At 40.1% G+C, this 105,689-nt stretch overlaps 4 protein-coding genes, 1 non-coding gene and 1 pseudogene across 10 annotated transcripts; 4 read left to right on the top strand and 2 right to left on the bottom strand.

Moving 5' to 3' along the window:
- Positions 1 to 9,335: 9,335 nt before the first annotated feature.
- On the bottom strand, positions 9,336 to 33,806 carry ZBTB25 (zinc finger and BTB domain containing 25). Of its 5 annotated transcripts, none has more exons than XM_060096034.1 (4): positions 33,084 to 33,359; positions 18,367 to 18,546; positions 14,504 to 15,447; positions 9,336 to 9,644 (listed from the first exon to the last, which is right to left on the bottom strand). In XM_060096034.1, the coding sequence occupies exons 1-4, from the start codon at positions 33,227 to 33,229 to the stop codon at positions 9,586 to 9,588; spliced, it is 1,329 nt and encodes a 442-aa protein (XP_059952017.1). In that variant the 5' UTR covers positions 33,230 to 33,359; the 3' UTR covers positions 9,336 to 9,585. The 5 variants fall into 5 exon arrangements, with proteins under 5 accessions (XP_059952017.1, XP_059952014.1, XP_059952013.1 ...); XM_060096031.1 differs by lacking the exons at positions 9,336 to 9,644; positions 33,084 to 33,359 and adding exons at positions 32,139 to 32,299; positions 33,399 to 33,806 and having other exon boundaries at positions 10,150 to 15,447; XM_060096030.1 differs by lacking the exon at positions 9,336 to 9,644 and adding an exon at positions 32,139 to 32,299 and having other exon boundaries at positions 10,150 to 15,447; positions 33,084 to 33,170.
- Positions 33,807 to 33,985: 179 nt separating this feature from the next.
- On the top strand, positions 33,986 to 58,895 carry ZBTB1 (zinc finger and BTB domain containing 1). 2 transcript variants are annotated; one of them, XM_060096028.1, is made up of 3 exons: positions 33,986 to 34,695; positions 48,434 to 50,349; positions 57,573 to 58,895. In XM_060096028.1, the coding sequence occupies exons 2-3, from the start codon at positions 48,452 to 48,454 to the stop codon at positions 57,607 to 57,609; spliced, it is 1,935 nt and encodes a 644-aa protein (XP_059952011.1). In that variant the 5' UTR covers positions 33,986 to 34,695; positions 48,434 to 48,451; the 3' UTR covers positions 57,610 to 58,895. The 2 variants fall into 2 exon arrangements, with proteins under 2 accessions (XP_059952011.1, XP_059952010.1); XM_060096027.1 differs by lacking the exon at positions 57,573 to 58,895 and having other exon boundaries at positions 48,434 to 50,773.
- Positions 58,896 to 60,350: 1,455 nt separating this feature from the next.
- On the bottom strand, positions 60,351 to 60,419 carry LOC132489704 (small nucleolar RNA SNORD2). The gene has a single exon (XR_009532091.1). It is a non-coding gene; the product is annotated as a small nucleolar RNA SNORD2 (small nucleolar RNA).
- A 4,856-nt stretch (positions 60,420 to 65,275) lies between these two features.
- On the top strand, positions 65,276 to 68,007 carry HSPA2 (heat shock protein family A (Hsp70) member 2). The gene has a single exon (XM_060096010.1). The coding sequence runs from the start codon at positions 65,616 to 65,618 to the stop codon at positions 67,530 to 67,532; it is 1,917 nt and encodes a 638-aa protein (XP_059951993.1). The 5' UTR covers positions 65,276 to 65,615; the 3' UTR covers positions 67,533 to 68,007.
- A 4,710-nt stretch (positions 68,008 to 72,717) lies between these two features.
- Positions 72,718 to 72,876, top strand: LOC132489754 (U2 spliceosomal RNA; annotated as a pseudogene).
- Positions 72,877 to 73,012: 136 nt separating this feature from the next.
- On the top strand, positions 73,013 to 105,092 carry PPP1R36 (protein phosphatase 1 regulatory subunit 36). The gene is given in 15 exon segments (XM_060096047.1): positions 73,013 to 73,093; positions 73,141 to 73,208; positions 74,041 to 74,121; positions 75,619 to 75,666; positions 83,224 to 83,310; positions 83,822 to 83,919; positions 84,019 to 84,085; positions 86,280 to 86,371; positions 90,506 to 90,512; positions 91,131 to 91,265; positions 103,481 to 103,523; positions 103,841 to 104,019; positions 104,102 to 104,293; positions 104,856 to 104,918; positions 104,972 to 105,092. Coding segments are annotated over 15 exon segments (1,362 nt in total).
- The last annotated feature ends 597 nt before the right edge of the window (positions 105,093 to 105,689 follow it).

Here is a 105,689-nt window from a genome sequence, read left to right as displayed (position 1 = left end):
AACAAGGCTTCCCTGGTGGCGCAGTGGTTAAGAATCCGCCTGCCAATGCAGGGGACATGGGTTCGAGTCCTGGTCCAGGTAAGATCCCTCGTGCCACAGAGCAACTAAGCCAGTGTACCACAACTACTGAGCCTGTGCTCTAGAGCCCATGAGCCACAAGTACCGAGCCCGCGTGCCACAACTACTGAAGCCTGCGTGGCTAGAGCCCGTGTTCCACAACAAGAGAAGCCACCGCAATGAGAAGCCCGTGCACTGCAACAAAGAGTAGCCCTTGCTCGCCGCAACTAGAGAAACCCCACACGCAGCAACAAAGACCCAACTCAACCAAAAAATAAAGAATTTTTAAAAATTAAAACAACAAAAAGTGGATTATTTTCCATCCAGGAGAAGACAAACTTCCCAAGTAATAAATTATCACATATAACACACGATTCATCTTGCAAGATTAAATCTCTGGAGACTGTATTCATCAATCTCTCCTCAAAGGGGAGAGTGGACTCAAAGCAAACCTGGCAGTAAAAGTCATAGGAATAATAATTTAGTGAAAATATTCATGCTTGGCTAAGAATGAGCCAAATACATCTTTCATTGTGCCTGTGTTGAGAGACACCAGTAAAAATTTTACACGGATATTGAAAATAAACTTTTTCATCAGTACTTTTAGTCCAGCTAGTCCCTTACAAAAGAAAAAAAAATGAACTTAATATAACAATAAGGGCTTGTTTGCGTTTTATTCGGTTATTTAAATCATCGATCTCAATGATTGTCATATTTTTTTAAAACATAAGTAATTGTTTCAACCTTTCCTTGCGTGAAATGGCCCTAATACTGCAACACACTTCCCTACCTCACAGGTCAGGATTCCTATTGTACAGTCCTCCACTGTCTAAACTGAGTGACAGTGTCACTCTGAAAGTAGATGAAGAGCTTTTGCTTGAGTTGTAAGGTATTTATACACTCTTGGAGAAAAGAATGTACATTAGATGATTTCAAATGATCTGGTGATTTCCTGCATTATTTATGGATTGCATACAGAAAGTATGTGCTAATTTGTCCCATAGAATCTTTGTTTCTTCCTGTAAGTACATACTGAGACCTCTGGCAGAAGAACCTAATCTGACTTTGGAACTGAACCAGATAATGGATATTATTAGCAAGATTATTTGCTGAAGTGTAAATGTATTCCCTGTATTCCCCCAGATTTTCCTACCTTCATGCTTATAACCTGGGGTGGGGGGGAGGAAGAGGGAAACTACCAAAATCCTTGTTTCACAAGATGAAAAGTGAATCTTTCAAAACATGACCCAAGAAATCAATTTCATTTCGTTGTATAATTTTTAAACATTTTTTAAAAAAAGACTGCTAAGTCATCCTCCCTAAAAACTCTTTTTAATTCACTATATGTGGTGCTAATGGACTTGGACAGCTACCAGCAACTACATATTTAAAAGTGAGCAATTTAAAAAGACTGGTTAAAGTTGGTGCGTTTAACAGTGTTTCGAAGAATCCTGCCTTCATTTACTGCAAGGATGGCTCAAGCCATATACTTTCATTGTAAATTTTTAGTAACTTCTCATGAATGAGCAAAAAGTATAGCATTTACCAGTTATTGAAAATATTCTGAAATGTGTAGGTATATTTATTTGGGAGTTTTAAAAACATGTGAGGTAAATATGTGTAATGAAATTCTTCTAAGAAAGTAACATTTTATCTAAGTAGTCCTAGGTTTCCATTTTTTTTCCACTGTGGTGGTACATATTTGGTTAGAATGTATTATAATTGATTGTTTTTGTGATGAAATGTGTACTCTATTTGCATTCATTCTTAAGTGGTTTCTCCTTAGTCTTTTCTATTGAGAATATCTGGTGAATTAAATAAGTAGGATCCAGTTTGAAAAAGGATTCCAGAAATTAATTGGTCTCAATCTGATTATATCTGCTACAATGGCCAAATCCTACTACTATGAATTGTAAGGTGGTCTAAATTGTTTTGTTGTTATAGAAATAATTAGGAATCAGATGACTTAGAAGTTTCTCATAAAATATTTTTTTTATTTTAATGGTATTTATTTTAAGCAATTTGACCTTATATGCAAGACATTAAATGAATATAAATAGGTTCTTATTCAATTCACATCCATTTGACAATATTAAAATATCACTTAAAAGGCAATTTAATAACACCACATTAACTTTCCTTTAAATTTGCTGTGGTATAAATGCTGCTTTTAGTGAACATTTATTAAGTGGCTGGGATTCAGTTTCTCTTTGAACTCATAATTTTACAAGGCTGGTTGGTTTATTGGATAACTTCTTCAGCACATTATCTTCCCCCTTTTAAGATTCAAGTATTACTCAGTTTGCTTTACAACAAGCGAGTACAAAAATCCTCCTCTATTTTGTGTAGCGCTATTCACTTAACATTTTCTCAAAGTACTTTATAGGATATAAAAATAGTCCCTGGTCATATTTAAGTAAAGGTAGCAGAAAACAGAAGAACATTCAAAGAGGAATCATGTTCCCTGCCACCTCCTCCACCTCAAGGAACAATAAGCATTTGGCACAAATGGAGTTCTTCAGAAAAGCTGTCAACATAATTTTCTTTGAAGGTAATCCATTTGACAGCACGAAGTTTGTGATCTTAACTGGTCTACTATTTAATGAAGTCTTAAAAACTCCGATTTATTTCTGAGAGATTACGTTATTTCACCAATATGTGTGAATAGCCTTCCAGCTAAAGGCTTTTAGAAATAATGGATCATGAGAGGGCACCAGTCGAATCTGGCTTCTGCAAAAAATCCAGAGTTAACTCCATCCATAAGTTTCTAACTCCAAGTTGCCTTATTTTTTATAGTTAATAATTAATTTGGGGGGAGTTACAGCAGAATTAACATAATTAGGCTTTAGAATCCCATGGTTTGAAAATACCCCTTTAATGTCAACTTTATTCAAATGTGTGAAGTCTGCTTTCTAATTTCACCTGATACTCAGTACATTAGGGGTGGACTTTTCTGCCTGCCCTTTATGCATTTTTAAACATCCTCATTTAAGGTCTAGCGTTTCTTAGTTTCAAATTCCTATGATGTTTTATTGCTTCACAAACATGAAGTTTCTCATTATACAGAATTCAAAATTTCAATATATAGTACATTTTATGGCACATTTTTGAAAAGTTTTTTTTTGTAATCCTTACTTAGTTACAAAAATTTAACAGAAAGAAACTACTTAAGTTTAGATTAAATTCAATTTATTCAACATGTGTTGGGTATGACACGTGCCAAACACTGATAAAGGGGACAGGCTCCCTGCCCTCGAAGAGGTCAACCTAGGGAGCCGCAGCAACTGAAACTTGGACAGGGGTTAAGGCAAAGAACCACAGTAATGCAGCATCGTGAGTGCATGGAGACTAAAGAGAAAGATTCATTTTGTCTGGTATGGGGAGATGGTCATATAAATACAGGGGCAGTTTGATAGCATTCGGTTGCTAAATAGCTTAAAAGTATATTCCTTCTGATTTGTGAACAGGTGCAGAAAAAAGCCTGCATAATGTTACATATTTATAGTAGTTCTTTGTAAAAATGTTAAGTGGATGAGCTATTATGAAAGCAGAAGTTCCAATTTGTATTTCTCATTAAAATTAGTACTATATTATTGTGGATCAGATGCAAATATTAAATAGTACTCTGTAGAAAAAAGGTTTCAACCTGAATTAATATATGTACTGTTAATACAAAATAAATGTTATATTGGCTCATGTTTATTTATCCAAATCTTTTAAGAGAAACGTGGTATAGTACATTAATTTCCTAAAACCATAAAGATCACACTGATTGAAACTACTGAGTTAGCACCACCAGCAGTTCTGTTCTCCTGAGTGTTGGTCAGACTTTACGAGACATGCCTAGAAGAGCCCATCTCCAGCAAAGAGAAACACAAACATCTCGAACTTGAATTCAATTTCACTGAGATAATTCCATCTAAAGGGCAATTCTGAGTTTGATGCCATCTATGAACTTGACAGAAGTGTACTTGTTTTCATCGTCTCTTGCTATTGTCACTAGTTGTCTTTTCTGTATTAACCTATAAATTGTTAATAATCTGTATGGTTTTCCAAATTACTAAGTGATCTTTATGTGGAAATGCTTGTGCAGATGGTGCCTGCTAAAGCTGGGTGTTTCAAAAGTTCTGTGTTTATTAAGACACTGATTTTCTTCCCTTAACATCAGCAACCCTGTTCTTTTCTTAAGCACAGCCTAATGACAGTAAATAGCACTATGAAAGAACGTGCTTTCCAAATCTTGGGACCAATTTAAACTTGATAGCGTCTTAAAAGTCCTAAAACTAAAGTTTGTTCCAAAATAAAACGTCTTGTTAAGGTACACTGTACAAAGGGTATTTAATATTTCACACTTTGCAGAATTTAAAAAGTTTATTAAATCACATCTTTCTAATTTAAGAGAAAAGTACACAACCTTCTGCAACACTTGTCCTGACAGGCAATTCTGCCCTTAACCCTGAATTCTGGAGTTCCCAATCCCTTGGAGAAGTACATACCTTTCTTTTTTTCCCTGAAGCTTGAGCTCACTGGAGGCTAAGTTCCTGAACTTAGGGAAAAAAGCAAGTATATGTATATATGTACATGAGCACACTATACATTCACAGAAAATCCTCAGCAAAGCTGGGCACAGACACCACGAACAATTAAGGAAAACCTACGTGAGGGGAGGATGGTGGCTCCTAGGTTGGGAAACTCCCAAACTTAAAATTGTCTCTGTAAATTCCAAACTATCGTAATAGCAACGGTAGTGGTGTCCAGCAGTTTCTGCATGTTAGCAAGACGAGACGCACTTTCCTCACAATTTCTTTCGTGGCTAGACTCAAATAGGACTTCTGGCCTTATCTTGATATTTATGACAGTGCAATTATGGGGCAGAGATTAAGCCTTTCCTACACTTTTCACAGCTATACTTGTTGCCATAAAAAACAGGCCTTCCAATTCCATACTCCTGGGAGATAGGGAACACAGGGTGACACAAAAGCAGATGCAGTCATTTGTACACTTGTACTCAAACCTTTTATTCCCAAATCCCTACTCTGACATCTGTACCTTCAGATCACAGGAAGGTCCAGTCAGTATAGCTACAAGTGGGTCTCTGGACCACATCTGTGATCAGTCACAGGTAAGAGTAATGCAGCTAAGGCATGCATGCTCAAACCAATAAAATATCCTTATATATAAATTACAATGCAGAGGTTCCGTGTGGAATAGCCATTTGTGGTATAAAAACTTAACTAGAGGGCTTCCCTGGTGGCGCAGTGGTTGAGAATCCGCCTGCCGATGCAGGGGACATGGGTTCGTGCCCCGGTCTGGGAAGATCCCACATGCCGCGGAGCGGCTAGGCCCGTGAGCCATGGCCGCTGAGCCTGCGCGTCCAGAGCCTGTGCTCCGCAACGGGAGAGGCCACAACAGTGAGAGGCCCGCGTACCGCAAAAAAAAAAAAAAAAAAAAAAAAAAAACAAACAAAAAACTTAACTAGAGGACTTCCCTGGGTGGCACAGTGGTTAAGAATCTGCTTGCCAATGCAGGGGACATGGGTGCGATCCCTGGTCCAGGAAGATCCCACATGCCACAGAGCAACTAAGCCCGTGTGCCACAACTGCTAAGCCTGCGCTCTAGAACCCGCGAGCCACAACTACTGAGCCCTCGTGCCACAACTACTGAAGCCCTTGTGCCACAACTACTGAAGCCTGCACACCTAGAGCCGGTGCTCCACAAGAGAAGCCACCGCAATGAGAAGCACGTGCACTGCAACGAGTAGCCCTCGCTGCAACTAGAGAAAGCCCCCGTGCAGCAACGAAGACCCAACGCTGCCAAAAATAAATAAAATTAATTTATTTTAAAAAACCCAAAACTTAACTAGAGTATTTCTATCCCCCTGATCAAAATAACTAGTTGGAACTCTTCTTGTACTCTGTGAAGGCTAACATGCACAGAATGCCAAAATAATTGGTCACTCACTATTCAATTCAGGTGAAAAAAAGTCAACCTTTCAGATCTTTTATCCAGATGTGCCACAAACAGCCTTATCAGTAATTTGGCTTATTTCAGAGTGAATTTCAGAATTACCTTTTTAGTTTCATGGGTTTTCTTCTCTATACTCAATATCTGGCTGGTGTTTTTTTTCTGACCTATGGAAGGAAATAGTGAATGATAATCATCATGGCTCATTAAGCTCCAAGACTCTATATTTATCTGGGTGGTCTTAACCTTTTTTTCATTAAGGTACAATTTACATACAGTAAAATACACCCTTTGTAGTGCACAGTCCTACACATTTTGACAAACACACAGTTGTGTCACCTATAGGGAGTATTCATTTTTTCTTATTTTGATTTCATTGTTCTTTATACCACCTGTGTATTTTAATATAATTTCCTGGCTGCATCAGTGAAAACTGTTACTTGCTGCAGAAATTCAAAATAAGGGCTTCTTAGACTCAACATTTAAACCAGGATAAGGAAAGGCGGGGCTGCCTTGCACAGCTATTCAAACCATACAGCCCAACTCCAGAAGCACGCATTTGGTGAGTGGCGCCCCCTAGCGTTTATTGTGCATAATTTGCATGGCTCTACGTGGTGGGTCTGAACATAACCACCAGTTTGAGAGATCTGCAAAACCGGTGATGTTAACAGTGAAACAGGAAATGTTTAAAATTTTAAAAAGGAGCCTTCCATTTATATGCCTCTCCTCCCACACTTTAAAATGTTGTGATAGAGAGGACAGGTACCACCGAGCTCACAGAACAGACTATGCACATATGTGAAAGAAGGGCAATGTTGGGAAATGAGAACTGGTCCAGTAAAAAAAATCCTTTGAGATTCACTCCACTGGAATCTTTGGTCTGCATTTTAAAACCTTTTCCCTTATCTTTGCAAATGTTGTATCCTTTTCCTATAGAACCACCATAGGCTTTTTAGATTTTCCTCCCTACAAGGCACTTAGTACAAATGCCAGAAACCAAAAAAAGGATTTTTTTTTAAAATTAGGTACTTTCCTACATATGGTTTGGACTAAGTACCATATGGCTTCCACTACAGAAGAATGTGGCAGAGCTAAATTCACAAGATCTCATTCCTCAAAGGCCTGTTTGGTCCACAAAAATCTAACATGAACCTTCCTGAAATTCAGTAATAGCATAGATCAGACAATGGGTAACAACTGCAGCTGATGAAGGCCTCCTTCCCAGGCCTCCTTCCTGCACAAGCCTCTCCCCCAGCTCCCAAGAGAGCAAGGACCAGTTCAGTTGTGCAGAGAAGCTCTCCCAGAGCACTGCTATTCCTTCAGGTTTCTGACATAAAAGGACACCAAGGTTTTCTAATAGCTTAAGGGAAGATCCTTTATTTCCATTATTTTGATACAATATCACCAAGTTGTTTCAATGAAGAAAGTTTCAACATTATATAAATACTGGAAGAGAATTTATCTGGGAGGAAGCAGGTTCATTCTCCCAAGTTGGCTAATCAGTTGTAAAATAAATTTAAGAGAAGCATTTGGTGATGAGGTACAAAGTCCTAGGATAATATTAATAGTAAATTGCAAGCAGAAATTATGGGGAGGAAAGGGTAGCCTGTATTCACTCAGTATTGGAAGGTACAAGAACTCTATTAGAAAATGTCTCAACCATCTCGGAGAATGAAACTGGTGGAAGGAAGTGAGGGAAAAAAGGGATAAAGAACAGCAGCTTAGAAAGCCAGTTGTTGAATCACAGTTGAAAGAGAAAGTAAATTTCAGAAAATAATATACAGGCCAAACTCACAGGTTGTGGCTATGAAGAAAAGAAGCAAGAGGTAAGAAACTAGGGAGTATTTACTCAAATGTCCCTGGATTTATCTCTTGACCAGGCAGAACACTAAAAACTGAGTTTGCTGTCTGATTATAAGAACAAATGTGATTGAGACTAAAATTCAGAAGCCTTAATGTTAAAGACTTAAAAGAATCCTCAGAAATGCTTGATATAACAAGCACACTAAATGTGATATTTTAAAAAGTTATCTGCTGCTATACAGGTAAATTGAAGCATCTTGATCAAAGAGGAATGTCAATATATTTCAGTACCTAATATATTATGGGATTCAAGGAAGATTCTCATTAGTCATGACTCTATAAAGTGAAGCAAGATCCAGGAATAGCTAAGTATTAAATAAATATGAATTAAGCAAACAGTGATGCCAAATTTGAGCATAATGTAAAATAGACTTTTAAAAGGTACACTGGTGCCACCTTTTGGCCAGATTAAATATTTACACAAATTACAAACTGATCACATTTTAATTTCAGAGAGACCTTATTAGAGACACAATTGTTTAGTTCAAAGGTTCTATGAACAGACTTAAAACTGTCTTGTTGCTTAATACATCTATGATTTTTAATAATCACATTTTGTACCTTTGAAAAGATGGCATAAAAGTGAATACAAATAGAAATTTAATTCTGAACAAACACATCTCATACTCCATAAGAACTGTATTAACTTCAAAGGTGACTGGGACAAAAATCGCTAAATTTAAGTTTTGTATCCTTTAGCTCTTGACAATCCTCACAAAACTTACTTCGCCCTTTTAGACCAGGAGTAGCCTATCTCGGCACTAGTGACATTTTGGGCTGGAAAACTCTTTGTTGTGGGGCCTATACTCTACACTGTGAGATGTTTAGAGCAACCCTGGTCCCTCTACCCACTAGAGGCCAGCAGCAACCTTCCCCTACCCCCACCCAGTTGTGACAACCCAAAACACCTCCACATTGCCAAATTTCACCATGGTGCAAGGGGACCACCCCGTGTGATAGTTAAATTTATGTGTCTAACTTGACTGGGCCATGGGATACCCAGATATTTGGTCAAACATTATTCTGGATGTGTCTGTGTTTCTGGATGAGATTAACATTTGAATCAGTAGACTGAGTAAAGACGACTACCCTCTCTAATGTGAGTGGCCCTTGTCCAACCAGTTGAATGCCTGAATAGAAAAAGCTGACCCTCCTGAGAGTAAGGGTAACTTCTGCCTATTAAGTTGGGACATTGGTCTTTTCCTGCCTTTGTGATTCTCAAACTGCAAAGTTTGGACTGGAACTACACCATCGGCTTCCTTGGGTTTCCAGCTTACCAACTGTAGATCTTGGGACTTGGCCTCCATATCTGCATGAGCCAATTCTTTATAATCAATCAATCAATCAATCTTTCTCTCTCTCTCTCTCTCTCTCTCTCTCTCTCTCTCTCTCTCACACACACACACACACACACACACACACACACACGCAGTGTGGTTCTGTTTCTCTGGAGAACCTGACTAATATGTCCTGGCTAAGAACCACTGTTGCAGATTATGCTACTGGAGGAGATAGAGAGAAAATAGGGAAGAAAGGAAGGGGCAAAGCAAGAAACTTCTGGGAAATGACTACATACTACCTTTCTTTCCAGAGATGGCAGTTGGAAAGCACTTGATTAGGACACCACTATTCTATTAACACAGATTATGGTTGGTAAGAATTGGACTCACTGATGCATTTCTGCATCACACATCCAAAATGTTACCTGGTACAGAGACTACTTACATCAACACTAGGAAGACAACATTTGGCAGACACTGCTGTAAAATAAGAACACATTCTATAAGCTGAGCTAATAGAAGGTTTTGTTTAGGATCAAGTCACATTAATTTGTCATGATAAAATACATGAAGTTCACAGTTTTCATTCCAAATGGAGAATACGAAACTTTCTGAAATAATGTTTCTGAAGCAAACTCACAATACATTAGGTGGAAGAGTTTAACCATACAATATATTATTGATTTCAGTCTCCTGTATTATGTGTTACTATTACTAGTACTTTGAAGATTTCTTCAGGGGCCCTTTTTCATTGTACAAGTTTTTTCTTGTTTTTCTTTTTTTTTTTTTTTGGCCGTGCTGTGCAGCTTGTGGGATCTTAACTCCCCAACCAGGGATCAAACCCAGGCCTTCGGCAGTGAAAGTGTGGACTCCTAACCACTGTACCACCAGGGAATTCCCTTCTGCCTTCTTTTTTTGCTACAGGTTTTTGAAATCCAAGTTTCTTTGAAAGTATTTAAAGTTGATATTTTATTTAATCTGATTAAATGACTTTATTTGGCACAAAATAGAAGAGTTGATGACAGTTAACATCAGTTGCATCGGAGCAATATCTACTAATTAATCAAGTGTGGCACAGATATACACTGAAGCACAAAGGATTCTTCCAGGTCTTGAAGACAAAAATCACAGTTTGTAATTCCTTATATTTAAGACAACCAGGCATAGGATTGTATAATCTTACCAGTTTTCAAAAAAGTCCAACCATACAAACACGGAAGTACAGCAAAGAATAAAAATGTACAGATTTCATTCTTAGGAATTCAAAAATTAATTGTAATAAAATACCACAGAGCTACATTTAGTTTAAAACATACAAAGATACAAATTACATTATAAAAATTCTTCACATGGCCTATTTTTACCTCAATTACTACAAAAAAATGGATACTTCTCAAGGATCTCAGTTACAACATCAAGAATTTGCCTGTGCAAATAAACATCAGTGGAATTATACATTTTCCAGACTATCTTCTTCCATGATTAATATGTATTTCCTTCAGTTTTAAGTGAAGCCTTACTATTTTGACAAAACATAATGAATTACTCGGTTATTTGCCCTGCTCCATTTCTGGTCTCCATCTACTTTTTAGATGACCTACATCAGAGAAATGAAAATGGTATTCTCTCCATTGCTTTTTTGTTCCTTTTCCTATATGTAAACAATATGTTTGGGGGAACTTTAAATAAAGTTGAACTTGGCAAGGTTTCATTCCCAATAACACCAAAGAATTAATATCCTCCTTGTTAAAGGCTGAAGAGAAATACTGATGGTTAAACTATGGTAGGTAGAATAGGAATTCTAGCAACACTGCTATTTCTAGAGTATTTGTAAAAAAAAAAAAGAATTCTGCCAATTAATTATTGAGTATTAAGTCGTACATGACTGCTTTTAAGACATTCTAGAATTTATGAGTTGGAATACTAAAGTTAATAGGTTTAGCTGCAGAAAACATGTAGAATGTAGTTTTCTTTATATGGTTGGTTTTTACCAATAATACTGATAGAACCTAACACAGTTTTAATACAAATCCTCACAACACCCCTGTGAGGTAGGGATTGCTTACAGATACTTTACAGATGGGAAGTCAGAAAATCAGAGAAAGAGAGAATAATCTCAGGAGATAAATCAAGAAATTTTGGTTTTCTTATAAGGCAGACTGCACTTATCAGATACTGAGTTCTGACAATAGGCTAATAAGGACAAATACTGAAACAATCTGTTTTCCTCCAGAGAACAATTTTATGTGGGATCTAGAAAGAAGGGAAAATTCTAAGCTGATCCAAAGGGAAAATGTCTGTCTAGTACTTGCCCAATACATTAAGGTGTACACAGCATTTCCAGTTTTAAGAGTTTGGTAATCATCATGCAAACGATACTATATCGCTAAGATAATAGCTCCATTTTACAAATGATGTAGTCAAAACTAAAGGGTTTTGCTGGAAGGACTTTTTTTATACAAAGCAGATTTTTCTTAGTGAGGAATCATGTCTTAAAAAAATACACTCAGGGCACAGTGTTAGTCATAAAATAGCTATTTTTAAAATATTCCTGTTGAATGAATGAAAACGATAAAACTGGGGTCATTCCCCACACCACTATTCACTGGCTCTCTGGAACCCAGGTTTTGGGATTTTTTCCTATAACATGGAGTAATCATTTTCCCACTTCCTAATACAGACAGAATACTGTGAAGATGAAGGAAAGAACATTTGTTTTGAATTCCTAATATTAAAAGGAACTTTATGAATAAGAATAAAAATACAGTTAAGCACTCTTTTCTTAACAACCAACAAAAGTAGATATATCTCTGCTTTAAGTTAATGTTGTCTATCATGGACAGTCAGCCAAAAGCAAACTTTTGCCACATCCAGACTCTGCCCTGAACTGCTGCCCTACACCACAATTCATATGCACACTTACTTCCACCCTTTAGCTATACACACTTTTTTGTGTCAACGACTAATGACTGAGCAAGTAGGAAAGAAAACAGAAGAGAAAAATCAGGAAAATTTTTATCTAAATGAGAAAAATAAAACTTTACTTGGAAAAGGCTAGGGAATATATCTAGAATAGCCTAAGATACATGAAATCAATGTTAATATTTGTGTTCATCCTATGAGATGAAGTCTTTGAGGACAGTATGAGTTGGAATAATTACTTAAATGGTTTACGTATAAGATTAGATGCAGTTCTGACACTAAAGAGCAATACATTTGTTTTAACTACTCCCAATACAACTGACTCGGTATCAACAGCTACTTAGATTTTGCTCTTAACACATATCAACCCGGGCCCCACAAGGCTTCCCATCCATGTCTAGGACAGAAACTCAACCACCTTAGACAGTGTCCACTGGTTTTCTTCATTCACTCCTTAAGAAAAACTTATCAGTTCATAATTCACCTAAACTCACTGATAACCCAGAGAAAACCTTTGTGCCCTTAGAATGAGCTGGATTTCTCTTTGAGCCACCTCCTGACTGAACTCGGATACTGTTGAGGAACTCTGATGTCAGGAAATAACTGCAGAAGTGAGCCGTCAGGAAGGAGATCAAACAGTTTCTGTATGTAGTTTAATTCTAATCTTCACAAACCAAATTTATTAAATTTACTAAAATACCTGTGAGGTTTAGAATTTAGCAGGGCAGCATACAAAAAAAGATAAGGCTGTTCTGAAGCCTTTCTCTTTTGTTATCCTTGACTATCTAGTATTTTAAATTTAAACATCTCAGAAACAATTTACGTCTATCCTCTGTGCTGAAGTTTAACCAGCTATTTCCCAGCTACACAGAGCAGGAGAATCTATCATTCAGTCCACCAATTTTAATTTTTCTGGAATTTTAGCTTTGTAAGTTTCACCAATATAAAAGGGAGTTAAGTTGATTCACAGAGGGAAGGCTGTCATGCATTTTAAACATAGTTCTAGGACACTGACTGTATCTACTCTACTGGTTTTATGGACCAGAAAAAAGTTAAAATTGTGCCACCGAAAAATTACCTTTTCAGGTGATTATTAGAAAATTAATGTCAACCCAGGTAGCCTAGAAAATCTTCTGATACTGTGGGTAGAAAGATAATTTGTATTTTATCATTTACCTCATAAGCTCATGTAAACCTCTGGTCATAAAAATCTCAAACTCCCTTAAGGTCTTTAAGAAAACACTCTAGATTAAGATAACAACACTAGGGTGTCAGTCAACACAGATCTATCTGAATTTCTGTCTCTAACACCAGGGGCTTCTATGCTTATCTATGTGTATGTATCTTACTGTTTCTTTAAGTTTTTGTGTGTGTTTCTGACTCTTCTCCCCTTCTCTCTCTTCAATATTTTTTATTGAAAATGAGGTATGCTCAGTGTTAAAAAAAATAAATAAAGCCACATAAGATGTTGCAGAGCTAGTAAGTAAAAAGTAATTTAAAACTACTCATGATTTGGTATAGCTATGCCTTAAAACAAATGTTTTATACATTATAACATATAGTTATGCACTAAAAACTATTAATTCCCTATATGGCAGAAAATATTTTAAAATAATCCTCATAAGGGCTTAATTCATGTGGAACATTAACCAAAAGTGATAGTCTAGAATATTCTTCAAAAAAGATTTCACTTATTTCATATTCAATTTGATTTTACAGATTCTACAACCTGGAAAAACTTCCATACTTCTTTATTGATTTCTGATTTCTAAATTGTGATTTAATTTATGAAAAGTTCACAGCCCTAATTGAAGGTTACATTTTAGTAGCTATGTATCAATATATCTTACAATAAGATCTATCTAATACATACAACCTTAAAACTATGGATAAATGGTAAAGAAAAAGTCAATAGAACTTGAGGAGAAAAATAATTTATGAATTAAAAAATGCATGTGAGGGCTTCCCTGGTGGCGCAGTGGTTGAGAGTGCGCCTGCCGATGCAGAGGACACGGGTTCGTGCCCCGGTCTGGCAGGATTCCCACATGCCGTGGAACAGCTAGGCCCGTGAGCCGTGGCCGCTGAGCCTGCGCGTCCGGAGCCTGTGCTCTGCAATGGGAGAGGCCACAACAGTGAGAGGCCCGCGTACCGCAAAAAGAAAAAAAAAAAAAATGCATGTGAGTTTTCTTTTTCAGAACTGATACAAAAATCCTGAAGGAGAAACTGCTACTCAACCAGGATAGTATCCACATTTTCTTGTGTGAGTTCTGACTCTAAGGCACAAGATGAGTCTAACTGTTCTTGCGACAAGCGAGAACTTTTCAAGGGGACGTCAGACCAGCTGTCACAATATGGCTGAAATCTCTGGGCTAATGTATTACCAAACCTTTGGCATCGGTTATATCTGTAAGATTTACCTTTGTGTGTATACATGTGCTCCAGTAATTGGCTCTTTCGGAGAAATTTATGACCACAGATAGTACAGCTGATTTTTCTTTTCCTTGAAAAAGAAAAATTACAGTTTAATTCTACTGGCTCAGTGTCTTTGGAGATCAAAGACACTTGACTGATCTGCAAAGGCTCTGTGGTACTCCGGTGTGAGTGGTCAGGCTGCTGCTCATTATCCTTGACAATGAAGGAGCTAAGCCTGCGGCATTCAAGAGCCTCGCTATTTTCATTAAGTGGATGCACTTCACCAAGGTCGTTACTTTCCAGAATGGAAGCAGGGACACCAAATGGGAGGGATCCAGACACGTGGGTATGGAGATGTTGTCTTAGATTACTACGGGAATCAAAACGTTCCCCACAGTAATGGCATAGGTGTATTTTGATACCGCTTTCAGTGGAAGTAGGGCCTGTCACCTCTGAAGAGGGTGAGGGATGGCTCTGGGAAATCACAGATTCGGGGTCACATCTCTCCTGCTTGATGGACACGGGGGGCTTCTGGTGCTCCTCCAAGGCCTGGGCAGCAGGATGGGCCCTCTGCTGGTCTGCAGTGCCATCATCCAGCCCAATAGCAAGAGAGAGCTGCAACTGGGGGTGGTCACCCTGGACAGCAGCTCTATTTCCATTGTTATTGGAAGGAGCTTCCTTGACCTCCAGCCCTTGTTTGACAGCTGTTTTTTGGGTCGTTGAGATCTGAATGCCATATAAATTTGAGGACTGCACAGTCTCTGGTGAGAACACTTGATTCATTTCAGTCGCAATGTGAGAAAGGTAGTCGGCGTGAAGAAATCGAATCCCTTCCTCCAAACGACTATGATCCACAATCTGTTTTGGCCCTTTCCCCGTGTACATAATGTGCAACAAATAGCTGAATATGTCAGGTTGGATGTCAGTTGGTTGTATTTTTATGCATTCACTGTTAAAAACAAAAAAACAGACCCACACAGAATGAAACAACCCGGTTGGCCTTTTAGTTAACAGTACACAGTCTTAGGCTAAAGCAGTTTCTTCCTAAGAAGTTCTAACTTAGCAATCTGCCTTGATGAAACTCAGCAACAAAAGCTTAAATTTTCATTGTATACCAGTTTTATGGCGCAGCAACAAGTCTTCATGTATTCAATCTACTGCCTAAAGTTAAGAAACACAGATATTCTGATTAGTTCAACATTTAATTAGTGACTCCTAAGTGATATGCATTTAAACTGCATGCCAGGGAGTAGAAAAATGATGAATAAAATAGGTACCCTGCTCTTAAGGAACTTAACAGTCTATTGGGTATATAACCAAAAGAACTGAAATCGGGAACTCAAATAGATACCTATAGACCAATGTTCATTACAGCATTATTCACATTAGCCAAAAGCTAGAAACAACCCAAGTGTCCATCAGCAGATGAATGGATAAACAAAATGCAGTATATACATACAATGGAATGTTATTCAGCCATAAAAAGGAATGAAGTTCTGATATACGTTACAAAATGGATGAACCCTGAAAACATGCTGAGTGAAATAAGTCAGACACAACGGGACAAATTTTATATGATGCCACTTATAAGAAACATCTAGATTAGGAAAATTCATAGACACAGAAAATAGATTAGAGGTTACCAGGAGCTTGCAGGTGGAGAGAATGGGGAGTTATTATTTAATGGTTACAGTTTCTTTCTGGGGTGATAAAAAGTTTTAGAAATAGATACTGGTGATGGTTGCACAACACTGTGAATGTGATTAATGCCCCTGAACTGTACAAACAGAAATGGTTAAAATGGCAAATTTTATGTTTACATATATTGTACCATAATAAAAAATAATTAAAATTTTAAAAGGGTCTATTGGAATTGGTACTATTTAGAATTTTAAATCACACTAACCTTATTTTGGCTTCCAAACTGTATTAATATATCTACTCTTTAAATCGCAAATGAATACAAGTGTAACTTTGAAAAGGTTTAAATTAATCTCAAGCCCAATTTTCACATATGAATCTAGAATTCAGAAAATAGATGGAAATAACTGTGTAACAAGAAATCAGGAAACACCCTGCAAAATTAGGATAAAAACAACCTGAGGGAAATGCTGGATGACAAGGAACAGTGGAATCAGTTGATGGACTTACCTTCCCTGAAGCAAAAGTTTGTGCCAATACATCAGAAAGCAAGTGTCAGTACGCCGGCAATCCATTTCTTTAGTCCTGACATTTTAGGATTCCCTCTTGGGTTTCACTCTTACCTGTGACTCTTACCTCACTGCCATGGTCTGTGGCAGGGGTTTTTGATATCAGCACGGAGCTCTTTTAACTGAGGATTTTTAGTTGCTCAACAGAGATACCACAAAATAGGCCTGCTACCTCTGTATCCCCTGCGTTTAGTTTAGCATGGTGCCTGGTACACAACAGGTGCTTTAAGAGCTGAACCAACTCATTGGTCTCAGATGAGGCTTATGGGAAGGTAGCGTTTCTAATCTAGTTTCTACACTGACACTTAAGTCGGAGAGAAAACTCTTTTGCGTGGCAGAAAAGACTACCCATGACCTGTCCCCGACTCTAACCTCCTCTCCCCTTTGTGTCATATATTCCAATCATTCTGATCTACTCCATTTTCTGAATGTGCTAGCCTGGTTCATATCTGCATATGTTTTCATGCACTTTCCCCCTTTGCCTGCAACTGTAACTTTTTGCGTTTCTCTACAACATCTGAAAAACTCCTCCTGATCCTACAACATTCAGAGCCTCTGTAAAACCTGTTCCAACCTTCTCAAAATAAGGCTGCTGACACTCCGCTCTACCTTGTGCAGCACTTCTATTATAGACATCACAGTAACTATTAATAGCAGCAGCTAACAGTGCAAAGCTCTGTTCTAAGCATTTTAATATTATTAATCCATTTAATCTTCTCAATACCATGGGGTGGGTATATTATTCTAGTGTTTTACAGAGAAGGAAACTGAGGCGCAAAGAGATCAATTACACTGCAATTATTTTCTTTACATGCATTATCTCTCTCTTAGACTATAAACTTTTTTTTTTTTTTTTTTTTTTTTTGGCTGCACCACCTGGCATGTGATCTTAGTTTCCGACCAGGGATTGAACCCACGGCCCCTGTACTGGAAGCAAAGAGTCTCTTTTTTTTTTTTTTTTTTTTTTTAAGCAAAGAGTCTTGACCACTGGACCGCCAGAGAAGTCCCACCATGTAAGGTCTTTTAAAAAATCATACAGTGTTGCATCACTTTTTACCTAGGAGGTATTAAAGCTATTTTTTTCCAAGAGCTCGGAATCTGGATACCACTTTATAGCCCCCTCCTTAATACCCCATGCTGGGGCAATCTAAATTAAAAAAAATTTTTTTGAAAAAATATTTGAAACAAACGACATTTGAACTGTAATACGGAATATAAAGTGGGCAGAGTTATGACATTGAAACCTTGCTATGAAAGTGTTATGGAAGAGAAATTAATGGCTTAGTGATTAAGAGCACTGATTTGCACTTGAGTTTAATATATTAGCTGTATAATCCTAGATGGACAAGTTACTTAACAACTCAGTTACAGTTTCTTTTTCTCTAACAAAGTATGGATAACAGAATTTACATTAGATAAATGCTTAGTGCTTGTTTATGGTATAAGCCTTCAATAGATTTTAGCCATTATTGTTTTCATTCTTATCTTCTACCATGGACCCTACACAGAGTTTAATGACAGATGTGTAAAAAAATTATAAATTTTTATTATTTCCTAAGGTGATCCCGTAACAAAGAATCCCCAAAATGAGATTATAATAAGGCTTGGCTCTAACACAGTATCAAAAATTCTTCTGATTTACAAAAGCACATCCTTACCTTGTTTGGTGAATAAATATCATCTTGAAATAGTTAGAAAAAGCAGCAAGCACTGCTCTGTGGGCTTTGAAGTAGACATCTCCAATAGCAACTGTGCAATCACACAGAAAACCAAATTCTCGCTGCATGTTCAGCTGCTGCAGAAGGACAAGGCTATGGCTAGCTGTGTCCATTGTGGCCCTGAGAAAAAGGATAATATAGATTTCTTTTTTTACAAGGTTGGCTATAGATCACACAAACCTAGAGAATACAAGGAGACCTAAATTTAAATGAAACTATTCAACAGTTTTCAATACTGTTAATTTTACACCAAACTTAGCTAACATTAAATACCCCATTATGACAATTGATTTCAACCCTGCTGAAATGATAAAATGTGGCCTTTTTAAAATCTGGTAAGAAGGTGGCTTGGTGTGGTGACAAAGACGTGAAAGGAAATCTGTCCCTTTTTATCTATGCAACCACCGTTTCCAGTCCTCAGTTTCCTCACTGGCAAAAATGGGAATGAGGTACTGATCCTTGCCTCAGGGCCAAATGAGATAAGTTATGTGAAAAGCACCTTGTAATGGAAACTACTATTCAAATGTTGACTATAAATGTTAATAACTTTACAGTGTGTCCAGCCTGGGCTAGAGCTGTCACTGCTCCTTAGGGATCCTCTGTTATGCTCAGGGGACACTGGCCTCCTAACTATCATATAATGTTTGGGTAACTTATCAGTCACAGGAGCCCTTAAAATAGATGTCAAGCCACATCCCCAGATTCACACGGGGCCTGAAGCCCGATGGGAAAGAACCTAAGCCCGACCTTAACTGGACTCAGACACATACAAGCATGGAGGTTCCCGATGAAGTAGAATGAAGGATGGGACCACTGGTCTCAGGGGAAAAAATCACGCATGAGGAAGAACATGCAAAAGAATTCTGGCGGAGAAGTCTAGTGTAAGCAGAGCAGCAAGAACATTCATGAGGGCCCTGGGAGGTGGGAGGCTGTACCACCTTCTCCTTCCTCCACCCTCTCCACCTCAGCTGTGCAGAGAGAAGGCAGCTGTGGTATAAAGGGCATCCCTGGGGTGCTGGGAGAACCTCCTCTAAAAAAGCAGGTCCTAAAAAAAGAAATGAAGTTTTCCTACTAACCAGAGAGACCAAAGTCTTAAGGAGGTCAGTGATGAGAGTGTGGGTTTAGCTGTCTGGAGACTAGCAGGAGCTTGGGCAGCAAAATGCTGAGTGGTGGATAATATAATAAAAATAGTCAACAGTTTATACTGTTTCCTGTATGTCAGGCATTTTTCACTCATTTAATTTTCAGTTCAACTCTATGAGAAAGGAAATACTCAATGCATCTTACAGATGAAGAAACAATCAGCACAGAGAGTTAACTGACCCAAGATCACACTGCTCGTATGTTGCAAAGCAGGGGATTCAAACCCAGGCACTGGACTCGAGAGCCCCAAGGTCCTCCCTCTCCACCTCCCACAAAAAAACATGACTCATCAACTGAAGGAACCTAGGGAACAGTCTACACATCAAGCACCCTGGGAAGCCTGCAAAGAATCAGGGAGAAACCCAGATTTCCTACTGCTTAAGCAAATGTGACACAGCAAAACAAACATTTATACTTATTAGTGGATAAAGTCTAGATTATAACTGGTAAAGATAAAGGCAATTATTATTGATAAAAGGTTAAATCTTTTTTTTTTTTTTTTCTTTGCGGTACGCGGGCCTCTCACTGTTGTGGCCTCTCCCGCTGCAGATCACAGGCTCCGGACACGCAGGCTCAGCGGCCATGGCTCATGGGCCCAGCCGTTCCGCAGCATGTGGGATCTTCCCAGACCGGGGCACGAACCCGTGTCCCCTGCATTGGCAGGCGGACTCTCAACCACTGCGCCACCAGGGAAGCCCGGTTAAATCTATTTTTATTAAAACTACATATATAATGTACTAATATGGAATAATCTCCAAGACATAGTAAGTAAAAAAAGCAAAATGTAAAACTGTGTAGAGAAGACTACTATTTATGTAAAAGTGGTAGTGGTTATTTTATTTTTAAAGGTGGGGGAATTTACACATAAATATATTTTTGTTTATATACACATGTCTGGAAAGGTTCAAAGAAACCAATTTTGCTTCTGGGAGGGAAACTAGGGAGCAGAGAGTTAAGGGTGGGGGGAACTATACTGTTTGAAAATGTTGAAATATTTCAGACAGACAGTAGGTAAAGAGAACAAGGTAACAAGCACCCACCCCTGGGCACAAAAAGTAAACATTATAAACAGGGTAGAGACACCCTGGCATCTCTCTCACACTCTACCCCCCCACCCACCTTGCCTACAAAGCTAACCACCATCTTGATTTTGGTGTTTATGACTCTCCTGTACATTATCACATTCTTACTGAATGTGTTCAGATTCCTTAAGAACGTCTGGTATTGTTTTGCATGTTTTAAAATTTTATACAAATAATATTATACTTTAGGAATCCTGCAACTTGCTTCTTTCAACTCTACATTCATACATTATGATACTGAGCAGGGCCCTGTGGGGCTCCTGGGCACAAAGGCTTTCTGTGTCCCCCATTTCTTTGATTACAAGACATAGGTTTCATTCAGCCTCCATGACCTTCCCTGAATTCCAACAGGCAGATTAAAGCAGTTATTAATTCGGGAAATGAGGGGATGCTAGACCAGAGAGAAATAAACAGTCATAGAAACAATAGTGCAGCCTTTGTGCAACGTCTTGGTTCCCCATCAAGGGATACACACAACAATATCTTTGAGCTGTTTTGGAGATACTGAAACCCCCTCCAGGTGGGAGAAGTTAAGATTAACGATGGTATGCTGCCCACAAGCATGCAGACCCCAGACCAGCTGGAACCTGAAGGTTGATGTTGCTGACTCCTACTTACCTCACCACCAACCCATCAGAAGAATGTCCATGAGCTGATCATGCTCTCTTGGAACCATTACTATAAAACTTCTCAGTATCCTCTCCAAGTTGGGACACATAGTTTTTAGAGGCAGGAGCCCACTGTGTCCCCCTTTGCCTGGCAAAGTAATAAAGTTATCCTTTTCTACTTCACCCAAAACTCTTGTCTCCAAGATTCAATTCTGCACCAGTGTACAGAGAAACTGAGCTTTCGGCATCATTACTTTTAAAAATCCTACTAATTCAAACGTAGTAGTTTCCCTTACTCCTCCCCCCAAGTAAAAATACAAAACAAAACAAAACTCTCCCATACCATCTCATTTTAAAAGCTTTTAAGCAGCAATGAAATAAGAAATAAGATAACAGAACGTACAAAGACCTGAGTCTATTTTCTAAGAATATAAACGAAAATCCAGGTTGTGGGTATTGTTCCAAAAGGCCATTTAACCAAAAGTCAATATTTATTGTATTTACCACATTTTCCTGATTCTAAAATACCACCAATTTATAAGGAGATTAAAAAACCAAAATAAAATTCCATATTGGAGATTTCAATATGTGAAAACATGTCTTAGATTCAATAAAATGGTTCAAATTGAAGTGCCTTAAACCAGTCTTACAAACTGTCCCAAAAAACCCCCCTCAGATCATAAATGTTCTCAACAGTTCCATATATACATATATATTTATACATATAGTGCATTAGTATAGTGAACTGTTGAACCATGTGGAAATGAAAATAGCACACTAAAAAGCCACATATACAAAAATCGGTGGTTAATGTTCTATGAGTAACAGTTAAATTCATTTATCGAACAAGTATTTTGTGAAGAGAAATTTAACAAAGAGAAAATATTCGAAAGCATGCCTTGTACAAGGCATGGGGACAGAAAAAAATTACAATGATGTTGCAATCAAGATTATAGGCTAACAGGGGAGACAAATCATAAAACACAGTAACTATGACATGAAGTAAAAGTGGTAAGGGCCAATAACAGCAGTTGGAGAACACACTATGAAGGGGAGATAAATGACAGGAAACCCAATGAAAAATAATCCATTTGAACTGGATTTCGATGAACAGGCAGAAGGTGAACATAGCATTCTAGGCAGAAAAAAATAGAATGAGTAGGGCTTCCCTCATGGCGCAGTGGTTGAGAGTCCACCTGCCAATGCAGGGGATGTGGGTTCGTGCCCCGGTCCGGGAAGATCCCACATACCGTGGAGTGGCTGGGCCCGTGAGCCATGGCCGCTGAGCCTGTGCGTCCGGAGCCTGTGCTCCGCAACGGGAGAGGCCACAACAGTGAAAGGCCCGCGTACCGCAAAAAAAAAAAAAATAGAATGAGTAAAATCACCATCATTAGGCCTGGGAATCAAAACTGCTCTAGTAGCAACATACACAAAAGATTAGCAAGGGAAAGGCACGGAGAAATAAAGACCAGCAAAGTAGCCTTCTGCAATATCCAAACAACAGCAGTGGGAATGAAGAAAGGAATACAGGAAGATATACCAGATGGAGACTGACATGACTTGGCAGAGGACTGGATGTGGTCAGCCACAGAGAAGAGCAAGTCAAAAGTGAGGCTCAGAATTCCAGGTTGGGTAACTGGAAGAATTCATTCATTGCTTTGGGTCCTATTTGCAGAGTAACTGCCATGTGCTAGGTTGATACAAAGGTAGCATAGCAGAACGCCAGAGGAGAGGCACAGAAACTGGCTTGGTAAGAGAGAAGTTTCATTTTGGACACAGTGAGTTTGATGTGTCCACTCTAGGACATCTGAGTAGAAATGTTTAGTTACCAGTGGAGACAACAGGCAGCACTGGAAAGAAGATTCTCTGCAATAACAAGGCTCAAGTCACCAGGATTAGATGGGACTACTGAGTGAAATAAGACGGGAAAAAAGCTAAGAATGAATCCTTGAAAGACAAGAATAGTACAACTAGACAGAAGAAGAGAAATAAGAAAATATATTGTCATTGAGAGAGATAAAGAAAAGGCAAGAACCTTGGTGGGAGGAGGTGGCAATGGTATAAAATGCTGCAGAGAAACACAGGATGAGGCCTATTACAAACACCCCCAAGTGTGCTGACCAAGAGGTTTCTGGTGACCTCTGACAACAGTCTGGGAAAGCAGCAAGAGCAAACTATCTGACTGCAGGGGAATGTCAGAAAGCAGAGGTCATAAAGGGTAGGTACAGACAGAACAGGAGGACATTGAGGGAACTGCAGATCAAAGACTTTCAGGCTGAAGAGGGGTGTAATCTCTAGAAGCCGGAAAGAATGCAATCAAAAGTGTAAGTGGGGCCTCCCTGGTGGCGCAGTGGTTGAGAGTCCGCCTGCCGATGCAGGGGATACGGGTTCGTGCCCCGGTCTGGGAGGATCCCATATGCCGCGGAGCGGCTGGGCCCGTGAGCCATGGCCGCTGAGCCTGCGCGTCCGGAGCCTGTGCTCCGCAACGGGAGAGGCCACAACAGTGAGAGGCCCGCGTACAGCAAAAAAAAAAAAAAAAAGAGTGTAAGTGTAGGAACTTCCCTGGTGGCGCAGTGGTTAAGAATCCGCCTGCCGATGCAGGGGATACAGGCTTGAGTTCTGGTCCGGGAAGATCCCACATGCCACAAAGCAACTAAGCCCGTGTGCCACAACTACTGAGCCTGAGCTCTAGAGCCCACAAGCCACAACTACTGAGCCTGCATGCCACAACTACTGAAGCCTGCACACCTAGAGCCCGTGCTCCGCAACAAGAGAAGCCACCACAATGAGAAGCCCACGCTCTGCAACGAAGAGGAGCCCCCACTCGCCGCAACTAGAGAAAGCCCACGCGCAGGAACAAAGACCCAACACAGACAAAAATTAATTAATTAATTTAAAAAGTATAGGTGTAGCAGGTAGCCATGCAGAAAAAAGCAATCTCTTTTTCTGATGGTGGAAAGCAGATGGTTGAGGTAAGGAGAGAGAATTTGAATGTACTCTTAGATGGCATTGATTTTACAAACTATGAAGTCAGTCCATATGCAGAGGGAAGAGGTGAGTTTAGGCCTTGAAAGAAACCTATTAATCCCTGATGCTAATATAGTGTTGAAGTTTATAGAGAACTTTCACACACAATGATTTATTTCTCTTTCTGCTTTAGATGAGATCATTTCTATTTACTTATCTTCAAGTTCACCGTCATTCCTAATCTAACCCATTCTTTATTTCAGATATATTTTCAGGACTAAAATTTTCATGTCATTCTTTCTTAGTATCTACTTCTCTGCTAAGATTTCCAGTCTGTTCACACATTACAACCTTATTTTGCTTTACATCCTTGAGCATAGTTATAGTAGCTGCTTTAAATCTTCTCAGCTAAATGCAACCTCTGGGTCATCTTCGGGTCAATCTCCACTAATTAGGGTGACAGTTCCCTGTTTTTTCATATGTCTAGTCACTGTGGATAATATCTTAGACACTGTGATTACTAAAGACTCTAGGTACTGTAATATTCTTCTAAAGCATACTGATGTTTTTGTTTTTTGCAAATTAACTAGGCTGAACTTAAACTCCAAGTTCTGCCTCCCTGTGGTTTAGTATTTTTGTTTTTTAACATCTTTATTGGAGTATAATTGCTTTACAATGGTGTTAGTTTCTGCTTTATAACAAAGTGAATCAGTTATACATATACATATGTTCCCATCTCTCTTTCCTCTTGCGTCTCCCTCCCTCCCACCCTCCCTATCCCACCCCTCTAGGTGGTCACAAAGCACCGAGCTGATCTCCCTGTGCTATGCGGCTGCTTCCCACTAGCTATCTATTTTACGTTTGGTAGTGTATATATGTCCATACCACTCTCTCACTTTGTCACAGCTTACCCTTCCCCCTCCCCATATCCTCAAGTCCATTCTCTAGTAGGTCTGTGTCTTTATTCCCGTCTTACCCCTAGGTTCTTCATGACCTTTTTTTTCTTTTCTTTTTCTTAGATTCCATATATATGTGTTAGCATATGGTATTTGTTTTTCTCTTTCTTTCTTCACTCTGTATGACAGACTCTAGGTCCATCCACCTCACTACCAATAACTCAATTTCGTTTCTTCTTATGGCTGAGTAATATTCCATTGTACATATGTGCCACATCTTCTTTATCCATTCATCTGTCGATGGACACTTAGGATGCTTCCATGTCCTGGCTATTGTAAATAGAGCTGCAATGAACATTCTGGCACATGACTCTATGAATCATGGCTTTCTCAGAGTATATGCCCAGTAGTGGGATTGCTGAGTCATATGGTAGTTCTATTTTTTTAAGGAACCCCTCCATACTGTTCTCCATAGTGGCTGTATCAATTTACATTCCCACCAGCAGTGCAAGAGTGTTCCCTTTTCTCCACATCCTCTCCAGCATTTATTGTTTCTAGATTTTTTGATGATGGCCATTCTGCCCGGTGTGAGATGATATCTCATTGTAGTTTTGATTTGCATTTCTCTAATGATTAATGATGTTGAGCATTCTTTCATGTGTTTGTTGCCATTCTGTATATCTTCTTTGGAGAAATGTCTATTTAGGTCTTCTGCCCATTTTTGGATTGGGTTGTTTGTTTTTTTGTTATTGAGCTGCATGAGCTGCTTGTAAATTTTGGAGGTTAATCCTTTGTCAGTTGCTTCATTTGCAAATATTTTCTCCCATTCTGAGGGTTGTCTTTTGGTCTTGTTTATGGTTTCCTTTGCTGTGCAAAAGCTTTTAAGTTTCATTAGGTCCCATCTGTTTTTGTTTTTATTTCCATTTCTCTAGGAGGTGGTTTTTTTTAGTGCTAGGTGTGCTGTTTGGAGGCTGATCAACACAAGTATACGTTTAGGGGCTGGTAAGAGATCCAAGCTGAGTTTAGATACAGGATTTGGGGTCTCCCCCCAACAACCTTTCTAGGATTTTCCTCCTTACTTTCTACCTGTGTGGTCACTCTGAACTCTGTCCTCTTTTCTTCAAGCAAGTAAGACTACGGGTTATTATCACAGTTTTAGCCATCCCCTCATGTCCCCAACTGGGACCTTCTCTCAGGCTAAAAGCCATAAAAATGGAAAATTATTCACAGCTGTTCCATTCTTCCAAGCATAGACCTCATTCCAGTTTCTGCTTGCTTTTTGTCACTCTCGAATACCATCTGGTCGTTTTAAAAAATTTTTTCCAAGTTTATAATTTTTATTTGCAGAATTGTCCTGATAGGAACTCAGCTGTCACGCTTTATCAGCAGTTCTAAAAAGTTTTGGTCTCAAGATCCATTTACACTCTTAAGAAAAGTATTAAGGGCGGTTAAGAACTGCTGTTTATGTGGATTATATTTATCAATATTTACCATATGCAGAATTAAGAGAATTTTTTTAAATTTTAATATATTTGAAATAACAATAAACCCATTACATATTAATATAAATAACACATTTATTCTAAAAAATAATTTTTTTTAAGTGAGAAGGGTGGCATTGCTTTATAGTTTGCAATCATCTTTAATACCTGGCTTTAAAAAATACAGCTGGGTTCTTTTCTCTGTTTCTGCAATCAATCTGTTGCCACATGTTGTTTTGGTTCAAATGTATTAAGAGAATTTGGCCTTGGCAAAAGGGAGATACTTGTAAACCTACTGAAAGGGTTTCAGGAACCTTCAAGGGGTCCTTGGACCACACTTTGAGAACCTCTGCCCTACACTATCTTTTTTTGATCCTATGAGGTAGTGAAGCAGGTACTGTATTACTTCCATTTTCTGCTTAAGAAACCACAGGCTCAGAGAAGGCAGGAAAGGTACCCAAAGTCAGACAACTAGCTGTTAAATGGTGCTGGTAGAACTTCAGTTCAAGTCTGACTTCAAATTCAGTGCCCTTTCTTCAAAATTCCCATCTAGAACTTTCAACATATATACTGATGGAAGACTTTGCAAATATATTGAATCAAATAAGGGGATAAATGTTCCAAGTTTATAACATGAAACAAACTCAAATCTGTTAAAAAAAAAAAAAGAAGTCATACACACACACACACACACACATATATATAAGTTCATCTAAATTTGTTTGCATAATAGACCTTTCATGTGTTAAGGCAGCACAACCAGATTTTACCTTTTTTTTTTTTTTTTTGCTTTATAACAAATTTAATCAGTTATACATATACATATGTTCCCATATCCCCTCCCTTTTGCGTCTCCCTCCCACCCTCCCTATCCCACCCCTCCAGGCGGTCACAAAGCACCGAGCTGATCTCCCTGTGCTATGCGGCTGCTTCCCACTAGCTATCTACCTTACGTTTGGTACTGTATATATGTCCATGCCACTCTTTCACTTTGTCACAGCTTACCCTTCCCCCTCCCCATATCCTCAAGTCCATTCTCTAGTATTACCTCATGTTAATAGAGCCAATACATCACAAAGTTATTCAGAACATTTTTCTAATGTAACTTACTTTGCAGATTATTAGCTAGGCTTTTTATATGGCCTTTGCTCATCATTTTTTGACCACTCATTTTATTTTCTTTAGTATGTGGGATAGCAAAGTTTCCTATGTATACAGAAACATCTTAGAAGTCGCATGTGAGAATTTTTGGTGGAAATTCAAAATGTAAGAGAAGTTGCAAAAAAATAACCTATCATTATATTTACAAATACTATAGCCAAATGTAACAGTCCTACATCTTAAAATGCTTTATCTGTTATCAAAGTGGTATTTATAATAATGGCACTGATATTTAAGAGACTACAAAAACCTTGTTTACTTACTAGACTGCAATAACTCTGGGTTAGCTCAAACTAAGTAAGCTAGAACAGCTTAATACTAGTATCTATATTAGCTGAATTCAAAGTTAGCTTGATATCCAACATCTTTGATTTTTATTTATTTTTAAAAATCTATTATAATAGTTAGACTGAACTCTCAGATCTATGGTAGCCAGAGTGATGTCCTAGAATACACAGCTTTTCATTCTTGCAGGCTATAAGAATCTTTTAAGAAGAAACAGGGGGGCTTCCCTGGTGGCGCAGTGGTTGAGAGTCCGCCTGCCGATGCAGGGGACGCGGGTTTGTGCCCCGGTCTGGGAAGATCCCACATGCCGCGGAGCGGCTGGGCCCATGAGCCATGGCCGCTGAGCCTGCGCATCCGGAGCCTGTGCCCTGCAACGGGAGAGGCCACAACAGTGAGAGGCTCACGTACCGCAAAAAAAAAAAAAGAAAAAGAAGAAACAAAAGGAGTAAGACATCTGTTTCTCTGGAAAACAAAGTCTTAGATATTTTCTTTGTGGTTCTCACCACTGTGACTTTATTATTAATTATTGTTAAGACATGGAGACAGGAAAGTTAGCCCAGGAATGTGCACAGCTTTTTTGAGATACTTACTCATGGCTATAAATACAAAGGTAAAAGCAGAAATATCCAAAGTGCTACATAATAAGACTTTATACAAGGATTTTAACTTTTGTTTGTTTGTTTGTTTTGTTTTGTTTTTTTGCGGTACGCGGGCCTCTCACTGTTGTGGCCTCTCCCGTTGCGGAGCACAGGCTCCGGACGCGCAGGCTCAGCGGCCATGGCTCACGGGCCTAGCCGCTCCGCGGCATGTGGGATCTTCCCGGACCGGGGCACGAACCCGTGTCCCCTGCATCGGCAGGCGGACTCTCAACCACTGCGCCACCAGGGAAGCCCAAGGATTTTAACTTTTTAATGTACCTTCACATGATTGTGGTGGTGTAACGTTTTATAACCAAGAGAATGTTTGCAGAAATCATTTTACCCCAGAATAGTGGCTCTAACTGCCGACTGCATCGTAAAACCTTCCATGTAGAGTTGTACTGATGCCTGAGTCTTACTCCAGATGAACCCAAACAGAACTGCTGAGGGTAAGGCACAGATCCTTTTTTAAGCTCCTCAGGTGATTCTAATATAATGCCCCAATGAAGAACCACTGCATTAAAAGAACAAGGGACAAAGGAAACCCTAGAGACTATTTCACAAACTAAAGTTACAGAGAAAAAGACGCAATTTCACAAGAAGTGCTCAAAATGTGGGAATTATACCAGTTACATTAAATGAACAAAAATGGGGCTTCCCTGGTGGCGCAGAGGTTGAGAGTCCGCCTGCCGATACATGGGACGCGGGTTCGTGCCCCGGTCCGAGAAGATCCCACACGCCGCGGAGCGGCTAGGCCCGTGAGCCATGGCCACTGAGCGGGCGCGTCTGGAGCCTGTGCTCCGTAACGGGAGAGGCCACAGCAGTGAGAGGCCCGCGTACCGCAAAAAAAAAAATAAATAAAATAAAATAAATGAACAAAAATCAACCACTGTAATTCTAATTTTAACTTTAAACTAAAATATTAGCCAGATTAAGAAACAAAAATATTCCCAAACTAACAGGATGGGTATTGTGGGCGGACGAAGAACACAACATTTTCAAACTTTTAAAAAAGTACTTAGGAAAAAGAGGTGTATTTAACTCTCTCATACACCATTACACCTATTTTCATAATAGCTGAAAATGACATGGAAATTCCAAATCTGAAAATTATTGTGTGAGGTAAAACCTGCAGTAATTCTAGGCATTTGCTTATGAAAATCACTGAGAGTATAAGAGAAGAGGGTAAGAAGCAGACATGGTAGATGACACAGGAAAAGCAGTCATGCTCTAGAAACCTTTAACGGAACAGGGAAACGTTAGTTTGGGGCCTCCTGCCTGTTGGCAGTCACAGCCAGCCTACTACATCTCTACCCCCATCTAACCAACATGTGGGATGCCTGATAAAGCTGCAACATCAGGCAAACAAGAATGCTAACACCAGTGAGGGCAAATTGCTACTGGACTTTAAAAATACCAGAACCCCGTAAAGGAAAGGAAAAGATTCTTCTTAGTCTGCTAAAAAAAATAAACTATGCATTTCTGAAAGAAGAATAAGCTACTCACAGGACAGGAGAAAGCTGGAAAACAACAATGCTAGTACACACCTAGAATACGGTATAAACAAGAATGATTATAACTTCTGAATATAGGTGAACCACTACTTCCTTTGCCATGGAATGTTCCACAAACACGTTATCCACATGGGCTAATGAAACCCTTTGCTTAAAGTGCCTAGGGTTTTTCAGGGGGAACAAAAAGTCGTTGTATGACTGATTTGTAACCAGGGAAGAAATGAATTCGAAAATTTTCAAAAATAACTAACTTAACACTATAAACACTTTTTCTCCAGGTAAGGTTAAAAAAAGAAAGAAAGAAAAAAAAATTCCTACTAGCAAAGGGAAAGTAGAAGTGTTAATAAATTCAACCAATAATCCTGAAACTGATGTTTGTTACTTTCTTTCCTCTTCCTCCACTTTCCCTAAGCAAGTTCAAGTAGCAATATCTTTTCTATCCTAGAGGAAATACTGTTTAGTTACTATCAATAGCTATTATTATACAGAATAAATAGTATGTGCAAGGCCTTGTGCTAAATGCTCTATGCACATTATCTCTTTTAATCCTCACCATGACTATATGTATTATTTTTATTTCCATTTTACAGATGAGGAAAAAACCTAGGCTTAGGACACACAACTAGCAAACAGTATAAAGTGGGGATCAAAAGCTACGTCTGACTCCATAGCCTGTGCTGGTAACTACAAACTGGAACAGTATTTTTCTTAACATTCTTCTCTCAAAAGACTGAAGTTCACATGCAATTTGGAATAAATAAGCAGAAAGGGGGCACAGGAAGTGGTGCAGAAATACTTTATAATTTATCAAGATAAGAGCACCTGTGCTGCTTTTTAAGACAAGGGAAAAAAAAACCCTCAACGCTTTTCTGGCCCTGTTATTACTAAAATGGAGAAGTTTTTCTTTAACAAGATGGTCAAGCACCATCTATGGACCATAGTAAATAAATCACTTTGGTTCAGTGGTGAGGAGGGCATTATGCAACACTTCCCAGCACAGCCCTGGCCAGGGTAATTTATGGCCAAGGCACTTGGGCCCCTCCTCCCCAGCTAGACAGCCTGGCTCCTTCGCATTCCCCTCAGGAGATAGGGTGGAAGCACACAGCTCCACTTTCTAAGGCATAGAGGGCAGCTGAAAGTCCTGCTCAGCCTCTCTGGGCAACCACAGGCGCCAATAAATCAGCCACAGGCGATTCTCTCATCCCCTCCCTGGCTAGAAGTGGTAGCAAGATCTAATGCAAAAGAGCACTGACCGGACTTGGGAGATAAAGTGATTTAGGCTTGAACTCTACTGCAAATGACTGCATCATCGAAGCCAGGTAATCTCTGAGACTCTTTCCTCACTTGTAAGATGGAGACAATACTACCTCCTTTTTGCTAAGTATTCAAAATTCGTCTATGAAAGCAGCTAGCCACTGCAGGTACTCAATAAACAGTGACCACACCTGAGCAGAATCCCTCTACTACCTCCAAGACATTCAGAACAGGGCTGGGCAAAAAGGTGTAGCAAGTCATGTGAGGCCCCCTCCTCTTTTCTTGCTGACCATCCCTGTGATGCTCCACTGCTTCCTGATAATCTCCCAGCCATCAGAACTCATCTATTCTGCTTCCTATCCCATCGGTGTTTTGTTCCCTATTAAGGAGCTGATGTTTGATAATGGATTAATAATTTACACTTAATTAAAGCACATGCATACTGCTAAGGAGGTCTTTGATGCCTTTACCTAAGGAAGCAACCAATGCTGTAAACCTTGGTTACTGTTGCATAGAATAGGGCTGAATTTTTGGGGGGGGGACGACAAACTTTGATCCCAAAGTACATTAATAGGCAGCTTATTCCACCTAGAAATAGTCAACCGCATTCCTTAGGACACCAGAGCCATCACACTAGCCAAGTCTGATTTCTCAATAACTGGAATCAAGTCAAACATAATCACCTCTGGCAGACAGTCTCTACAGTGCGTGGGTTAAACTGGCACCGCACTCCAGCTGTGGCGAGGAGCGTAACGACCAAGGCATCTAGAGCCTTGGAGTCCAGTTAGTGAAGAGGTATGGGACTTCGATCAAGCTACACCGTCTTTCGGCCTAGTGTCCTCATCTGTAAAATGAGAGGGATGAACTGCATTTTCTATAAGGCCCCTTTCAGCTTTAAAATTTGTGATTACAGGGCTTCCCTGGTGGCCCAGTGGTTGAGAGTTCGCCTGCCGATGCAGGGGACATGGGTTCGTGCCCCGGACCGGGAGGAGCCCACATGCCCCGGAGCGGCTGGGCCCGTGAGCCACGGCGGCTGAGCCTGCGCGTCCGGAGCCTGTGCTCCGCAACGGGAGGGGCCACAACAGTGAGAGGCCCGCGTACCACAAAAAAAAAAAAAAAAAAAAAAAAAAAAAAAAAAAATTTGTGATTACAAAGTGTACTTTACACACTTCACAACATCCTTTGAGAATCAACAGCTTTGCCAAAAAGACTTTAGTCTCAAGAGAATGCATGCCATTGGGGGGAAACGGGCGTTAATTTATGAAACATGATAGCTGCTGTCAATTTCCAGGTACAGCTTAGAGCAGCTTGACAACAGCTTGCTTGCTTTCTCCAAATAATGAGTGCTAGAGAAGGCAGTGATAGATGGAGCAAGCTTTAAAAAGAAAAACTAACTTTGCTCAGAATGAGATTAATATAATCTGAAAAAAGAAAAATTAATTATGGGGATGATGGGGACTTCCTGCCCTAGAGACGGGGTAATCACAAACGGGGGTGGGGAAGGGAGGACAGTGGCTGCAGCGCCCTGCAGGTGACACCTGGAGGCCCGCCCATTGGCGAGAGGGGTCGGGGGTGCGGCTGCATGGGGAATGCCTCAGGCCCGTCGGGGCTTCCCGCGCCACTCTCACCCGGACTGGCAGCCGGAAGGACTCCGTGCCTTTAATGCGCCCCCGCGCCCTCTCCGGGCCTGCGTCAGGCCCCGGCAGCCGCCTGGTGCGGGCAGCGAAGGGCAGCTCTGGACCTCCTCGGCCCAGTTCTCACTCGCGGTTGCCATTTTCCTCCACTGCCCTGACTGACATCTCAAACGGACCAAAAACACCCCCCTCCCCAGCTACTTGCATCTGTCCCGCGACCGACGCAGCTGCAGGCCACCGCCCCAGGCGGCTCGCGACGGGAGGGACTGAGCCCGGGGCAGCCCACAGGGGCCGGGCCTCATCACTTACCCAGAGGCCGCCGCGGCGGGCGGCCGCTTGACTCCTCCGTGCGGGAGGGGCGGCTCCCGCGCCGCGTACGTCACGCGGCGGCGCCGGCTCACGCACCCCGCGGCCCGCTCTCGCGCGGCTTCCCGCGCCAGCCGTCCCGGGATGGGCCCACGTGATCGCGCGCCTCGTAGCTGGCGCACCAGAGGGGCGGGGAGAGGGTCGGTGTGCGTGCATGCGTGCGTGCGTGCGTATGTGCGCGCCCGCCCGCCCGCTCAAGTGGCCGGGCGGGGGGTCGGCCCGCGCTCCGGGTGGCTTTGCCACGGTTGCTAGTCGCGACTCTGTAGGCGGAAGCGTGGAGACGAGCCTGAGCGTCAGGCTCCCCACACACAACCGCGTGACCCGGGGACTTTCCCCAGGGTGTGCAAAAGCACAGGCACCCCCCCAGTTAGGAGATGGGGGCGGGGAAGGATGCTCCCGCGTGTTCGCGGGAAGAGGGGTGAGGGCGCGGGGCCAGGGAAGCTGAGCCACGGGAGCCTGGGAGGGGAGGCCGCCTGGGCGGGGTGGGGCATGGCGGGGGAAGTGACTCAAGGCCAGAGGCGGACAGGCCCACGGAAAGCAAGGGTGGGGGAGGCGCGGGGAATGGGCGATCCTGAATCGACTGGCCGCGCACGGGTCAGGGCAAGGGTGCCGGCGCCCCCAGAACGCCAGGGACGTACTGTGAGGGAAGGCCTAGCTGCTAAGCCCTTTTGGGCCGGGGTCTGACATCTGGACGGAGTGGGAAAGCAGCATCCTGCCCTTGGGGAGTCGGGAGGAGCCCAGTCCCATCCAGCTGTGCAAACAGGAGGAGGAGGAGGTCCCAAGCCTACCCTTGGGAAAGGGGCGAGAGGGGTGGTCAGGCCGCCGCCGCGCTGGCCCCCGCGGTGCGGGTTGCGCCAGCCTCCTCGGAGCCCGACGCAGAAACTTGTTGCAACAAACAGGCGACCGCGGGTGCCCCTAGCAGCCAGCGGCGGAGTGGGTGGGCGGTCGAGAGGGAGGGGAAGGCTGGCGGACGCCGCAGCGAACTGGTGGGCAGACCCGGAGTCGCCGCGTAAGCGGGGCCGGCTCAGTGCGGTGCGGCAGGCGCGGCTGTGCGGCAGCGGAAGTCCTTTGTTGCAGCACAGTCCCTGGCAGAGCCAGAGCCTCTCCGCGCAGCCCAGCCCGAGCACCGCGCGCCGCCACCACTGCAGCTCTCGGCCCCTCTGCCTCCGCCCGCCTTTCCCGTGGCCGATTTGCCTTAAACTCCCTAAAATCTCCGCAGCCCCGGTTCCTGCTGCGGCCGGTGAGTATTTGCCAGTTGTGGGGCTATTTGCGCAACTTTGGCCCGGGTCGGAAGGCGGCGGGTAGCGGGCTTGGCGGAGTGCGGGGCCGGAGCGGCGCCGACCAGTGCGGGGAGCCGGAGCGCGGCGGGCGCGCGGCGAGGACCCGGCCACGGGTGGCTGCTGGGCCGCCTGCTTGATCCCGCCGCCCGCCGGCGCGCCTGGTCGGGGACGTGTGGCCTCCCTGGGTCGGAGGCGAAGCCCGCACGGAGACTAGTTCCCAAATTAGTTACCTTCTTTTTCCTTTCTTTCTCTGCCTTTATTTTTTTGAGGGGGGAGGGGAGGTGTAGACGGGAGGCGGGAGGACCCGGTTGATTGACGTGCCCAGAGCCCGCTTCTCTCAACTTACAGCCGCGGCTCCTTGGCGGGTGGGAGGGGAAGTGTCCCGGAGCCCGAGGCCGCAGACTTGGGCGCGCTCCGAGGGAGGAGGCGTAAGAGCCGTGCAAATTCTTGCCACGCTTTTCCCCACTCCCTCCTCCCGGCACACAAGCTTTTTGTTCAGTAAAAAGTGGTAGGTCTCGGGTTTGGGGATTTTCAGTGGAAAGATCTGTTTCTTGGGAAGAGAGTGCTTTCGCTTCCAGTGGTGGGCGCTTGCTAGAAGTTCTGTTAGTGTTCGGTAAATGTGTTGGATGTAGATCAGGAGTTGTTACCACTAAAATGTGTAGGTTTGGGTCTGAGCTCAGCCACCCTCCCAGTCTCCCTTCCTACCTAAGCAGCGCGTCTGCGTGATCTGAAAGGTTGACATGACATTTTCCAAATTGGGAGCGTCAGGGAGATGTTGATGAAAGTCCTTGATGTTTTCTGGGGACAGTATGGAATTTGTCTGTGTGTAATAATATTCCTAAATCAAGCTTCAACGTGGTAGGTACACGCAGTTTATTTATTGGCCTAAATATATTTCCATGCAGTAAGTATCACGGCAGGAAAACTATGCCAGGAACAATTTTCCCTTTGACACTCGATCCCAAGTAGTGGTCCCAGGCTTTCTGAGACTTAGAATCAGTCTCTTGAGCTGAAGTTCAAGGCACTCTGGAGCAGATTTGGTGAAGGCTGCAGTTCTCATGACAACTCCAAAGCAATCACCACCCGCTCCTTTGAAATTATGAAATTTTGTCATTGCAAATGGATATGATGAGGACACTTGGAATACAAAACGATGAAGCTTGAATGATGGCTGGCCATCAGAACCTCAGAACTTTCCTTTTGAATCACTTGCTGGATATCTAATAAAGTCTCAATAATAACTGAACGTATTTGGAAGCTAGATGGGGCTTCCTCATCTTAAACAGAGAAAAATGAAGCATAGTGGAGGTGAAATGCTTTCCCAAAGATTGATAAAATGATGACAGTCTGCAAGTAGAGCTTTCAATCAGCATCTTACATTCATTTTAAAAGCAGATTTCTCCATTACGACCAAATTTTCATGGTATAGAAAAATAACTCACGTTGAGCAATCTTACCTGAAGCCTTTCTATTCTTCCTACCCCAACGCGGCCTAAATTGGAGGCAGTGGGGAGCCCTGGTGCATCATTGTCAGAGAAAAGAGAAACCGTATTTAACCAGGACCTTAGCAGGGCAGAGCACAGTCTCAGCCACTTGCTCTTGACCTTGTGTTTGATTTCGCTTTAACACAGCTAAATTTTTGTACTGTTTCCTCATTCTCCTCTTTTGCCAGGCTCTGGGAAAGGTATAGTCCATGGAGCTTTTTAAGGGTATCTCTGTGTTCCTTGCAGGACAGCCATTCTAATGTGCAAGAGAAAAGAAGTGCCTGCTTTCAGGCCTCTCTTCCATCCAGGAAAAGTGCTAAGCCTGTGCTATTAAGCTTCTGGCCCAAAGGGGAGGAAACCATTTGGGATAAAAATGCAGAAAATTTTCCATAGATTTTTACTTTTAAGCCACAATCTGTTGTCTTCCAAAAAAGAATTGAGATGTATTTGAAAAAAAATTGAGATATATTTGCTTGAGAGGTCATTTTGGTGTCTATAGGATTTTTTTCTCCTGATTTTTTCTTCTTGTGCTGGTATCTCTTACCATAAAATATTGACATTATTCTTATACTCTTATGGGAACCAAATTAAAAGTGATTAGTGCCTCTTTTTTTCTCAGAATGGAAATGCTTTTATATAAAATTCATGCTCTTTGTAAAAATTCAGCCTATACCGAAGTACATAACAAACAAAAATGAAAGTCATTTCTGACTCCCACTCCCCAGAGGTAATCTCTGTTAACAGTCAATTCCTTGTTTGAGAGAAGCAACATTTGGTCACACTGTGCTGCTCTGTGTGCCTCACCCTGGCTAGGGATGGCCGTGATGATTCATGGGCTCATGTTCTCTATTCACTGCTCAGGTTGGTGAGAATTGGCCAGGTAGAGGAAAGGGAATGTTTTGCATTGGACTGATTAAGTAACAGACGTGAGAGCTTAAATACAACAGGGCTGCTATTGTAGGTTTGTCCTTATAAAGTACTTACTGTAGCTTGGTGGGCTAGTTCTCACACTTTTAATGTTTATGTTGGTGTCAAGCCTTTGATGGGTTGATTTATACTTGCCAAACTCATTAAAACAAAACAAAACAAAACCCTCACATTTGTAAAGAGTTTCATAATCTATAGTTGGGAAGGAGTGGATATACTTGCCCTTAAGGCCACTGCCAAGATAATCCCTGTGCTGTTACGGGATGAGGGGTCCCTCTTGATCTATATCCAGAGATAGCATACAAAACATCAAGGAAAGGAAATTAGAGGAAAGAAGGGGATTAATGACTGTGGTTTTCAGATGTGGCCTAGAAGGAGATGGTACATATTTAAGATAGATTTCTAAGTATACTTATATTGTGTCATGTATAGTTAGTTATCTGTATAAGAAGTCTTAGTCAGAGTACAGAATCACTTATTCCTTAGCCTGGTATATTCAAGAAGAGTAAGCTGTGAAGTAGTTGATGTTCTGAAAGCAAATCCCCAAAATAGTACATAGAAGTTAAATCACAGCATTTGTTATTTGAGAGTGTTGGGAACAAATCATTTGCAAAATAAAATTGGCAAATTAAAGAAAGAATTAAATTGCCAACCAGATTTTCTGTTTGTTGTCAGTGTGAGATGCATGCGATCCTTTTTAGAGATAACTGAAGAGCTCCATCCTCACTTTAAGTCTTTTGTATTAGGGGAGGGCTTCCTCTGATGGGCCATGGGAGGCAGAAGATGGAAGCGGAGATGGGGAGCGCAGGGCATTCTGCCTGCAATATGGGGCTTTATGAGAATGGGGTGACTCTGGGAGGCTAGAATGTCCAAGGAGACACTTCAGTTAATAGTCATTGCCAGAAAGAGTGTTTTCTGGTTTACAAAAACAGAAACTTAGGGCTCTGAATCAAATGGGTCAGAGTTTGAGTCCCATCTTACAAGATGAGCGCTTGAGTACCAACCACTGAACCTGTTTCCTCATTCGAAAAATGAGGATAATAAAGATACCTACCTCGGGGTCGTTGTAAGGATCAGTTGTATAATGTATGGAAAATCACCTTGTAGATTTTTGACTACTGTATAAACGTTGCCATAATTGAAATAATGCAAAAAATTGATAAGCAAAATAACACTTGCCTTCTTCAACACTTATTCATTCAAAAACTGATCAAATATCAACTAAATGTCAGGCAACTGTTAGAGGCTCAGGGGATACAGCGATGACTAAGACAGTGCCGTGATCTCAAGCAGCTTACAGCAAAGCAGGGCAACCATATCATAATCCCTGCCGTGAGTGTGATGATAGACATAGCATCCTAGTTTGGATGATACATTATTTGTCACCCTATAGTTGTAGGTATAGGCTGTTTTGGAAGCACAGAAGAGGCATCTTACCTTACCCTGGAATCAGAAAGAACGTCCTGAAGAGAGTGAGCTGGACGTTGAAAAGGCTCTAAGCAAAGGGAATAGCATGTATGAAAGCATGAAGGCTTTTGCTGTGTTAGTTGCTTTGGGATGAGGGGAAATCTTAAATGTTAAATAGATTTAAGACTTAAAAATGGAGTTAAACTTCTTAGCATGAACATACTTTTTATGATACTCTTTTTATTGGTTTCATTGACTTAATTAGATAAGGGTGAAATTTTCAGGATTTTGGTTAGAGTTAAAAATGTAGCACTTGGAGCTACACGATTGGAAACAGTACAGTTAAAAAATATTATGTGTGGCTTTGCTGAAAGAAGGAAACTGGGTAGTCCCTCCCATCATCTTAGAGCTGCCTCACCAGTTTTCTTTTTTTCTTTTTTTTTTTTTTTGCGGTATGCGGGCCTCTCACTGTTGTGGCCTCTCCCGTTGCGGAGCACAGGCTCCGGAAGTGCAGGCTCAGCGGCCATGGCTCACGGGCCCAGCCGCTCCGCGGCATGTGGGATCCTCCCAGACCAGGTCACAAACCCGCTTCCCCTGCATCGGCAGGCGGACTCTCAACCACTGCGCCACCAGGGAAGCCCACCATTTTTCTTTTATATATATATATATATATCTTTATTGGAGTATAATTGCTTTACAATGTTGTGTTAGTTTCTGCTATACAACAAAGTGAATCAGCTATATGTATACATATATCCCCATATCCCCTTGCCTTACCAGTTTTTATGCAGCAACATTTACTGAGTACACACACTGTGTTGCAGAGAATCAAAGAAGCCAAAATATTGGCCTTCAAGTTGCTCATAATCTAGTGGGGAGACCAACATATACATAATTGTGGTAGCTGATTCTTATTTAGCACTTGCTCCGTGACACACTGTCTTACAGTAACTAAACCCTAGGAAGGATTACAGTCCCCATTCTCAGATGAGAGAACTGAGGCACAGATTGGATGCAACCTGCTCAAGTTCACACACCTAATAAGTGGCAGAGCCAGAATTTGAACCCAGGCAGTCTGGTTAGTCTGTGCTTTAACATCTACTTTATGTTGCTGTTCTGATGATTTAAAAAATAGCATAATAAGTGCAAAATAAGGAGGTAGTACACAGAGTTTTGAGAGGGAGGTCTTGCAGTTTGGGAGAGGGAGGTCTTGCAGAAGGCTTTCTGGAGGAGGTGATAAACTGATTCTTAAAAGATATGTGGCCAGTTCAGACAAAAGAACCAATCAGCATGAGTAAAAATGGAGGTAAGAAATACATGAAGTATATGGGCTTGGAGGATGGGGTGGTGGCCAGCAGTTTTATGCAGCTTGAACAGAAGTTTGAAGCAGGAAGTAGCCACATAGGAGACTAGATGGGGGGGCACGGAGGGCTTTTGTATCCCTTGGGAAGGAGTTTGCTCTTCAGTCTGAGGGTATGTGAAAGGACCCACAGAAGCAGAGTAACAGGGTCTGATTTTTGTTCTTTATGAATCATCTGAGGGTGAAGGATGGATTTGAGGGACCAGTTAAGGAGCCTATTGTAATAATTCAGGAGTAATGATAGAGGCCTCAGAGGACAGGGAAGGTAAAGATGGAATCGAGGGGCAAATTTAAGAAATATTTAGTGAGAAAACTGGCAAGACTTAATAGTTAATTATGAGGAAGAAGTCCCAGGTGAATCCCAAGGATCCCGGGTGATTGGTGCATGCTGGAGGAGGGGGAGGAGCAGTTTTAGGTGGGTCCCAGACAAAGTCACGGCGTGAATACGCTGGAATAGAAGTTCCACAAGATGAACCCTAAGAATACGAATGCCACGTGCAAAAAGGGACTTCCTGGTGAAGCTGCTTTTTGCTGAGAGAAGCCTGCTCTTCACCCAGTGCCCTCTGGTGGTCAGAAGATGCCATGTTGTCTCTTTAGGATAAACAGATCAACATTTAGACTGCCTGAATTAAATGCTTTTCCTCTTCCACTCCTGGAGGAAGAGAGGAAAATTTCAGAAGCCACTATGTTCCCTTTGCTTTCTGTGTAGATGAATTCATTTCCCAGACCTAGCAGCTTAACTACAGTAACACCTCAGTTATTCAGAGTTATTTGGTTGACAACCCCAGCTATCCAGTGGCCTGACCTGAAGCGAAAGAGTAAGGCAATTCGTTGCCTGTCAGCAATTAAGATAGATTAAACAAAGTGCATGAATTAAAACCTTATCTTGTTCATAGAACACTTCCCTAGGTCCTCACAGAAAATTAAATTATTTGTGTAGATTCAGTTTCAATGAGTTTTTGTCTAATTTCATAACCCATAACAGATTGAAATGGCGGGCAGCAGGAGATCAGCACACCTTTTACAAGTGACAGCTGTTGGCCTGACAAGTAGGGAGACAGAAAAATACTAACCATCCAACAAACTACAGTCTCCAAGAGCATAACAGCCTCAGGCCATTTTGTGCAGGTGCAAACAACCCTTGCAAATTTGAACAGCTCCTATTTTTCAGGAAGACATAATTGATGCAGAGAAGCAAGCAGACAGCTAGGTGTTGCTGTATATGGGGGCAGCTGTTAGAACAGAAGGAAGAGCCCTAGGCCAGGATTGAGGAGACCAAGGCCCCATCCTGTCAGCCACGAAAACAAGACGTGACTTTGAGGACGTGACTTAACCTCTCAGGGCCTCCATTTGTTTTCTCATCTATGAAGTAGCGGGTTGAACTTGATCATCACTTGGTAAAATTCTGTGAACTTTGTTCACAATGATGACATTAATGTTTAAGAGAAATCCTATTACTCTTGGATTGAAAAGACAAACATTTGTCATCTCTAGTTTATACAAGAGTTCTGTGAGAAGTATGATTATCTCTATTTAATACATGAAGAAAGCAGGCTTAGAGAGGTGAAGAAAATTTGTAGCTGAATAAGTAGTAGAGCTGGTATTCAGATCTATCGGTGTCTGCTCCCTGGGCTCTTTTTTTAACACTTTAACAAGCATGCATTAAGTGCCAACTCCATGGGCAGTGTGCTAGGCACGGGGAACACAAAGGCCATTTAGCCTCGTCCCCATCCTGGAGAGTTGAGTGTAGTAGGCATTGCTGTACAGTCCCTCCGTTAGTCCTAGAGATGCAAGTACTACTACAGCACAGTTAGGACGAATGAACACACAGCTACATTTGGGTTTTTAAAGACTTTAGGGTGTGAGCACAGAATGGAGCCACCATTTATAGCTTTGTTTCTATGGGAATATGTGTTTCAAGTTCCAAATAACTAACTTAAAAATAAAGTTTTGGAACATAACCCAGTTACAATTTCAGAACTTCCTGTACTAGGTACTGAATTTGCAGTCTAATAATCAGCCAGGATGCTTGTTCTAAAAAGTTAATAAAGTTTTCTAAACTTGATCATGTCTGTCCAATTTCAGTGCCTGGAATTAAAACCTTTTATCTTTGGGAGCCTGTACAGCCAGTTCTTACTGGAAATCTCAAGGAGAAAACCTGAAGAATTTTCTTAAGTTTAAATTTAGAGATTGGAACACTGTATACCCTGGAAAATGGAATTCTAGGAAAGAATTTTGCCAAGTTGACCTTATTTTTATAGGTGGCAAAGTCGTTAAGGCTATGATCTCAGGCTCAAGAGTCATACTGCTTGTGTTCTAATCTCACCCGGTCAGTCCTCTGTGGCCTTAGGAAGGTTATATAATAACATTGTGTTCTGTTTTCTTATCTGGAAATGGGTCTTAAAACAGTACGTACTTTGTAGAGTTTGTTATGAGGATTAAATGATAAAATGATATACATATTTACATGCATACATACATGTTTTATATATAATACACTATATATATACATATATGTGTGTGTATATATATATATATATATATATATATATATATCTTACTGTTGATATGCCAGGCTCTAGTCTAAGCAGATATCACACACACACACACACACACACACACACAAACACACGCACCTGCTTAGACTAGATCCTGGCACATTGGTACTAAGGCCAGTAAAACAAATTTACCTTCCCTCCCATTACATTTCCAAGCTTTTGTTTGTGCTGCTGTGTACCTCTCCCCAATTTTTTACGTACACACCAATACAGATACCTGAAATGCCTTCCCCACACCGCTTTCTATTTTTCTTTCTTCTACTCATTCATCAAGACTTCACTCAAATCCTTCCTAAAGCCCACTGCTGTTCTAGTACAATTCGTGCTTTTTCTAAATGCATACTGAACTTTATTCAATATAATTCAGTACTTAATTTTTCTCAAATCGTTTCTTGGTATAAAATGTAATCCCTCATATGTAATTAGCTCTACTGTATACCATCCTTCTCCACCCTCCACCTCAATGCTTTATGCCATGTTGGGAACATTGTAGGTGTTCAATACATTCTGATTCTCTGATTTATAAACAAGAGAGAATCCTTTCACTACATTTTAAGCTTCTTAAGAAGCTAGTCTATAGCCCACAAATTAAATCCATATACATTCAGTCATATAAGACATAGAAATAGGTACGAGGAAATGAATGTATGTACTTAAATGTCCCTTGAGACCCAGAGGTAATTGTTAGTAGTTCAGAGATTGGGACGCTGAACTGTAGACTCACTGAGGCTATGCAAATCGTTCTCAGGGGAATGTCCTTGATAATGCAAGTCTGGGACACAGAGGGTGGTTGTTTGCCTTATGGAAGGAGTCACTCAAAAATTCCTTTAAGTTGCTTCTTCATTCACTTTATATGCTTATTTATAGACCCTTAAATTATCATTTCACTAAGGCTAGGGGAAAAGAAATGTCCAGCAAAACTTTTTTTTTCCATTTAAGAGACTTAGCAATGAAGGAAAAGTATTTCTGAAACCTTACTGTGTCAGTGAGAAATTTACTGAAACAGCTTACAGAGTATAATTTAGGGAACACGTCTACTGAGTGAGACTAGATGTGCATATACAGATATAACCACATTGCAGATAGAGTTCAGAGGGCGTAGTTTCTTGTGCAAGGGCCTTAACAAATGCTATGATAAGGACTCATGCCCAGTCCTTGCTGACTGTTCTTTACATATGGGGTACACTGGATAATACCAAGGAGCATGTAGTAACCACAGTTCAGTGGTTAGTACCCAGCTGGGTGGGCAGGAATCCTAGTACCTATAATACTTTACCACAGTTAACCCTTGATACATTGTTTAACAGCACAACATCTTTGTCTTTCTTCTATGAAATAAGCATGTTGGACTAGATTAGATCTCTAAGCTCTAAAAGCCTATGAATATCTAAATTACTGAATATTCTTAATATGTTTGGTAGCTGTTTTTGAATTTGAGATTAGCTGGTTAAACTTTTTCAAACTAAAAATTTTAAAATTCAGTGTAAACTTTTTTGCATCACCTACCTCCTTATTCCTCTGGAGAACTGCATCCACACTGGGTATCCTAGCCTTAGGAGAACCCTTGGCTTTGGATCACGTTTGAAGTTTCTGCTCTCAACCCCAGCCCTTGAAGAACTTCTAGCTGTACAAACTTGTTCTACCAGTGATGTAGCTAGTAACACAAACAAAAGCAATCACAGAATGTCATTATAAAAACAAGAATTGAAATATAAGCAATTATTAAAAACAGGTAACAAGCTTTACTATAACAAAGTTCACTAAGTTTTTTGGGTAGCATTATTAAGGATATTTTAAAAATTGAAGAGAACAAACCTCTTGGAATTTGGATGAAATTATTGTTTAATTAATAAAAGTGAGTGAAATATAAACATTTTAATGCAAAAATTATTCTCAAGACGTAACAAGCTAAAAGTCTCCCAGGAATTTAGATCCTTCACCCATGATTCCACCTCCCGCCTTTTTGGTTATTTGTTTTTGTTTTGCTGTTATTAAGCCTTCTTAAGGCTTTTCTGAATGAGGTGTAACAAGAACAGAGTTGTTGGTACTAATGTGTGAATGATTGCTATTAAAAGTTACTCTCCCTAAAATCCACTTTACTCAGAACTTGGGCATTTATTTGCATAATAACATTGGAGAAACTACAGTTTTAGGTCAGCCTAGGAGCTGTAGTGTTAGCATTAATTTTTGACAAAAAGATACTTGTTCAGCTTCCAGCCATACGAGGCAAAGATAGAAATACAGAGGGATGTGGAGGCAGTGGGATTCATACCCGGGTGTGTCTGACCCAGAGCCCTGTTCTCTCCATGACAGCACAGTGCCTTCATGTACAGAGTAGGCACTCTGCTGAGTACACGTTCAATGAAGTCACTCATCTAGAACAAGTTAAAATTCCCCTCAGTCAGGTATCCTTGAGATTACAGAATACCTATGCTATTGCTGATTCTCAGTACTTTATACAGTGCCTTGTACGCCAAAATACTCAACAAATGTTTGTTGAATTAATAAATGTGTGTTAAAATGCTGTTGACTCTCTTATATGCTTTAGTGTCTTGTTTATGTTAATACAGAATGTATGTTCACTAATTGAATTATGACTATAGCTACAGATGTGTCTATCATATCTGTCTTCTATGTAGCTGCATTAATTTTGGTTGCTGACCATAAAACTGCTTTTCCTTTAGATTAGAAGGGTCCTTGGAACTTTTAAGCTCTTCTTGTCATTATTTCAAGCACAGGGCTTTTAAAACCTGAAAGTTTTAACAGGTAAACTATTGGCTTTCATACTGCTGGACTCTTATATGGAAGGAAACTGTAAGATTATCTCGTCAAACTTACCTCCTAAGCTTAAGGAAGCATCACCACGGTCACAATTGCCACTGTTACTTCCATTAATTATCATGTGCCAAGCACTATACAGTTTACACATTGCCCCTATGAACCTTAATGTTTGATATGTTTTTTGAGGTATTATTATTTCTTAACATCTTTATTGAAGTATAATTGCTTTACAATGGTGTGTTAGTTTCTGCTGTATAACAAAGTGAATCAGCTATACATGTACACATATCCCCATATCTCTTCCCTCTTGTGTCTCCCTCTCAGCCTCCCTATCCCACCCCTCTAGGTGGTCACAAAGCACCAAGCTGATCACCGTACAGCTGTGCTATGCAGCTGCTTCCCACTAGCTGTTTTACATTTGGTGGTGTATATATGTCCATGCCACTTTTTTGAGGTATTATTATCCCCACTTTGACAGTTCAGGAAACTTGGAGTCAGTGAGGACAAACAAGTTACCTAAGGTGGCAAAGCTAGGTTGGAACTCAGGCCTGTCTGATCCAAAGCCTGTGCTCTTTTCACTGTACCATACTGTCCTCAACAATATTCCATCCCTGCTTCTACACGGGGCACTCATTATCCTCTAGATGAGTTCGTTTCTTTTTTTTTTTTTTTTTTTTTTTCGGTATGCGGGCCTCTCACTGTTGTGGCCTCTCCCGTTGCGGAGCACAGGCTCCGGACACGCAGGCTCAGCGGCCATGGCTCACAGGCCCAGCCGCTCCGCGGCATGTGGGATCCTCCCAGACCGGGGCACAAACCCGTATCCCCTGCATCGGCAGGCGGACTCTCAACCACTGGGCCACCAGGGAAGCCCTCGTTTCATTTTTGAACAACTCTTATTACTAGGAAAAAAAAATTGAGATAATAATATCTATCCCTCTACCTCTTTTTTCATTAAAGGTCTCTCTGAATCCTGTAAAATGTCTATAGACTTAGAAATCTCATCCTACATAAAATGGGCTTGGGGTCAGTATTTTTCTGTGTGTGTGTGTGTGTGTGTGTGTGTGTGTTTGAACCCTTAATAAGGTTTTGTTGTTTGGATTTGTTTTATGTAATTGTAATTGTTACATAATTTCATAGCCTGTGTTTATTTACTTGACTTTCCATCCTGAAAACTTTTCTTATTTTCTTCTGCAGCCTTCATTCATAAATATAATTTTCATAAAGGCTACATGATGGTGAATTTTAAGAAGTAGATTTACCTTGGTTTACTTGTAACTACCTTATTGCGAGGCATTTCAAGTTATAAATAACACATTGATAAAGATCTGCGCATACATTGCATTTTGTATATGGGTACATACTGAACATGACTCTTCAATTCTAGTACAGATATCTGAGTCACACAAGGCTGAAATATTGTACCTTCTTGAAATACTTGATTTGGCTTACAGAAAAGGCCTAGAGGCCTTTTCTTGCAAGGCCTTGTAAAACTGTTTTGCAAGTTTAGGAAGGCAGCAGGTCTCATTATAAGCCACCTGCATTTCACCAGGTGCCCATGCCTACTGTGTTACCCTGTCTTCAGGCAGGAAGGAGGAGGCAGAGTGGCCTTAGGTAGTCGGGGAAAGGGGTATGTCATCCACATGTGATCTGGGACAAACAGTTTATAAAAAACAAGTGGAAGTTAGTAAAGTTAGATAATCTTTTAATTTCTACTGTAGGGAATGAAGCGTTTGTGGACTGAAGAATGAATGTTTTATTTCTCTGAACAGCTGGTTAAATGTTCTTTTTATGTTCAGTCAAATTGTGTAAGAACTTGTTTTTGAGTAGATGATAGATTCTGAAGTATTATGTATACAGATTAAAAATTAAGGCTAAAATTTGATCTTATTTTAGCTTTGTAATGTAATAGGACTTACAGTGCTTTTAATATTCTCCTCTCCTCTCTTTTTTATTCATTGTCAGCTCCATACATTAAAAATATTTATATGTTGGTAAGTGAAGAAAACTGGTTGCAGAAAGGTATATACAGTAGAATACCATTTAGGTAAAAAACAAACAAAAACAACAACAAAAGCAAAACTATGTGCCTGGCACGTAGCAGGTACTCAATAGCTGTTGACTCTGTAAGGTATAGCATAAACAGATTTGAAGATATACAATTGGAGAGGTTGCCTCTGGAAAGAGGTGTGTTTTTATTCTATGTACTTTTATGTTTCAGGTTTTTTCAATGAGCATGTGTTACTTTTGTATTCTTTCTTTAATGATTGAAAAGTGAAGAAAAATTTACAATCTAAAGATAGATATCTCCTTCCCAAATAGATCCACTGCTTCTTTATACTGTAAAGTGCAAGCCAAGCAATATAAGACAGATACTCTGACTCTACAGAATTATTGCCTCTCCAATAATCAAGAAAAGAGAGGAGCATTGATCAAACCTATTTGCTTGGTGCCATTTCCATGTAATCTAATAAGCTTTTGTAAATAGAATTTTTCTAAGGAAATTTTCAACCATGCAAAAATAGAACTATATCTGCCTCCTAGCGTCAATAGTTCTCAACACGTGGCCTGTTTTGTATCATCTATAGCCCCCACACCCACCCCACTGGATTATTTGCAAGCATATCTTAGATATTTCATCAATAAATACAGCAGTCTGTGTATCTAAAAGATAAGGATGCTTTTAACACAACCAAAATACCCATATCACACTTAAGGATGAGCAATCATTCCTTTATATCAATCATCTAAGAAGTTTTTAATACTCTGAGACTGAATTACTAACTTTCAGTTTAAATTGCTATTTTATTTAACTTTCATTGTTTGTATCCTTCAAGTACTTTTAAACTAGTGTCTTTTTTCCTTTCAAATTTAGTATACATTTTCCCCCTAAAGGCGTAATGAAACCAAAACTGTATGGTTTTTGTTTTTGATACCTTTGCTTGTATTTCTTAAAATAAAAACGAGATGCTTGAATAAATGGCTGGGTATCTTCACCTTCAAGTTTTAAAAATGATTCAGGTATATGTTATTGCGCTTTGCTACATCAGACTGGAAAGCTAGATTGTATTACCTTGATTGTAATAGTAAATTGACACAAGTCACAGGTCATGATCAAAATTATTCTTTTTTTTAAGTGCTTTTCTGATATCTTGTCTGACTTTAATATTTTTATTTTACATAGGTCTCTAATTAATAGAAGATGGCAAAGCCCAGCCACAGCAGCTACGTCCTTCAGCAGCTAAACAACCAAAGGGAATGGGGTTTCCTCTGTGACTGTTGTATTGCAATTGATGACATTTACTTTCAAGCACACAAAGCAGTTCTAGCTGCCTGTAGCTCCTATTTTAGAATGTTTTTCATGAATCATCAGCATAGTACTGCACAGCTGAATCTCAGCAACATGAAAATTAGTGCTGAGTGTTTTGATCTCATTTTGCAGTTTATGTATTTAGGAAAAATTATGACAGCTCCTTCCAGTTTTGAGCAGTTTAAAGTGGCAATGAACTACCTACAGCTGTACAATGTTCCTGACTGTTTAGAAGACATACAGGATGCAGATTGTTCTAGTTCAAAATGTTCATCTTCTGCTTCTAGCAACCAGAACAGCAAAATGATATTTGGGGTAAGAATGTATGAAGACACTGTGGCTAGAAATGGCAGTGAAGCCAATAGATGGTGTGCAGAGCCAAGTTCAACAGTAAATACACCACATACTAGAGAGCCTGATGAAGAGTCTTTGCAATTAGGTAATTTTCCTGAACCATTATTTGATGTATGTAAAAAGAGTTCTGTGTCCAAATTATCTACTCCGAAAGAACGTGTCTCACGACGCTTTGGACGGAGTTTTACCTGTGATAGTTGTGGATTTGGCTTTAGCTGTGAGAAATTACTAGATGAGCATGTGCTAACCTGTACTAACAGACATTCATACCAAAATACAAGATCCTACCACAGAATAGTGGATATTAGAGATGGAAAAGACAGTAATATCAAAGCTGAATTTGTTGAAAAGGATTCTTCTAAAACATTTTCTGCACAGACGGACAAATACAGAGGAGACACAAGCCAGGCTGCTGATGACTCAACTTCAACCACTGGAAGCAGAAAAAGTAGCACAGTGGAGTCTGAACTAGCCAGTGAAGAAAAAAGCAGAGCTGCTGAGAGGAAAAGAATCATTATCAAGATGGAACCAGAAGATATCCCTACAGATGAACTGAAAGACTTTAACATTATTAAAGTAACTGATAAAGACTGTAATGAGTCCACTGACAATGATGAATTAGAAGATGAACCTGAAGAGCCATTTTATAGATACTATGTTGAAGAAGATGTCAGTATTAAAAAAAGTGGGAGGAAAGCTCTAAAACCTCGGATGTCAATAAACACTGATGAAAGAGGTGGTTTAGAAAATATGAGGCCCCCTAACAACAGCAGTCCAGTACAAGAGGATACTGAAAACGCATCCTGTGAGTTGTGTGGGCTCACGATAACTGAGGAGGACCTGTCATCTCATTACTTAGCCAAACACATCGAAAATATCTGTGCATGTGGCAAATGCGGACAAATACTTGTGAAGGGTAGACAGCTTCAGGAACATGCCCAGAGATGTGGAGAGCCCCAAGACCTGACAATGAACGGGTTAGGAAGTACTGAGGAGAAGATGGACATGGAAGAGAATCCTGACGAACAGTCTGAAATCAGGGATATGTTTGTTGAAATGTTGGATGACTTTAGGGACAATCATTTCCAGATAAACAATATCCAAAAAAAGCAGTTATTTAAACATTCTGCCTGTCCTTTTCGATGTCCTAATTGTGGCCAGCGTTTTGAAACCGAAAATCTAGTGGTTGAACATATGTCTAGCTGCCTAGACCAAGACATGTTCAAGAGTGCCATCATGGAAGAGAATGAAAGGGATCACAGACGAAAGCATTTTTGTAATCTGTGTGGGAAAGGATTTTATCAGCGGTGTCACTTAAGAGAACACTATACTGTTCACACCAAGGAAAAACAGTTTGTTTGTCAGACATGTGGAAAGCAGTTTTTAAGGGAACGTCAGTTACGACTCCACAATGATATGCACAAAGGCATGGCCAGGTATGTCTGTTCCATTTGTGATCAAGGCAACTTCAGAAAACATGACCATGTACGGCATATGATTTCTCATTTATCTGCTGGTGAGACTATATGCCAGGTCTGCTTTCAGATATTCCCAAATAACGAACAGTTGGAACAGCACATGGATGTTCACCTGTATACATGTGGAATATGTGGAGCAAAATTTAATTTGAGGAAAGATATGAGATCACATTATAATGCCAAGCATTTGAAAAGAACATAAGTGATTTTCTACTGTATAATGTTTAGCTGATAGGAGACAAAACACCAAAGCAAAGGATATGAGCTATTTAGAAAATGAATTTATAAGATGAATTGTTGAAAAAAATTTTAAGGCCCTTTACCTTTAATATTTTTGTTTAGGATCTTAAGTATCTACATTTTAGGTGTTATTAAATGTTTATCATTTTTGTTATTTTTAATAGAATTCTTTGTTTTTACTTTGTTTTAGCTATGATTAAAATTACTTTTAAATATAGATTACAAGTGGTTGTTACCCCTTCAGTGACTATTAAAGTTTAGTTTTTTATCAATAAGGTGATGACTTCACTATTTTTATGTGTTTTTTTTTTTTCTAAAGTTACCCTGTGAAATTTTAAATCCAACATCATTGGCCATTCCTGTTTAAATTTAAAAAAAAATTTTTTTGTTTTAAATAATTAGTTATTTGAAACTATCCCATTCACTATAGCTTTTTTTTTTTTTTTTGGAAGTTGAACAGTGATTTAGCCACTGTTTATTCCCTGTCTTATCAATGAAATTCGTATTCTTAAATTGACAACTTAATAAGCAGGTTAGGTGCACTGAATCTAACCTTGAAGGTTGACATGGGCTCAAACTTGGCCTAAAAAGATTGATGAACCTAAGGAAATTCCTATAAATGAATATTTCCTATAATTGATAAAATATTATCATTTAATAATCACATTTAAAACTTATATTAAGTGTAAAACCCAATGACTTTACCCCACTTGAGAAATTAGTGGGGACAAGTCATTTTGTTTTGTGATATTAAATTTAACTATGATAGTTAATTAAAAAGGCATATCTTGTATTCATTTAAAATAATTTAAAATATTCTGATTTCTAAAGTGTGTTAGTTTATGAATTATTTTTGTTTATAAATAGACTTTAATAGCTTTCTAGGAATATGACATCTAAAGGAAAATGATTTTTCACCTTTAAAATGACATACTTTTGGAACTTTGAGATTTGAGAAAGCTGCCATGTATATTGACAAATCTAATAAAATAAAGAAATCAATTACAAATCTGGTTGTTCTATCAAAGTAGAGTGTGCAAAAAATATGTCTCGTGTTTTATACTAAGATTTGGAGAGAATGTGTTATGGCAAATTGCAGTTTATCAACATGCTTTTTTTTTTTCTGTAAAGGACTAAAATTTGAGAACCGTAAAATAATCACAGAACATATAAATGGAAATAGCTTATAATTTTTAAGATAAAGTAGTATTACTGTTAGTTGTTGCTGACACAGGGTCTACACGAATTACATGTGAATTAAAACACTGGCAAAACTGGTCCACCAATCAACATATCTGTTGAGTAGAATGCCTTTTAATGTGAATTACTTGCATTGTAATGCCCTTCTCATAATGAAAGGGATTTTAAATAACTCCTATATTTAAAAGTATAATTTTGTGATTATGAACGGTAATTTAACAGTATTGTTCTTTTTGTTTACATCACATTTTTAAGATATGCAAGTCATATTTTTGTATACAATTTACATAAAAGAACAAGTTGCCAAGAGAATTGAGAGACATATTGACTAGCATAGGTTTAGTTGAAAGAGTGTGAGCTCAGAGATTTGTGGGGAAACGTTGAGGTGTTAAGTAAGAATTGAAATAGTATAGGAGCCATGCAATATTAGACCAAGTAGAGATGGGGGAAATACACAAAAAGATAAATGAGAAATCAGGAATTTTTTTAAAAGCCATATTGTAGAAAAAGCAAGAAAATTGATTCATCTTCGTCTTGGGTTATCAAGTAATTAAATCTGAAATACAACTTAAAATGAAATATGGTATATACATTACTGATAGGAACCTGATAAGAGTTCTGTAACTAACCCAGAGACCATCAGAGAGTAAAGAGAGAATATCGACTCAAAACAAGTTTCCAAACTATATAGCATCTTAGCGGACATCATTTTCTTTGGGACCACTTTTTTCCATGACCCTCTTCAAAACCGCTATTGCAATGGCTTTCCCACCATTAAAGAACAGGGGTCTTTCTAAATACTACCACTCAGTAAAAAGGATTGTTTAATCCATTAGGAAAGGAGGTTTAGTTTTAGACACATACTAACAGCCAAGAATTAGCAAGCAAATATATAAACATTAAACATAATCTCAAATTTTACATAACTGAGGTGTTATAGTTTCAGAAAGCCATACCTCACGATGTGTTTTCTCCCAGTTTCATGTTACAGGACACACACACCTTTTGTTTTGTTTTGCAACTAGCTACAGCAGCACAAGCTTCTTTGAATATAATGTACAATTTTCCTTATTAAGGCAAAGAGTTCATTTAAAAACTACTTGCCTTTTTAAAACTAGGGGGAATGAAAACTATCCAACACCTCTTTCCAGCCCTGTTTCCTCTCACTTCTTTCCTCTCTCTCCCGCGGTGGAGCTACAGAGCTGTACCTATTTACTATTGCTTCTTGCCCTCCAGTGCTGTGAAGGGAGTGAATCAAGGTTGTGGAAGTTGCCTCCTCCTCCTGCCTTTATAATTTATGTGATTAGGCTCCAAATCTGAAAATGAAGGGGAAATCTAGATAGATATATGTGGAATCTTGTTTCTCTTTTTGTCTCACAGATACAGTCTTGCTTAAAGGGCCTTTTCTTCTCCAACAGAAATCCTGGAGGAATGGAGTCTGTGCTTAACAAGCTCGGCACCAATTACAGTGCAGCTCAGATGTTTATAACTTTTTAGTAAACAGGACTAAGAATCTGAGAGATTAATAAAGCACAACTAAAGCAGTAGTGGATTACAACTCAAATTTGTCTTAATCTCTCCTATATTTTTAAAGTAAAAATATTCAGAGAAATGACTCACGTGAGTAAAATGGTACATGGCTAATTTTTAATGTATGAAATTTGAGTATGAACAAAAATTAGAAAAAAGAACAAGGATTCCAGGGGCTAGACATAAAAATTAAAGAATTAAAATAAGGAGAGGGCTTCCCTGGTGGCGCAGTGGTTGACAGTCCGCCTGCCGATGCGGGGGACACGGGTTTGTGCCCCAGTCCGGGAAGATCCCACATGCCGTGGAGCGGCTGGGCCCATGAGCCATGGCTGCTGAGCCTGCGCGTCCGGAGCCTGTGCTCCGCAGCGGGAGAGGCCCCAGCAGTGAGAGGCCCGCGTACCGCAAAAAAAAAATAAAAATAAAAATAAGGACAGAGCTTCTAGAGTAGTCAGCACCAATTAAAAGGAAAAATAATAGACTAAGTAAAAAATCGTATTTAAGTACTGTAGTTGAGAACAAAAATATGAACAAGGTATAAAAATTGAATAAAAAAATAAACATTTGAAGTTTTCTAGGTGAGGTGAGTAGAATGGAAGTAATTTGATAGGTTCAAACAATTTGACTAAACTAATTCAATTACAGCTAAAGAATGCCTAATGAAACAAATTTTATGAACATGCCAAGGATATGCATAAATACGTGAGATAATATACCAAAGTTTATATTCTAAAAAAAGTGGGAAGAGAGGCTGGTGGTGGTTGGCAACTTTCTCATTGATTAAACAATACCTGTTCCTCTATATCACTAGTTAAGGAACTTTTGTATTTAATAGATCTCTGGAAAATTCCCCAAAGAACCAGTCTAAAAGTTAAGTTAAACATAAAACTTGTCATTGTTGTTAACAAAACACTAAATTAGTACCAACCAGAAGAGAAAACCTGTGTGTGTATGTGCACGCATAGTTGAGAATAAAGCAATTTGGTATATTAATTCTAAATGGGTTTTATGAGTTACACATTTCTTTTTTTTTTTTTGCCATTAATCTACTTTGATCAGTTCGTCATCTTTCCTCACCACCACCACCTCCTTTGTAACATGCTTCTCAGTGATACAAGCCTGTGCTCTGAAGGCACCCTAGCATTGATAATGCCTAAGATCCCAGGGTACCAATAGGCACTGTGGGAACATATCCTTGTGGAATGTCTCCCATCTCCTGATACCTGAGGTGCAGTAAATGGGGTGACAGGATGAATGCCAGGGAACTGAAGCAAGTAGAGTTAGATTTGGTGTTAAGAACCTGAAGCTGTGGCCCAGATTTGGAAACCTATGAACCACCCATCCGAGGGCTCTCAGTAATCCCATCATCCATTTCATTAGCACTCTTTGTACTCTGCTAAACGCTTTACAGATTAATTTTAATTAATCCTCACAGCCTTATGAGGTAAGTATTCTAATTTTCTAGATGGGGGACTGAGGTTCAGAGACACTGAGTATTTTTCCTAAGATCACACAGAAACTAAATACTAGAGCTGGAATTTGAAACTAGGCCTATTTGATTTCTACATTCCTACTTAACCACTAAGCTACATATTCCACCTAACAAAAAGTACAAAGAAAGGCCTTTTCAGCTCAGTAACACATGTGACAAAGCTCCTATGAGACTCTGTGCTCCTTGTTCATCATCTGTCATCTGTGCTTAGTAGGGTAGCTGGTAATAGTGGGTACCTAATGAACATGTTGAATAATGTGAAAATACATCAGTCAGAAACAAAACATTTGTATTTGAGTGGATCGTTCAGAATGATCTTTTAGAAATAATTACTAAATACTCATGTTTTAATTTTCCTTTATTTAAACTTAAAACACTAAGTGGTATATCAGCCATTTTTCTGGGCCCATGATAGGTGCTCAACTAAAAACTAATTTGAGTTCAACTTCTATATTTCTACCTCTGTGACTTTTTGCCCCTCTGTTTTCCCTATTCCCGATCTTTATGTTTTAATCTCTCCCACCAGTCACCATTTCCTTTTATCGGTTATGAGACTGATAAGTAGACTAACTCAAATCATTTGAAAATCTTCTCGCAAAAAATCAGGACCCCAGAGTAATCAGTTTTCCTCTTTTTGCCTTAACAGATGATGTGGATAAGAAATTTTTCATTTGTTTGGCTAAAAAACAAAACAAAATACTTAATTACCATATTGTAATTGATTAAAGTTTATAGAGCAATCTAAGTTTGTCTAAAAATAAAAGTTGGTTATTCTAGCCATTTATAATTCAATTTACCAAAAATACCTATGTATTTCTAGTGTAAACTTAACAATGTTACTTGTAAAAGAAATGAAAGATAAGTTCAGGAAACAACAGTTGTATATCCACCCTAACCTAGCAGCAAACCTTTAAGCAATGAATAGCCTAATGGTTTAAGTGAAACAACGCCCCTCCCAATCTAATCTAATTTCATGCATCTATTGCCTGATTTCTAAAACCTATACAATAGGTTTTACTATTACTATGTTAAGTCTACTACTTTAATGATCTCTCTACCAACTTCCAAATGTTTTTTTTTTTGAAGTGAGAATAGAAGAATAAATGGTGAAGATTCCATAGATAATATTTATATAATCACTTAGGTGGCCCACTTTCATTGCCTTCTATCAAACTCAAGGACCTATTCCTTGGTAACATATGGGCAGAGTCTCATAATAAGACCAGGTGAAATTTAGCTACTTATAAATTTATATGCTGGTAAGAGGCAAAAGTGCAAGGGTTTAGAATGTTTGTGTCTCTAAATATTGGTAAATATAAATATTAACTAAATGACAATAGCAGCTTATAAATTCATGCTAATTTTGAACCAATTTAATACCACTTACATACTTACATGCACGTGCTTAGTTGACTTCAGCATTAAGAAGTTAAATCCATATAAGTTGCTCCCTTACTATTTTTAGGAGAACCAAATCATTGAGGTCCATTATTAGTGGCAGAATTGTTCATCCTTTCTATCAGAATCCACCACAGATCACTAGTGGGCAGGAAGCCATTTTTAATTTTACTCATCATCTTACTCATTTGCTGATGAAAAAGATGGTGTGAAGATTACAATGCAGTATTTGGCTCTGAATTAAATGTATCAATGTACTAATCACCACTGTAATAAGTAAAGATCACAGGAAACTCTAGGGCCAAAGGATGACACAAATGTAAAAGACATGATTTCATGAGTCAGGAATATTAATACTTTTATCTGAGAAAATTTGCATAACTCTGTACTTAACTATTTGAGAAAGGAATAGGTAGACAGCTTATGAAATCCCAGTTAAGCTTTATTTTAAAAGTTACTATGCTGTTTTTATTCTACTTCAACCAGTTACTTATACCAATCAGAATCAGCAGAGCTCATTTTTAGATGACAGAAATTTAAACATCCAGATTATGAAAATCATCGTTTCTTTCAAATGCTTATGTGTTCCTTGATGTGGAAAAAAATATTTAAGAGACAATTTCTTTTTTACAAAATTAGGGCAAATCATTGCTGTGAAAAATATAATTCTACCCAGAATCACTGGGGCAGCTTAGGAATTTGAAGGAAAGTTCTTCCTCTTGTGTGTGTGTGTGTGTGTGTGTGTGTGTGTGTACTTTATTTTCATTTGCAGAGTGTAAAACACTTAACATTGAAGAAAACAATGTTAGCTTGATGGCTGAAGGCACTCAGTAAAAAGAACACGAACTTGTTAGATCTATGTTTCATTCAGAGATTTGCTATTAACAAGTTCATTGTAAAATTATTTTAGTTGAAAGAAAACACTTTTTTTTTTTTTTTAAAGAAAACCTTTTTAACTGCTTCCTTCCTCCCTACTTTCCTCCGCCTGGCTGCCCTCCTATCTTTCTGTTACATATTTATGAGCCCTACCCGTTCTAGGTTAGCTCACATAAGAAAAAAAAAAAGGTGCCCCAATAGCTGAAAAATTATATTGGTAAAAAGAACACCTTATATTTAAAGGGTACAGTGAGTTACATTGGGGAATAAATTAAATAAATCTAAGTTCTAGGATCTGTGCTTTTGTTCCCATTCTTTATTCTATTAACAGTGTGCTGGCCTGGTGCCAAAAGTCATGAAATTCTGACCTAAGAATTATGTTGTATCTTGTAGAGCAGTCAACTTGTAATATTATTTTTCTTGAGTTTTGTCTTTTTCTGTGTGGCAGTGGTCAAATAGGGCCTTCTAAACCTCTGGAGAAGTGAGATCTGAATTTGGAGAGGACATGGGGAAGAATCAATCTTCAACAGATATCTTTAAGTCCAGACCCAGGAATATCAGATCTGAAGTGACAGCATCTTTTCTGTCTTCTGACAAACCTCATCAACCCCAAAAGTTCCAGTTGCAAGGATCCAAGAAAACTCAGTAAAGATTACTTTGGAATCACTTTGTTGTGACAAAATCGATTCATGGTGACTCTCCTGTTATTTGTGAAAAATCAGCTAAAGAAAAGTAACTAGAATATTCATACAACATCAGTGGTTAAAGCTACACTAAAATAAAACTCTATATACTAATTATCTTCAAGAATCCCTCCTAAAAGAAAAGGGCTTGCTAGGCTACTATAAATACATTATAAAGTGAGGTAATCACATATCTGTGTAAATGCATAAAATTCTAAACTTAAATGGAATTACAGTTTACGTATCATGAGATGTAGTTTCAAAAACTTCACCCCAAAATCTGTAGCTTAGAGTATAAATAAAAAGCTGTGGGGACTTCCCTGGTGGTCCAGTGGTTGGACGTTACTCTCCAATGCAGGGGGGTGCAGGTTCGATCCCTGGTTGGGGAGTTAGTATCCCACATGCCTCGCGGCCAAAAACCCAAGACATAAAAATGGAAGCAATATTGTTACAAAATTCAATAAAGACTTCAAAAAAAAAATGGTCCACATCAAAAATAATCTTTAAAAAAAAAAGATGTGGGTACAGAGAAAAAAACGTGTAAGACCAATGTTTTACCAAGAAAAGATAATCTAGTTATTGCTTACTGTAATGTAGCATTTGCCTTTCTTCTTTTTTCACTGTATATACCAGTCACAAACTTGATTATTAATATTAATGAGGCTCCCTTTTAAGTCTGTTACTTGAAGGAAAAACAGAAGTGGTATTATTTCAACAGTGGTATATTTTCACAAATCACAGACAACCAAGAAGAATGTATCTTAAGACACATTATTTTCTTCTCAACTTAGCAATGTAACCTAAAAAGGCAGAATAAGCTTCTGTTAAACATTTTTCTTGGTATTAATATAAAATACCATGCTTCTCAGCTTTAAAATTTCAAGATAAAATTCAACTAAGTATTGAATGAAACAATGGTTAACATGTTTAAAAAACCTTTCCTGGGAAAATGAAATGTTTGATGATATTTTAACCTGAAGATAAATAGATAGATAGATACACATTTCTCAACCATATGAATCTTATAGCCATATTATTTCCATATTGTGAGTATATTTGTAGTTTTGGTTAACTGCATACCCAACCCAATATCATCATCATTATTATTATTGTTGTTTCTTCTGCAATATCAAGATGTTATATATTTTCAGAAATGTTTATTTTGTTTTTATGCCTATGTTTTCAAATGTTATAATAAGGAGTTGCACAAAGAGATCTAACTTAGAGTATATATAATAGCAGATGAAGAATTTAAGTCACTTAACATCTCTAGCTATAAAGTAGGATAACATGACTATTCATTCTAATAATTAGACTAACAAAAAATCAGAAAGAGTTAATTAGAATGTGATAATGGGTACAGGGGTGAAAAGGGAGATAAGAAATCCACTAACGACTTCAAATTCATATGAATTCACCTGCTTTAAGAGAAATATAACAAATAAACTTAAAGAAGTGTTAGAGTCTAAAACAAAAACAAACTATAGCTAGACTTCTAGAAACATGAAGAAGCATATAGAACTGCAGACTTCTAACAAATAAATAGTAAACAGTAAAGATGAATACTATCAATAATTAAAGGTGCCAGATCAATATAGTAGAAACTCAACAGATAATTTTTTGATTTACTGGTGGAATTAGATTTACAAAAGAAATATGGCATAAATTCTGACTGTACTAAACTACAAATGTAATGAATTACAGTAATTATAAGTGATATAAATGCATTCCATAATGTGATTATTTTCTGTATATTAGTATAAAATGGAGTTACTGGGTTACATAGAGAATTTCTGTTACATTTTTTAATCCACTGCTTTACCTAATAAAATTTCCTCCTCTATGTCCAGAAGTTAAAATGTCTGTATATTACTTTTATTTATACTGTACTTTTCCAACCTGGCTCTTTTTTTTTTTTTTTTTTTTTTTTTTTTTTTTTGCTGTACGCGGGCCTCTCACTGCTGTGGCCTCTCCCGTTGCGGAGCACAGGCTCCGGACACACAGGCTCCGCGGCCATGGCTCGCGGGCCCAGCCGCTCCGCGGCACGTGGGATCCTCCGGGATCGGGGCACGAACCCGCGTCCCCTGCACCGGCAGGCGGACTCTCAACCACTGCGCCACCAGGGAAGCCCCAACCTGGCTCTTTAAAAAAAAAAAAAAAAAAATTATTTGACTGAAAAGTTATCAATCCTTTTCATTCTATAATACCAAAATAATAAAGTATTTGATATAGCTAATTATGGTATTTCTGAGCAGCTTATGAAGTACACAAAGATTAACTAAAATTCTTATTTCCAAATCCCGGTTTCTTTCAATATAGAATGACTAGAAAAGTACTATCTCAGAGCAAACACAAACGGCAACAAATTAGGTTTCCTCATAATATAAAAATAGATAATTATTTATAAAAATCCACTGACATAGTATTTAGTTCTTTTAGAGGGTTAATCCATTTCTCAAAATAATTTATTCAGAGAAATAACTTCCTTACCAATATAATTCATTTTGTTCATTTTCAGTTTAAGAAGTTGTTTTTCTTTTTGCAAGTGATCAGCAATAAGTTTTCTTTTCATTTCAGGTAAGTCCTGAAAGATAATTGCCATAATTTCACAGAAGTTAATAAGCATTAGCAATAATGGCATGTTGAATCTTAGTCTCCACTTGTAAGACAACAGCTTCACTTCTTTCAGATTATTTCAGACTATTCCACAAGAGTCTGTCCTCGAGATTAGCACTCTACAAAACTGAAGAAGGTACAGTTTGTCTGCTATTGCACAGATTCACTTTTTTTCTGGAAAAGCCTCTCTTCCAGGTTTGGGACACTTAGCCTTCCATATACGGCATGGTAGTGTCCTACCCCAAGCTACTGTGTATCTACAGTTCAATTAGAACTTTTAAAGACTGAGTTTCTTAAGACTCAAAGAAACAGATGGTGAAATTTTTCCTAGAGTGACAGGTGACTGGAGAAATGTTTTGGGACAAGGTACATCCAAAGAATTATAAAATTGTAGTATTTATAAAGATCTTAAATATAATAGTTGAACTCCAGTTTGCTGATAGGTCCTCAAATTATAGGCTGCTACTGACTCCACCTTCTCTTCAGGCCAACATTACCTCTTCAAAACAATCCACAACCTTTATGAAGTTTGTGCCTGGGTAGGGATTGAGAGGGTTCCAGAAAATCTGTAAATTTTTTTCCTGGTAATTCTGGAAAAAATGTATTCTTGCTCACTTAGTCTCCTTAGGGCAGGCCTGACTACCCAAGCACACAGTTTTAGACCTCATCTTATTCATCTTTGTATCTCTAGGTACAAATATTTTCAGATGTGAATTTGTTTCAACTTTTGGTCTCTTCAGTATTATTTAGTTCAGAAATATAAGAGGTAGGCAGAGAACCTTCCTCTTATACAGGAAAAAACAAGTTATTATTTCCAGTTTTTTTTTTGTTAAATAATATGCCTCAGGTCACTTTTAATAAACATTGAGCTAGTAAATTACTACTGTTTTCCAGGTACTCTTCTGGGTTTGGGGAATTAATCAGAGAAAATTTGATACATATTAAAGCTCTTGTTTTTTCTAGACTGTATAAAATCTCAGTCCTTGGATTTTTTATGTGTGTGTGTGTGGTACGTGGGCCTCTCACTGTTGTGGCCTCTCCCGTTGTGGAGCACAGGCTCTGGACGCGCAGGCTCAGCAGCCATGGCTCACGGGCCTAGCTGCTCCGCGGCATATGGGATCTTCCCGGTCCGGGGCACGAACCCATGTCCCCTGCATCGGCAGGCAGACTCTCAACCACTGCGCCACCAGGGAAGCCCCAGTCCTTGGATTTTAAAAATATTTTGAAACACCCTAGTATTTATAATCTGTCAGATTACACCTGTTGAAAATCAGTAGTAATTTCTATGTAAATAGTAGGATTAGCAAACTTTCAGTTGAATGTTAATAGTCAAGTTTTGAAAATCAATTGTAAAAGTACAAGAAAATTTAGAAAAATTACTGATAATCCTACCCTCTAACGATAACCATTTTTATGCAATTTTCATATATATGATTATCTTACATATAAGATAAGAATATACAAAAGCCTTGTATCTTATTTTCCCCTTAATTATACCAAGAACATTTTCCCATGTCATTAAAAATCTTGTAAACAATTTTCAGGGCTACATAATAATCCATGACTATAACTCAAAAAATCATTTTCTTATTGTCAGATATTAAAGCCATTTCTCTTTTATCATTGTTATAAATAATATACCTGCATGTTCTATTATTTCCTTAGGATAAATCCCACAGAGTAATGCTAAATGAATGGTATGATCATACTTAAGGTAAAGAAAAAATATTGTCACATTGCCCTCCAGAAAGATTGTACTAATTTACATTCCCACCAGTAGGGTTTACCTGTTCTGCCACAACATTACTGGAATTGATGAATTTCACTGGATCATAGATTTGCTAATTTGACCATTTTTAATGGGCTACATGTTTAATGAATTATGAGCCACAATCATCAAATAGAAAAGAACATTTTAAAAAAATCAATAGAAATAAGGAAAAATATAAAAACTCCAAGAATGGTCAGTATATGATAATGTTCTAGGATTGTAAAAGTTTATTTCATAGGAAATAAAAATGCAAATACTGTGTCTTTTGGGGAAAAGCTCAGGATGCTATTTAAAGTATGAAACGTATGAAGTATCAATTTACTAGGTGAAAAGTTAGAGCAGAAAAAATACATATACCTAATGAAAATACAGATAAAATTGCTACTCTGGTTTCAGAAAGCTGTGTTAAAGATGAATGTGGGACTTCCCTGGTGGCGCAGTGGTTAAGAATCCGCCTGCCAATGCAGGAGACACGGGTTCAAGCCCTGGTCTGGGAAGATCCCACATGCCACGGAGCAACTAAGCCCGTGTGTCACAGCTACTGGACACGGAGCCTGTGCTCTAGAGCCTGCGAGCCACAACTACTGAGCCCACGTGCCACAACTACTGAAGCCCACGCACCTAGAGCCCGTGCTCCGCAACAAGACAAGCCACTGCAATGAGAAGCCCGCGCAGTGCAATGAAGACCCGATGCAGCCAAAAATAAATAAAATAAACTTTAAAAAAAAGATGAATGTGGTAGTTAGATTGGAAGATTTGTTTGTAATAACTGTGCAGGACATAGTTATTATACAAAAGAACCCCTCCCTTCTGAAGCTGTAATTTTAGTGTTTGCGTGTAAGAACTGGCATGTCTGCTTTTTTGCTAACTTGCTTTGCTTGAGGTAAGTGCGTGAGGACTGTCTGAACACAAGAGATCTGAAGAGATTGTGTTTCTCACAATTCTCTTCTGCTTTCAGTTGTAGTTGGGACCCTGTCCCTAAATCACATCATATCATTAGTTCTACAAAGAATTTGTATTGCTTTCCAGCCCACTAATTCCCTCCGCTCCCTTTTTTAACTACACAAAAGACAAGAATTTCTAAGAATAAAATCAAGAAATCTGTACTCAAAATTTAAGGCAACTTCAACAGAAACTTTTTGGTTTGATCTTTTTTTTCCTAATTAAAAAAAAAAAGTTTTCCTGGTTCAAATTTTTTCCTTAACTTCTTTCGTGGAAAAAGAGATGTGAATTGTGAAATGAGATTAACAAATTAATAGTAGATGTGTTTTTAAAAATTGGAAATTACATACACAACTAGATAAAAGAAACTTAAATGTCCATTGATTGACTTAATTGGATTCTGTCAACATTACTTTTTGGTCTCAGATAACTTTTGTGTCTCTCAGACAAAAACTTTTCTCCAGCACTGCCCCAAACAACTTTGATATTAACTATACATTAGCCTCCTTCAAAGGATTTTCCCCTTCCCACAGCCTCAGGAAAAAGATCACGGCACATAAAGCTCTTAAATGTATCTTGTCCTCCTGAAGCGACTGTTTCTGGTTCTTATCCCTCCCCATGTAGTGACACTAATCTTCCGCACTGAACTTGTAGTTGCTGCCAGCACACGCCGCTCTCATCTTTGCCCATGCTACAACCCATGCAAAGAATGGCAAAGGTCAGCACCTGGCTCAGGCATGTCACCTCTTCCAGGAAGCCCTCAGGAACATACTTTACCCTGTCTGGATGTGCCCCCGCCTCTGTGTTCCCTATAGCACTTCTCTTGAATTATTTTTATCTATTTATTGGGCTCTCAACCTCATAAAGACAGATTATTTTTGCATTTGTCTTTTTACCTCACATCCTGGGACTTCTTAAAGCTAACTGAATGACTGTCTCCAGCTTCCCCACATAATGTGAAGGGTTATCGCTGTTTTGTTACTGTCCTCCTTCCGGAGCCCATTTATAGGAGCCTGCTTCTACCACCTATCACTTGGTGCCAGACAATACCTCCAGACCTACTCCCATATAGTCCTCTTAAACGTTATAGAATAAGTTGCACTCCTTCTCATCTACCTTCTCTGAGAGTTTACGCCTCTAGTGTAACTTCAGCATGGCTAAAGAAAATAATCTCACTCAGTTGAGCTCATTCATAAACATAACTCAGTCATAAACATGATCGTGCGTGCTTAACCTGGGGTTGAGAGACTCGTGAGAGGCGTTGAGACTGGGTTATTTTATGGTACTTCAAAGTGTGGGTTTTGATTATGGACTTCCTCGTGAGGAACTCAAAGCGGCGTTTAAAGCACTTGAAACGGAAAATAAAGAAAGCAGTGTAGAGAACAGGGAGATGAAACTAGGAAGCTTACAGTGGCAGGACAAGCTGGGAAAACGGAAAGCGAGATCGAGAAAGTTTACAAACACTTTTGGGAAGACGAGTTGCAATCACTCCCATCCCCCACTCTGCAGGCCGCCTCGCGCGCGGCGCGGATAAACGGTCGGACTCTCCAGGCGCTCTCCCGGGCTCCTGCTGTCCCCGCCCGCCAGGCAGTTTTTATCCAGCGCTCACACCCCCTGAGACGCTGTGAAGCACGCAAAATTAAATTCCAGGAGGCCGACGGCCCAGCCTAGGAACTTCCGCGTCATTTCTCTTTGTCTCCCCCGCTACCCCCGCTCCTCCCCCGGGGCAGGAGCCGCCCTCACGCCCAGGCCAAGCCAAGCCAACGCCCACGCGCCGGCTGAAGAAAAATGCCTGCTCTGGCCCTAGTTCCTCCTGGCCACCAACTCAGAATGAATTGCCCCGCCCCTACGAGCTAGGTTGGTGGACACACTAGGAACTGCACAGCATTTCGAGCCTAAGAACTGAACGACCGGACAAGGCGACTCCCCTCTCGACGCTCCCCTTCCGCGCCTCCTCCTGGCGCCACGCCCCAGCACTTCCTTCCCCACCCTACTTGGGAGTCCGCGCTGCTTATTGGCCGCGTGTCCTGCCAATCCAACGGACGTCGACGAATCCCGCCTTAGGAAAGGCGAAGATCGCGAAAACGCGTGGGATGCGAGCCTAAAGCCCCCAAGCCGCAGGTTGCTAGTGAGCCTCGGAGGCAACTGGCCGCCTGGGGCGCGTGGGCGGGGCCTCACTTGCATAACGTCCGCCCGTCGCGTCCTCGCGCGGGCCGTAGTCCCGCCCCTCACCCAACTAGAAGTCTGTTGGGCCGTAGGCGGGTCACTCCGGCTCAGGCAAGCCTGTGGCTGGCGGTCCCGAGAGTGGATTGGCTCTGAAGGCGGCAGGGAGGCGACTATAAGAGTGGGGAGCGGAGCGAGGGGAGAGGGAGACGGTTGTTGCGCTCATAGTGTTTGGTGCGAGGCGACCGTTAGTTGAGGCCGCGGATTTTCTGCCCTAGGTGTTGTCGTCTAACGTCGCTTGCCTGTCTCAGTCAGGATGTCTGCCCGCGGCCCGGCTATCGGCATCGACCTGGGCACCACCTACTCGTGCGTGGGGGTCTTCCAACATGGCAAGGTGGAGATCATTGCCAACGACCAGGGCAACCGCACCACCCCTAGCTACGTTGCCTTCACCGACAGCGAGCGCCTTATCGGGGACGCCGCCAAGAACCAGGTGGCCATGAACCCTACCAACACCATCTTCGATGCCAAGAGGCTGATCGGTCGGAAGTTCGAGGACGCCACAGTGCAGTCGGACATGAAGCACTGGCCATTCCGGGTGGTGAGCGAGGGAGGGAAGCCCAAAGTGCAGGTGGAGTACAAGGGAGAGATCAAGACCTTTTTCCCGGAGGAGATCTCCTCCATGGTCCTCACTAAGATGAAGGAGATCGCCGAAGCCTACCTGGGGGGCAAGGTGCAGAGCGCGGTCATCACCGTCCCGGCCTATTTCAATGACTCGCAGCGCCAGGCCACCAAGGACGCGGGCACCATTACGGGCCTCAACGTGCTGCGCATCATCAACGAGCCCACGGCGGCGGCCATCGCCTACGGCCTGGACAAGAAGGGCTCCGCGGGCGGCGAGAAGAACGTGCTCATCTTCGACCTGGGCGGAGGCACCTTCGACGTGTCCATCCTGACCATCGAGGATGGCATCTTCGAGGTGAAGTCCACGGCTGGCGACACCCACCTGGGCGGTGAGGACTTCGATAACCGCATGGTGAGCCACCTGGCGGAGGAGTTCAAGCGCAAGTACAAGAAAGACATTACACCCAACAAGCGCGCCGTGCGGCGACTCCGCACCGCCTGCGAGCGAGCCAAGCGCACCCTGAGCTCGTCCACTCAGGCGAGCATCGAGATCGACTCGCTCTACGAGGGCGTGGATTTCTACACGTCCATCACCCGTGCCCGCTTCGAGGAGCTCAACGCCGACCTGTTCCGCGGGACCCTCGAACCGGTGGAGAAGGCGCTGCGCGACGCCAAGCTGGACAAGGGCCAGATCCAGGAGATCGTGCTGGTAGGCGGCTCCACTCGCATCCCCAAGATCCAGAAGCTGCTGCAGGATTTCTTCAATGGCAAGGAGCTGAACAAGAGCATCAACCCTGACGAGGCGGTGGCCTACGGAGCCGCGGTGCAGGCGGCCATTCTCATCGGGGACAAGTCAGAGAACGTGCAGGACCTGCTGCTACTCGACGTGACCCCGTTGTCGCTGGGCATTGAGACGGCTGGAGGCGTCATGACTCCACTCATCAAAAGGAACACCACGATCCCCACCAAGCAGACGCAGACCTTCACCACCTACTCAGACAACCAGAGCAGTGTGCTGGTGCAGGTGTACGAGGGCGAACGGGCCATGACGAAGGACAATAACCTGCTGGGCAAGTTCGACCTGACCGGGATTCCCCCGGCGCCCCGCGGGGTCCCCCAGATTGAGGTTACCTTCGACATCGACGCCAATGGCATCCTCAACGTCACCGCCGCCGACAAGAGCACCGGTAAAGAAAACAAAATCACCATCACCAACGACAAGGGTCGTCTGAGCAAGGACGACATTGACCGGATGGTGCAGGAGGCGGAGCGGTACAAGTCGGAAGATGAGGCCAATCGCAACCGAGTGGCCGCCAAAAACGCCGTGGAGTCCTATGCCTACAACATCAAGCAGACGGTGGAAGACGAGAAACTGAGGGGCAAGATTAGCGAACAGGACAGAAGCAAGATCCTCGACAAGTGTCAGGAGGTGATCAACTGGCTTGACCGAAACCAGATGGCGGAAAAAGATGAGTATGAGCACAAGCAGAAAGAGCTCGAAAGAGTTTGCAACCCCATCATCAGCAACCTTTACCAAGGCGGCCCTGGCGGCGGCGGCAGCGGTGGTTCAGGAGCCTCCGGGGGACCGACCATCGAGGAAGTGGACTAAACTTGGACTCGAGTCAGCGTAAACCTCTTTTCCTTTCTCTCTTTTTCCTTTTGTTTTTGTTTTTGTTTTTTCTTTGAAATGTCCTTGTGCCAAGTATGAGATCTATTGTTGGAAGTGTTTAGCCCGGTGTATGCATATGAAAGGAGAGGTACAACAACTTAGTTTAATTATAAAAGGTTAGTTCTAAAGTTTGGCTTTTAAAAACATTATTTGAGGTTTCTCTTTAATGCATTTTGTGTATTTGCTGACTTGAGCGCTTTTGGTTAGCTTAGTTTGTACATGGAGTTTTCAGATGGGAAACCTGAAGTTTGCACACATGTTCTGTGGAAGCTTGGTAACAATAAAATATACAGAAGCTTGAATTGTTTATTTTTATGTACTACCTTAAGAGGAAAGTGAACATTGCAGTAATGTTAAGGACAGGCATACTTTTTGCAAACAAATGCATAAATACAAATTTAAAAGTAAAGCTGAAATTGATCTAAAAATTATTGTGTTGGAGTTTTCAATTTTCCCTTCTTACTGTTTTACCCATGTTGGTCTTTAACTAAGATATTAGTATAAGATGAAATGTATCTAACTCAGTGTTGCCTAATTTTCTGATGAGGTTCCTGCTTTGAATTACCAGCAACTTAAGGGGAAAAGATCTGGGTAAACGTTTTCCCCCCTTTTAATACAGAAACCAGACTGGGGTCTGACAGTATACCCAAACTCCTAAGGCTTGGCTTAAGTATTCAAGTGAAAATCCACCTGAATATTCCAACAGAATACAAGGTATGTTCCAGGGTTAAGTACAGAAAGATTCTTTCTCCAAACAAAAGCTGGGGCAGGTGTTGTCTTCTGATAATAGCCCAACATAGTACGAAACAAGTTGCTTTCTGCAACATACAGGTGCCTGAAACAAGATCCAGCAGGCAAACGTTAAAGCCACTTAATACTGACTCCAAATTTAGTCAAATTTGTTAACTTTAATTTTCTAGTAAAACAGCTCAACTTCTGGGCTTATGGCAAATTCAAGAAGAATATGTTTTCAGCAGTTAAATTACTTGCAGGTTAGAAGAAGATAATATAGTTTTTTCTTCTGATAATCATAATGCCTTTTCAATACCTGCCTTAAATGACTAGAATATATTTCTTTTTTAAAAGACAAACTGCAAGATAGTCCTGTATTTCATCAATATACAACTTGTCCATTTTCCAGTATTTCCAATTTGAGATTGTTACAGATAGGAATATTACAACCCTTTGAGATCCACTATCCTGGGCTTAAACTTTAAAATCCATATCCTTGCGGGGGGTTCATATTTTAGTGGAATGACACATCTGCTTTGTTCTGATTGATTCTCTTTAAGGAGGATGTGGAAGAAATTCAGTAAAAGCTGATTGGAAAATGCATAGTTAACCTAAGGTTTTCACCATACAGACATTTTAATATCTTCTTCCAAGTGATGTAGATTTGCTTCATGTTGCTCATAAGATAACAGTGACTTATAGAAGCTAATTTTAAATTTAGTACTGGACACTTCCATATCATGCAGAGATTAACTTTTGAAATAATATAAAAATGAGAGAACAAAACAGCCTAAAAATATTGAACTTTAGTAATGATCCTCTCACAGAAGAGCTGACTCTTTTTACGTATACTTTTTTTCTTTTTTAGCAGGTCTCATTTGGGTGGGGTGGGGAGATAAAAAGGCAGTTGTGAAATTGCTTCAAAATAAACATTTTTTAAAAGGTAGTTGCTCTTTACACTCTGAAAGCTGGACATAACTTGGGTTTTTCAGTGCTCATGCCAGAGTGGAAAGTTTTCAGCAAGGAGGCGTTAAGGGTGTTTCATTGACTGCAGATAGCATTGTATAAATATTTGATAAACTACCTTGGTACTAACAGAATGAGGTGATTAGTAGCCTTAGAGTGACGTTTAACATGAGTTTTTACCAAGATAACACTCATTCTTAACCTTTTATTAGTCCTTTATTGAAAGTGTTTATCCCTTGCTCTAACTTCCAAGTATATAAAGTATAATGGAGTCTTTCTGTAAGTGCAATTTGGTATTAGTATGACTCATTTTAGACCTCATTTTGGGAGAGATTAGTTTTTAAAGTATCAGAAAAATGACCAATGGTAGTCTCTTTGGCCTGGTCTCTGGTAACCTGCTGTAACAATAACATCAATCTATGTAGATACTTCATTTTCTATTATTTTGAAAAGTAATTTGTAAAAGTCCTAGCCTTGAGTGTTTTTAATTCTGTCTTCTCAAATTTACCTAGATCTGAATATTGCTAAGATAAAGCCACTGAAGTAGCCGTTCAGTGTTTCCAGGGGTCAGTTGAAACTGGTAACTCGATAACTCCTGGGAACTCCTTAGCAGATTTTAGATCAGCTGTAGTCAAATGATAATGGAAAAAGTACTTGAGTTTAGGATGAGGCTAAATTACAGTTTAAGGAATAATTAGCATCACTTGAACTTGAAAGTAATGTTATGCTAGGGATTAGTGGTCATGACTAAAGCTAATGCAATACATATAGAAGGCTAAGGGATTGAAAAAGTACATTTATCAGAATGGGGACTTAATTTCTTCTTATCTGAATGTCTGATTAACAAAATGGCTGTTTTGAGGCAATGAATCTATACACCTGTCAAAATAACACATAGCAGGTTGTTTACAGTATTTCAGATGTATGAAATTTCAAAACAAGCTTACCCTAAATTTTTTATCATATTAATTTGATATGTGTAATGGAAATTCATGCGATTGGTTTGTGCATTAGGAGATATCAGTGCTCTTTACATCTTTAAATTTAGCATGCATGATAGGATATTTAATGTATCACCTATTCAATATGTCAAGGAGAGCTAAGAATTTCTTTATCCTATGTACAATTTTAGACATGAATATAACCTGGCTATCTAGATGAAATCAAAAGATTTCTTTTTATGAAGCTCAAATACTGGGCCCATGATAAGGTATTCATCTACTTTAAGTTGAATGTAGTTTATAAAATTTGTATTGTGGGGTATATTTCCCTTGCTTTTGAACACTAGAATTGAAATTTTAAAGAATCTCAGATCCATATGTCACAAGACAATTGCTAAGGGAATACATATATTTAGGTTAAGGAACAACAGGAATATTCAATTGCTTCTGTATAATGTGTAAGTAGGTATGAGAAAACTGTTGTGAAGAACTATCCTTAAGCATTAAAATTATATACAGAATTTAAATCCTTGAAGAAAAATTATGGATCTTTAGAGAAAGATACAAGTTTTTACTCTTGATACAGCTCTTGGGATGGAAATATTTTAGGGTATATGTATTTCTAAAATTTAATAGAGTAATACTTACTGTTGAACTGTCTTTCCCTTAGAACAAATGAAGTCATAGACTCTTTTCCTCCACCCCTTTAAGTATAGATAGGGATGTTTGTGAATTGAAGATGGGGGAAATAAGCAATCAAAAATGGAATTGCTAATTCAAATACTGGCATTGCTGTTTTCTTACATGTTTGTTTTAAAAGTAGAATGATAACACTTTGAAAATATGTCCATTATGACTTTTTCATAGTATAAGCATGCATTATATCCAGTTAATATCTTGGGCCTAAAATTTGAGACCAGCAACTTAGTTCTATGTTATATGCTCTCAGTTCTTTGACCTTGAGGAATATATCTTAACTAGGCAAAAAAAACCCCAACTTTCCCTCACAGGACACTTGAAATTATTAAATATTTAGATGTCACCTTTATCCCTACTTTATAGCATCATGAATTATTTGGGGTTTTTTTTTAAGAAAATTATATTTCCATTTTAGGTTGTGAGTTTCTCATGCCATTTAACAAAAAACCTAACTGGTGAAAAATCTAACCTAAGAAATGAGTGGGTCACTTTTAAAATAAATAATGATTTACAGCCATAAAAACAATTTTTTATTCCCTCTTTTGTTAGAGCCTAGTGATACAGAAATATAAGATGGTTCCTTAAGAGTTATCGAGGCTTTCCTTTCAATATTATGTCCCTCTACCACATGTGATGTAACTTGTCATGTAACTTCTCTGTAGGTCATTGTTCTGGGTTCTCAACGCTTTTATTTTTCTCTTAGTTTTGTATTTTAGACAGCCTAAAGTTAAACATGGTAAGGTATAAAAGATCTTTGGTTTTCTATTAGCATTTCTTCACTCATTGAGATAACTGAAGACGTTGCCTGGAAGTGTGGGGAATGGGTATCATCCAGAGTCCTTGGTCTCTCTCAGTCCTTTTTGGAGCTTCAACTCATTATTTCTCCTCTTCCCACACAAAGTTAAATACCCTGCTTGGAGAAAAGCTTTTGGTGATTGGGATATTTTGCTAAATTCTTTTTAAGTGAGTCATCTTGTAATAAGCCAGCCTCTAAGGCTACAGCCTGAAAGCAGCACTGCCAGCGTACAGGTGGGTTTCCTTATATCTAAGCCAACCAGAACAGCTACCAGCAGTGGACTCAGGTGAGTGGAACATGAATCTAGGTGATTACAATTTTATACCACTGTGACCAGTGATTGTGTTACCAAGTAGTGAGACTGGGAGGGTGGGGGGAAGGGGAAGCAGTGGGATATCTATTGCTATGTTTTTAAAGTTTATGTGAGTATACAATCACTATTTACTAACCATCTCTTTAACGCTAATTAAGCTGTGGGGATAAAACAAAAGCAGAATATATTAGGCATTCCCAGTCATGTAGTGTCATCTAGAATTGCTTACATTAGTGATGGAAGGAAAAAAATACCAAACAATCTGCATATCAACTCAGTTGCAAGAAGAAATTACAAGACACATGATTTGAAAAGTGTAAATACAGAAATATCAGTTGAAAACCCATTGATACAAAGCAAGTTTCTCTGCTTTTGAGAGACACTAATTTCGAGTAATTATTCAGGGTGATGCTTTATACACATTATTCCTTAAAGAGCCTCATAAACCCCTCATCTGGATATCTTCAAATGGGTTCCACATCTAGTTATGCAGCAGAACCCAGTTTTGAAAACCTTATTTCCTCCCTTGCTCCCCTCCTGCCACGCCCCGCCCTATATTAACCTAGTCCCAACCTGTATGTTTTATATTTTATTTTATTTGTTTTTATTTTTCTAACCTGGATTTGAACTTCATTTAGTCCTATTAAACTTTGGAACAAAGGGCAAGCTTCCCTAAGGAACTGAAGACCTTTTGGCTAAGATCAAGTGTAGTATCTGTTCTTATTAGTTTAATATCTGATACATCTTCTATCTGAGGATAACATACTAAGTGGATCTTTGGAGCAGGGAGTTGGAATAGGAGCTTGCTCTGTCCACTCCCCCCCCCAAAAAAGTTATTCTAATTAAAAACAAAAAAACAGTGACGTAGTTGACTTCTCGGTGGGAAGGCACGAAGAACTGACCTCTAAAGAAGGAACCCCGGGGCAGCTTTGCTGTGAGACGCTAGGGAGCCACAGCAGCCAAAGGTGTCAGCATGGGCGGCAGTGACGCCCACCCGCCACCGCTGCGGAGGAAGGAGGGTCCCGCCCCCGCCCAGCGTCGGCGGGGTTTCTCGGCGCTCACGGGCAGTTGCCTCCGCGACGGTCGGTCTAATGCGGCCAGCGGGAGACCACGTATCGTGTGCACGAGTTTTATTCGAGGAGGCAGCGGTTGGACTCGCAGGCCGACTAGCCGGATGTAAGTGCACCTGGGCCACCCCCAGCCCGCGGCGGGTGGAAAGCCGACTCCCTCCCGCCCGCGGCGCCCGACGGGGACTCGGTGGCGGTGCAGCGACGCCCTCCATTCCCTCGGCCAAGGCCCTGCTCTCCGCCCTCCCCAGGCGGGGGCGCCGCCTTAGCCTGGGGCGAACCTCATTCGAGGAGACCTGGGCTTAGTTGTCTACAAAAACCGGACGATGGAGGTGCGTTCGGCAAACGGTCAGAATTGAATTCCGGCTTCCCCCACAGATACCTAGGTATGGGAAAGTTCCACCGCACCACCTCTAATTGGTTGGCTGAGAAATAAATAGCCGTCCTGCGGAGGAAGCAGTCCTGCTCTGGGTGGGATCCCCAGAGAGGAGAGGCTGGAGGCTGGTAGCTACCACGGCTTGGGAAGGATAACCTGGTACTTCGCCCACTTCCTCCGAAGGGTGGGGTCAGGGTTAGAGTTGGTGTCTAACTCCTCTGAAAGATTGGGGCTGCCTTGGGCACCAGTGTATTGTGGTCTGAGTCCCAGTTAATCAGTAAATTGCTATGGTGAGGTGACGCAGGCTCCTAGCCTTCCTCTCTTCTTTCCCTTCCTTCCTTTCTCCCCTACTTTCCTCCCTTCCTTCCTTTCTAGTGAAACTACACCCAAAAACAATCAAAAAAGATAAAATTCTGGCTTCAAGTTAAAAAAAAAACAAACAACAGTTTAAGACTCTACATCTTTATTGAATAGAGTTAAATAGCAACTAGTGAGAATTATTGTTAAAAGTTCATTGTGACATGCGGATTGTAAATTGAACCTTTATTTTTGCTGCAGTCATTTCATTTTACAGCAGTTGGGATTACGATTAGGGATGTGATACTGGAAAGATGAAACCAGAACTCTTGAGTTCAGAAGGTAAATGTTAACAAAACTTTATTATAGCTTTTATGAAAATTACGTGTGTTTGGGATAAAAAAAATTCAAGCAGTACAGAAGAGTATAAAGAATAAAATAAATGTCTGCTGCAATCGCAGCATCTAGAGATAACCATTTTGGCAACCTTCCTGATATCCCCGTTTTATGACACTTATCAGCTGCTCCTATGTAGCAGACACTGTGCTAATCAGTTTACCAACCCTTTGAAACAGCTGCGTGTTAATCCACTTTTACAGATGAAGAAACTGATGTCAAAGGGTTAAGAAGTTTGAAGGAAACTAAGTGACTTGGCCAAATCACAGCTCAGAGGTGATTAAGATGTTTTAAATCTAGGTCTACTTGGTTAACAGTCCATATTCTTAACTACTTTATAAAATTGCCTTTTTGAGTTATAGAAATAGAGTTTTACATTAATGGGACCATATATTATACCTGATGCAGTAGACCGTAAATTTTACAAGGTAAAATTATTAGGTAGAAAAACTAATTTTAATTCTCTAATTTAATATGAGAAAATACTGACTCTATTAAAAATGTATCACTAAACTAACAAAACTAGCCACTATCTGCTGTGCACCTATTATATCGCAGACATTTGCATATTTTTCTGAGTCTTAAAACAGCCATGGAAAGTGAGCACTAATATCTCCATTTCATAGATGAAGAAACAAGGCTGAGGGAGATTAAACCACTGAACCAGAGTCATCCAGCCAGTAAGTAGCAGAACTGACATTTTGAACCAAGGTTTATTGAAGTCCTTTCCACTTTATACACTGTCTCCCTCTGATAGACCGCAAACCCTCAATGGCAGGAACTGTCTTAGTCATCTTCATGTCCCTGGAGCCATCTGCAGAACTTCACAGAGTAGGCACTCACCAATTGTTTATTGAACAAATACAATCAACCAACTAGATTCAAGCAGAGGAAGACTAGAGGCACAGGGCCAATTAGAAGGCTAATTGTAGGAGGATTATAAATAGTTATCCAGGTAAGAAACAGAGTCAGAGAGAGAAGAGTGCAGGACTAAGAAGTATGCAAGAGATGAAATTGACAGGATGTTTGGATAGAATTGATTGATACGATATAGTGCCTGAAAGTGAAAGGAGAGGGAGAAGTAGGTGCTTAGGTTGGCTCCCACGTGTCTGGCTTGGGTGATTGGTTGGCTGGGATTGCCCTTCCCCCATATACAGAATAAAAGAGGCAAAACTGGTGATGTGTTTGAGGTTGCTATGACGTGGACACATCTCTTAGGCTGTTGGTCAAATGGGGCTGGAGGTCAGAAAAGGAGTTGGCTGTGCAGATGTAATTTATAGTTACATTATAAATATAATTAAATATTTAATAGCAATTAAACATGAATAAAGGCTAACCATTATATTAAAGTCAAAATCAAAAGTTTACATTTCATGGAATATTTATTTCAGTATTTGAGTAATCTGTCATTTCCACAGCAGTGATTTCAGTTTTTCTTCTCAGATATGTCACAGAAGATTCAGTAGAGTAGCTGCTGAAACATCATACTTAGTGAATGTGAGATAGTGACAAAGACAGCAAGATAGCTCTGAGATTAGACAGACAGGATAATCACAGGAGTCAAAATATACACGGTAAAGCACAAGAAAATGTGGGTGTAAATTTTCAGTGCCAATATTTTCTTTTCTCAGTCTTCATATATATATAAAGGCCATCTCAATCCTCTCTTCTTATGATAAAAATTGCACCATACTTTTATGTACTGATCTTCTTTATAAATGAAGTTATTTTGTAGTATTTTTCAAACTAATTTTTCAGTGCTAATCTAATAATAACCCACCCCAAGTGGCACTTTTTCCTGTATGATCCTACTAACGAATTTACAGATATCAGTTTCACACTGACTTTATTATTCATAAAACATTCATATTCATAAACTAAAGTTTCTTTTGGTTCATTACCAAATTATTCTTTAGAATGGCTTGATTGATTTCCCATGTATATTACCCACTTGATTTTGGAGAATACACATGGGATGGTATGATTTAAAAGGTAGATTGTGTGACATAATGTTGAATGGAAAAGGCCAGACACAAAAATGTAAATACTGTATGATTTTATTTATATAAAAGTTTACAGTAACAGGCAAAAGAAAAGAACTGTATTGATAGAGGTCAGAATAGTGGTTACTTTTTGTGGGTTATCAACTGGCAGGGGAGAGTACAAGAGAACCTTCTGAGGTGCTGGAAATGGACTATATATTGATTTGGGTGGTGGTTACATGAGTGTATACATAGTAGAAAATTCATCAAGGGGAGGGGGAAGGGTAAGCTATGACAAAGTGAGAGAGTGGCATGGACATATATACACTACCAAAGGTAAAATAGATAGCTAGTGGGAAGCAGCCGCATAGCACAGGGAGATCAGCTAGGTGGTTTGTGACCACCTAGAGGGGTGGGATAAGGAGGGTGGGAGGGAGGGAGACGCAAGAGGAAAGAGATATGGGAACATATGTATATGTATAACTGATTCACTTTGTTATAAAGCAGAAACTAACACACCACTGTAAAGCAATTGTACTCCAATAAAGAAGTTAAAAAAAAAAAAAGAAAATTCATCAAGCTGTCCACTTAAGATTTATGTGCTTTACTGAATAAATGGAAGCTATACCTCAATTTAAACAGTGTAAAAATAAAACCCCCCAAACACCAGACTGTGTCAAGTACACAAATTGGGTGTAGTTAAATATGGGGGAAGGACTACCATGAAGAATAGATGGGGGCAACCCTTTTATGGTGGAGCTGCTTTGTGTTTAAGCAACTCAGTGTGGCAAACCTGAGTATTAGGATTACCTTGGGAGTCCAGCTGCTAGGGGTGATGCTAAGGAAAAAGGAAAGCAGACTTTTGAATGTTTTAGGCCAAAGTTAATGTTTGGCTTTGTTGGAGATGTAGATACTGATTCCCTTTTAAAGTCTAAGCATGTCCCATCACACATTAAAATGTAGGTTTGAAGTCAGAGAGGACTCATGAGCTGGAACATGCTCTTTTTCTTTAGAGACAGTGCTGCAGACACTATGTCACCCCAATTCTTGGTGATGCGACAGGGCTGAGGCAGAGGAGGTGGAGAGGAGACAGTGGTAAGAATGGGAGCTGCAGAGGCAGAGGCTTGTTCAGTCACTGGTCTCACACCAGTTCTGTTTGGTGTCACTCCACAAACCTGTATGAGCATGTGTCATGGGATTGCATCTGTGCTCTAGAAAGCCCTCTCCCATAGTGACAGGGAGGGGCAAGATTAGAACTCGGGAGACAAGACAGTTATGCATTACTGTAAGGGGGAGGTGGAGACTTGCAGGAGAACAGTCAAAGAGTCGTGCTAGAGGCAACTCATAAATCCGGCCTTGTGTGCAGGGGGAAGTAGCTGGTAAGACTGGCTGTGAGACAAAGGGAGGAAGGAGGCAAGAACGTCTGGGTCACTGAGTGGGTGACAGCATTGTCTATTGAGACAAGGAAGGTGGGAGAGCGGGTATGTTTATGGGGGGGTGAAAGGTAACAAGGTTACTTTTTCAGTGTGCAGAATGTGAGATATAGTCAGCCCTTGGTATCCGCAGGGGATTGGTTCTAAGACACCCCCGCCCTCTGCGGATCCCCAAATGTGCAGATGCTCAAGTCCCTTATATAAAATGACATAGTACGGTCGGCCTTCTGGATCTGCGCGTTCCACGGGCTGACTGGACCTGCCTGTGAGATGTCCAGGTCAAGAATTCAGTAAGCAGGGGTTTGGTTTTCCTGAGAGGGGCCGGTGCAGAATTACAGTGGAAAGTGAACTGACTGAGGCCAGAAGCCTAGGAAATACCAATACCTACTTCTAAAAATTATGAAATGTTTTAAAATATCATATTATTTTTCAAAACCAGAAAATACCATTAAGTGAAAACAACCAAAAAAACTTTACAATCCCACATAAAGAGTATGACTGTTAACATGTTAACAGTTATTGTATATCTTTCCAAATCTTCTTTTATGTATGTATACACACACATACATTTTTAACTTACTCTATTCTCCATTTCCGTATCTTTTTTCCTCATCACAAAGTTGCACATACTTGTTGAAAAACAAGTATATAAATGTACAAAGTAGAAAGTCGGGGGTTCTGCCCAGTTCTGCCCCCAAAGACCACCGGTGCACCAGTGTTAAGGCTTACCACCTTATTTTTACTTTTTTGTGTTTGACATACTGATTATATTTATTTTACATTCTGTGACTGATAATTCCAGTACCTGAAATCATTGTACGTCTGACTTTGTTGCCAGCTTTTTTTTCTCTTATAGTGTTATTTTAAAATTTTTAACTAAATATAAACATTTTAAACTTTTTATATTGGAAGATTTCAAACATAAACAGAAGTAGGGAGAATGGGATAATGAACCCTCACATACCCATAGCATAGCATCAACAGTCACCAAATTAGGGTCAACTTTGTATCATCTGAACCCTCATCTTCTCTACCCCTTGATTATTTTGAAGTAAATTCCAGATATCATATCATTTCATCTATAAGTATTTCAGTAATATATCAAAAAAATAGGCACTCTATTAAAAAACATAACTAAATTACTATTTACTGGCCTAAAAATACAAAAGATAATTTCTTAACATTGTCACATATGCAGTTTGTATCCAGATGTCTCCTATTGTCTAATATCTTAAAAGTTTGTTCCAGTCAGGATCCACACAATTTCCATACATTACAGTTGGTTTGATATGTCTCTTAATCGGTGTGCATGTCTTAAGGTTTTGAAAGGTATCTTCACGTGGCCCTCAGGAATGGCAGGCAGGCAAAGAAAGAGGAGCTAACTGAAGAGAAAGCATGATTAGAAGGGTCAGGAGGAAAGCCCTGAGACACACAAAGGCCTTCAAAGGCAAAATAAGAAAGGGAATTTGAGCGGGGAGTGGTCAGCAATGTCAGATGCTAAAGAGAGCTCAGGATGGGGCAAAAAGAAGCCTTTGGATTTAGGGGTCGCTCAGGACGTAGGTGAGAAGCCATTTCAGGAAGGCAGTGGAGTAGAAATCAGATTACAGTAGCTAGAGGAGAAGAATCTGAGATAAAGAGTATTCTATTTTTGCTAGTTTCTCATCAGTAAGTTTACCAGTGAAAAAGGAAAGCGATAGTAGCCTTTAGGGGATCCAGGACTAAGGGAAGGGACTTTTGTTGCTTTTGTTATAAAGGTAGGAAAATTTTGAGTTTGTCTGGGTAGAAAGAAGAGATGGAAGAGAAGAGAAAGAAAGTGGGAATGGGATCAAGAGTGCAGATTAGCTTGGAAAAGGTGGAAGCAGAGTTTCCGCTGAGTATGGTGGGAAGGAAGTAATAGAGACAGGAAAGCTTGGGAATTTGAAGGTGCAGGAAGATATATCTATGCCGCTCTCCTTACTGAAAGTAAACCAGACCCTCCCAGGCTACTAGTGGGAGGAGAATCTTTTGGTAACAGTGCTACTGACCCTGACTCATTCCCCCGAGATTGCTGCTCCCTTTCCAGCTCCCTCCTAGGTAACTGCCACCACTGCTACACTGGGCTGGGCTGGGGCTCCGGAAACCTGCATTCACCCAAATGCCCTGACCCAGTACCTAAATGGGGGCATTTCCTGAAGCCAGTGGACAGGGGAGACAGGGAGGTCTTCCCAGGGGAGGCGCTGTCTAAGACCTGAGGAGGAGGAGGTGTTGGCAAGGCAAAGGGAGCTCTGGTTGTGGAGGAGGAGAGTGCGTTCTAGGCAGAAGGAACAGCATGTGCAGAGGCCCAGACACATCTGAGACTGCAAGTGGTCAGTACGCTGGGTGTAGAGCTCCAGGCGAGTGTCGAGAGAGGAAGTAGAAGTTTTAAACCAGGGCAAGATCGTGAAAGGTCTTACAGACCATGCTGAGGAATTTAAACTTTATTCAGAGGGCACGTGGGGTCGGGGTGGGGGTGGGTGGCGGGGATTGAAAGGTTTTAAATGGGGAAGTAACGGGCCAACCAACAAGGCATGCTTCTCTCTGACACAGTGTCTGTAGTCCAAGCCATTCATGTTGCAAGTGCCCCCTACTCCCAGCTGGGAGAGAACCAGCCGCCTGTCTGAGTGTTTGCCAAGGTCGTGGACTCCCCTGAGGACATACGGCCAAGGAAACTACACCTCCAGAAGCCTTGAACTTCTGTTTTTCAACATAGCCTAACAAAAGACTCTAGTAACCACTGAAGAGATCTAACTGGTGTGGAAGCCAAGAGTGGTCCAGCCCTCTGCATTTTAGTGATGGGTTCTAGGAGAAAACATGACTGCTTTTTCTCATTTATTTCAGGGCAAAGGGAAATGATGTGACTGTGCTGTGATATTAGGAAAGCACATCAACACAGTGTGGTCTGTGATTCTAAATGGGTTGCCCGATTGAGAGGGAGACTATGGAGACTGGAAGAAGGTACAGATCTAGGTCACACTGTGGTTTGGGAGCCAATCAGAGGTGCAGTTCAAAGGACAATTTTTAATTATTACTAGTGATGCTTCTTAATGTTTCCAAATGCACTGTGAACTTCTTTTAGAGCTATGGCAGGACACTCACAAAGAGAAATCCATCTCACCATCTCATCCGGAGAATGACTTCAGTCAAGTGAAAAGCCACTCAGGCAAGTGTGGGAAGACGTGTCCAGAGGTCAGAGAATAAGGACTAGAGGTTTCGCAGTAAATGCCAGACTACTGGCTAAGAGCAGGCACTACCTGCCACAAGTTTCAAGTACTGAGACATGGTCAGCCTCTCTGAGCCTTAGTTCTCCATCAGTAAAATGATAGCCATGTACTAGATGATCTTTTAGATGTCTTCTAACCCCCAAATTCTATGATCTTATGATTTTATAATTCTAAGTTCATTTGACTTAGTTCATAGACCTGATCTATAAGATCCCAAATGTATCCTTTCCTTATCTTAAGGCTCTCTTGTCTCAAATCAACTCAGGCAAACTAACTAATAGGGCAAAAAATGTTGAATTATAGGGATGGGACTGAGGCAAGGTTAGGAGGGAAGCAATTTCATTTGACATTAACTGAAATTGGGTGTTTCTATCTATATTTTCTCATCTTCTAGAGAAGAGAAACCCTGGGAAGGGCTGGTGACCTGAGATTTCTTTAGCCTGTTAGAAAAGTTAACAGCCAATGGCTTGTAAGTGGCCAGCAGGTTGTGATGGTCCAAGAGAAAACTGAAAACAACTTTGTGTTCTTGTTTAGGGTGGTTATATTAATGCCACACATTAGATATCTGGCAAGTAGAATGGACTTCAAAGAGCTCTTAGAAAATGTCTGAATGTTTGGGGGAATTGAGGATTTTGTTAAAGGCTATCTAAATGGCCTGTCAGTAGAATGTATCAACAACGTACTGTTTCTTCCTTTATACCTCTATCAACTTATTTTTTTGGAACGCAGATAATAAATCAATACATACTTGTTATTAAAAAAAACCTGAAATAATACAGAAGTCTACAGCTGTGGAAGATAGCTCTCTTCATCACTACGCCTCCTCTCTGCCCCATCTCTCTTTGGAGGTACCCACCATCACCATTTGGCATCCTTTCATTTCTTTTTTTCCTGCCACCTCCTCAGTATTTCAGCATACCCTCCCTCTAAATACCCAATCCTTGGAGACCAGTGATAAGAAGAGGACAAGAAAGAATGAAAAGTTTAGAAATTTCTACATCCACTAACCAACTTGGTGCCAATGGCCTGAAAAGAAAGAAAAGTACAAAAAATCATTCCCTTGAGGTGATATCATGTACATGCTTTTAGATTCTAACCTAGTCTACAACCTGAATATTGCCAGGATGTTGGCAAAAATTCCTGGAAGAAGAAAGTACCAAACTGATTAAGTTTATCATTCTCATGGGAGGTATTTCTCTAAAATGATGACTTTGTGGGTAACCAATCCCAGAAAAATTTTAAAGGAAGTTGTTTCAAAACTGTTGTGTTGACAGAGATGATAATATATGCATGATTAGGGAATGACTAAAATCTGGGAAAAGTGCTTCTACTTACTATATCTATGCTTAAACTTAACAGAGAGATGTAACTGTGGGCAGAGATTAAGCATCTGGGTGGTTTTTTCAACGTGGCATTGTTTCAGGCAGAAAAATAAACATCATAATCTACAGTGGTCACCAAACCAATGTATTTGGTAGACACCACAATTCTAGAAGATGAACTCTCTATGAGGCAGGAACCACATCCTGCTAGTCTTCAAAACGCTTTTCTCTGTTTTCCTATTAAGCATTTGCTGATAATCCTCAGAGCCTGTCCATTGTCTGTAATCAGACACCACTTATTTTCAATGTTATAGCAATGCCTGACTCAGAGTATGGCCTCAGTACATATTTATTTGTTGCTTAATTGTGGTCCATTGTTAGTTAGGCCCATTACTGCTTGGTAATGCTTGTACAAAAACTATAGAGTGAAAGCAACCCTGAGTTAAGTAAAGGGTCCTGAAACCTTCTTCGAGATAGTCAAGCTTCTAGAAGAGTCCACAGCGGTGACAACGAGGTGGCTGCTCGGGGGGCAGGACTGCCTGGTGGGTAAACACACGGCTCTGTGGCTAGAGAACCTGTGTCCGGTCCTGGCTTTGGCACTTGCTAAGTGATCTTGGTCAAGTTACTTAATATCTTTCTAGGGTTCAATCTTTCTCATATGTAAACATTGTAATAATAGTAATATTTTCCTAATAGAGTTGCTGTGAAGATTGAATGAGGTCGTGCTTAGAAGCACATAACAAGTACTCAGTAAATCAAAAAATCCTTCCAAACTGATCACGAGCTTTCTGTTTCTTCTGAAGTTACAGCAGCATTTTCGGATGGAAATGTTTTGTGTATGGTGGTATTCAGGGGGCTAGTGATACGTAAAGGCTGAAAGTCTGATCTTTTAATCTTTTTCTAGATGATTGTGCCACATGTAAATACATGAATTAAGTACAGCTGTGCCTCATATTCTCTCCAGGACACTCACAATATGTGCTGGTCCTCAGGTTCCATGAGCTATGGTCATGCTCTGATTAGTTTCCCCCGGGAAGAGGTTAAGTTCCTAATTTTCTCATTTCTATTACAGTTTTACACCTGCAGTAGAACTCAAAGAAAGAGGAAAGAAAGGCAAAGCAGTTCACTTTGCTGAAATTGATGGTCCAGCTTCAGACAGGTAGCTTAACTTAGCACCATGGCAGGGTTGCTGATAGCACCTCTTAGCAGAATGGCTTAAGCCTCTACAGACTCTAAGAAAATATCATCCTAGGTTGAAATGCAAATAGCCATCAAGGAAGGAACATGCACTATTTCACAATTATGGTGGGAGTTACAATGATCCCAATAATGTATCCCTGTGGTAATTTGGCTATTAGCAAATTTTCAGCTTCTTTAAAAAAAATCTGAAAATGATAGCTATGCCAAAAATAGATGATTTAAATGATCTATTTCGGATCAAATTGGTATTTACATTTTATGTAAAGCAGTGTGCATTCCTCCTACCCCTAGCATAGTAAATATAATGTTTAATAAAATGTATTCCAAAATGATCCTACATTAAATGAAACCCACACATGACACTCAGGGTCTCCTTACTTTATAGTAAACACCTCATGTGCCTCAGGGTAGATTAAATACAACTAAAACCTTTCAAAGCACTACTAGAGACTGTTATATCCCCAAAACAGGTTGACAGATAAAAGGTTTGCTTTAAGAGACGATAAGTCACCCAAAGGCTTAGAGAAACAAAGTCAGCAGGGCAACGTTACACTCCACGATGCTAAATGTGAGTAACTGCTTCATCATCCTTACATGTATTACCTGGTGTCAACCTCTAAGGCAGCTCTTTGTCCCTCTTTCAATTGTCCATCTTTTCTCCTTTCAGTTGTTGCTTTGCTTTTACTACAAGATACTGAGATGCAGCATATCTGTTCTTTTACAACATTTATGAGGTATGTAATGCTTGTGAGACATTTTAGATCTTTTATTCTTTATTTTGAAATCATCCCATCTGATAAATGATGACAAATCTGATTTTTGGAGAAAGGGCTGGCTCTATGCAAGCCATTCTCTCAGGATACAGTTTCAAAGACTGAGACCAAAGAGAGGAAGCCAGAAGTCACAGGAGACCAAATAAAGTCCAGGGCAAGGAGTATGGTGAGCATGTTGTCAGAGTCCCATTGAGACTACACTATGTGTATGTTGGTTAAAGGGTATACTCATTTACTGAAGATCAGTTTTCTCCACTAGTTATGTTTGGCAGCCCCAACAAGTACTAGGTGTGTGACTCTGGGTGAGCTTTTTGATCTTCCCGAGCCTCAGTTTCCTTGGATACAAAATTGGAAGTAATGGTGTCTCCACGTGGCTGTATGAGGAAGGTGCTTCTCATGGCAGCTGCACTTGTAAGTGCTTAGTGAGAGTTGGGTATCCTATGCTGTGGGCAGTGCTCACAGATTCCCTCAGCATTCAGTAAAGGCTGCGTATGGCAAACACCTGAGATTCTCTGCCTGAAGGCAATGTCAGATGCTAAAGAGAGCTACAGGGCAAGCTTGGGGCACTAGGAAGTCAGTGCCCGAGAAGCAGCCTCCAATCAGTGATGTGCTGGAGGGAGAGTTGGTAGATAAATATCCCAGCTTCCATCTGTCAGGATAACTCTAAGTTTTCTATGCTGTCTCCTAGAATCCCTCATGGTACTGAACTACATTGGTCCACAGGATAACGAACTTGTTAGCACCCCCTTTCCATCTCACCTCCCCACTCCCCTACTGATGTTTCTTGTGATCACTTCCTAGTAAACTACTTACTCGAAAATCTGTCTCATGGTATGTTTCTGGGAGAACCCAACCTAGGACAGGTAGTTACTAATACTGTGAAAAAAAAGTCTGCAATGCTCATCTTCATCCTGCTCTCAAGGTATGGTTAAGGAATGCATGCCAGAGTAAGAATTTCCGTTTGGGGCTAGAAAGGAAGCAGCAAAAATCTTGTAAGAATATTTAGAAAGAAACAAAGCCTTCTAGTTTTTTTTTTTTTTTTTTTTTTTTGCGGTATGCGGGCCTCTCACTGTTGTGGCCTCCCCCGTTGCGGAGCACAGGCTCCGGACGCGCAGGCTCCGGACGCGCAGGCTCCGGACGCGCAGGCTCCGGACGCGCAGGCTCCGGACGCGCAGGCTCAGCGGCCATGGCTCACGGGCCCAGCCGCTCCGCGGCATATGGGATCCTCCCAGACCGGGGCACGAACCCGTATCCCCTGCATCGGCAGGCGGACTCTCAACCACTTGCGCCACCAGGGAGGCCCGCCTTCTAGTTTTAAAACAAATGAGATAGGATTGTAAATCAGTGTAGTCTTTTTGGAGAGCAAAACTTATACAAAACTTTAATGTGCAGCTATTCTATGTCCTAGCAATTTCACTTCTAGGAAGTTACTCAAAGATGTGGCTATAAGAATAATTACTGCAGCAATGTCTATAATATTTTTTAAAAACCTAAATATCCATCAGTAGAGGATTAGTTAAATAAATTATGAGCTATAGCATATTTTATCCACCTGTTTAAAAAAATGAGGAAACTCTATACATGGTATCATGGAAAGAGGTCCATGCTACACAGGTAAGTGACAGAAGCAAGTTGCAAAGACTTGTATATATAGCATTATCCCATTTGTTACCAAAAAAAGTAAGGTGTATATTCATGCATATGTATGTGTGCTGGTGGGGGAGGACCTTATATGTGATTGCCTGTGCTCTAGAAGGTTCAGGACGGATTCTTGCCAAACTCTTAACAGTGACTACCACTAAGGAGTAAGATGGTGACAAAGGAGTGAGGGGAGAGTCTTTTTACTTGTTACATTTGTGTACATTTTTTAAACAACAACAAAAAATTACCTGTATTATAAAAACACTTTAAAAATGAAAACTAATTGGTAAGCAAAACTATAATCAGTTGTGACCTCTCAAAAAACTTTGTTTACGAAAATCAGGTTTCTTATATCTTCAACAGTTGTAGTAGATAGAATTTTAAATGGTAAATTAGTTGTGTGATGGGTATGGTAACATGAGTTTCTACTTATTCTTGTGTGCCCATAGATTTTTTTATGACAAGCTTTATGTTTGAAATATGTTATCATTGTTTTCTTTTAATCTCCCCATAGGAATAAGAATCTTGACAATTTCCTCATGGCATTGTTGTACTATTTATATTATTACTTGGAAAAAATCTCACAGGAAAAGAAACCCAAAAGCTGTGTGATTTAAGTAGAATTTTGTAGTGTACTTTATTTTTATTGATTGATTTATTTATTTTTGGCCACGCCACGCAGCTTCCGGGATGTTAGTTCCCCGACCTGGGATCGAACCCGAGGCCCTGGCAGTGAAAGCACCGAGTCCTAATCACTGGACTGCCAGGGAATTCCCTATAGTGCACTTTAAAGCTTTATCACTGCCAGTATTAAAACTAACTTTTGTCTAGGGTAAAGAGATGATGGAAATTTAAAAATCTTGGAGTATGCTAAAACATTTTACAGGGAGGAGTTCACCAGTTTTAAAGCTGACTGAATAATTCAGATGGGTATTCTGTTAACTAAATATTGCAAATAATATAGACCAGCACTGCCCAATAGAAGAGTATGCCCAATATGTGAGAGCCATATATGTAATTTAAACTTTTCTGATGCCATATTTTTAAAATGTAAAAAGATACAGGTGAAATTAATTTTAACAAGATATTTTATTTAACCCAATGACTCAAAAATATTACATTGCAACTTGTAGTCAATACTAGGAAGTTATTGATGAAATACTTTACTTTTTTGTAGTAAGTGTTTGAAATGTTGTCTATCTTACAAATACAATATACTTCAATTCAGACTAGCCACAGTCAGTGAGTGCTCGGTAGCTACCTGTGGCTCACAGCTACCATATTGGACAGTGCAGATAGAGATATTGTTTCTATGTTTGTCATGCTTACAAAGTTCTTGCTAAAGGGTTTGTAAGCATCTAATGAAAAAAACTAAGAATTAAAAAAATTAACAGATATGACCAAAATGATATTACATATCATAGAAGAAAATGACTTCTTAGGCTACATGTGAAGAATTTAATCACTTTAGGTGGAGGTGGCTTGGTGCTATCCAGGGCAAGAATCTGGGAACTCAGAGTCCAGAGCAGAACAATGCCTCTCAGGCTTGGTGACCTTTGCAGGCCATGGAACTTTCCCAGTGCCCAGGCTGCCCTCCCCAGTATATGTGGAACCGACCCAGTGATTTTGCTGTTAGGAATGCTGGATAGAGTCATCAATTTGTTGTTGTAGAATGTTTTCAAAATGCAAAATCCTTGCATATAAACAAGCAGTTTGAAAAATTTTGTGGATAGATAAATGTCTTGGGATAGCAGTTTTGTATAGAACCAAATAAATAATTCAAACACTACTAGTACAGTAAAGCCATTATAATATGCAACATCCAGCAGAGCAGCCAGAGAACATGAAGTGTTTCTGTGGTAGCAAGCAAATGGGCTCAAGCCAGCTGTGGACTCAGAAGGTTTGAGGAGTCTTACTATTTCAAAGTCTATTATTAGACTTTGATAGCATATTAGCTTATATTTTGTATGTTTTTTTCTAATTCTGTGGGTTATTGCTAATCAGGCAGAGACATTGTTGGGGGGGCGGGATGAATTGGGAGATTGGGATTGACATACATACACTCTTGATACTATGTATAAAATAGATAACTAATGAGAACCTACTGTATAGCTCAGGGAACTCTACTCAGTGCTCTGTGGTGGCATAAATGGGAAGGAAATCCAAAAAAGAGGGGATATGTGTATATGTATAGCTGATTCACTTTGCTGAACAATAGAAACTAACACAATATTGTAAGGCAACTATACTCCAATAAAAATTTTTTAAAAAGCAAAGACATTGTTTCATTTCTTAACTTATAGAAATAGATAACAGAAGAAAGGTTTCTTAGTTATTTTTAAAATATACTAAAGGGCTTCCCTGGTGGCACAGTGGTTAAGAATCCGCCTGCCAATGCAGGGGACACGAGTTTGAGCCCTGGTCTGGGAAGATCCCACATGCTGCGGGGCAGCTAAGTCCGCATGCTACAACTACTGAAGCCCACACACCTAGAGCTCGTGCTCCACAACAAAAGAAGCCACCGCAATGAGAAGCCTGTGCGCTGCAACGAAGAGTAACCCCTGCTCGCCACAACTAGAGAAAGCCCGCACACAGCAACGAAGACCCAACGCAGCCATAAATAAATTTTTAAAAATTATTAAAAAATAATAAAATAAAATATACTAAAAATTATTAGAACCCAGTGATGTATGGTAGACCTTCATGGGAGGAATCAGTTACAGAATGACAAAGAAAAATCCAAGCCTTAAAATTAATGGTTCTGGGCTTCCCTGGTGGTGCAGTGGTTGAGAGTCCACCTGCCGATGCAGGGGACACGGGTTCGTGCCCCGGTCCGGGAAGATCCCGCATGCCGCGGAGCGGCTGGGCCCGTGAGCCATGGCTGCTGAGCCTGCGCATCCGGAGCCTGTGCTCCACAACGGGAGAAGGCCACAGCAGTGAGAGGCCCGCATACCACACACACACACAAAAAATTAATGGTTCTGTGGTGTGATTCTAAAAAAAGCATAACAACTTTTCATTTTCAAGCTTCCAATAGTCAGTTGGTTTATTTATTATAATAAAAACAAATATAAATTACATTGAGATATCTGGATATAAATAACTTTAAGAAAAAAATTAATTTCCGTCAAAATAGTGAGGTATAACATAGGGATAATAGAAGCATTCACTTTACAGTTATTGTCCAGATTAGATGAGTTAATGCATATTATCTTAGCCTAGTGGTTGGGCCTTGGAAGGAAAGCCTATAACCTGTGAGAGGAGAGCAGGAAGAGTTACAGAAGGATATTAAAGATACACTTTGATGGTCTTAGATGACTAAATGCCCTAATTCCAGAAGAAAAAACCTTATCCCCACTTAACGGATGATGAAGCTAGGGCTCAGAGAGGTTAAATGGCTGGCTGGTGTACATGCCAAGTTAGTGATGGAGCTGAGGCTAGAACCCAGGTCTCTAACTCCAAAGTCTCTGCCTAAACCACTGTGTGGTGTCCCCACATCCCTTACCAATCAACTCAGCTCTCTGTCCCCGAGTTTATCCATTTGTAATTAGGACTTACAGCTTCTGAACAAAGGTACAATTATGTATGCAGTTTTAAACATATCATAAGTATCTTCAAGTTATTACAATCTTTGTAATTATAATTTTTAATGGTGGCATAACTTTCCATCAAGCTGCTGTATGTTAATAACTTATTGACCTACCTATTAAGAAGCAATGTAGTATAGTGGTTAAGGGTACAGACTTTAGTGCCTGGCTTCAATCCCACGGGGGGACTCATATGTTAGGTTAATGTCAAATCCTTAAATAGTACTTGGCTCTATTACTACAGCCTGTATTACTACTCCTATTATCCCTCTATTTTATATATTTTGGGAGTCTCCAGTTTTTCTGATAGTCAAATAGATAAATAATAATTGCATTGAATATCTTCATGCATTAGATTTCTCCCCTAACTTTGGATGATTTTTTACAAAGAATAAATTTCCAGGAGAGATTATTGGATCAAAGTTTATGACCAATTGTATGGCACTTGAAATTATTACTAAAAATTTTTCCAAAGGGTTATACCTGGGTTTATTTTAAATGCCAGGCTCTACCCAGACCTACTGAACCAAAATCTGGAAGGGGGGCTGGCCTTGGGAATTTGCACTTTTAGCAAATACCCCAGGCAATTCTTACATATATTAAAACTTGAGAACCATTGGCGGAAACGTTTCAAAGCATTTCTTCGTTGTTGTTTGGTTTGCTTTGTTTTCAACAGCAAAAGAGATTAACTATAGGCAGGTCTGGCAAAGCAAGGGTGAGGATGAGGGAAGGCAACAGGGAGGCAGGCACAGTGATGGTCACTGGGGTGCTCGTGGGTGTGTGTGTTGGGTTTATATGATATTTGGGCATTTAAAGTTATCTATTCCAGAAACTCATTTTATTCCAATTACTCACAGGCCTTCTCACCACAGTGATAATGTTTTGTGCTTTGAAACATCCATATTATCCTTAAACCCACCGCCTTTCCCCACAGCTTATCTTCACGCCGTCAGTCTAGTGGTTAACATCAGAAGGGGCAGTATGTTGTCTTTCTTGTTTAGAGTGCATTTCGTTTGGCTTTTATCTTTCTGAAAACAAAAAGGCAGGGAAAAAGTTAGTGACGCTTCATTTTTCAATAGCAATCATTGGAATGTATTGTCGGCAATGTTTCCTACTGTACTGTACCGCAATAATGTCTAAAATTAGGCTTCAGACATGCTGTAACCTAAAAACAGGTTGCCTTTTAGAAAGTACATTTGCAATTCAATTGGAACTGGGGCTGTGTTTTCACAGGGAAGCAAGGTGATTGTAATTGATGCCAAAGTTCCCAGAGTGGTATTCCACAGATGCCTCCTTAGCAAACACAGAACTGAAGGTGGGCAAACGTTGAGTAGTTCAAACATTGAGCCCCCGAACTTAGTAATAACATCAGAAACCCAGGGGAAGCTAAGGTGGGAAAGAGTCTCCATGGCTGTTTTAGCAAAACAGCAGGAAAACTGGCTGCTAATTGCCACAGAAACTAGTATAGGGAATTTGTTAGTTGAGCTGTTCTATATAAATTAGGACTTCCTGTGTATAAAATTGAGGATACATATACAATTTATAAAGAATCTATTAAAATGAATATTCAGCATAAACTTGAGAGGCTGATTACAATGATAAATATCAAAGGACTTTGAGGAACTTTCTCTGCCACAGCTCAAATAAAATAAATGAAATGATAAGTGAGATGTGTTGACTCACTTCGGTTTCTTTCAAAATAGTTTATACTTCTGACTTTTTACTAATTAATATAGACATTTGCCAACATTAATCCAGATTATTGTTTTTCTTTTCAGGGGCCTTGTGGAGAAAAAAGAGATGGAATTGGTTATCAGTAAGTTAGAAGCAGCACAGAAATACTTGGCACAGAAGTACTGTGTCCTCGTCCTGGGCTTGGGAATGCCTGATAAGCATCACATGTGCTGCGGAAAGTAAGTCCCCACTTAGGATTTTGTTAGATCTTCACTTGTGTGTAGATCCACATCCTTACAACCCTTAGCTTTGACTTTTGGTGCCCCTGAGAAAGGTTCCTTTTTTGTTGTACAGAATCACTGGGCTCAGCTGAGACTCTGTCCCAAACACATGTGACGTCTTGTTTGAGAGAGCCAAATGAGTATAGGAAGAATCCCAGAATCTTGGCTGATATTTTTTTTTCTTTTTTCAAATTAAAGTTGATTTACAATATTGTGTTAGTTTCAGGTGTGGCAGATGTTTTAACAACCTTCTACTATTTGGGTTTAAATTTCTCTCAGGTTATATCAGTTCAATGAAATCTTGCTTTCTGCCAGGAAGGCTTCTTGCTGTCAGACAAGGGCCACTTGGCTGCCTTGGGCAGGAGGCCGAGTGATGGGCCAGTGTTGAAGCGGGTATTGGGTGTGTCCCCTCCCCTTCTGCTGCTTGTTTTGCAGCAACAGTTGTGGGTATAAGTGCATAAGGTGGGAGTTGTAAGATGACCCTGTTTGTGGGAAGGTAATTTTTACCTTAGGATAACAGTTCATACACTACTGTAATTAAACTTTTAAAGTGTCTTATCACAGGAAAGTTTGGGGTCACAGGAGAGAAAACTCCAATCCTTAACCCAAAATCTCCTTCTCTTAAGTAGTAGTTTCACAACAGGCTCAAGATCCATGCCATGGTCATGGCCAGACCTTTCAAATTTTTTAAAAACTTTATTGGAAAAGAACCCAATACATGATTTCTCTCTCTCCACATTCCCCCACATTTTCAAAATACAAGTATTTGTATTGTACATACTTTTTTTCTATTCCACATTTTTTCTGTGTACCTTCTTCTATTAATCTGCTTATATAATCTCACCTACCACTTTGAATAACAACTGTAGTCATTCTATTGTATAATATACCAGTTTGCTTAACCATTCCTCTTGTGTACATTTGTGTGGTTTCAGTTTTTCTGCTTTCTAATGTTTTTGCATTGAATATCTTTATATAAATAACTTTGTTCATTTGGGCTGTTTACTTATGGCTTATTACCCAGAATGTACTTATCTGGAAGGCATGAACAATTTTATAGCTCTTGTTACATATTGCCAGATTGTCCTTTAAAAAGGTTAAAACATTCTTTATCACCATAAGCAATAAGCATACTTGTTTTTATTAGTTTAATATTTTTGATAGCTTAAAGGTATATAAAAATCTTAAGGATATTTTATTTGACTGAATATTTTTCATGACTATAGAGTTTGTGTTCTTTTTTTGTGTAAAATAATTTATTGCCTGTTCCTCCTCTAGTTTTAACCATCTATCAAGTGGAAACTGGGAATTTGTATAATTTATATTTCATATAGCAAGGATTGGTTACTTGTTTTTTCTAGTTTGTTTCATTCATTTTGATATTTACGTTTTTACACATTATGAAAATGTTTTAAGTTTTTATTTATTTGAACATTTCCACCTTGTTTCTGATGCTATTCAATAGTCATACAAGTTCTTGCATTCCTGGGTTCATTCTGTTCATTTCCAGGCTAAACTCCTCACCTTTCTTTCTTAGTTTTTAAAAATAGAATTAAAAAACAAAAGCTTTGATCCATTTGAAATTTGTTATATCTGATCAGATGAGCTATGAATCTATTTTTTCTTTACTAATAGCCAACTTTCCTGTAATATTAATTAGTGATTTTTTTCCACTGTAACATTTCTTGTTTATTAGATGTTGAATTTTTCTAATATTTTAACCCATTTTAGGGAATTCCTATTGAATTTTTTGGATTAGTTTTTCTCTTTTAAACATCAGAACTATGCAGCTTATATTTTGCTTTGCTTTATTCAACAAACATTATTGCTCTGTGGTAATTGTGGTGCTAAGTGCCAGGGTACAAGGAAAATGGTCTCTCCTTTCAAGGAGCATACAGTCTATTGGAGGGGTCATCAGGTAAGGAGACCAGTGACTGGTGCAATAGAGGTATAGACAGAGATTGGGCACCCAAAGCAGGAAAGGCGAGGAGCAGTGGACCTCAGGGAGTGCAGGCAGTGAGCTGGGCTGGAAAGGAGGTGATTTAGCTGAAAACAAGTTCTCACTCCTATTACCTCCAGAAACCTTGTATTTGGTGATCTGGCCTATTTGAGATCAATTTCACTATTAATCAAGTTCTAAGCAATATTTACCAAGAACCTTTTATTGTTTATTGTATTAAGACCTATACTTTAGCTTAGGAAATAGTGTCATCTTTGCTATATTGAATCCTCTCAAAGAGCTGTAAGTTGTATTCTCCATTTATTCATATTGTTCTTTATTTTGTCCATTAAAGTTTTACATAGTAATCATTAAAGAAATTTTTATGGTCCTAAATTAGATTAGCACTTATGTATTCACGTAATCAAGTTTTTAAATACCAGTGTGAAGTTTTGGTTTATTTATTTGTTTTTAATTGTATAAATACTTCATGAACATATCCTAAGGGTAAAAAATTTAAATAGTTATGTATATAGTTTATAATTAGTTAGTATTGTAGAGTTAAAAATTAAAGTCTCCCTACTTCCTCCACCATCCTTCAATATCAGTCTCTCCCCAGAAGTAAGTACTGTTACTTCTGACTCGATGTATGTCCTCTTGGTTTTCTATCCAATTATAGGTATGCATTTACATTGTTGTTGTTAAATACATCGGATAATGCTATGCTGTCATTCTGAAATGTGCTTTTTTCACTTATAAATCTTGGATATTTTTGAAGATTAGTACACATAGATCTACCATATTCTTTTTTAAAAATGGAATAGTTCTTAAACCATGGATATTATGGATTTATTATCATTAACTGATTATTTCCCTGTTGATGCATGTTTGGTAATATATTTTTGATGACAAAAATATATAAGAATGCATTTGGTTTTATCAGTTTATGTCATAACCTATGATACATATGTTAAACACATTTCCTGCCTATATAAAATTTTAATTTATCTCCTTGGATTTTCTAGGTATATAATCATATCATCTGTAAAAGATAGTTTTTAATTTCATTTTTTCCTAGAGTCATATTTAAAAATTTTAATTAGCTATAGTAGTAGCATTTCCTGTATGTAATTCCATTAAAGAAGTGACTGAAGTCAGCCTTACTTTTTTTCTGTTATAAAAGAGAATAAGCTAGCACATGCTATTTACTTATTGTATTGACCCTTAGTTTAAGTGATGAATTATTTATCATGTCGAGAAGATAACTCATTGTTTCCCTATATATTCAAAAATAGTTTTGTTCTTTCTTTTTATAAAATTAATGCATAGTCGTGTACAATAATTAATCAATACATAAAAAGGAAAGGGTAGATCTGTTGTCAACATTTCATTTATTATCCTTTCAGACATCTCTATATGCACACCCAGACACACAATTTTACATAAATAAATAGAATTTTTTTTTTTTTTGCGGTACACGGGCCTCTCACTGTTGTGGCCTCTCCCATTGCGGAGCACAGGCTCCAGATGCGCAGGCTCAGCGGCCATGGCTCACGGGCCCAGCCGCTCCGCGGCTTGTGGGATCCTCCCGGACCACGGCATGAACCTGTGTCCCCTGCATCGGCAGGCGGACTCTCAACCACTGTGCCACCAGGGAAGCCCAGAATTTATTATTCTATAACATTACACCTGTAAAATATACCCAATAACAAACTTACTTAATAGACCAGTTGTGAAAATTAAATGATATAATACATATAAAACACTTAGACCCATCCTTGGTACATACTATATATTCAGTAAAGTTAGCTATTATTATTCCTTTTTTTGTTGTTATTATTGTTATTGCTATTAATCTGTGGAATATGGTAGTAAATATAACTCTACAACATCACCTTTAATGGCTTCCTGGTATTCCAAATATATTTAACTTATTGATGAACAGTTGGAATATTTCCTTTTTAAATATTAGGAATAACACCACAATGAACTTTCTTATACCTATATTTGATGTTCTTGTCTAGTTTGTCCTAAAGATAAATTTTTTACAGTAGAATTCCTGGGTCAAAGAGAATGCATATTTAAATATGATGTATATGTTTAAATTTTAAAAGTCCTGTTCAAGAATAGATGTTACTATGGACAAGAAAATAAATGGAAAAACAGGTAATTTTTTAGAGTAAAGGGACTATGGGCGATTTAAAAAGTGCCTTGCAATATGGAGGACTTCCCTGGTGGCACAGTGGTTAAGAATCCACCTGCCAATACAGGGGATACGGGTTCGATCCCTGGTCCAGGAATATCCCACATGCCACGGAGCAGCTAAGCCCGTGCAGCACAACTACTGAGCCTGCACTCTAGACCCCTCGAGCCACAACTACTGAGCCCGCGTGCCACAACTACTGAAGCCCGTGCGCCTAGAGCCCGTGCTCTGCAACAAGAGAAGCCACCACAATGAGAAGCCCGTGCACCGCAACAAAGAGTAGCCCCCACTCGCTGAAACTAGAGAAAGCCCATGTGCAGCAACGAAGACCCAACACAGCCAAAACAAAGTGCCTTGCATTATCAAACAAGTTGTTGGATCTTTTGAGACCTAGACTATGATATTTACTGTTTTTCTGTTCTCTCTTAAGGTTGTATGATTTGTCCCCACTGCTTTGTTATAGTTTGAGAATCTAAAATGCTTAATGAAATTCTATATTATACTTTGCTGTTCTCACCTGGTTTTTGCAATTTATTTTACTTTATTTTTTATTATTACCAATAACCCTTACTAAACATTTTACTCTATCTGCATTTTAATGTCTTTCATGTGAGTGTGGATTTCTACCCTTTCATGTAGTGAACTTTATAACAATTCCATGTGGTTAAATTTTTTCTTTTTTCAGTTTTTCTGAGTCTTGAAACCTTTTCCTTCCACCTACAAAAAGAAACATCAGGTAGGACAGAGATTGTATTGGTTTAATAACTTCATTGTTTAGTTGGAATAGGTTCTCTCCAGGCTTCTCCAGGGTCCAAGGGGCAAGCATATGTTCTCTCCACTCTTCTTGGCTATTTATAAGGACATACATTGGTCTATAAAGTTTAAAAACAAAAATGCATGTGAGATTTCTCTCAAATAGGGACTTGATGTTTATTAATGTTTATATCAATGTATTTTCAGTTCAGGCTCATTGTCCTTGTTTTTTGGTTATATTTTGGCATTGCTGGCCATTTCTCTTCTCTTGCACCCCTCTTGTCCACAGTTGTAGCTATACTCAGTCTGCTTCCCACGTCTACCATCTCTGTGATTCACTTTGTGTGGTTTACCATGATTTGGGAATGCCCTCTTTTTTTTTTTTTTTTTGCGGTACGCAGGTCTCTCACTGTTGTGGCCTCTCCCATTGCGGAGCACAGGCTCTGGATGCGCAGTCTCAGCCGCCATGGCTCACGGGCCCAGCCGCTCCACGGCATGTGGGATCTTTCCGGCCCGGGGCACAAACCCATGGCCCCTGAATCGGCAGGCAGACTCTCAACCACTGTGCCACCAGGGAAGCCCCGGGAATGCCCTCTTAATACATCTCCAGCAACATTCATTCTTTATTCTACTACATCATTTCTGCTCTTGAGAGTTTTCACTGCTATGTTCAGTTCTTTTATGGAGTTGACAGGTTTAGTGCTGTCTTCTAGTGCAGCAGCCATGAAAACGTGCCACTCAGATCTGCTACAGTGCAGGGTGTAATTGACCAGCGGCCCCTGCTGCTGCACTCTGAATCCACCACCAGGTTTGTGCTGAGGCCACTCTTCCCATGGACTGTCTCCAGCCAATGTCTGAGGGCAGCGGGGACACTAAAGCAGGCTCATTCCTGCCAGATATGGGACCCCTCACAGGGGTGACTGGCTTGAGGGCTTCCCTTTGGCCTGGTCAGCACTTTCTTGTGAGGTGTAGAAGTAGAAGGAATAGAGAGAGATTTAAAATAGGGGATTGAGAGTTAAGCATCAAAAAACATTCCTGTGGCCCAAATACAGAAGGCCTTTCCGGGTCCCTAGAGCTGTTGGTAGAGATTCAGCTTGCCACAGACTCCCTTATTTAGGAAGAAGTGGTGTTTTCTCTTCTTGACAAAACTTTTAAGAAAGGTATTGTAGGGCTTCCCTGGTGGCACAGTGGTTGAGAGTCCGCCTGACGATGCAGGGGACACGGGTTCGTGCCCCGGTCCGGGAAGATCCCACATGCCGTGGAGCGGCTAGGCCCGTGAGCCATGGCTGCTGAGCCTGCGCGTCCGGAGCCTGTGCTCCGCAACGGGAAAGGCCACAACAGTGAGAGGCCCGCGTACCGCAAAAAAAAAAAAAAAAAGAAAGGTATTGTAGTAAAATTATAGTCAGCTTTATAAATTTTCCTATTTAATCACTTGTAAAAATCACCTTTTCTCAACATTAATTTCTTCTGTCTTTAAAGCGTCACTTCTAATTAAGAAAACTAGAATTTAAGTTTTGTATCAGTCAGCTCAGGCTACCATAACAAATTGTCACAGATTGGATGGCTTAAATGACAGAAATTTATTTTCTCATAGTTCTGAAAGCTGGAAGTCTGAGACCAGGATGCCAGCATTGTCAGGTTCTGGTGAGGGTCCTCTTCCTGGCTTGCAGATAGCTGCCTTCTTACTGTGTCCCCCATGGTGGAGAGAGAGAACCCCAGTCTCTCTTCCTCTTCTTAAAAGGAAAAAAATCCCATTATGGGGCCCCACCTCCATGACCTCATCTAAACCCAATTATCTCCCAAAGGCCCTGCCTCTAAGCACCACCACATTGGGGGGTTTAAGGGCTTCGACACATGCATTAGGTTGGTAGGGGGAAACACAACCATTCAGTCCATAACAAGGTTAAAAAAACACCTACTCTAAAAAAATTTTTTTAATGTATTGCCCATATTGTTCAATTTTTAAAAGAACATAGGCATTGCTAACTAATTTGGGGATGAAAAACAAACTGTAAATGTATCATAATTAGAGATTTTTAAAAAATAAATTTATTGATTTTATTTATTTTTGGCCGTGTTGGGTCTTCGTTGCTGCGCACGGGCTTTCTCTAGTTGTGGCGAGCGGGGGCTACTCTTCGTTGCGGTGCGCGGGCTTCTCATTGCTATGGCTTCTCTTTGCGGAGCACGGGATCTAGGCACGCGGGCTTCAGTAGTTGCAGCAGGCAGGCTCAGTAGTTGTGGCTCATGGACTCTAGAGCTCCGGCTCAGTAGCTGTGGTGCACAGGCTTAGTTGCTCCATGGCATGTGGGATCTTCCCAGACCAGGGCTCGAACCCGTGTCCCCTGCATTGGCAGGTGGATTCTCAACCACTATGCCACCAGGGAAGCCCCATAATTAGAGATTTTATCATATCTTTTAGTTTCCTAGATATAGAACCTCAAGTTGTACTTTTAACAGTACCTTTTTATTACTATATATATATATATATATATATATATTTTTTTTTTTTTTTTTTTTTTTTTTTTTTTTGCGGTACGCGGGCCTCTCACTGCTGTGGCCTCTCCTGTTGCGGAGCACAGGCTCTGGACGCGCAGACTCAGTGGTCATGGCTCAAGGGCCCAGCCGCTCCACGGCATGTGGGATCTTCCCGGACTGGGGCGCGAACCCATGTCCCCTGCATCGTCAGGCGGACTCTCAACCACTGTGCCACCAGGGAAGCCCCTACAATATATTTTTTATACAAACTTTTAAAGGAACTTATGTTTGCAAGTAAGTGATTGCCTCAGTTTAGTACTAGCTCATTTCCAGGAGATGTTGGTCTTTTTGCCATTGTAGGCAATGTCACCTACTTTCCTCCTGCTTGTTGGATAGCAGTTTGGAGAAGAATCAGTTTGGAGCTCACCAGCCACCATTCACATAACAAATTTTATACAGGTCAAATTGCTGAACAGAGGATATTGAGGAAAACAGATTATAGCATGTCCTTACCAGTAAAAGTTGTTAATTGGCCGTGGGTGTTGATTGTGTCCTTGAATGAAGTTTATATTGCTCTTTTGGTTGTTTTTATCTAGGAGAAATAAGGACAATGTTTTTGCCAGTTGTGAGTGATTACCTGATTTTAACATATCATTATTTAACTTCTTCCCAATGTGAACAAGCTGATATTTGCATGAGAACATTTTCATGTGCATTTTCTAATTTTTCTCTCTAATGTATGCATACTCAATATTGGACTAGATCACCTTATCCCTGGAGATAAATTAACGATTTCAGTAGAACCAGCAATTTGGGGGCTGTTAATTTAGTGCTTTCATGTTTCTTGAGAAGTAGGAGGCCATGCCTTTCTATTCTAAATGCATCTGTGAAATCCTGATATTACAAAAGCTGTGGCAAAATTTTGATAAACATGTTTGGTAAAAGCTCTCTGTGTTTTCCATGGTAGATAAGAAAACCTCCTCATGGCACAAGCCATAGAATTAGATCTGATCTTTGGTTATGGCCAATTCTGGCTCCAACCCCACCTCTACCTAGGAGGTATACCCTCCTCCTCTGTGGTCAGTGCAGCTGTCACCTGACCAGTGACCAAAGAGGCTGGCTGTGGGGATGAGGATGGGGAGAAAGACGTTTCTTTGAAGCTCAGGTGTTTAAATCATCTTTAAGCCCTCCCCCTGCCACCTCCAGTCACTTGCACCAAGGCCTCTTTTCCCTCCCCCAAACACATTCCTTTGAAATTTCTCTTCCCTTGTACAGAGCAGGCCTTGACCATCATTTAAACCTGACTTCACTTGGGGCTTCCCTGGTGGCGCAGTGGTTGAGAGTCCGCCTGCCGATGCAGGGGACACAGGTTCGTGCCCCGGTCCGGGAAGATCCCACATGCCGCAGAGTGGCTGGGCCCATAAGCCATGGCCACTGGGCCTGCGCATCCGGAGCCTGTGCTCCACAACGGGAGAGGCCACAGCAGTGAGAGGCCCGCGTACCACAAAAAAACAAAAACAAACAAAAAAAAACCTGACTTCACCTAAGGCATCAGGGGGCAAGTGGGAGCACAGTTTTTTTCTCTCTCCAGCCCAGAACCCCATGGGTCTGGCCCTAGGCTTTGCACCCCTTCAGGAATGACTAAAAATATAAGCTCTCCTCATTTTGGTTTAGAGCTAAGAGTCTAATATAGCAAGAAAGAATAAGAAAGCACATAACAGGCCACTGACAGTCTCTGGGTTTACCAACAGCTTGGCTTTCCCCTCTTTCCTTTGGATTCCGCCTTCACGGGTAAATGTACAGCATCTTTGTTGACCAGCACGGCAGCCAGTTGCCACGTGTGGCTATTGAGCACTTGGAATGTGGCTGGTCCACGTTGAAATGTGCTGTAAGTGTAAAATATACACTATGCAAAAAGTTTAAAAATGAATAAAATATCTCATTAATAATTTAAAATATTGATTACATATTGAAATGATAATATTTGGGGGGTTGGGGTACAATACATTATTAAAATTAATATCACCTGTTTCTTTTTACTGTGGCTCCTAGAAAGTTTTAAGTTACATTTGTGGCTTGCATTATATTTCTATTGGATTGTGCTGTTATCAACCCTGTTTCAATTTGTAGAGGATTTGGAGGTCCTAACTTTGTTATTTATACTCAGTACCTTTCTAAATTTATAACCAATTTATAATTATTATGTACTTATTAAAATTATAGAATATATTTATAGTTATTTTATATGTATAAAATTAAAATATAAAAATAATTTTTTAAAAAAGGAAAATGACTCAGGATTCACCAGCAAGAGATGAAGTGGAAGATTTAAATGTGCTCATTCCCAAATGTACTCATTCTCTGTCTCCATTTCCCAAACTCATTTCAGTTTTACATGCAGAGCTAAATCAGAATGGTCAAAAGAAATAAAAAAAAAAAAAGAATGGTCAGAAGAAACTCACTACATTCTGTTCTTAATTTCTGCACTGTGAGCTATATCAGTTTGCTCTGGACTTTAAGACAGAAAGTCCGGGCTTCCCTGATGGCGCAGTGGTTGAGAATCTGCCTGCCAATGCAGGGGACACGGGTTCGAGCCCTGGTCTGGGAAGATCCCACATGCCGCGGAGCAACTAGGCCTGTGAGCCACTACTACTGAGCCTGCGCGTCTGGAGCCTGTGCTCCGCAACAAGAGAGGCCGCGACAGTGAGAGGCCTGCGCACCGCAATGAAGAGTGGCCCCTGCTCGCCGCAACTAGAGAAATCCCTCGCCCAGAAATGAAGACCAAACACAGACAAAAATAAATAAATAAATAAATAAATAAAATTAAAAAAAAAAAAAAAAAAAAGACAGAAAGTCCCAGTTTTGTGACAACTTGAGGGAAAGGAGAGGAGGTTCATGGTACCTTCTCTTCTAATGTTTAAAAAAAGAAAAACAAAAGAAAAGGAGATAAAGTGTGTGTTTCCTGGTCAATCACTCTGTCATTTCAAAACCTTGCTAAGGTGGTGCTGGTTTGGGTTGTGCCAGCATAAATGCTGCTCTAAACCTTCTCTCAAGGACACAGGCCAACTCAGTATTCCAAAACCAGAGTTTGGTTGGTTTCCGCTTGACAGGTGTGCATGGTCTCTGGTTTCAGCTGGCAGAGGCAGTGGAAGGGCGGGAATACCACAGAAGCACTCTTGTTGGGTAAAGGCTTTAGGTGACACAGAAGGAGGCTTGTCCTAAAAAGTTTCTGCTGGGCTCTGTTGTTTAATGGTTTATCTCTAAAATATTTTAAAGAAAAAGCTTATTTTCCTAGCATTCTGGGTTACAAGGACAAATGTGGAGACCTGACAGGCCTGATTTTTAGTTCAGACTCTGTCCCTAATTAAATATATGTCTTTGGACTTCAGTCTCAACATCAGTCTCCCCACCTGTAAAGTGGGAATAATCATGCAATCTTGTGAGAACTAAATGTGATCATAAATGTAAAGGGCTTAGCATAGTATTTGGCACATAGTCCATATTTAGTAAATGTTCACTGTAATTACTGTTGCCTTAATTCTTCGTTGAAGACTTGCACGTGAGGAAATGAAGCATCTGCCAGAGGGGAGGGACTAACCCCAGGAAAAGCTGAACCACCTCTTCAGTGTTTCCTCCAAATGGAGGGCTAGTTTGGGCCCATACAGACCATGAAGTCTCTGTGAAAAAGCTGGAGGTCCTGAGGAGTTTGGGTCAACTTCCCCAGACCATGGGAGTCGGGACAGTTCTGGAGAACCTGATACCAGGGCCAATCCTAGGAGTCAGTTACTCCAAGGAAACCCAAAGCAAAAGCAGAAGCAGACCCAGGATCAACCTTGGAGTGCCCTGGGTCTGGCCTTGGCCCCCAAGACTGATCAAGTGACTGCAGGTGCATAGCCCCGTCATTCAACTCTCAAGTCCTCCCCTGGCCATGCCTGCTTTCCCAAGGCTGGCAATCAGAATTAGATGGCCTGTGTTCTGAATGGAGAGGGAGGCCAAGTTTACTAAGTGTGCCCATGCCAGTACCCTTAACAATGAATTTGTGTTGCAAGGACTCTTGGGCGTTTGCCTACCTTTAAGAGACAAGGCTCGGTCTACATAACTTGTTCAGAAGGAAGAGCGCACTTTTCTTCCCAGCCAGTTGATTGTATGGCATAGATAGACCTGTGTCTGTTTTGTTTCTGATTCTTTCTGTACCCAATAGCCATAACCATTGTTTAAGATTTTTTTTCTTTTTCTTTATTTTAGACTTAGCCTCTAGCTCTTTACTTCCATACCTACTAACACCTTGTGTTACCTGTTCACCACCTTTCCACTCTCCTCACCTCCCTAACACTCACATTACTAGAAACATTTGGAAGAATACAGTGAGGGCTGGCTTGTTTATCCTGAATTTATATTGATTAGCTTTTTTATGAACCCCACTTTAGTGGGGGTTTTTTTAGTTTTTTTAATAGTTGATTTACAATGTTGTGTTAATTTCTGCTGTATAGCAAATTGATTCAGTTATACATATATATATATATACATTCTTTTTCATGTTCTTTTCCATTATGGTTTATCACAGGATATGTTGATTAACTTTTGACCAAACACTAGAGGTTTTGATCTGGGTAACCTAAGAAGTTGAAGAAAAAGACAGTGGCACTCATTATCAATCCCTTTTGATAGCATTTATGTGACTAAATAGGTATGGGACCACAGGTAATAATCTGCAAAAGACCTTTTGAAGATAAGGGGTTGCCTAGATCACTGAAATATTGAACTTCCCTTCCCAACCTATAGTTGTGATTTGTTCTATTTCAGGGGGAAAATATCAGATACACAAAAAGACTGGAAATTCTTTGAGGTGAGTCACGTTTAGGGGCTCTGCTCTTTGATATGAAACATGAAGTATAGCAACAACGAATAGACATTTGTCAGGCACCTATTTTTAATGAATATCCTTTCTACAAAGGATACTAATAAGCTGTGTGCCACTTCTTAAATCTTTGGTCTGATTTTCCTCCTGCAAAGGTGAGTACATGTATAATTTTCTGCAGCCCTTCAGGCATGTGGAGAGAGCGGGGCACCTGGGTTTGCGTCTACTTAGTAGTGTTCTATAGACAGGTGGGAGCTTTTCATGTCGTAACTGTGGGTTCCGATTCTCATCTGTTTCTGTCATAGTCCTTTTATACTTTCTGTACGTATGTAGCCTGGATTGTCTTCCGACGTCAACACTTCACAGAGATTGAGGAAGAAATAGGGAGGCTGTTTCGTTCCGACATGTTCAACATTCCCCGAAGGAAGCGCGAGGATGAAGAGTCAGGAGGGGAAAAGAAACGCATGACTTTTGTACAATTCAGGTGTGACCTTTTGACTCTCCCAAGCTCAAGGACATTTCTAGAAAACAAGATGATGTGACCTAAATGTCACCCCTACCCCCAGGAGAATGATGGCAAAGTGCCCAGCGATGAAAAAAGCCATTAACATGCGCTCTCCAGTCATGTCTACTCTGCTGCCCTCTCTCAGAGAAAAAGCTCAGAATATCTCTGAGAAAAAGTACCGTCAAGTAGGCATGAAATCCCCAGTCCGGATGCAAGAGCACAAGGAAAATCTGGACTCTGTGCACATGCCAATGTAAGTGGCCCAAGGAGAGAGGAAGGAGAGAAGACTGAGTGTTGCTTCCTAGGTGGGACCCAGGAGGAGCAAGGGCTCAGACATGGTGCCTCTGCCAGAAAGCAGAACAAAGGTGGAAGCACCATCTTCCTACCATCCCCTGCTCCTCTCGACCTGTTTTCTTCCCAGATCAGCTCTTGGTATACCCATCTAGACTAGAAAAAACTAGAAAGTTATGCTAGACTTCAAATAGTTCTAATTTGGTGAAGTGAGTAGCAGACTGTAAGACTGAGGTTTTCCTGTTAGAAGAATCATCTTTGGGAACTAAGGGAAGGACCAGTACAAAATCTTGCTATGGGTCGAGGTTTTGAACCCATATTTAAGATATAGATGTGTGTGTGTGTGTATCAGTCTTAGCTTTATACACACGCACAAGTCAGCCATATACTGGGTTGGCCAAAAATTTTGTTCGGGTTTTTCCATACGATGTTACAGAAAAACCCAGACAAACTTTTTGGCCAACCCAATACCTTAGTCTTTGGCCTCAGCAAATATTCAGCTATACCAATAATTCTTTCCACAGAGTTGGCATCCTGGGGGAGCCTCGATGTCAGTTCAACCCCCATACCCTTATCCCCCTCGATACATGAATAAATGAAAAATGAATAATATTTATTTATTTTCATTTATTCATTTAGTAAATGAAAGCATGAAGTCTGGGAGACAGTCTTCCATGATAGAAAGAAATAACATGAGGATTCAGGATACACTGGACTTAGTCATGAGAACGCTGTCCTCTCAAACAACATTCCCTAAATAATCTGTACATTCCATTTCTGTAATTAGTTCCTGTATTTGAAGTAAACTACTTTGACTTAATCACTTTATACAGGACTAGTGTTTATTATTAAACTTTAAAAATTGTTCAAATTATTTTGTTAAAAGGTCAACAGTAGACTAAAGAATTCCAGAAAGCTTTTGAAAAGCTCATTTTCCTATATTTAATACTTTGCTTTGTTATTTATTTACTTCCTTGGCTTTTACATGACCATTTAGAGTAATGTATTAGGACATTTAGTCAGTGTTCTAGTGGACTAGTGAAGAAACATTCTGTTTATTCACTTCTAAGTTCCTTTTTGTTTCATGAGAGAGTGTAATTGGTACATTTGAAAACAAAATTTCATAAAAAGGCAAATTAAATATTTTTAACATTAAATCTCTTTCTGGAGCTTCCCTGGTGGCGCAGTGGTTGAGAGTCCGCCTGCTGATGCAGGGGACACGGGTTCATGCCCTGGTCTGGAAAGATCCCACATGCCGCAGAGCAGCTGGGCCCATGAGCCATGGCCGCTGAGCCTGCGCGTCCGGAGCCTGTGCTCCGCAACGGGAGAGGCCACAACAGTGAGAGGCCCCCGTACCG

Source organism: Mesoplodon densirostris, chromosome 4, assembly GCF_025265405.1.
Source record: "Mesoplodon densirostris isolate mMesDen1 chromosome 4, mMesDen1 primary haplotype, whole genome shotgun sequence".
NCBI lineage: Eukaryota > Metazoa > Chordata > Mammalia > Artiodactyla > Ziphiidae > Mesoplodon > Mesoplodon densirostris.
This window is presented reverse-complemented; position numbering and strand designations above follow the sequence as displayed.

What these genes read in the sequence shown, in the direction of transcription:
- ZBTB25 (XM_060096029.1), bottom strand. Translation starts at nt 33,229, where the DNA reads ATGGCAACCGCGAGTGAGAACTGGGCCGAGGAGGTCCAGAGCTGCCCT. An exon ending in CCTTCCGGCTGCCAGTCCGG is followed by an intron (nt 18,547 to 33,083) that starts GTGAGAGTGGCG and finishes CCTTTTTCTCAG; the next exon opens with GGCCACAATGGACACAGCTA. An exon ending in ATATTTATTCACCAAACAAG is followed by an intron (nt 15,448 to 18,366) that starts GTAAGGATGTGC and finishes TGTTTTTAACAG; the next exon opens with TGAATGCATAAAAATACAAC.
- ZBTB1 (XM_060096027.1), top strand. Translation starts at nt 48,452, where the DNA reads ATGGCAAAGCCCAGCCACAGCAGCTACGTCCTTCAGCAGCTAAACAAC.
- HSPA2 (XM_060096010.1), top strand. Translation starts at nt 65,616, where the DNA reads ATGTCTGCCCGCGGCCCGGCTATCGGCATCGACCTGGGCACCACCTAC.